The sequence below is a fragment of the Odocoileus virginianus genome, chromosome 2 (assembly GCF_023699985.2).
Source record: "Odocoileus virginianus isolate 20LAN1187 ecotype Illinois chromosome 2, Ovbor_1.2, whole genome shotgun sequence".
NCBI classification, from domain to species: Eukaryota; Metazoa; Chordata; class Mammalia; order Artiodactyla; family Cervidae; genus Odocoileus; species Odocoileus virginianus.
The window spans coordinates 65,618,496-65,761,414 of NC_069675.1; the positions used below are offsets into that span (position 1 = coordinate 65,618,496).

General features: G+C 44.8%; 1 protein-coding gene and 1 pseudogene across 1 annotated transcript; one reads left to right on the forward strand and one right to left on the reverse strand.

Annotated features, from left to right (window-relative positions):
* Window positions 1-22,995: 22,995 nt before the first annotated feature.
* On the forward strand, window positions 22,996-118,963 carry CAPN13 (calpain 13). The gene is made up of 22 exons (XM_070480764.1): window positions 22,996-23,167; window positions 57,837-58,065; window positions 66,764-66,842; window positions 68,467-68,582; window positions 73,586-73,719; window positions 80,072-80,246; window positions 81,168-81,242; window positions 86,087-86,172; window positions 89,830-89,904; window positions 91,932-92,074; window positions 94,062-94,213; window positions 101,033-101,235; window positions 102,502-102,538; window positions 102,896-102,952; window positions 104,586-104,643; window positions 104,737-104,795; window positions 106,706-106,774; window positions 108,674-108,749; window positions 110,760-110,888; window positions 111,929-111,984; window positions 112,549-112,606; window positions 118,517-118,963. Exons 2-21 carry the CDS (start codon window positions 57,868-57,870, stop codon window positions 112,573-112,575), a joined length of 2,004 nt encoding a protein of 667 aa, XP_070336865.1. The 5' UTR covers window positions 22,996-23,167; window positions 57,837-57,867; the 3' UTR covers window positions 112,576-112,606; window positions 118,517-118,963.
* On the reverse strand, window positions 28,942-29,375 carry LOC110135610 (small ribosomal subunit protein eS26 pseudogene; annotated as a pseudogene).
* Window positions 118,964-142,919: the final 23,956 nt, after the last annotated feature.

The window sequence follows — 142,919 nt, forward strand, 5'->3', positions numbered from 1 at the left end:
TCTATAAATTGCATGGAATCATGCAATATGTGGCCTCTTGGGTCTGCTTCATTCTCTTAGCATAATGTTCTCAAGGTCCGTCCACGTCGTAGTAAGCATCAGAACTTCATTCCCTGTTATGGCTCAATATTCCCTCGTATGGATACACCATATTTTGTTTAACCATTCATTGGCTGATGGACATTTGGGTTGCTTCTACCTGTGGCCTATTGAGGACAGTGCTGCTGTGAGCATTCTTATACAAGTTTTTGTGCAAAGATGTTTTCGTTTCTCTTCAGTCTGTACTTAAGAGTATAACTGCTGAGTCACATGGTGACTCAGTGTTTAACCTCTGAGAAACTGCCAGGCTAGTTATTTTCCAAAGAAGCAGCATCATTTTACATTTCCACCATAATGTATGAAGCTTCCAATTTCCCCTCTTATTATGTGGAAGAACTTATAAAAGGATTAGTGCTAATTCTTCTCTCAAAATTTTTAGAATTCACCAGTGAAACCACTTGGTTCTACGCTTTTCTTTGTGGGAAATTTTTGTTATTAACTCAGTCTGTTTACTCATTATAAGTCATTCAGATTTTCTATTTCTCCTTAATTAATGTGTATCTTTCTAGAAACATGTTCATTTTTTCTGTCTTTTAGTTTGTTGGCCCACACTTATTCATAGTATTCTCTTATAATTCTCTTCATTATAAGATCAATAGCAATGCCTCCTAATATTAGTAATTTGAGTCTTCTTTCTTTTTTACCAGTCTGGTTAAAAATTAATCAATTTGTTGATTTTTTTTCAAAGAAAAAAATTTTTATTGTATTGACTTTAGTATTTTCTATTCTATATTTTATTTGTTTCCATTCTAATCTTTATTATTTCCTACCTTCTCCTTTCTTGAAGTTTAGTTTACTCTTATTTGTCTACTTTCTTAATTAGGGTAGACAGGATTTTGTTTTGAAAACTTTCTTATTTTTTCATATAGTACTTTACAGCTACAAATTTTCTATCAAGCATCACTTTTGCTGTATCACAGAGGCTTTAGAAAACTATATCTTCATTTTCATTCTTCCCAGTTTTCTAATTTTCCTCATGACTTCTTCTTAGACTCATTGGTTATTTAGGAGTTTGTTGTTTAATTTTCATGCATTTGTTAATTTATCAAATTTCCTTCTGCATTGATTTCTAATTTCATTCTACAAGGATGAAGAACAAACTCTGTGTGATGTTAATCCTTTTAAATTTATTAAGGCTTGTATTGTGGCCTAACATATGGTCTATCCTGGAGAATGTCTATATGTACTAGAGAATGTCTATTCAGCTCTTGTTGGGTAGAAAGTTCTGTAGATGTCCGTTGGGTCTAGTTGGCTTGTAGTACAGTTCTGTGTAGGGAAGTATTCTATTTTCTAATTAATTTCCTGTCTAGTTGTTCTATCCATTATTAGAAGTAGGATATTGAAGACTCCAAATGTTATTGTTAAAGTGTCTATTTTTCCCTTCAATTTGTCATATATTTTGCTTCATACATTTGGGAACTCTGTTGTTAGGTGCATATGTGTTTATACGTCAATGTCCTTCATTGTCTCTTGTAACAATTTTTTTTTAAAGTCTATTTTCTGATATTGGTACAGACATACCTCAGACTTCCCTTGGGGCATAGTGGTTAGAATTTGGGGCTTTCACTGTGGTGGCCCGGGTTCAATCCCTGGTCAGGAAAGATGCCACAAGCTGTGTGGTGTGGCCAAAAAGAATAAAATAAAATAAAGTTTAAAGGGAACCCTGGCATGCTGTGGTCCATGAAGTTGCAAAGAGTCGGACATGACTGAGCAACTGAACTGACTGACTGAAGTTTTAAAAAAATAAAAAGGTATGGGTACATCTCAGAGATATTTTAGGATTGGTTCCAGACTACCACAATAAAACAAATATCCCAGTAACATGAGTCACACAATTTTTTTGGTTTTTCACTGCATATAAAAGTTATTTTTATAATATAGTGTAGTCTATTGTGTGACAGATTTATGTCTAAAAATGTACATATCTTAATTTAAAAATACTTTATTACTAAAAAATGCTAAACATCATCTGAGCCTTCAGTAAATCATAATCTTTTTGCTGATGGAAGGTTTTGCTTCAGTGTTGATGGCTACTGGCTGATCAGGGTGGTGATTGCTAAAGGTTGGGTGACTGTGGCAATTTCTTAAAATACTAAGACAACAGTGAGGTTTGCTGTATTGATTGACTTTTGCTTTCATGAATGCCTTCTCCTTTCATGAATGGTTTCTCTGTAGCATGCAATGCTGTTTAACAGCATTTTACTTACAGTAGGACTTCTTTCAAAATTGGAGTCAATCCTCTGAAACCCTGCTGCTGCTTTGTCAACTAAGTTTAGGTAATATTCTAAATCCTTGGCTGTCATTTCAGCAATCGATTAAGTTTGCCATCTTATATGGGAACAGTTCATGGCACCCGAAAACAATTACAATGGTAACATCAAAGATCACTGATCACAGGTCACCATAACAAATATAACAATAGAAATTTGAAGTGCCGCAAGAATTACCAAAATGTAAAACATACACAAAGTGAGCAAATGCTATTGGAAAAATGATGCCAATAGACATACTTAATGCAAGGTTGTCACTAAACTTTGATTTGTAAAAAATGCAGCATCTGCAAAGTGCAATAAAGTGAAGCACATTAAGACAGGTATATCTGTATAGCTACTCCAGCTCTCTTTTGATTACTGTTTGTGTGATGATATATCTTTTCCATCCTTACACTTTCAACCTATGTATGTCTTTGAATCTAAAGTGAGTCTGTTGTAGGCAGCATATGGTGGGATTATATTTTATGGATTCTGCCAATCTCTGCCTTTTGATTGGACTTTAATAATTATATTTAATACTAAATCTATTTGCATTTAATGCAATTACTAAAGAGGTATTATTTACATTTGCCTTTATGCTATTTATTTTTACATATCTTATATCTTTTTTTGTTACTCCAGTCCTCCATTACTGTGTCATTTGTGTTAAATATTTCCTAGTAGTATATCTTAATTAAGTCCTTTGTAACTTCTTTTACTATCTATATTTTTTAGTTATTTTGAAAGTAGCTGCCCTGGTGGCTTCCAGGCTGCTGGTTTTCACAGAGATTGTGAGCTATTGATCTTCAGGGCTACTGCAGAGCTGGTGAGAGGGAGATGAAAATAGGACAAACTAAAAAGTCATATGTCCACTGTTCTTATAAAAATTCAGCCACTTTTCTTGTATAAATGCCCCTTTGGATTTCTTCAACCCTTTGGTTAATTTTCAGAGTTCTGAAAAAGTTGATTCCAAACATTTTTGCTAGTGTTATTATTGCCTTTATGGAGGAGTGAATTTTTGAAGGTTCTTACTCTGTCATTTTTCACTGATGTCTTTGTAATGTCTTTTTTCCCCATAAAAAGTCATTTTAATTTGTATTTTCTATAAAGATTTGCTTTTTTAATTTGTATGCAGTTAAATGTCTATACTTTATTTTATTTATTCTAGGTATTCACTGTTCATTAGTAAAGTCTCCTCAACCTTAGACTGTAGTCTTCTAGGTTAATATATGGGGCTTCCCTGGTGGCTCAGATGGTAAAGAATCTGCCTGCAAGCCAGGAGACCTGTAGATAGATAAATACCATATATAATATAAATGTGTATATATTATGCATGTACATAATACATTCAAAGATATGCATCATGGTTGTGTGCAAACCACATACATGTTCAATTTATTTATATAATTATATATATTAATATTGGATTGTTTTAATAGATACGCTCATATTGGACTACCTTTAGTATAAAATCTGCTTAATCATGATATATTTTTCTTTAGGTCATTACCAGCTTCTCTGCTAATATTTCAATTTGAATTTTGTACCTATACATATAAGTGATATTGGGATATAGTTTGTATTCCCTGTTGTCTTTGTCAAGTTTCTTTTTATCATCTGAAACAGTTAAATGGAAATTACCTTTCTTAAGTTACATAAAATCTCAGTGTATAGGCCTAGTGATTTTTTAAAATATAATTCACTAATCAGTTTGTCTATTTCTTCTCTAGTAATTGATCAAATCGAGATTTTTCACTTCCTTTTAAGTCGATTCTAATAGGGAATGTTTTACCTAGAATACATTTACTCTGTCTTAAATATTGCTGGTATAAAGTTCAAGGATGTAGCAGTGCCATGTCTCCTTTTTATTTCCAAGCTTGTCTATGTTTATGCTTTCTCTTTTCCCCGTTAATGAGACTTACAAGAGGTATATCTGTTTTATTGTTTTTCTTAAAAAAAAATCAGATTTTGGATTTATTTATCCTTTCTATTTTAAAATTTCCATTTCACTGATTTCAAAGAGGAAATTTAAAAAGAAATCACTTCCTAGCTATATACCAGTGAAAAATATAACACTTCATACAAAATAATACAAGACACTATAAAAGCAGTACTTAGTTATTAAAGAACACTGGAAAATAAAGGAACCAAGGGCTCACTTTATACTATAACAGTGAAGTAAACCAAGCAATCAGGGAAAAAAGAATCAATAAAGAGAAAAGTTAAAATCAAAGAGATCTTTCAATTCTGGTTCTTCCTTGCTTATATGTTTTATCTCTACCTACAAGGGGGTAAGAGATAAGACCAGCTTCTTAGCACAAAGCATGACACCTAAAGTCACTTATCATCTAGTACCTATTTACCTCTTAGCCCCATCAGTTGGCACTCTCCAACACAATTCATGCTTCAACAATACCTACTTGCTTGAATTCCCAAGATACATTCTCTTTCTTGCCTTTATTTTATTGCGTTTTACCCCAGTTCTGTGGAATGAACTTCCCATCTTCTTCTACCTGGCAAGCTCCTTAAACCCGGCTTTCTGGCATCCCAGTAGAAAGTATCCCCAGCTTCTCCAGCAGATAGAAAAAAGTTTTTTTTCTTCTGAGCTACACCTCTACCTGTATATATCTTCACTGTTAATTTTGTGCAGTGTTTGCATCTGCCTCTCTTATAAGACTACGAGCACCTTGAAGGCAGTAATTATATTTTACTGGTTTCTCTAATGACTCCCAGTTCAGTACCTGGAATGTATTATCAGCTTGAAAACTATTTATTGAATGAGTCAATGAAAGCCATGACTGTAATATCCAATCATTCAAAGTCCTTGTTTGCTGGACTCTATCACAGTGTTTTATATATTTGCTTTTTCTACTTTCTGTATGTTTGATTCCTCATAATCTTTTACATAATACATTCTGCTCCCATCATTTCAATAAAATGGCTTAACCCAAAATCTCCAACAGCCTTCTTGCTACTGAATTATTCAGTGACCCTCCTTTTCCCCAGGTTTTGTTTGGCCTTCAAATAGTCTTTCTCCTGTAAAACCCCTTCATCTTTTTGCTTCCTTCCTTTGATTGTAGGGCAGCATTCTCCCTAAGCATATATTTTAAATTGCTTCACTTAGCTGCTTCTAAACAAGCTTCATCTGTGTAGATTAGTCGTCGTCTTCATTCTTTTCTGAATGGCTTCATGCATTCCTACAGGGACAGATGGGAAATTTTTTGAGGCTCATCCATGCTGTTTTCCACAGTGGCTGTACCAGTTTACAATCCCACCCACGGCGCACAAGAGTTTCCTATTCTCCACATCCTTGCCAGCATTTGTTATCCCTTGTCTTTCTTGATGATAGCTATTATAACAGGCGTGAGGTTATAAATGATATAAAATCTTGTCCCCCATTCACACAGGGCTCCTCCTCTGTGGAGCACGTCTTCTGTCTCTTTGGTTCACCTGCCATTCCCTTTTATTGAAGTACAGAGCCACAGAATGTCCGAACTGGAAGGGGAAACTGAGGCCCCACAGTTGGAGTGACTTGTCTAAGGCCATATGGCAAAGAGCCAAGGCCAGGGCTAGATCCACTTTCTTAAGGACAGTATCTTCCCCACTTGACTCTCTCTGTCTGCTCCCTCTTTATACCACCTTCTTTCAGATGCCTCCCTAATGGAAGCATGTAAGGGAAAGTGTCAGGGAGTGAAAGGAAACCCACAGGCCAAGGGGCCCATCGTGTGTGTGTGTGTGTGAGTGTGTGTGTGTGCACGAGTGTGTGTGTGTGCACGCAAGTGTTTCCCTCCTTTCCACTCTATGTATAGCCCTCTGTGTGGCTGCATTGGGCTCCTGGAAATGAGCGGAGAAGTCTCTGATCTTGACAGGATCTGTGAGGAGAGAAGTCATCACTCCTGGCTCTTCCCAAATCACTCACCTTCTAGAAGATACCTAAAGCCCACCCAACCTGGGCTCTGGCACTCTCTACCACAGCAGGGTCAGAGGTGAGCCCTGAATGGTTCACATAGCCACACAGCCTGGACATGTCGCTGGAACTCAGAACCCAGATCCCTAGACATTACAGACACTGATAAGCCTATGACCCATCTCACTCCATCGCCTTGGCAGACAGCAACCCAGAGACAGCCTCTGACCTCTGTGCTGCTGACGCTCATGGCTCAAACCCAGAGCAAGGAATAGCTCAAAGGGATGTCAAGCTCCAGCATCCTCCAATATCAAATTTTAAAAAGTGCATTACCATCAAAAGATGAGGTTTTATTGTAACTGCTTGGAATTTGAATAGCATGCTATAACCATCCCCATAAATTGGACTTCTTTAGATTTATTAAGCTATTTATTGAATGGTGGGTAATAAACATTCGGGATTAACAGCTCTGCAACTGCTCTGAGACAGTTACACAGAGAGTTGCTAAAATCCCATAAAATAATTACGAATCAGTCACCACGCTGACAAACCATAATTGTCAAAAGTTCAATGCAGACTCAGGGCCTTATTTAAAAGTTTGTTCTTGTTTGACATTCCTCTTCCTTTCTCCTGGCATTTCCTTTCTTTTCTTTTTTCCTACTTTCTTCTTATTCTCCATGTCCTCTTCTCCTCTCCCACCATTCCTTATCGTTCCTTTCACTTATAATATATGTAAGAAGTAGCATGGTGTAAAGAAAAAAGTTGAGATGTAGAATCCATGACATCAGAGCTCAAGGCAAGGGTCTGCCACCTGCTGCTTTTGGGATCCTGGGTGAGTCTCTCTTAGCCTTTCTCTCCTTAGATCAATGTGGAGGCATATGCAGAGCATCCAGAACATGAGGCTTTGGATGACTTTTGGCTTACTTCTCTCCTCCTCCTCCTCCTCCCACTTAGTTCATCCTGAGCGTGACTGCCAGACTGGCTCTTGCAGTCCCATCCTCTCCATGTCTCTTTTCCATGACTCCTCTGACATCACAGCTCAGCTGGGATATCGAGGCCCATGTGGCCCACTGCCCTCCAACTTTATCACCAACTTTATCACTTTATCTAGGACCTGGCATTATCTGGATTTTAATTCAAGTCAGATGAAAATAAACTTTTAAAATTGTGGTTAAAAAAATATATATATATGTAAAATATGGGGGCTTCCCTGGTGGCTCAGTAGTAAAGAATCTGTCTGCCAATGTAGAAGACACAGGTTAGATCCCTGGGTCAAGAAGATGCCCCAGAGATGGAAATGGCAACCCACTCCAGTATTCTTACCTGGGAAATCCCACGGACAGAAGAGCAACCCATGGGGGAGCAACCCATGGGGTTGCAACCCATGGGGTTGCAAAAGAGTCAGACATGACTTAGCGACTAACCAACAAAATATAACATGAAATTTACCATTTTAACTTTAAGTATGCAATTCACTGATGTTACATACATTCACATGACTGTGCAACCATCGCCACCATCCAACTCCAGAACTCTTTTCATCTTGCAAAACTGCAACTCTGTGCCCATTAAAGAGCAATTCCCCATAGCCCTCTGCCCTAGTTCCAGGTAACCAGCATTTTGTTTTCTGTTTCTATGAATTTCACTAGTCGAGTTTCCTCATTTCAGTGGAAATATACAGTATTTGTCCTTCTGTGACAGGCTTATTACACTCAGCACAATGTTCTCAAGGTTCATTCATGTTGTAACAAGTGACAGATTTCCTTCTTTTTAAGGATGAATACTATTCAGTTGTATGTTTATACTACATTCTGCTTATCTATTCTTCCATCAACAGATACTTGGGTTGCTTCCACTTTTGACTGTTGTCAAATAATGCTGTGGATATGGGTGTGCTAACTTCTGCTTGAGGCCTTGCTTTCAATTCTTTTGGGCATGTACCTAGAATGAAATTACTGGATTGTATGGTAATTTTATATTTAAATTTTTGAGGATCTACCATATTGTTTTTTATAGTGGCAAAAAAGGTCTTAAAATATCTTCCTTAATTTTAAGACTAATATACATGTTTTATGAATGGTTTGGAAATGACTGTAAAAGAAAATGAAAGTTATTCATAACACCACCATTCCCAGATAATCTATGTTTACATTTTAATGCTGGCCTTGTAAAATGAGTTTGGAAAATATTCCCTTCTCTTCTGTTTTTTGAAAGATTGTGAGAAGGATTGGTATTCTTTAAATGGTAGAATTCACTGGTGAAGCCATTTGGCCCTGGACTTTTGTTTGTTGGGAGGTTTTGATTACCGATTCAATCTCCTTACTTGTAATTTTTCTGTTCATATATCCTATTTATTCATGATTAAACCTTAGAAAGGTTTATGCTTCTGGAATTTATCAATTTCTCCTAGGTTTTTCAATTTGTTGGCATATAATTATTCATAGTTGTCTCTTATACTCCTTTGTATTTCTGTGGTATCAGTTGTAATATCTCCTCTTTCATTTAAAATTTTATTCTAGTTGGCTTTTATTTCTTGGTAAGTCCACTTAAAGTTTTGTCAATTTTGTTTATCTTTGCAAAACAATAGATTTTAGTTTCAATGATTTTTCTATTGTCTTTTTACTCTCTATTTCATTTATTTCCACTCTGGTCTTTTTTTCTTTTCTTCCTTCTCCTAACTTTAGGCTTAGTTTGTTCTTCCTTTTCTAATTCCTTGAGGTACAAACTTAGTTTGCTTATTTGAGATCTTTCTTCCTTCTTAATGTAGATATTTGTCACTATATACTTCCCTCTTAGAACTGCTTTTGCTGTATCTCACTACTTTTGGTATGTTGTGTTTCCATTTTAATTTGTTTTACAGTCACTTTTCTTTTTTTCCAGTTTTCTTAAAGAGTAATTAACATATACCACTCTATTTGTTTAAGGCATACAGCTTGACGATTTGCTTTATATGTATCATGAAATGATTATCACAATAGTTTCAGCTAACACCAAGATTTTTCACTTCTCTTTTGTTTTCATCTTTGATGCACTGGGTATTGAGGAGCATGTTGTTTAATCTCCACATACTAGTGAATTTTTCAGTTTTGTTCTTATAATTGGTTTCTAGTTTCATACCATTGTGGTCAGAAAAGATGCTTGATATGATTTCAACCTTCTTAAACTTATTAAGCCTTTTTTGTGCTCTAATATGTGATTTATACTGGAGAATGTTCTGTGTGTGCGTGAGACGAATGTGCATTCTGTTGCATTTGGATGGGATGTCCCGTAAATGTTTCTTAAGTTCATCTGATCTAACATGTTGTTTAAGTCAAATATTTCCTTATTAATTTTCTGTCAGATGATCTACTCATTGATGAAAGTGAGGTATTGAAGTTTCCTACTATTATTCTATTTCTATTTCTTTCTTTGGATCATTTAATATTTATATAGGTAAGTGCTCCTCTGGTGAGTGCATAAATATTTACTAATGTTATATCTTCTTGGTGAATTAACCCCTTATTATTATATAATGGACTTCTTTATTTTTTTTTACTGTCTTTGGTTTAAAGTCTGTTTTGTCCAATATAAGTATAGCTAATTCTGCTTTCTTTTGGTCTCCATTTGCGTGGAATATTGTTGTCATGTTCAGTCCACTGTGTCTCATAAGCTAAAATGAGTGTCTTTTAAGCAGCATGTGATTTGGTCTTATTATTTTCTCTGCTTGGCCACTCTGTGTCTTTTGATAGGATAATTTAGTCTATTTACATTTAACTTGATTATTGATATACATTGACTTACTATTGCCAAATTGTTCATTGCTTTCTGGTGTTTTGTAATTCCTTTGTTCCTTTTTTTCTCTTTTCTTTCTCTTCTTTTGTGAATTGATGGTTTGCTGCTGTAGTATGCTTTGATTCCTTTTTCTTTATTTTTTTGTGTATCCAATATGAGTTTTTGCTTTGTAATTACACAGAGGTTTACATAAAACATCTTGTATTTATAAAGTCTATTTTAAGTTGATAACAACTTAACATATAAAAGCTCTACATTTTTTAACCCTCTCCCATTCTGTGTTTTTGATGTCACAATTGCATCTTTTTATCTTTTTATTGTATTTAATAATAAATTATTGTAGTAATAGTTATTTAACACTTTTGCATTTTAGTCTTCACATTAGAGTTAGTATGATTTACCCACCCCATTACAACACTAGCATCATTTACTCAATGAACATGAGTTTGAGCAAACTCTGGAAGATAGTGGACAGGGAAGCTTGGCGTGCTGCAGTCCATGGGGTCGCAAAGAGTCGGACATGACTTAGCAACTGAACAGCAACAATAGAATATTCTAAATTTAACTATATGTTTTCTCTTATCAGTGAGTTTTATACTTTCATATGTTTTCATGTTAGTAGCTAGTGCCCTTTTATTTCAGCTTAGCATTTCTTGCAAAATTGGTCTGGTTGTGATTAATAGCTTTTGACTGTGTGGAAAACTCTTTATCTTGCCTTCAATTCTGAAGGACAGTTTTGCCAGATAGAATATTCTTGGTTACAGGGTGGTTTTTTTTTTTTTCCTATCAGCACCTTGATTATATTTTCCCATTATCTTCTGTCCTACAAAGTTTCTCTAAAAATCCACTGATAGTTTTATGAGGATTCCCTAGTACATAACAAGTTGCTTTTCTCTTGCTGCTTATAAGATTCTCTTCTTGTCTTTAACTTTTGATTATATAGTGATGATATAATGTGGTGTGAGTCTCCTTGGATTCATCTTTTTTCATACTTTATGGTATTCCTGAGTCTTAATGTCTCTTTCCCCAGATGAGAGAAGCTTGCAGTCATTATTTCTTTTAGTAAGCTTTCTGCCCCTTTCTCTCTCTCTTCTTCTGGGACCTCTATAATATATAAATTGGTCCACTTGATGATGTGTCTTATAAGTTCTTTAAGCTATCATCACTCTTTTCAGTCTTCCTCTTTGCTCCTCTGATGGGATAAATTCCATTGATCTTTTTTTCCACTTGATCTAGTCTACTGTTGAACCACCTCTATTGAATTTTTCATTTGGATATTATTTTCTTCAGCTGTGTGATGTATGCTCTATACTTTTTTATATTCTCTTGGGCTTCCGTGGTGGTTCAGCTGGTAAGAATCTGCCTGCAATGAGGGAGACCTGAATTCAACCCCTGGGTTAGGAAGATTTCCCTGGAGAAGGGAACAGCTACCCACTCCAACATTCTGGCCCAGAGAATTTCATGGACTGTATAGTCCATGGGGTCACAAAGTGTTGAACACAACCGAGTGACTTTCACTTTCACACTTTTTTTTAATTCCCACTTTGCTTTTCTGACCACAGTGAACATCTTTATGACCACTATTTTGAACTATCAGGTAAATCTCTTATCTCCATTTCATTAAGATCTCTTTCTGGAGATTTGTCTTATTTTGTTTGGAACATATCCTGCATTCTTCATTTTCTTTGCCTCTCTGTATTGGTTTCTGCACATAGGATAAAACAACCACCTCTCCCAGTCTCGAAAGAGTGGTCTCCTATAGGAGATAATTCCATCAGTCAGCCTGGGCTGAGTTCATGCTTGTCTCTCAGACCTCTGTGATTGTCCAGGCCACCATCTTTGTTCTCCCAGTAGTAGAATGGCTGTGCCAAGACCCGTCTGTGTCCCAAAGGAGAGGACTGCATTTAATGCCTCGGTGCAGGCTGGTGAGAAGTTAGATTCTCAGGCGGCAGCTGGAGAGTATGAACTTAAGTCCCTTCCAGGGAGAAACTGGAAGACAGGCAGTTTTGTCTGCTCCCTCTGTACTGGGCCCATGTGTGTAGCTGTGGTGCAGGTGCTCCATTCACCACTGCTTCTTTGATCACTACAGCTCTGTGGGGATCCTGAATGAAAGCCTTTTGGCTATCAGAGTCATGCAGTGCAGGAACCCATCCATTGGGCAGCAGCTGCAAAAAGTAGAGCCTGGAGGTATGTACACACTCTTTTCAGGGAGATACTGGCAATCTGGGGCAGACCACAGGAAGACAGCAGAGATGTCCACCAGCTTCCCTGATCCTTTGAGAGGATCAAAGCCAGCCCCTAGATATGTGATAAATTAGAAGGCTGACACTTTGGCAGCAACTCGTGAGATGAGGTCTTTTTAGGAGAAGACTGGGAAATGACCGTTTTGTCTGTCTCCTCCAGGCCGAGCCCTGAGGGGACAGTCAGTTAAAAACTCCTTTGATTGGTATAGTCTTGAGGTATTCATGAATGGAAGCCCCACTGGCTATCAGACCCAGGAAATCTGGGGATATGTATCTTGGGCAACAGCTACAAAAGGGTGGGTGCAGATGTGTGCACAAGCTCCTTTCTGAGAAAAACTGGTGATTTGGAGCAAGTTATGAGAGACAGGAGGGGAGGTGTCTGCCATCTACCCAGCCCCTGGGGAAGTTCATAACATCCCCTAGATGTGTTCTAAATTAGCAACCTGACCCTCAGGCAGCAGCCTTGAAAGTTTTCAGATGGAAAACTTTCAAGGAAAGACTGGGACGTGGGTGATTTTCTCAGCTCCCTCTGAACTGACCCTGGGGAACCGGTTCTGGTGAGTACTTGCATACCCATTAACATCTGCTCCTCTGTTATAGTCTTGTGGGTCTCCTGGCTATTGCCTCCTTAGCTTTCAGAGCCAGATGTTTTGGGAGCCTATTGCTCAGGTAGAAGGTTTAAGAATTGGAACAGTAACTGTGGGGTCCCAAACCTGCACACGTCACCGAAAAACTGGGGGTGGGGAGTTCCCTCTCAATTGTATGATGTTACTCCAGGTGTCGGGTTTATGACAAGCATGTGTCTCAGCCTTTCCTGTTCATCTCAGTATAGGTATTGTCTCTTTTTCCTTGTGTGTAGAAATTGCTCAGCTAGTTTCTAGATTTCTTTCAGAGGTAATGGCTCTGTGTGTGGCAGTACATTCAGTGCAGCGATAGGAGGAGGTGAGTCTAAGAAGTGCTGTATTACCATCTTGGTTCAACTCCCGGTGTTCATGATTTTAGACAAGGCCCTTTATTCCTGCTGCATTTGGACTCTGTCCGATTCAGACAAACCAACTTTCTACTCACCACCCATGAACTTTCTGTCTTCTCTAGAAAGTTTTCCTTTTTCTTCCTTGTTGAACCATGTGACTCTGCTCCTAAAATTACAGCCCATATGTTCTGTAAGGTTTCCCTGACTGACCCCATTTGATACAACTTACCTAGAGACTTTCTGATCCCCTTAGCACTTCAATATACATACAAACACTGAGAGCCAATGATGAACTGAGAGAAAGAAATTTCTGGATATATTTTACAAATAATACCGAGTCTACTCTTCTGAATTACAAACTCCCTTCAAATTAGTGTTCTCCAAAACAAAGTGTGCTTTGACTGTGTAAGGGGTTAGACATGCGGACAATCCCAAACACATGGGATGATCATGAAAACAGATAGTCTGACATTTAGAAGGAGATTGTCTGCAAGTTAACCAGGGCTATTCTCATTGTCTCCATATTATTCTCCCGAGGAAACAACTAGATTAAAAACACATTTCAAAACAAGTTTCAGAAATGAAATGTTGCCTGTTGGGAAATCTACCTACTCTATCCCTATCATAACAGGCAGGATTCCAAACCACATCCAAATTCAGTCTAGCAAAATCTTACTTAATTCTTTCAAATAAAATAAAATAACAAAGTAAAATAAAATGTTTCCTTTGGTCCTTCAGAAGGGTTTAGATAACAACTCTTTAAAAAATCCTTGATATGAAATTTTCTAAAAGGTACGTGTGTGCATGATAAGTCACTTCAGTCATGTCCAACTCTTTGCAACTCTTGAATTATAGCCCCTCTGGCTCCTCTGTCCGTGGTGTTCTCCAGGCAAGAATACTGGAGTGGATTCCCGGAGGATCTTCCTGATCCAGGAATCAAAACTGTGTCTCCTGGGGCTCCTGCATTGCAGGCAGATTCTTTACCACTGAGCTACCAGAGAAGCCCCTAGAAGGTATAGTCTCATAAAAATTTGAAAATAAGGGAAATTCTCTTGGGCCCATGTCATAGCCAATTGTATTTCAGGTTCAGCCAGGAAAAAGCACACCTTCAAATTATACAAGTCCCTGCAGGGTCAAGATTAAACTGCTGGCAGGCGCTACTGTGATCAGTATGGTTATCTGAGGAGGGAACATTTATCTAAACAGTGAACCAGACTCATTATTTTCTATATCTGCTAATACATAAGCATTTCTTAGGAATAGGGTGTCTCTGCTTTAAAATCTTAAGGCTTTGCATGAAAATGAAAGTTAGTTGCTCAGTCATGTCTGACTATTTGCGACCCCACGGACTGTAGCCCGCCAGTCTCCTCTGTCCATGGAATTCTCCAGGCAGGAATACAGAGTGGGCTGCCATTTCCTTCTCAGTGGATCTTCCCAACTCAGGGATCGGACCCAGGTCTCCTGCATTGAAAATAGTCTCTTTACCATCTGAACCAAATAGCCTTGGCATAGTAAGGGTTGTCTAGTGGTGAACTTTTCCCCTTAGTAAATTTCTCAAGAGTGAGGCTATTATCTCTCTGTAGTCCTTTATATTGATTTACAGCTTGAAAGATAATACTTTGTGTTTATTAGCTGGAGAAAGAAGGAAGAGGAGAACAAGGTGCAGAAGGGAAGGTCCTGGTTCCAGTTTTGGTGATACTCCTAGAGGGCAAAATACCCCAGGAGGAGAAAGCTCTACTGAGCATTGTCAACTCCAGTGAGGTGAGTGTTGGAATGAACTTCTGGATCCTGGATCCAAGGGTTTCTAGGCTGTGCTCCTGAGTCCTGTCCAATTCCCATGAGGCACTTCAGGGACCTTGAATCAAGGGTGGGAGACAAGGCAGGGGAATGTTATTTCGAAGCCCAGATGCATAAAAACAGATTTAACAAATCAGTCAGAGAAGCTCTTATGTTTTAAATTGTGGTAACTCACTCCAGTATTCTTCCCTGGGAAATCCCATGGGCACAGGAGCCTGGCGGACTACAGTCCATGGGGTCACAAAGAGTGGGACATGACTGAGTGCACACATACACAAACACAGTTGGTGTAGTGGATGATGTGGTGTGGCAGGTAGATCCTGCTTCAGGACTGAGACATCTGGTCCTTCATGGCTTTCCCCATCTGCTGGACGTGTTAACAATTAATGACTCTCAGTTGAATCCCTCTCCAGGCATTTCCCTGAATTGCCCTTGGCTGAAAAGAAACACCTTATCCAAGGTCATGCTCCTGCCTCAAGGGCAGCATCACTGGTCCACATAGGGTATATATAAAAGGCTTGCCCTCACTGGGCCACCCAGAGTCTAGACCTGCCCTCTATGAGGTCTGCTGAGACCTTTGCTGTGATGGCCTCTATCCACTTACTTCTGTCTATAACCTCCCTCTATCCTGTCCTTTTTCCTTCATCCCCTCACCTTGAAAGCACTGATCCCAACAACACTCTTCAATAAACCTTGTGCATGTAAATCTCAGTCTGTCTCTCTGGAACTTGCCCTAAGACCATTAGACCATTAGTCAGCCCCACACTGTGAACAAAGGGGATACAGAACTGCACAACTTCCCTCTAGGACTCCTGAAGGCTGACATCCTCCCCCGGCACCACCCAGAGCAAAGAGAGGAGTATGGGGAGGAGAGGCATGGGGTTCCAAGAAAGAGCAGGCCTGGATGGGGTGGCAGAGGGGGGCCTCCAGGCAGCCATAGCGTGCTGTCTGAGCACTACACTGGAGGTGTCCCCACCCAGGAGGAAGATAGGAGAGAAGGGACCCAGGAGGTGAGAAAGACACCTGCGGTTCTCAGTCACACTAGAATCGCCTGAGAATCATTTCAAACATATTACTGCCAGGAGCACCCTTACTCGATCAAGATGCTGACTTGACTGATCAGGGGTGGGGCCCAGGAACAAACATTTGAAAAATGTTCCCAGGTAATTCTAGTGCTTAGGAAGAGTGGAGAATCATTTGGCTAACACAGGTACGCAGACAGGAAAGGCTGATGACGTTCCTTGAAATGCCCTCTACAAGTTTACTCTTGCCCCCTGCTGGACCGATCCTGACTTTACTACTCATTGGGCTCCAGGCTGAACTCAGGGAGGGCAACCCCACCTCTTGACCGTGTGAAGGCTAGAGGACCCCTCAAGCACCAGTGTCTCAGCAGGGACCGTGTGTGCATGTGATGAGGGGGGTGGCTTTTCTAAGTAGTGGACCAGCCCCAACCAGGCTATGCCAGATATTCAATCTCAATGCCCGATTTCCTGAGATGCTTATCAAACCTGTGGATTCTCTGGCCCCACCCCAGACCTATTGAATACGAATTTCTGGGGTGAGGCCTGAAAATCCTCATTTTCAACACACCCCTACCCGCTCCAATGAATCTTGTGCACCTAAGTTTGAGAACTGCTACTGACAGCATCTCCGATGGCATCACCGACTCAGTGGACGTGAGTCTGAGCAAACTCCAGGAGATAGTGAAGAACAGGGAAGCCTGGCATGCTGCAGTCCATGGGGTCTCAAAGAGGCAGACACATCTTAGTGACTGAAAAACAGCAAGGGAGAGTTCACTTCCAGGAAACCCTTTTATGCCCCAGTTTGCTGATAGGAAAGCTTTGCTTTCTCTGCAGCAGGGGAGTCCTGGCCTGCTCCTAGTTTTCTAACGCACACTGGAGTAGGCGGTCAGTTTCCTGGATGACCAGCTCAGCTTTCCACTGAGGATCTGAGCACAGCCTGAGAATCCTCTTCAGCAAATTCTTTCCGGTTCTTTTTTTTTTTTTCTTTTTAGCCACTCTCGTAAATATGGCTTGTGAATTGTCCCAAATACTCCTTTTTTTTTTTTTTTTACATTGTGCAATTGAATCAACAGTTTTGCATAATAAAAGGTTAACATGATGAGCGCTCAGAAAATGAATAAAGCTTGATTGTTCAGATTAAGGTTTGCCACTGAGCACTCGGTACTTCTCTCCAGACTCTGCCCATTGTCTAATGATTGCCCTCTCCAGATTAAGTGTGGCTCTGAGGTGGATAAAAATATTCACAGGTTTGGATGCGTACCCCTCCCAGCAGCATCATCTCGTCAAGGAGGCACGACTGTCTCTTTGACCTCCCATATTGGCTTTCGGGAATCATAACTGGCATATCTGAGCTGGACTGAAATCTAATTTTTATGAGGCACCTCTGTGTATTCCTTGGACACGGTAAACAAATGGCAGTTGGTTTGACTGTGCTGGGTCTTCATTGCTGCCAGGGGGCAGGCTTTCTCTAGTCCCGGCAAGCAGGGGCTACTCTCTCCTTGCAGTGTGCGGGCTTCTTATTGCAGTGGCGTCTCTTGTTGCCGAGCACAGGCTCTAGGGCTCACAGGCTCAGTAACTGTGGCTCATGGGCTTAGCTGCCTCACCGCTTGTGGAATCTTCCCAGACCAGGGATCAAACTCATGTCCCTGCCCTGCGAGGCAGATTCTGGACCACTGGACCACCCGGGAAGTGCCTATTGGGCAGTCTTAACATCCTCATTTAGTTACTTTGTGAGGGTGCCAGCATCCATAATAATGAAATTATTTTGATTATCTTCCGTAGTGTGTCCGTGGGCAGTTAGCAGCGCCATAAGGAACACAGTGCAGATTTTCTGCCAGTTTATACTTAGGGTTTCCCCTTTTATCTCCAAATCTCTCCACCTTCTTTCCCTTTTGTTTTCCTGGGGATTCATTTACCTGCTCTGTTAACCTCTTCAGAACATCCCTTTCTTTCTCTACCCCCAAATGAGAATGAAGTGAAAGTGAAGTTGCTCAGTTGTGTCTGACTCTTTGCAACCCCGTGGACTATAGCCCACCAGGCTCCCCCGTCCATGGGATTCTCCAGGCAGGAATACTGGAGTGGGTTGCCATTTCCTTCTCCAGGGGATCTTCCCGACCCAGGGATCGAACCCAGGTCTCTTGCATTGCAGGCAGACGCTTTAACCTCTGAACCACCAGGGAAGCCAAATGAGCACAGGCGTCATTTTTAATTAGTTTTCTTGCTCATTACGTTAGGGCACAGATGGGGGAGCCCACAGATCCCCAGGCAGAAGCTGCACTGGCCTAACGGGGCTCTCCGAAATTGTGTTCTGAGAGGGTCCCTGGGTCCCTGGACCAGCCTCTTTCCAGGTGAATCACTCAAAATTAAGCAATCCTGCCATAGCCCCACATGAATTTGGGTTGGTGCTGCCTGTCGTGATCCGGGCGCAGTTTGGAAAAGATTTTCCAGACGTGAGACAGAATGAGAGAGAGGGCAAGTTTATTAGAGTGGGAGACACTGTTAGAACAGTGGGCCAGCTCAAGGGAGAACTGACATTGAACAAGGGTCCTTAGTCCACTTTTATACTCGGGGTTCAAGGAGTGGGATAGGGGTCTTGCAGGTCATTTGCTGATTGGATGAGGCACATATACGGGGTGTCAGGGTAGGGGAGAGTAAGGCAAATACCTTCTCCCTATGGGGTAGGAGGGAAGACAGGTTATACTGCTCAGGAGGATCTGAAGTTCATTAACTGTTACAACATGGGGGAGGGAAGGACGATAAGGGTCTGGTTTTTCTGTTCCTGAATTTCAAGACCCCTCTTGGTTTCATCTGCTCTTTCGTCCTTGGGTCATCACACTGCCATCAGGCTTGGTGGATTCCAGGTCCCTGCAAGAACTTGCTTGTCATCCTTTGTCCTGGGCACACTGCCTCTTTTCCCCAAGGTCTGCTCACCTCCAAGGACAATCACTGACTTTTCTGGGCAAGCGCAGCCTTTCCCCACCTGGTTACCAAATGCCCTTCCTCTCTCTGCAGGCCACTCTGAACCATCTTTGAATCCTTCTAATCTGTATTCGTCCCTACCCCACCCTATTTGTCACCTTTCAGAAAGAAGGGAGAATTTTCCACAGTTCCCTGGGGGAACCTCAAGAATGAAAGTTTGGGGAGTAACCTGACTCTAATCCTTCCCAAGCCACCCTCGTGTGTGTGGGCTGACTTAAGCCTTTTTGCCTCCAGTTTCTGAGAACTTCTATCCCGAGGATGCAACCCAAGAAGGAAACAGCAATCACAGTCCTATATCCTGTCATCTCACCCACATTGTAGCCTCAGGACAGTGCTGGTCCAACCATCCTTCTCAGTCTGAAATGACAGTGTCCACTCTTGGACTGTGCTTTCATGGACTTGGGTGTTCAGTGATGGAGCTTACCCTGAAGGATGTTGGAGTGTTGAGGGCCAGAGCAGTGCCCAGGGACCCTGCCCTTACACATACACATGTCTCTCAGGGTGCTGGCTTCCTGCTTCGTTAGCACAAGCAGGACGTGGGTTAACCCTGTCCCTCTCCACCATGGCCACCATATCAGAAGGCAGGAAAGGGGTCCATCTCCTTTCGGCCCCCTCATTATGAACGTTTCCACACTGGTAGCTCAGCTCCTTTCTGCTTAGCCAGATGCCTCTGTGTCTCAGGTCAGCAACATGTGGCAACACCAGATAGAAGCACACCATGCTGGTCTCAGCTGGTTTCTTCAGGCAAGACTTACTTGTTATGGAAACAGAATTTTATGAAATGAATGAAGACAAGTTTCCTTTCCCTTTCTGGACTTTCTCTTCATCAAGCTCTCCTTCCCTAGCCTGAGGCATCACCTTTATCCTTCCCCCCAAAGTCATGGTTTCCCCCTTGAAGATCCCAGCCTCTCTCCTAACAGTAGTTCTCTGAACTCCCACCAGCCAGGTACTATGTCTGGCCTCACTAAATAGCCACTATAATAGCCTCTCATCATTGCAGTTACTGTGTGTCAGGCATGGTAGTAAGCAATTCACCTGCCTTTGCATTTTTTTTTTTTTTTATTCTCATGATGGCTGAAGAGTTAAATTCTATTATCATCTCCATTTTGGAGTTAAAGAAACAGGCTTAGCATTAAGTGTGTGTGTGTGTATGCGGGTCATTCATGTCTGATTCTATGCAACCCCATGGACTATAGCCTGCCAGGGTCCTCTGTCCATGTGATTCTCCAGGCAAGAATACTGGAATGGGTTGCCATTTCCCTCTCCTAGCATTAAGTAGCTTGTCCAAAATTCCACAATAAGTAAGTGATTGCGCCAGGACATTTCAGTTTGAAAACTTGAATGTTTATGATAGGGACAGAGTAAAGGGATGAAATAGGTAATTAAATAGTTTATCCCACTAGAGGATTGTAAGTACAAAAAATATGGGAAGCCCCTTTAAGTTAATGATTACTCAAGAAAGCAGGATGGCTTAACCACAAAGCCAAGCACGCTTGCTTAGCAGCAAAACCATGTGACAGAAGCAAGAGACATGCCCCCAAACAATAAAACAGTGATGGCAGGAGACCCATATCCTGCCCAGTGAGATAAATAAGTTAATGATCCCTAGGACATACTCTCTGCACACATAAAAAACAATAATTTATGGACCTAGCTTGACCATGTCCCAGGTGGTACAGTGGTAAAGAACTCACTGCCAGTGCAGGAGACACAAGAGACATGGGTTCAATCCCTGGGTCAGGAAGATCTCCTGGAGGAGGAAACGACAACCCACTCCAGTATTCTTGCCTAGAAAATTCCATAAACACATGAGCCTGGTGGGCTACAGCCCATGGGGTTGCCAAGAGTCAGACATGACTGAGTACACACACACACTTGACCATGAAGGGACAAGAAAACTCCCCTGCTCAACTTGGAGGAGGAGCTGATGATGGAAGCATGACGTCTACTCAAGAAAGACAAGGAAGTTCTTCCTGCCCCCCTCCACTTTTCCTTTGATTACAAAACTATAGCCCAGTAAGTTCCCAGGATGTGGCATCTCTTGCCTGCCCATTTGCAAAACTCACAAGCATCCTATTCTAATAAATCACTTCTTACCCATCACTTTTCCTCTTGCTGAATTCTTTTCTGCACTGAAACATAAAGAGCTATGGTACCAGAGCTCTTCAGAACCCCCCTCTCCAGGAGATACCAACCAACCAGTTTCATTTATAATGCTTCTCTTGAAGATATTGTTAGATTTGTCACCTATTGCTCTGAGTCTAAGAACATGACTTGCCTGATTGATACAGAGGGCAGCCCACAGCACAGCACTAAAGCTGGGTGAGCTCGCACTTTACACTTCTCAGAACTAAGAAAAATCATCTCACTTTGTTGACTTTTTCCACCCACAGAGGAATGTAAAAACCCATGAAATCTGTTAGATGAGCCATTTGATTACATGGCAAATACTCTGTATACCTGTTTGCCCTACCACAATAGTCTCCTTTGTCATATTTTGTAGGGGCTTTTGATTTAATCCCCTACATCAACATTGAATTTGTTTTCTTAAAAGAGGAAGAGGATAGAGCTTATCAAAATGCACAGGACTGGGAATAGTTTACCTTGAGGCTGTCCTGGAGGATAATGATGGGAAGGGGATCCCCATGGGGGCTTTGGGGTGCTGGTAATGTTTGCCCTTAACGTGTCTTTGGGTGATTTGGGTTTCACTTCATGCAAGTTCCTCAAGCTGTCCACTTGGGATTTGTACTTTCTCACCATGCTCACCCCTGCCTGGACCACTTCACCACCTTCTTCTCTAGGCAAACGCTCCACTACCCATCACTCCTTAGCAGGGCCTCCCATGTCTCATCAGTAGAGATGAGTTTTCCCTCTTTTTTGTTGTAAGTGAAAAATACTGCCAGCCATGTCAGTAGACAAAGGGTGTTGCAGTCATCATCCACTACAAAAGCCCTAGATGGATGGAGAGGAACAGGACTGCCCACTCCCAAGTACCTCGGACACTGCGACCACCCCCAACAGTGCACCCTGAGGGGACTCAGGCTGAGAAAGAACAGGATACCGGCCATAGATAGCCAAGGTGCACATCAAAGGAATGATTCCAATGAGCCCGGACTCTTGTCTCTTCCCATAAACAAAAAAGTGCTTAATTCCTTAACTTGAGATAACTGATTTTCTTTCATTAACAGTAACCTTTTGATGTTCCAACGACCTGGTCTTTGTTACAACTCCTGTAAATCCTGGTTCCTCCCTTACCTCTTTGGAGCAGTCCCTCAGAGCTATTCGAGAGGCTGCCTCTCAGGCCTGAAGTCCTAAGAATTCTCAACTTCTAGTCTATGCATTTTTTTTCAGTCAAGACCTACAACATGAGTGGACCATGCTATCAGGGTCTGGAGTCAGGAAGTGCCTGCCTTACACGCTTCATCCCTTTCTCCACCATCCATTAAGCACAAATGATTTAGAGACCTTCCCCAGGTCTCTCCATGCCCAGGGGTTCATCGGGTCTGCCATTTATATTTGCCAAAAGGAGATGCTCTTCCTGCTCAAAGCCCATGTGGTGTGACTTACTTTGAGTAACTTCTCTTGATGTGCAACACCTGGCGAAGGCACTTGGGATGTGAGAAGGAGGCACCAAGGAAGGACACTTCCCTCTTCTCTCAGCCCTTCCTCTGAAGGAAAAGTCCCTGAAGTTAAAACAAAGCAACTGAATTATCTGGAAACCACCGATGACCACAAATTGGGCAGGCAAGAAATCGAAACCTCGGGACTCCAGGAAGTGAATTGGGATCAGGTGGAGACCGGCTTGAGAGAAGATCTGCAGTTAAATCCAATATCCTCTCTCCAGGCCCCAGGATGGAGTCATTGTTTAACTAAGGTGGGGCGGTATCTGCCGTGCCCATATAAGGACGAGCCCAAGGGGAAGAAGCAAGCCGACAGCAGGGCCGCCGGCTGTCGGCCAGCCATTTCTGCAAAGGAACTGCCACTGTGCTCCACCACCAGTACCCTCCGTTACCCTCCGTCCGCAGAGCGGCTGCAGCCGAGCCTGTGGAACTGCCTAGTCCCAGCTGGGCTCCTGTGGGGGGCCTGCTGACCAGGCTGCATCAATACACCTGTCTTCAAAACAGGTAGGGTGTGAGGGGTGACCTCTCAGGGCTTTGGACCAAGAAAGCGCTCCAAACTTTAGTAAGTGTATAAATGCCTCAGAGACTGTCTTAATTCTGTAGCTTCGAAATCTCCACCCCCAGAGATATGGATTCAGTAGCTCAAAAAAGCAGGTGTCTGTGATGCAAAGGGTCCAAGTACAAGTTTTAAGAAAAACTAGGGCAAAGGGTGAGTTGACTCCCTAAACGAAGATAACCTCAACTTTGCCCGTTTCATACAGTGAGAGGTTCTCTTAATCAGCGAGTCACCTTTGCTTTCTGCTCATTCAGTGACAACCTGGAGGAGGGCTACATTATCGTCAGGGATACCCTGATGGCAGGAACCATGTCTTTGTTTACCATTGGATACTTTCTGACATACAGGATGAGCAAAATTACTTTATCTTTAAAAAAAAAAATAGCTCTTGGTTTCATTGATGCCTTCTATCATCTTTTTGATCTGTTTAATTTCCTCTCCAATCATTTCCTTCCCTCTGCTGACTTTGGGTTTTGTTTGTGTTTTTCCTAATCCTTTTAGGTGGTGAGTTAGGTTGTTTCAGATGCTCTTGTTTCATGAGGAGGCCTGTATCACTGTGAACTTTCCTCGTAGAAGTGCTTTTGCTACATCCTGTAGATTTTTTGAAGGGTTGTGCTTTCATTTTCATTTTGTCTGGAGGTATTTTCTGATTTCCTCTTTGATGTCTTCATTGGTAGTATTCGGTGAGTGATTCACTGGAAAGAATGCTTTAGAAGAAAAGGTGCTAGTGAGAAATATATAGATTAATGATCCACCTACTGACCCTGAGGCTTTACTCTGTGTCTAGCTCTGCACTTGATCCTCCTATGTGTGATCTCTAATGCCATCATATGGGCATGTTATATAACCTCTCTGGGTCCCAGTTTCCTCATCACTAAAATGTAACAGTAGTGTATGCTTCACATAATTGTTGAAAAGATTAAATGAGATAATATATGTAAAGTACTTAGCAGATAAAATATGTAAAGTATCTGGCACATGGTAAGTGCTCAAAATATTCTAGTTATTACTGTTGATATTATTCTACCCTGGATTCTCTACAAAACAAAGCTTGAGGCAAAGCTTGAATGCTAATGCCTCACTGGGAGGTGCAATCCCAGGGCAGCAAAAGTGAGGGAAATAGGACATGAGGAGAGGAGATTGGGAAGCAATACAAGGTGATGTGTCACCCACGTCTCTTCACAAAGAGAAATAGTCAGCTACTTGGCTAAAGCAGAACACCTACAACTAGCTTTGCAGAAATTCTGGGTCTTGGAATAATCCGCAGGAGAGATGTTGGAGAGGAAATTTACATGTGGGCTCCCTTCTGTCTTCCATCTTTCATTGCTCAAAGTTTGCCCCGTGGGGAATTAATGCTTCTGAACCTCTGGCTTGTGCATCTGGCCCCTTGGCAGTCACTGGGAAATCCAGATCCTACTCCTTGAGGTTTGGCACCTCTCCTCAGTCCAGAAGAGGTGAGAAGAGCCTCTTCTTTGCCTAGAGTCAAAGAAAACCCTCAAAAGAGATAAGAGTCCCAGAGACGGGTAAGACCAAGAGGACCTGAGACTACACATAAGGTTCCTGCCCACTGGGAAGCGAGCTGTCTGCAGTGACCTGGGGAGGATGGGTTGGAGACAGTAACTCTTAAAATCAAATTATCATTTGATACACGATGGGCCCCAACTTCCTAAATCCCCCTAATGTGCTTTAGAAGGAGTTTAAATTAGTAAGCGGGAAGTTTATCATCTCTTTATAGATGGGGGAAGAGCCGTGCCCAGAAATCCGTGATCATACTGAATATTACACAGTGTTTCTGGGACACATGTAATTATAGAACCCAGGAAGAATGCTCTGCCATGTCCTCAGAATACATCGACAAGCTACTTGGGAACTCTCTAACCCTTTTCTGTATTGAGTAACACGTTAAAGCATTTGGGAGATGGGAAGGAGAAGCGTTTCATGCAAAGATGTTTGGATTTTCTGTGTTTGCACGTGATGAACTTAACTGAAAGGAATACTGTATTCCAGTTTCACTGCCTGCCCAACAGTATCATGGAGTGTGCATAGAACATTCTCAGTTCCAGAAACCCAGAACGTTGCAGCTGAAAAGCGCTTCAGAGAGTAAGTCCAACTTGCTCAGTGTTCCAAACGGTGAAACAGAGGCCAGAGAAGAGGCGGCTCATGGACTTAATGGAGTGGCTCAGACTCCTTGCTGCCTGGCAAGGGTTCTCCTTGTTACCCCACAGGGTGCCCTGGGAGGGACCCATCAGCCACGAGTCCCCAAAGAGGCTGGGTCCACACGGAGAGGCCACCTGCTGGAGAGCACAGTGGGGTTGCCCCATCCATGGGCCACCCCATATGGCTTCTGCTTTCTGCCACTCTTGTGCCAGGCTGTTCATCTCCTTGGCAGTCGGCCCGGCATTGAACCCAGAGTCACTGGCAGGCGATGGATAGTTCTATTCTGAGTACTCACTTCTCTGGCACCTGGTTCCCATCTGGGGCCCTGCAGTGCTCTGTAAATCTGAAGCCATGTGAAAGGCTTCTCTCATCACTTCCTCTCCCGAGGTCCTTGGATTAGAGATTATCTCAGACCCCTCTCAGCCCCAACAAAACAGAAAGTAAGATACCCCTCAGCAGGGCCCATGACAAGCTTTGCTTCCAGGCCAGAGCACCAGTCTTGAAGCTGGGAGCTGGACAGCCATCTACTCCCTGTGCTGCCCAGACACTTCTTGTCTGATCTTAAGCCTCAGTTTCCCCTTCTGCAGAGAGAGCCCTGGGTAGTCTTCCTCTGAGGCTTGCCTTTCCAGGGTCCACAAGCCTCCATTCGTAGCTTCCAGGCCATTAAGGCAGGGAATGCTGCTGAGATGATTCCGAAGCCGGGGAACCACCCAGGGAAAGCCCTGGTCTGGGTGTTAAGTTCCATTTTAAAGCTCGAAATTTATGTTCATCCCCACCTTCACACCGTCTCATATCCACTCTCCTTGAGAAATAGTCACGTGCCCTCCTCACTCACTCACAGTGGATTTGCATCTGTTCCAGATCCCCTCTTCCTCCTTCCCTCTCCCCTACCTTTGTTCTTTCTCCCCACCCTCTCTCCTGCAAAGCCCTGAGGTATGCGACGCGGCACACAGCTGAGAGTGGTTTGCACGGAGCTCTTTTCCACCGGAGAGCAGTTAAGTGCCTTATTTTCCCCACTCGGATGGCTAAATTATTCTCGATGTGTTAAACAGTGTAATTAAACACATACACACGCGAGTGCGCCGGGCCCCTCCCCCCACCCTTCCTTGCTCCTTGTCAGCGGAGAGCACAGTCAGCCCCAGCCTTCAAGCTCTGTTAGTTTTAATTTGAGTTGTGGAATTAGTAATGGGTTTTGCCGGAACACTGTTTTGGGAAATAGATCGCTCCTCTTGCGGGGTGTGGGCACTATTTCAAATGAGTATTTGTTAAGGGAAAAACCGTCCCTTGTCGTGTTCTGCTACATTACATCAGATATATTTCCACTGTTCTGGAAAAAAACATGAGCTAGGAGAGAGCTATGTGTAGCCCTCCCGGCAGGGAACAGCTGAATGCTGCTTCCCATTTCTTAATGGATTGAGAACAAAAAGCAAACAGCATCCCTCTTGGTGGCTGGGATGTGCTAAGCTCCGCCCAGAGGCCGGGTCACTAGGGCCAGCCCTGCACCTGTCACTATGAGGTCTGTCCTGTCCTATCACTGACAGAAGGGAACTGGGTGGTTTAGTGGCAAAAATACAATGTTGAAGACAAGCAGTTGAGTGCAGAGAACCTCTGCAGGTCAAAGTGAAAGGATCTGCCCAATTCAGGGCTACTTCTGCACCCCTCTTTTATAATCTTCCAACCTCATCTTAACTGTCTCCACTTATGGGTGCTCAGGCCCTCCTGGTTCTGTGGTCATCGCTGCCATTAGCCTCTTACCCTTGACTCTGTCCAATAAGACAGCTGCTAGCCACGTGTGTGGGTATTTAAATATAAATTCAGTTCAGTTCAGTCGCTCAGTTGTGTCCGATTCTTTGTGACCCTGTGGACCATGGCACACCAGGCTTCCCTGTCCATCACCAACTCCCGGAGCTTGCTCAAACTCATGTCCATCAAGTCAGTGATGCCATCCAACCATGTCATCCCTTTTTCCTCCTGCCTTCAGTCTTTCCCAGCATCAGAGTCTTCTGTAATGAGTCAGTTCTTTGCATCAGGTGGCCTAAGTATTGGAGCTTCAGCTTTAGCATCAGTCCTTCCAATAAATATTCAGGACTGATTTCCTTTAATTAATTAAATAAAACAAAATTCAGTTCCTTAGTTGCATTTGCCACATGTTAAGTGTTCAAAAGCCACACGTATCTAGTGGCTACTCTGTTGGACTCAACTTTGTGGAGTTGGGAGGGCCTACTGTTGGAAGTCCAGGAGTAACTGGCCAATGTCTGGGGTGCCCCTTCCTGTCATAGAGCAGGGCAGTGGGTACGAGGAGATCCTGGCAGTGATGGTCACAAGATCTACTTACCTAGTTATTATGTTCCATGCCAAGCCCTTTACAAGAAACTTCTCATTTAATACCCGCCTACTGTTAAAAGGCTGGTTTTATTACCACCACCTCCAGTCTATTTTATATGTAAGAAAAGGAGGCTCAGCGATATTAAGGACACTGCTTAGTCACTAAGCAATATCTGGATTCAAACCAAAGTTTCAACCTGATTTCACATGCTCTTGACCACTATTCCACGATGTCTTTTTTTTTTTTTTTTAAAGAGATAGGGCAAAGCCCAGTTTTCTGAAAGGGAGTATTATCTTGGGAGTTAGAGAAGCAGCAAAGGAGATCCTACCTGTGGGACCAGAGATTGTTAAATCTGTGCTCTCTAAGACCAGGATTATTCTAGAGGGCTGGGTATTAGGACTACAGGGCTGGATCTGTCAGTCACTGTAAATCCTTCAGTCTTTCTCCCAATAGATATTCCTAGATTTCTAGCTTCCCAGGAATTAATCTCTAGATTCCTTGTGTACTTAGCTGATGGCAAGTTTGTGCCAATTAGAAAAAGTCATTGCCATTTCTAGGTGGATATGACTGCATACTAGGAAACCATCCTTGCAAGCAGACTGCTTCCTCCCTGGCCAGGTACCCTCTGCTACTCTCTTTGGATACCATTGAATATGTTGATGTTTCTCTTAATGTGTGGCCCCCAGAACTAAACACAGTGGGTTAGATGGCCATGTGGGGTCAAGAGCAGCTTTGATTAGGGGGCTGGAGGTGTCCCTTCCGAAGCAACCCCTTACTACTGTGACAGCAGTTCAGGCTGTGTCCAGTCTTTCCCCACATTGCCTCATTTAAAACAGGAAGTCAAGCAAGGCACACAAAATAATTCTGCAATGAAATTTAACCAAGGCAGAGCCCACTCACTATTTACTTCCAGTGGTCATGTATGGATGTGAGAGCTGGACTATAAAGAAAGCTGAGCACCAAAGGATTGCCTGCTTTTGAAGTGTGGTGTTGGAGAAGACTCTTGACAGTCCCTTGGACTGCAAGGAGATCCAACCAATCCATCCTAAAGGAGATCAGTCCTGGGTGTTCATTGGAAGGACTGATGCTGAAGCTGAAACTCCAGTACTTTGGCCACGTCATGCAAAGAGTTGACTCATTTGAAAAGACCCTGATGCTGGGAGGGATTGAGGGCAGGAGGACGAGGGGATGGCAGAGGATGAGATAGCTGGATGGCATCACCAACTTGATGGACATGAGTTGTTTTTTTTTTTTTAAGTATAATTTCCATTGTATTGTCTTTTCAGAGAAACCAATATTTCTTCAGTCTTTAAGGACTTGGATCCTTACATGGGCTTTGGTGGAGGACATGGGGCAGCATCCACAGGTCTAAATGGGGGTAGAGGTGTTCGGTCCTTCCCGGCTTCCCAAGAGCGATTCCCGACTACCTTGCTGTGAATGGCACAACTCACGCAGTAATGTAGTTTCACATACAGATTGGGAAGCACATAGGTGTCGAAAACAGTCAGTTCAGAAATGTCCCTGATGGCTGCGGCCTCTATAATGTTCCGAATGATGAACTTCTTAATGGCCTTATCCTTGGGCACACATCGGGCACAGTTGGTACAGTGAATAGGCTGCACGTGGCCACAGCCCTTTTTGGCATGACCGTTGTTCCTTCTTTTCTTGGTCATCTTGGAAGCATGGAGGTGAGAGGGGGACATGAGTTTGAGTAAACTCTGGGAGTTTGTGATGGACAGGGAGGCCTGGCGTATTGTGGTTCATGGGGTCGCAAAGAGTTGGACACGACTGAACGACTGAACTGAACTTTAAAATGTGAAGACAGCTTTGTAGTTTCATTGGTTAAATTCCATCTTCTCGATTTTGAGGTCCTTTAGAATTTTGTTTCTGCCATCTGCTTGGTTAATTGTAATGTTTTCTTTCTATCATTATAAATTATGAAAGTGTTGAAAAGTATTTTCCTTTTCACTTCAACATCTTCATCCGGGACCAGGATAAAAATGTTAGTGCAAGGGACAGAATTTTGTGACTATTACAGTATGATGAGTCCAAGATAATCTGAAATCATTCATCTGTGATTTCTGGTTCAAATTGTGAATTATATTTATTATATTTTACTTTATTGTGCTATACTGCACTGTACTTCTATATAATACTACAGGATACATACAACCTACTCAGTCTAGCTTGATTTTGCCATCTTATATATAAGGAATAAAGGGTGATTTTTATTGAACAATTTTTAAAAATCATATATTTTATCTATCTATAAGTATATAAATCAGTCATATACATATGACTGTATATATGGCATTCTCCTATTATTCTAAAGTTGGAAGTCTATTGTTAGAATAGAAAAAAAGAAAAAGAGCGAGAAAGTTAAATGATTGATTTTGGTAAGGCACTATTTGCCTCTAGAAAAACATGCACCATCTCCTAAGTACTCAAAGTGTTTCTTTACAAGTTCATTTCAGAATTTTGCTATGAATATCATAGTGCTTCTTTACAAGTTCATTTCAGAGTTTTGCTGTGAATATCATACTTCTTAAAAACATTATTATAGGGCCATAAAAATTTTTAATCAATACTTTGGGGAATGAATGTGTAAATTACAAATGAACTTCCTGTTTTTAAAGAGAGAAACTCTCACAAAATTTCTTAAATTAAGTTCCCATAAGAATTAACATATGGCTTAATTTATAAAAATTAAACTTCTAAGCAAAGATTCATAACATGTTTATATTTGTATACAGTGAATATCTCTGTTCATCCAAAGACATTTTAAAGGAGGTAAAAAAATAAGCCGCCAACAGGGAGAAGAGGTGTACAACACATGTGACCAACAAAATAGAAATATCCAGGGTAAATAAAGAATTCCTCCAAGTCCATAAGAAAAATATAACTTACAGACAAATAGGCATAGATGTGAATATTCATCTCATATAAGAGGGAATACAAGAACAAACATATTGAAAGATGCTCAGTCTTACCAGTAATTTCAAGGAGACATAAATTAAGACTGCAGAGGGTTGCCATTTTACTTCCACCAGATGGATACAAATAAGAATCCTGCCAATATGCAGCATTAATGAGGAGATAGAGCAACAGGAACTCTTTTACATCACTGGTGAGATTATAAATTGTTAACAGCCTTGGAAAATACTGAGGCATATGTAGTGAAGTTGAATATACGCACGAGTGAAACCCAGAAATCCCACTCAGTAGACATATCATTTCACATACGCACCAATAATGTGTTAAAGTTCCAGCCATTCCATTTTGCCTCACCAAGACTTAGTATAGTCAATATTTTTAATTTTAGTCTTTCTACTGCATGTATGGTGGTACCTCATTGTGGTGTTAATGTCCATTTAGCTGACAACTTAAGATGTGGAACATTTTTCATATTGGTTATTGCCTGTTTTTGTATACTTCTTGGTAAAATGTCTGATCAAATCTTTGGATCATTTTGAATGGATTATCTTCTTCTTCTTGTTTGATTTATGAGTTCTTTATATATTCAGAGTGCCTGATGAACTATGGACGGAGGTTCGTGACATTGTATAGGAGACAGGGATCAAGACCATCCCCAAGAAAAAGAAATGCAAAAAAACAAAATAGCTGTCTGAGGAGGTCTTACAAATAACTGTGAAAATAAGAGAAGTGAAAAGCAAAAGAGAAAAGAAAAGATATACCCATTTGAATGCAGAGTTCCAAAGAATAGAAAGGAGAGCTAAGAAAGCCTTCCTCAGTGATCAGTGCAAAGAAATAGAGGAAAACAATAGAATGGGAAAGACTAGAGATCTCTTCAAGAAAATTAGAGATACAAGGGAGCATTTCATGCAAAGATGGGCTCAATAAAGGACAGAAATGGTGTGGACCTAATAGAAACAGAAAATATTAAGAGGTGGCAAGAATACACAGAAGAACTATACAAAAAGATCTTCATGACCCAGATAATCATGATGGTGTGATCACTCACCTAGAGCCAGACATCCTGGAATGTGAAGTCAAGTGGGCCTTAGGAAGTATCACTACGAACAAAGCTAGTGGAATTGATGGAATTCCAGTTGAGCTATTTCAAATCCTAAAAGATGATGCTGTGAAAGTGCTGCACTCAATATGACAGCAAATCTGGAAAACTGAGCAGTGGCTACAGGACTGGAAAAGGTCAGTTTTCATTCCAATCCCAAAGAAAGGCAATGCCAGAGAATGCTCAAACTATTGCACAATTGCACTCATCTCACACGCTAGTAAGGTAATGCTCAAAATTCTCCAAGCCAGGCTTCAACAGTACCTGAACTGTGAACTTCCAGATGTTCAAGCTGGTTTTAAAAAAGGCAGAGGAACCAGAGTTCAAATTGCCAACATCTGCTGGATCATCGGAAAAGCAAGAGAGTTCCAGAAAAACATCTATTTCTGCTTTATTGACTATGCCAAGGCCTTTGACTGTGTGGATCACAATAAACTGTGGAAAATTCTGAAAGAGATGAGAATACCAGACTACCTGACCTGCCTCTTATATGCAGGTCAGGAAGAAACAGTTAGAAGTGGACATGAAACAACAGACTGGTTCCAAATAAGAAAAGGAGTGCATCAAGGCTGTATCTTGTCACCCTACTTATTTAACTTAAATGCAGAGTACATCATGAGAAACGCTGGGCTGGATGAAGCACAAGCTGGAATCAAGATTGCTGGGAGAAATATCAATAACCTCAGATATACAGATGACACCACCCTTATGGCGGAAAGTGAAGAAGAACTAAAGAGCCTCTTGATGAAAGTGAAAGAGGAGAGTGAAAAAGTTGGCTTAAAGCTCAACATTCAGAAAACTAAGATCATGGCATCTGGTTCCATCACTTCATGGCAAATAGATGGGGAAACAGTGGAAACAGTGGCTGACTTTATTTTGGGGGGCTCCAAAATCACTGCAGATGGTGATTGCAGCCATGAAATTAAAAGACACTTACTCCTTGGAAGGAAAGTTATGACCAACCTAGACAGCATATTAAAAAGCAGAGACATTACTTTGTCAACAGAGGTCCTTGACTAGACGTCAAGGCTATGGTTTTTCCAGTAGTCATGTATGGATGTGAGAGTTGGACTATAAAGAAAGCTGAGTGCTGAAGAATTGATGCTTTTGAACTGTGGTGTTAGAGAAAACTCTTGAGAGTCCCTTGGACTGCAAGGTTATCCAACCAGTCCATCCTAAAGGAAATCAGTCTTGGGTGTTCATTGGAAAGACTGATGCTGAAGCTGAAACTCCAATACTTTGGCTGCCTGATGCGAAGAGCTGACTCATTTGAAAAGACCCTGATGCTGGGAAAGAGATGCAGGAAGAGAAGGGGATGACAGAGGATGAGATGATTAGATGGTATCACCAACTCTGGACATGAGTTTGGGCAAACTCCAGGAGTTGGTGATGGACAGGGAGGCCTGGCGCCCTGCGGTTCATGGGGTCGCAAAGAGTTGGACACAACTGAACTGAACTGATACAAGTCCTTTGCCTAACATATGTGCTTCATATGAATATTTTTCTCCTGGTCATGGTTTGCATTTTTGTTAATGGTGTCTTTTACACTTCTGATGAAGTTTTATCTATTTTTTTTCTTGTAAGGCTCATATTTTTGTGTATAAAAGACCCCAAGATTGCAAATATTTTCTATATTTTCTTCCAAAATGCTGTAATTTTAAGTTTTATCTTTAGGTTTTTGATCATTTTGATTGGATTTTGTGTGTATTGTATGAAGGAAGGGTTTATGTTTACTTTTTTTTCCAAGTGAATATCTTGTTGCTCCAGCATCAGTTTTTGAAATGCATTTCTGTCCCTGTTGAATTGCTTTGGAACCTGGGCAAAAATTAATTGACCACATATGTTTTGGTCTATTTCTGGATTCTCTACTCTGCCACACTGATCTATTCATCTGTCTTTCTGCCAATACTGTATCTTTATAACAAGTTTTGAAGTTAGGTTGGCTAAATCCTCCAATGTTTTCCTTTTAAAAAATTCTTTGGTTATTCTAGGCCTTTTGTGTTTAGATACAAATTTTAGAATAGGCTTATTAATATCTAAAAAAAGAGAATGCTAGAATTTTGGTTGAGATTTTATTTAGTCTTTTGGAAGAACTGTAATACTTAGCCATGTAATCAGTGAACCTGACCTACCTTTCTGTTTATTTAGGTCTTATTTAATTTCTTGTCACAATGTTTTGTAGTTTTGATATGGAGAGCTTGGATGTCTTTAGTTAAATTTTCCCCCAAGCATATATAATAAAATGCTACTATTTCCCTATTGTTTTCAGCTTGTATCTTGTGACCTCAAACTCAATTATTAATTCTAATAGTTATTTTATAGATTTTGTTTTTGAAATCCAAATATCAAATAGGGATCATTTTTTTCTTCTTTCTGATCTTTTTTTTTTCTTTCCAATCTTTTTGCTTTTTATTTTCTTATTGAACTAGTAAGGACCTCTGGTACAATGTTAACTAAAAGTGGTGACAGCAGGCATCTTTGCCTTAATTGTGATCAAAAGGTAAAAATACACTCTTCCATCATTAAGTATTATTTTAGCTGTAGGTTTTTCATAGATGTCCTTCGTCAGTTTGAGGATGTTACCTAGTTTTTCTAGGTAACTTTCCTTTGAAAGTTTCTATCATAGGTATATGTTGAATTTTGTGAAAGAATTCTAATTCAATTATTGGTTTTCTTTTTAGCCTTTTAATATGGTTAATTACTCTGATTTTTTGTGAGCTTGTTTGGAGGTTCTAGCAGGGGAGCGCAGCTACTCGTATACCCTTGACCGAAGACCGGTCCTCCTCTATCGGGGATGGTCGTCCTCTTCGACCGAGCGCGCAGCTTCAGGAGGGATGCACATGGAGCGGTGAGGGAGGAAGGGGACACCCGCCTAGCCAGCCAGATCAGCCGAATCAACCCTGGCGATCAATGGGGTGACAGATGTCGCAACCAGATCGCCCTCAAATCCTACTCTGATTTTTTAAAGTGTTAGTCCAACCTTACATTCCTGAAATAAATTCAACTTAGTCTTGATGTATTACCCTTTTTTCTTTTTTACATTGTTGGATTTGGTTTGCTAAAATTTTTTAAGGATCTTTGCCATCTCTGGTCATGAGGGATGCTGATTCATAATTTGATGAGGGGCAGGGTAGGGGTGGATTCCTTTATAAGGCTTGGTTGTCAGTGTTATGCTGTCCTGATAAAATACATTCAGCACTGTTTCCCTTCTCCTCTCATTTCTGAAGAAGTCTATAATCTTAGTGCTATTTTTCCATTGATGGTATAATAGAATTCACTGGTGAACCCATCTAAGTCTGGGAGTTTCTTTGGGGAAAAGCTTTTGATAACATATTTGGTTTCTTGATTAGATATAAGGTTATTTAGGTTCTTCTCCTGTCAACTTTGATAAATTTATATTTTTATTTTATATTTCTATTTTTCAAGAAATTTATCCATGTCATATAACTTATAAATTTGTTGGCATTAACTTGCTAATAGTATCTCATATTAGATCTCTAATGTTTATAAGATCTGTGATGAGAAAGAACTCTTATCAGTGATGATATTGGTGATTTGTGTTCTCATTCTTTTGTTCTTTCCTCATTTGACTTTGGGTTTGTCAATTCTGTTGATGTTTTCAAAGAAGCAGCTTTTGCTTTGTTCATTTTCTCTACTGTTTTTCTACTTCATTCATTTCTGCTCTTGTCTTTATTTACTGCCTTCTACTTCTTTTGGGTTTTCTTAATTCCCTTATGATATCACCTTTGACTCATGATTATTTAGAAATGTGTTTAATTCTGGATATTTGGAGTCTTCTTGAACATTGTTATTAATTTCTAATTTTAATTCTGTTGTGGTTAGAGAATACTCTGAGATTCGATCCTTGGAAATAATACTGTTTTATGGCTCAGCATGTTGTCTATTTTGGTGATTATGTATCACATGTTTGCAAAGAAAGTATATACTACAGTTTATATGTATAAAGTAGTATATATGTCAATTAGACTGAGGTGATGGATTGTGTTATTCAGATTTCTGTTTCACTAACGTTTTTGTCTAGTTTGTCTACTAGATGATGAAAAATGCATGCTGAAATTTCACTATAATCGTGGTACTGTTCCTGTCTTCCTTTACTTCTGTTAAGTTTTGATTTATATATTTTTGGTTTCTATTATTAGGTCACATTTATGATTTTATTTCTTCCTGATGTATTTTTACCAATATTAAATGTCCCTGGTAATTTTATCCCTGGTAACACTCTTTGTTATGAAGTCCGACTAATCAATCTACTAAAAACATTCACACCAGCCTTCTTATGATTACTGTTTGCGTGGTATATTTCTTGTTGTCCACTGTTTTTTTCAAATTATTTGTGGCTTTGCATTTAAAGTATGTCTTTAATAGGTGGAAAATAGTTTAGTCTTACCGTTAATCTCTGACTTTTACTGGAATTAAATTAACATTTAATTATTAATATGGTTGGATTTAGATCTATTTTATTTGTTTCATTTTAATTGATTTCTGTTGATTACTTGAATATGTGTTTGTATTCCATTTTAACTTACCTATTGGATTTTGGGTATATCTCTTTTTGTTAGTGGTTGTCTTGGAATTAGAGTGTACATACTTAACCTTTCTCATTCTATTGTACTACCACATTCTAAAATGCAGAATATTTGCAATCATATGCATCCCTTTAATTCCCTTCCACTATCCTTATGTTATAGTTATCATATGAATTATACCTGCATATATTTGAAATCTCTCCTGATAATGTTATACTTTTTGCTTTAAACACATATGTACTTTGAAGAATTTAAGAGGAAAAATAGTCTTATGTATTTATTAAGATATTTACTATATACCACTTCTGAAAATTCAGTTTTCCTTATTTTTACTCCCTTTTATGATTTATTACTGTTCTTTATTATTTATTCATTACTTTCTTTATTATTTCCTCTGAGACATGTCTCTGCATGATGTTTCTTAATTTTTGTTTATCTGAAATGTCTTTATTTTTATTCTTGAAATTTTCACTGGATATGGAATTCTAGGTTGACATTTCTTTCTTTCAGCCTTTTAAAGTTATTCCACTGGTTTCTGTCTTCCATGGCTTTAGATAGGAAATTTGTCAGTATTGTCTCCATTTTTCCTTTCTGTTTAATGTGTTATTTTTCTCTAACTTCTTTCAAGAAGTTTTCCTTCTTTTCTCTAACTTCTTTCTTTATCTTTGGTTTTCAACAGCTTGATTATGATGTGTCTAGTTATGGTTTTCTTGACTTTGCATGCTCCTCTAGTTCATAAATTTATCATCAAATTTGGGGAGTTTGGGGTCATTATTTCCTCAGGTACTTTTTCTGCCCTATTTTGATCCTCTCCTTCTGGATTTTCAATTACATATAAATCAGACATTTTGATATTACATCATGTGTCTCCCTGTGGTTATATTCTACTTTATTTTCAATGTTTTATTCAGTCTGTTCTTGAGATGAATACTTTTTATTGATCTTTTCCCTCATTCCACTTATTCTTTCCTTGGTAACCTTCATTCTGTTCTTCAGCCCATCCAGTGAATTTTTTATTTCAGATTTTATATTTTTCAACTCAAAATTTAGCTTCTATTTGTTTCCTTTTTTTTTTTTTTATAACTTCTGTTTCTGTATTGAGGTTGCCTACCTTATCATTCATTTCTAGTGTGTTTTCCTTTATTTCATGGAGCATAGTTTAGTAGCTGCTTTAAAACCTTTTCTTTGTAATTTCCACATCTAGATCATTGCAACATTCTCATTTGTCAGTTGTGTTTTCTCTTGAAAATGAGTCACCTTTTTTTAGTTCTTTTATTTTGAGAAGTTTGAGATTATATTCTGGACAAAGTGGAAGTTATGTTGGGTAGATTTTGTGTTCTGTTATAATCTTCTGGGGAATGTTGATTATTTTTAGAAGCAGGAATCAATTTGATTAAGTTCAGAGTATACATTCTAGCTCACCTTCTGTGGAAAGTGATTCAAATCTCAATTTATTTCTTTAAACCTCTGCTGTACTGATTCGGCTCTGGACCACACATTTATAACGCAGATAGGTTAGGCTAAAACAAGTTCAGGCTTGCTAACATAATTAGACACTCTCATTCTCTGGCGCCCTCTCTTCTTGGCTTCTTTCCCCTAGTGTCTTCCCCCAGGTCTGTAGGAATTTCTTTCCCAGAAAAACAGCAGGGTGTCCATCAAAGCTTCAGTTATCTGTACTGGATGACTGAGCCCCATCCTCATGGCAAAAGTATGAGAGGGAAAAATCAAAGACCTGGAAATTCACCCTCCTGCTTGTTTCTTCTCCAAGTTTTGACTCCCCTGTACAATTTGCCAGCTTTTGTTTTCAGATTCCCAGTTTTTATTGTTTCCAGAGGTTATAGTTATAATCAAGAGGACAGGTGGATACTATAGGGGGCTTCTTACATTGCCATAAAGGAACTGGAACTTCTCTCTATAATTTTTAAAAACTGAAAAACAAGGAAAAGTAAAATAATTCAATATAGAAATGCATAAGTATGTGATAAACCTGTTTTTCAATAAAAGCAAGAGAATGATAAATACAACATTCTGGTTTTGGCCTCCTCTGGGGGAGGAAAGCACAAGTACCTTCATAAGTATTGGTGTGTTCATAACCTTGGTGGTAGGTTCATGAGTGTTTGTGAGATTATGATATTTCATAGTCTACATAGCTTATGTAGGTCAAAGGCTAACAAAATGAAGCAGGTCAAAGTCTAACAGTTTTGCCAAGAGAACATGCTGGTCATGACAAACACTCTCTTCCAATAGCCCAAGAGAAGATTCTACACATGGACATCACCAGATGGTCAACACCAAAATCAGATTGATTATATTCTTTGCAGCCAAAGATGGAGAAGCTCTGTACAGTCAGCAAAAACAAGACCAGGAGCTGACTGTGGCTCAGATCATGAACTCCTTATAGCCAAATTTAGACTTAAATTGAAGAAAGTAGGGAAAACCATTTAGGCATGACCTAAATCAAATCCCTTACAGTGGAAGTGACATAGATTCAAGGAATTAGATCTGAAGGAATTAGAGCCTAAAGAACTACGGATGGAGCTTCATAACGTTGTACAGGAGGCTGTGATCAAAACCATGACCAAGAAAAAGAAATGCAAAAAGGCAAAATGGTTGTCTGAGGAGGCCTTACAAATAGCTGAAGAAAGAAGAGATGCTAAAGGCAAAGGAGAAAAGGAAATATATACCCATTTGAATGCAGAGTTCCAAAGAATAGCAAGGAGAGATAAGAAAGCCTTCCTCAATGATCAATACAAAGAAATAGAGGAAAACAATAGAATGGGAAAGACTAGAGACCTCTTCAAGAAAATTAGAGATACCAAGGGAACATTTCACGCAAAGATGGGCACAATAAAGAACAAAAATGGTATAGACCTAACAGAAGCAGAAGATAGTAAGACGAGGTGGCAAGAATACACAGAAGAACTACAAAAATAAGATTTTCATGACCCAGGTAACCATGATGGTGTGATCACTCACTTAGAGCCAGACATCCTGAAATGTGAAGTCAAGTGGGTCTTAGGAAGAATTACTATAAACAAAGCTAGTGGAGGTGATGGAATTCCAGTTGAGCTATTTCAAATCCTAAAAGATGATGCTGTGAAAGTGCAGTATTCAATATGCCAGCAAATTGAAAACTCAGCAGTACCACAAGAATGGAAAAGGTCAGTTTTCATTCGAATCCCAAAGAAAGGGAATGACAAAGAATGCTCAAACTACTGCACAATTATACTCATCTCACATGCTAGCAAAGTAATGTTTAAAATTCTCCAAGCCAGGCATCAACAATATGTGAACCGAGAACTTCCAGATGTTCAAGTTGGATTTAGAAAAGGCAGAGAAACCAGAGGTCAAAAAAAGCAAGAGAGTTCCAGAAGAACATCTACTTCTGCTGTATTGGCTACGCCAAAGCCTTTGACTGTGTGGATCACAACAAACTGTCGAAAATTCTTCAAGAGATGGGAATACCAGACCACCTGACCTGCCTCTTGAGAAATCTGTGCAGGTCAAGAAGCAACAGTTAAAATTGGACATGGAACAACAGACTGGTTCCAAATTGGGAAAGGAGTACATCTAGGCTGTATATCATCACCCTGCTAATTTCACTAATATGCAGTGTACATCATGAGAAATGCCAGGCTGTATGAAGCACAAGCTGGAGTCAAGATTGCTGGGAGAAATATCAATAACCTCAGATATGCAAATGACACCATCCTCATGGCAGAAAGTGAAGAAGAACTAAAGAGCCTCTTGATGAAAGTAAGAGTGAAAAAGTTGTCTTAAAACTCAACATTCAGAAAATATTCAGATCATGGGATATGGTCCCATCACTTCATGACAGATGGGGAAACAATGGAAACAGTGAGAGACTTTATCTTTGGGGGCTCCAAAATCACTGCAGATGGTGACTTCAGCCATGAAAGCAAAAGACGCTTGCTCCTTGGAATAAAAGCTATGACCAACCTAGACAGCATATTAAAAAAAGCACAAACCACCTGTAAAAGAATGAAACTAGAACACTTTCTAACACCATACACAAAAATAAACTCAAAATGGATTAAAGATCTAAATGTAAGACCAGAAACTATAAAACTCCTAGAGGAGAACATAGGCAAAACACTCTCCGACATAAATCACAGCAGGATCCTCTATGACCCACCTCCCAGAATATTGGAAATAAAACCAAAGTTAAACAAATGGGACCTAATTAAACTTAAAAGCTTTTGCACAACAAAGGAAACTATAAGCAAGGTGAAAAGACAGCCCTCAGATTGGGAGAAAGTAATAGCAAACAAAGCAACAAAGGATTAATGTCAAAAATATACAAGCAACTCCTGCAGCTCAATTCCAGAAAAATAAATGACCCAATCAAAAAATGGGCCAAAGAACTAAACAGACATTTCTCCAAAGAAGACATACAGATGGCTAACAAACACATGAAAAGATGTTCAACATCACTCATTATCAGAGAAATGCAAATCAAAACCACAACGAGGTACCATTACCACAACGAGGTACCATTACATGCCAGTCAGGATGGCTGCTATCCAAAAGTCTACAAGCAATAAATGCTGGAGAGGGTGTGGAGAAAAGGGAACCCTCTTACACTGTTGGTGGGAATGCAAATTAGTACAGCTGCTATGGAGAACAGTGTGGAGATTTCTTAAAAAACTGGAAATAGAACTGCCATATGACCCAGCAATCCCACTTCTGGGCATATACACCAAGGAAAACAGATCTGAAAGAGACACGTGCACCCCAATGTTCATCGCAGCACTGTTTATAACAGCCAGGACATGGAAGCAACCTAGATGCCCATCAGCAGACTAATGGATAAGATAGCTGTGGTACATATACACCATGGAATATTACTCAGTCATTAAAAAGAATTCATTTGAATCAGTTCTAATGAGGTGGATGAAACTGAAGCCCATTATACAGAGTGAAGCAAGCCAGAAAGATAAAGACCATTACAGTATACTAATGCATATATATGGAATTTAGAAAGATGGTAACGGTAACCCTATATGCAAAACAGAAAAAGAGACTCAGATGTATGGAACAGACTTGTGGACTCTGGGAGAAGGCAAGGGTGGGATGTTTCAGGAGAACAGCATTGAAACATGTGTATTATCTAGGGTGAAACGGATAACCAGCTCAGGTTGGGTACATGAGACAAGTGCTCGGGCCTGGTGCACTGGGAAGACCCAGAGGGATCGGGTGGAGAGGGAGGTGGGAGGGGGGACTGGGATGGGGAATACATGTAAATCCATGGCTAATTCATATCAATGTATAACAAAAACTACTGTAATGATGTAAAGTAATTAGCCTCCAACTAATAAAAATTAAAAAAAAAAATAAAATAAAATAAAATTAAAAAAAAAAAAAAAAAAAATGACCCAATCAAAAAATGGGCCAAAGAACTAAACAGACATTTCTCCAAAGAAGACATACAGATGGCTAACAAACACATGAAAAGATGTTCAACATCACTCATTATCAGAGAAATGCAAATCAAAACCACAACGAGGTACCATTACCACAACGAGGTACCATTACATGCCAGTCAGGATGGCTGCTATCCAAAAGTCTACAAGCAATAAATGCTGGAGAGGGTGTGGAGAAAAGGGAACCCTCTTACACTGTTGGTGGGAATGCAAATTAGTACAGCTGCTATGGAGAACAGTGTGGAGATTTCTTAAAAAACTGGAAATAGAACTGCCATATGACCCAGCAATCCCACTTCTGGGCATATACACCAAGGAAAACAGATCTGAAAGAGACACGTGCACCCCAATGTTCATCGCAGCACTGTTTATAACAGCCAGGACATGGAAGCAACCTAGATGCCCATCAGCAGACTAATGGATAAGATAGCTGTGGTACATATACACCATGGAATATTACTCAGTCATTAAAAAGAATTCATTTGAATCAGTTCTAATGAGGTGGATGAAACTGAAGCCCATTATACAGAGTGAAGCAAGCCAGAAAGATAAAGACCATTACAGTATACTAATGCATATATATGGAATTTAGAAAGATGGTAACGGTAACCCTATATGCAAAACAGAAAAAGAGACTCAGATGTACAGAACAGACTTTTGGACTCTGTGGGAGAAGGCGAGGGTGGGATGTTTTGAGAGAACAGCATTGAAACATGTATATTATCTAGGGTGAAACAGATCACCAGCCCAGGTTGGATGCATGAGACAAGTGCTCGGGCCTGGTGCACTGAGAAAACCCAGAGCGATCGGGTGGAGAGGGAGGTGGGAGGGGGGATCGGGATGAGGAACACATGTAAATCTATGGCTAATTCATGTCAATGTATGACAAAAACCGGTACAATATTGTAAAGTAATTAGCCTCCAACTAATAAAAATTAAAAAAAGCAGAGACATTACTTTGTCAACAAAGGTCCATCTAGTCAAAGCTATGGTTTTTCCAGTAGTCATGTATGGATGTGAGAGTTGGACTATAAAGGAAGCTGAGCACAGAAGAATTGATGCTTTTGAAGTGTGGTGTTGGAGAAAACTCTGGAGAGTCCCTTGGACAGCAAGGAGATCCAGTCAGTCAATTCTAAAGAAATCAGTCCTGAAATATTCATTGGAAGGATTGATGCTAAAGCTGAAACTCCAATACTTTGGCCACCTGATGTGAAGAACTGACTCACTTGAAAAGACCCTGTTGCTGGGAAAGATTGAAAGTGGGAGAAGGGGATGGCAGAGGATGAGGTGGTTGGATGACATCACCGACTCAATGGACATGAGTTTGAGTAAGCTGCGGGAGTTGGTGATGGACAGGGAAGACTGGCGTGCTGCAGTCCATGGGATTGCAAAGAGTTGGACGTGACTGAGTGACTGAACTGAACTGACATAGCTTATACATTCTCTTATATATGTCAAAGTGGCCTAATTTAACTAACAAATGCAATTGTTTGTAAAGTTTAAAGACTCTGGCTGTGCTGTGTTGTGCTTTGTTGTTCAGTCGGGTCTGACTTTGCTACTCCATGAACTGAAGCCACTGTCCATGGGCTACATGGATTGTAGGCTCCTCCGTCCATGGGATTCTCCAGGAAGGACTACTGGAGTGGGTTACCATGCCTTCCTCCAGGGGATCTTCCCAACCCAGGGATCGAACCCACGTCTCCTGCATTGCAGGCAGATTCTTTACCGTCTGAGCCACTAGAGAAGCCCATGTATTCTTACAGCTATCCATCTCTGAGTGGTAGAAATGCATGAAAGTTTAGGACAAGATTATTGGAGTCAGAGAAATAAGAAATTAATATCTTTGTGTAATGCTTCATGATTTATATCTCATCTCACCTGTTTTTTCATTTTATTATTCAACGAAGTATCATTGTACCCCTATGACAGAAAAGAAAACTGAAGTTCTAAATGCTTAGAAAATGTCTTCAGGCTCATATGACTAATAAGGGGCAGAATAAAAACTTGAGTTGGAATCTTCTGTAGTCATTTAACTTTGGAACTTTTTTTCTTCTGAAGTCTTTTAATTTTCATCCATCTTCTCTTTATGTTAGAATGGCTATCATTAAAAAGTCTACAAATAATAAATGCTAGATAGGGTGCAGAGAAAAGGAAATCCTTGTAAACTGTTGGTAGCAATGTAAATTGGTACAGTCACTATGAAAACCAGTAAAAAACTAAAAATAAAGCTACCATATGATCCAGCAATCCCACTCTTGAGCTTATATCTGGAAAAGATGAAAGTTCTAATTCAAAAATATACATGTACTCTACTGTTCATAGCAGTGCTGTTTATAATAACCAAGAAACGGAAGCAACCCAAGTGCCCATCAACAGATGGTGTAAGAAGATATATAAATATACAATAGAATATTGCTCAGCCAGAAAATATTGCCGTTTGCAGCAATATGGATGGACCTAGAGAATATCATACTAAATAAAGTAAGTCCCACAAAGAAAAATATGGTAACACTTATATGTGGAATCTAAAAATTAATACAAGTGAATATTTACAAAACAGAAAAGATTCACAGACATGGAAAACAAACCTATGACTACCAGAGGGGGAAGGATAAATTAAGAGTATGGGATTAACAGATACACAACTACTATATGTAAAATAGATAAACACCGAGGATTTACTGTAGAGCACAGGGAACTATATTCAATATCTTATAATAACCTATATTGGAAAATAACCTGATACATATATGTGTGTATATATATATACATGCACATATATATATCTGAAAAAAACTTTGCCGTGCACCTGAATCTAACACAATATTGTAAATCAACTATACTTCAGTTTTAAAAAAGAACTTGATTTCAACTCTTTTTTGCCACTTTTCTAGCTTCTCCTGTGCCATTTTCATTTTTAGATACAACCTCAGCAGCAAGACTAGGTATGATTCTGACTATCGAGTAGGCCTTCCATCTTTCTTTTTTTCTTTCTCTTTCTAAGATAGCTGAGTCTTCTCCTGCCTTTATTTATTCTGCAAAGTGAAGCAAGTATGATATAGAAGAAAAGGAATAAGCCAGAGAGTCCTTGCCAAAGTGACAGGTGGGAATATTGTTTGGCCTTTTCTGCTGCACGCAAAAGGGAGATGTTGTCAAGTTCTGTAAACCCTTTATGCCCAAGAAAGTGAGTCTACAGGCTGTTCCCTGGCAAAGCCATTACCAATTCAGAGAGCAAGAAGGTGAACCCAGTAGGTGTGATATCTGTGCCTGTGGAGGCTCCCTTCCAGCCTACTCTCTTTTCCCATCAGTATTCTCCTCCCTCCCAGAGCAGCAGACCACCTCCCCCAGCAACAGAACCAGGCCTGCCGCCTGGCCCCCACAGCCTTCTCCTTCCTCATTGCACTCTTGGTTAGTGGATACAGAGCAGGGGCAAAGCCAAGGACATGGGTCTGATGTACCACTCCTGACCCTTTCCCATGCTGGCCCTTTTGGGCCTGGCCCATCATTCATAAGAGCAAGTCCTCCTCTTAGAGGGTGTATGACTTCTGCATGTCCTTTCATGGCCAAAATGATAATAATGTTAATTATGCTAATAACCACTGTTCAGTGACCAGTTTCTGTTTATCAGTCCGTGCTAAACATTCAGCAAGCATGGTTTCATCTGAGTCTCACCACAACTCTATAGCTTGTGTATTAGTATCATCTCCATTTCACAAAAGAGGAAAGAGAGTCTTAGAAGGGGGATTCCTAAAGCTACCCAGTCCACTGCCCAGTAGTGGGCAGTAAGGGCCCTGGAGATGAGCCTGGATTTGATCCCCGAACATAAGATCTTTTTTTTAAGATTCTTGTGGAGAAGTCAAGCCAAACTCTTCTGACTCATTTTTTAGCTGTAATTAAGAGCTGCTTAAGAACAGTCCCATAATCATAGGTCGATGGCTGGGCGGTGCTGTATTGGTTCCACTATCCCTAAGCATGTGCAGAGTTGACAGACCCACAATTTACACAACTCTCCCTTATCAGGTGTCTTGTCTTTACTTGGCAACCAAATTCTATTATTGTTTTCTTGTTCTTGAATTGTACCTGACTGTTATTTCAGCTTTATCACTCTTACATAATTTGTTGTAGGTTTTCCTATTAACCCTATAGTGAGTGGTGAGGTACACTGACATATTTTCACCTGTTATTTTCCAAGAACTAGAATGAAGAAATGTGTATATCATAGAGGACTAAACCAAATAAAATTGCCCATATTTACTTTTATATGGTCCAACCTAGTAGTTCACATATAAATTATTCTTACTTCATTTGTTAGGCAATTGTATATATAATTCTCTCTAAATGTGTGTGTGCAGTGATACTTCAGTGGTGCTATTCTGTGGATTTATTTGTATTATCTAAATAATTTGCAATATACTATTATATATTAACTGTAAGAAAATTATAAATTATTTTTATGTGATCCAAAATCTTGATTATAAGCTCATATTCTTTCTTTATGAGTTGTTCATTCATGTTCCTCTCTAGTTCTGTCACCGTTTGATTGCTTTTTCACTGTGAAGTAGGTATGAATAGGACATATGAACCTTGGGGTCTTTTGTGTCACCTTAACAGACTCTGGTCAAAGAAGCTTGAAAAGTACTAGTTCAAGTGCTAAATAGACTTTTCAAGTCCCGCAGCTAGTAAGTGTGGATTCAGATCCAAGCCAGCTTGTCTAGCAGATGGAGGATGTGATACATATTTTGTTAAATGGCATCAGTTACACCCCTGTAGCTTCCTGAACAAGAAAACCCAGACTTCCTTGACTTCTCTTTAGAGAAATTAGGACACTGACATTTATTGTCTGCCTACTGTTGCCAGGTGGCTCAGTGGGTAAAGAATCCATCTGCAATGCAGGAGATGCAGGCAGACGTGAATTTGATTCGCTGGTAGGGAAGATCCTCTGGAAGAGGGCATGGCAACCCACTCCAGTATTCTTGCCCGGAGAATCCCATGGACAGAGGTTACAGTCCATAGGGTTGCAAAGAGTTGGACACGACTGAAGTGACTGAGCATTATTCAGTCTGTTAGGCCCAACCTCATTTAATACAGCAATAAACACTCCAAGATTGGTATCATTAATCTGTACAGGTGGAGAAATAGGTTCACAGGGTTGAATACTAACTAACAATTGCAGAACTGGATATGTAGGTGGTGAGAGCAGAAAGCAAACTTCAAAACTTATTTGATTGTTCATCACACCGCCTTTTCTTTTTCCTACCCCACATCCCCATATTCATCACCAAGCCCTATATATTCTACCTATAAAATGACTCTGGAATACATCCCTCCACCATCTTCACGACCACTGTCGTAACACTGACCTTCCCAAGGACACCTCCACCCTGTCTCAGACCCTCTCCACTCCACCACGTGGCCTCCAATTTGCTCTGTAATCCCACACACAGGTCTTCAATGGCCCTGCTGCGCTTGAAGGGTATAAAGCAAAACAATCCAGCTTACCAACCTGCCTTCCTGGCCTTGTCTGGCAATACTCTTTATCCCCAACCCCCACTCCACTGACCCTCCAGCACCTCCCATTCCCTCTAATACCAATGACCTTTCCAATCCAACTCCTGGTCCTCCATGTACTTGCTACTTGGGACACTGGAGGGACTTTAATTTTTTTACTTTTTATTTTTTCAGTGATTTTTATTAGTTGGAGGCTAATTACTTTACAATATTATAGTGGTTTTTGTCATACACTGACATGAATCAGCCATGGATTTACATGTATTCCCCATCCCGATCCCCCCTCCCACCTCCCTCTCCACCCGATTCCTCTGGGTCTTCCCAGTGCACCAGGCCCGAGCACTTGTCTCATGTATCCAGCCTGGACTGGTAATCTGTTTCACCCTAGATAATATACATGTTTCAATGCTGTTCTCTCAAAACATCCCACCCTCGCCTTCTTCCACAGAGTCCAAAAGTCTGTTCTGTACATCTGTGTCTCTTTTTCTGTTTTGCATATAGGGTTATCATTACCATCTTTCTAAATTCCATATATATGCGTTAGTATACTGTATTGGTCTTTATCTTTCTGGCTTACTTCACTCTGTATAATGGGCTCCAGTTTCATCCACCTCATTAGAACTGATTCAAATGAATTCTTTTTAATGACTGAGTAATATTCCATGGTGTATATGTACCACAGCTTCCTTATCCATTCGTCTGCTGATGGGCATCTAGGTTGCTTCCATGTCCTGGCTATTATAAACAGTGCTGCAATGAACATTGGGGTGCACATGTCTCTTTCAGATCTGGTTTCCTCAGTGTGTATGCCCAGAAGTGGGATTGCTGGGTCATATGGCAGTTCTATTTCCAGCTTTTTAAGAAATCTCCACACTGTTCTCCATAGTGGCTGTACTAATTTGCATTCCCACCAACAGTGTAAGAGGGTTCCCTTTTCTCCACACCCTCTCCAGCATTTATTGCTTGTAGACTTTTGGATAGCAGCCATCCTGACTGGCATGTAATGGTACCTTGTTGTGGTTTTGATTTGCCTTTCTCTGATAATGAGTGATGTTGAGCATCTTTTCATGTGTTTGTTAGCCATCTGTATGTCTTCCTTGGAGAAATGTCTGTTTAGTTCTTTGGCCCATTTTTTGATTGGGTCATTTATTTTTCTGGAATTGAGCTGCAGGAGTTGCTTGTAAATTTTTGACATTAATCCTTTGTCTGTTGCTTCATTTGCTATTATTTTCTCCCAATCTGAGGGCTGTCTTTTCACCTTGCTTATAGTTTCCTTTGTTGTGCAAAACCTTTTAAATTTCATTAGGTCCTGTTTGTTTAACTTTGCTTTTATTTCCAATATTCTGGGAGGTGGGTCATAGAGGATCCTGCTGTGATTTATGTCGGAGAGTGTTTTGCCTATGTTCTCCTCTAGGAGTTTTATAGTTTCTGGTCTTACATTTAGATCTTTAATCCATTTTGAGTTTATTTTTGTGTATGGTGTTAGAAAGTGTTCTAGTTTCATTCTTTTACAAGTGGTTGACCAGTTTTCCCAGCACCACTTGTTAAAGAGGTTGTCTTTTTTCCATTGTATATCCTTGCCTCCTTTGTCGAAGATAAGGTAACCATAGGTTCGTGGATTTATCTCTGGGCTTTCTATTCTGTTCCATTGATCTATATTTCTGTCTTTGTGCCAGTACCATACTGTCTTGATGACTGTGGCTTTGTAGTAGAGTCTGAAGTCAGGCAGGTTGATTCCTCCAGTTCCATTCTTCTTTCTCAAGATTGCTTTGGCTATTCGAGGTTTTTTGTATTTCCATACAAATTGTGAAATTATTTGTTCTAGTTCTGTGAAAAATACCATTGGTAGTTTGATAGGGATTGCATTGAATCTATAGATTGCTTTGGGTAGTATAGCCATTTTGACAATATTGATTCTTCCAATCCATGAACACGGTATATTTCTCCATCTGTTTGTGTCCTCTTTGATTTCTTTCATCAGTGTTTTATAGTTTTCTTTTTTTTTTTCCCATTTATTTTTATTAGTTGGAGGCTAATTACTTTACAGCATTGCAGTGGTTTTTGTCATACATTGAATTAGCCATGGATTTACATGTAATCCCCATCCCGGTCCCCCCTCCCACCTCCCTCTCCACCCCATCCCTCTGGGTCCTCCCCGTGCACCAGGCCTGAGCACTTGTCTCATGCATCCAACCTGGGCTGGTGATCTGTTTCACCCTAGATATACATGTTTCGATGCTGTTCTCTTGAAACATCCCACCCCCGGGTTCTCCCATAGAGTCCACAAGTCTGTTCTATACATCTGAGTCTCTTTTTCTTTTTTTGCATATAGGGTTATCGTTGCCATCTTTCTAAATTCCATATATATGTGTTAGTATACTGTAATGGTCTTTATCTTTCTGGCTTACTTCGCTCTGTATAATGGGTTCCAGTTTCACCCATCTCATTAGAACTGATTCAAATGAATTCTTTTTAACGGCTGAGTAATATTCCATGGTGTATATGTACCACAGCTTCCTCATCCATTCATCTGCTGATGGGCATCTAGGTTGCTTCCATGTCCTGGCAATTATAAACAGTGCTGCGATGAACATTGGGGTGCACGTGTCTCTTTCAGATCTGTTTTCCTTGGTGTATATGCCCAGAAGTGGGATTGCTGGGTCATATGGCAGTTCTATTTCCAGTTTTTTAAGAAATCTCCACACTGTTCTCCATAGCGGCTGTACTAATTTGCATTCCCACCAACAGTGTAAGAGGGTTCCCTTTTCTCCACACCCTCTCCAGCATTTATTGCTTGTAGACTTTTGGATAGCAGCCATCCTGACTGGCGTGTAATGGTATCTCATTGTGGTTTTGATTTGCATTTCTCTGATAATGAGTGATGTTGAGCATCTTTTCATGTGTTTTTTAGCCATCCGTATGTCTTCCTTGGAGAAATGTCTGTTGAGTTCTTTGGCCCATTTTTTGATTGGGTCATTTATTTTTCTGGAGTTGAGCTGCAGGAGTTGCTTGTATATTTTTGAAATTAATCCTTTGTCTGTTGCTTCATTTGCTATTATTTTCTCCCAATCTGAGGGCTGTCTTTTCACCTTGCTTATAGTTTCCTTTGTTGTACAAAAGCTTTCAAGTTTCATTAGGTCCCATTTGTTTATTTTTGCTTTTGTTTCTAAAATTCTGGGATGTGGGTCATAGAGGATCCTGCTGTGATTTATGTCGGAGAGTGTTTTGCCTATGTTCTCCTCTAGGAGTTTTATAGTTTCTGGTCTTACATTTAGATCTTTAATCCATTTTGAGTTTATTTTTGTGTATGGTGTTAGAAAGTGTTCTAGTTTCATTCTTTTACAGGTGGTTGACCAGTTTTCCCAGCACCACTTGTTAAAGAGGTTGTCTTTTTTCCATTGTATATCCTTGCCTCCTTTGTCGAAGATAAGGTAACCATAGGTTCGTGGATTTATCTCTGGGCTTTCTATTCTGTTCCATTGATCTATATTTCTGTCTTTGTGCCAGTACCATACTGTCTTGATGACTGTGGCTTTGTAGTATAGTCTGAAGTCAGGCAGGTTGATTCCTCCAGTTCCATTCTTCTTTCTCAAGATTGCTTTGGCTATTCGAGGTTTTTTGTATTTCCATACAAATTGTGAAATTATTTGTTCTAGTTCTGTGAAAAATACCATTGGTAGTTTGATAGGGATTGCATTGAATCTATAGATTGCTTTGGGTAGTATAGCCATTTTGACAATATTGATTCTTCCAATCCATGAACACGGTATATTTCTCCATCTGTTTGTGTCCTCTTTGATTTCTTTCATCAGTGTTTTATAGTTTTCTATGTATAGGTCTTTTGTTTCTTTAGGTAGATATACTCCTAAGTATTTTATTCTTTTTGTTGCAATGGTGAGTGGTATTGTTTCCTTAATTTCTCTTCCTGTTTTCTCATTGTTAGTGTATAGGAATGCAAGGGATTTCAGTGTGTTAATTTTATATCCTGCAACTTTACTGTATTCGTTGATTATCTCTAGTAATTTTCTGGTAGAGTCTTTAGGGTTTTCTATGTAGAGGATCATGTCATCTGTGAACAGCGAGAGTTTCACTTCTTCTTTTCCTATCTGGATTCCTTTTACTTCTTTTTCTGCTCTGATTGCTGCCACCAACGCTTCTAAAACTATGTTGAATAGTAGTGGTGAGAGTGGGCACCCTTGTCTTGTTCCTGATTTCAGGGGAAATGCTTTCAATTTTTCACCATTGAGGGTAATGCTTGCTGTGGGTTTGTCATATATAGCTTTTATTATGTTGAGGTATGTTCCTTCTATTCCTGCTTTCTGGAGAGTTTTAATCATAAATGGATGTTGAATTTTGTCAAAGGCTTTTTCTGCATCTATTGAGATAATCATATGGTTTTTATCTTTCAATTTGTTAATGTGGTGTATTACATTGATTGATTTGTGGATATTAAAGAATCCTTGCATTCCTGGGATAAAGCCCACTTGGTCATGATGTATGATTATTTTAATATGTTGTTGGATTCTGTTTGCTAGAATTTTGTTAAGGATTTTTGCATCTATGTTCATCAGTGATATTGGCCTGTAGTTTTCTTTTTTTGTGGCATCTTTGTCTGGTTTTGGAATTAGGGTGATGGTGGCCTCAGAATGAGTTTGGAAGTTTACCTTCTTCTGCAATTTTCTGGAAGAGTTTGAGTAAGATAGGTGTTAGCTCTTCTCTAAATTTTTGGTAGAATTCGGCTGTGAAGCCATCTGGTCCTGGGCTTTTGTTTCCTGGAAGATTTCTGGTTACAGTTTCGATTTCCTTGCTTGTGATGGGTCTGTTAAGATCTTCTATTTCTTTCTGGTTCAGTTTTGGAAAGTTATACTTTCCTAAGAATTTTTCCATTTCTTCCAAGTTGTCCATTGTATTGGCATAGAGCTGCTGGTAGTAGTCTCTTATGAGCCTTTGTATTTCAGTGTTGTCTGTTGTGATCTCTCCATTTTCATTTCTAATTTTGTTAATTTGGTTCTTCTCCCTTTGTTTCTTAATGAGTCTTGCTAATGGTTTGTCAATTTTGTTAATTTTTTTTCAAAAAACCAGCTTTTAGCTTTGTTGATTTTTGCTATGGTCTCTTTAGTTTCTTTTGCATTTATTTCTGCCCTAATTTTTAAGATTTCTTTCCTTCTACTAACCCTGGGGTTCTTCAGTTCTTCCTTCTCTAGTTGCTTTAGGTGTAGAGTTAGGTTATTTATTTGACTTTTTTCTTGTTTCTTGAGGTAAGCCTGTAATGCTATGAACCTTCCCCTTAGCACTGCCTTTACAGTGTCCCATGGGTTTTGGTTTGTTATGTTTTCATTTTCATTCATTTCCATGCATATTTTGATTTCTTCTATGATTTGTTGGTTATTCAGAAGCATGTTATTTAGCTTCCATATGTTTGAATTTTTAATAATTTTTTTCCTGTAATTGAGATCTAATCTTATTGCACTGTGGTCAGAAAAGATGACTGGAATGATTTCAATTTTTTGAATTTACCAAGGCTAGATTTATGGCCAAGGATGTGATCTATTCTGGAGAAGGTTCCGTGTGCACTTGAGAAAAAGGTGAAGTTGATTGTTTTGGGGTGAAATGTCCTATAGATATCAATTAGGTCTAGCTGGTCCATTGTGTCATTTAAAGTTTGTGTTTCCTTGTTAATTTTCTGTTTAGTTGATCTATCCATAGTTGTGAGTGGGGTATTAAAGTCTCCCACTATTATTGTGTTACTATTAATTTCCTCTTTCATACTTGTTAGTGTTTGCCTTACATATTGTGGTGCTCCTATGTTGGGTGCATATATATTTATAATTGTTATATCTTTTTCTTGGATTGATCCTTTGATCATTATATAATGTCCTTCTTTGTCTCTTTTCACAGTTGTTATTTTAAAGTCTATTTTATCTGATATGAGTATTGCGACTCCTACTTTCTTTTGGTCTCCGTTTGCATGAAATATTTTTTTTCCAGCCCTTCACTTTTAGTCTGTATGTGTCCCTTGTTTTGAGGTGGGTCTCTTGTAGACAGCATATATGGGGGTCTTGTTTTTGTATCCATTCAGCCAGTCTTTGTCTTTTGGTTGGGGCATTCAACCTATTTACATTTCAGGTAATTATTGATAGGTATGGTCCCTTTGCCATTTACTTTGTTGTTTTGGGTTCGCGTTTATACAACCTTTCTGTGTTTCCTGTCTAGAGAAGATCCTTTAGCATTTGTTGAAGAGCTGGTTTGGTGGTGCTGAATTCTCTCAGCTTTTGCTTGTCTGTAAAGCTTTTGAGTTCTCCTTCATATCTGAATGAGATCCTTGCTGGGTACAGTAATCGAGGTTGTAGGTTATTCTCTTTCACTACTTGAAGTATGTCCTGTCATTCCCTTCTGGCCTGAAGGGTTTCTATTGCTAGATCAGCTGTTATCCTTATGGGAATCCCTTAGTGTGTTAGTTGTTGTTTCTCCCTTGCTGCTTTTAATATTTGTTCTTTGTGTTTAATCTTTATTAATTTGATTAATATGTGTCTTGGGGTGTTTCGCCTTGGGTTTATCCTGTTTGGGACTCTCTGGGTTTCTTGGACTTGGGTGGCTATTTCCTTCCCCATTTTAGGGAAGTTTTCAGCTACTATCTCCTCGAGTATTTTCTCATGGCCTTTCTTTTTGTCTTCTTCTTCTGGGACTCCTATGATTCAAATGTTGAGGCATTTCACATTGTCCCAGAGGTCCCTGAGGTTGTCCTCATTTCTTCTGATTCTTTTTTCTTTTTTCCTCTCTGCTTCATTTATTTCCACCATTTTATCTTCTACCTCACTTATCCTATCTTCTGTCTCTGTTATTCTACTCATGTTTCCCTCCAGAGTGTTTTTGATCTCATTTATTGCATTATTCATTTTTAATTGACTCTTTTTTATTTCTTCTAGGTCCTTATTAAACATTTCTTGCATCTTCTCAATCTTTGTCTCCAGGCTATTTATCTGTAACTCCATTTTGTTTTCAAGATTTTGGATCATTTTAATTATCATTATTCTAAATTCTTTTTTCAGGTAGATTCCCTACCTCCTCCTCTTTTGTTTGACTTGGTGGGCATTTTCATGTTCCTTTATCTGTTGGGTATTTCTCTGCCTTTTCATCTTGTTTAGATTGCTGTGTCTGGAGTGGGCTTTCTGTATTCTGGTGGTCTGTGGTTCGTTTTTAATGTGGAGGTTTCACCCAGTGGTTGGGGTTGGACAATTGTCTTGTCAAGGTTTCCTGGTTGGGGAAGCTTGCATCAGTGTTCTGATGCGTGGAACTGGATTTCTTCTCTCTGGAGTGCAATGGAGTGTCCAGTAATGAGTTTTGAGATGGGTCTATGTGTTAGGTGTGACTTTGGGCAGCCTGTATGTTGACGCTCAGGGCTATGTTCCTGCATTGCTGGAGAATTTGCGTGGTATGTTTTGCTCTGGAACTTATTGGCTCTTGGGTGGTGGTTGGTTTCCAGTGTAGGTATGGAGGCATTTGGATGGTCTCTTATTACTTAATGTTCCGTGTAGTCAGGAGTTTTCTGGTGTTCTCAGGTTTTGGGCTTAAGTCTCCTGCCTCTGGATTTCAGTTTTATTCTTCCATTAGTCTCAAGACTTCTCCAACTATACAGCACTGATAATAAAACTTCTAGGTTAATGGTGAAAAGATTCTCCACCGTGAGGGACACTGAGAGAGGTTCACAGAGTTACATGAAGAAGACGAGAGGGAGGAGGGAGATAGAGATGAGCAGGAGGAGAAAAAGGGGGACTCAAGAGGAGAGAGACAGATCTATGCAGTTCTCTGTTCCCAAAGTGTTCTCCATAGCCCAGACACCCACAGAGATTCACAGAATTGGATTGGGAAGAGAAGGGGAAAGGAGGAAATAGAGGTGTTCTGAGGTAGAACACAGAGAGTCAAAAGTGGCAGAAAGTAATCAACAAACTCCTGAGTAAAAATGGGTACTGAATATTGGATTCTTAAATGTCCAAAATTGATATCAAATGCTGAAAAACAAAGATTAAAAATCTAGAGTAGAGGTTAGACTCTTAAAAATACAATATTAAAAACAAAAACACAAAAAATTTTAGAAATATATATGAAGTTCGGTTTAAAAATATGGCTTCTTTTTTTTTTTGCAAGGTTATAGTGAAATGAAAATGAAAATTAAGGAGTAATAGAGGAGTAATAGAGGACTTTAAAAGAAAATTAGAGAAAAAAAATAAAACAGGAAAAAATTTTTTTCCTAATTAAAAAAATAGTAAAAATATATGAAAATGAAAGTTAAGGAGTAATGGGGGAGTAATAGGGAATTTTAAAAGAAAATAAAAGAGAAAAAAAAAAAGAAAAAAATTTTTTTAATTAAAAAAAAAGTAAAAATATATCTAGGAATTTCTCTGGAGCTGTTGTGGTCAGTGTGGGTTCGGTTCAGTTTCAGATAGCTCCTTGTTCCAGCTTACACTTCTCGATATCTATAGGCCCCTTCCGGTGTAGTCGGTGTTACCTACAGGGATTTTAATCTGTTGCACCGGTCCTTTCTGAAGCGGTTCCCTTTGTTTATTTGGCTTCTGTTTGCTGGTCTCTTCAGTGTCTAATTTCCACCCTGACACAGGCGGGCGGAGGTGGTCTCTTGTTTAGGTTCGCTGGTTCAGTCGTGCTGCGGGGAGGCAGGGGCGCTGCAGACAGATATCACTGTGTGCGGGGAGCACTCGCAGTGTTCCGGCCACACTGGGTTTGCCCCGCTCACAGGTGTCAGTACTTTCCCCGTCTACACTGCTCAGGCTCCCGGCTGCTCTATATGGAGCGGGCCCTGCGTTGCGTGCGGTTCCGGTTTTCAGGTACTCCACAAAAGCACGCACTCAGTTGGGCCTGCGTTTTGTGCCTTCCCCCGGCCCGAGCAGCTCAGGCAGCCAGGAGCTTGATGGGCGCACTCTCCCCGGGTGCAGTGTGCCTTCTCCCCTCCACGGTCCCAGCCTCAGTTTCCTTGTGCGCCAGTCAGATGCGTGTGGCTTGTGTCTATTCTTGGGAGTTGGCCTCTAGCTGCGACCCTCCTGGCGGATAACGACCATCCAGAATCTCAGGAAGTCTTTGGTTAGAAACTGGAGGCCTGTTTGCAGTGCAGTAGGGGGTGCCGTCTCCAGGGCCGAGTTTGCCCCTTTCCCCTCCCCCCCTGCCTCCTGCCTCCAGCGGGGATGGGCCGGTCCCGCTGCTGGCTAGTTCTTCTCTGTAATTGCTCAGTCCCTTTGTTCTGCCGGCTAGCTCTTCTCTGTAATTGCTCAGTCCCTTTGTTCTGCGAACGGCCAGCAGTGTGTTCCAGCCGGTTAATTTTCTCTGTCTCTCTTGCTATCCCATAGTTTAAGTTGCTATCTCACTTTAGTTCCCTCCGATTGCCCTCAGGGCATTCGGGCCTGGTCCTTACCCTAAGCAATGCCGCCCGCTCCTCTATGTTCCGCCCCCGCTTGCTGGTGGCAGATGCGGGCGTCTGGGGGTACTTTTCTGCTGAGAGTTGCTTTTAGGCATGTAATCTGTGAGTTTTATTTATTTTTCCTCCCAGTTAGGTTGCCCTCCAAGATTCGAAAACTTCCCCCAGACCCTCCTGTGAGAGGGTTTCCTGGTGTTTGGAAACTTCCTCTATTACGACTCCCTTCCCGGGACAGGTCTCCGTCCCTAACTCTTTTGTCTCTCTTTTTATCTTTTATATTTTGTCCTACCTCCTTTAGAAGACGATGGGCTGCTTTTCTGGGTGCCTGATGTCTTCTGCTAGCGTTCAGAAGTTGTTTTGTGAAGTTTGCTCAGCGTTCAAATGTTCTTTCGATGAATTTGTAGGGGAGAAAGTGGTCTCCCCGTCCTATTCCTCCGCCATCTTCTGGAGAGACTTTTAAAAAAATATTTATTTATTTTGCTGTCCTGGGTCTTAGTTGTGGCATGGGGATCTAGTTCTCCTCAGGGATCAAACCCATGCCCCCTGCATTGGGAACACAAAGTCTCAGCCATTGGACCACCAGGGAAGTCCTAGGACTTTTTTTTTTTAATCTACCTACCAGTTCTCCACCTGGAATTATTTTCCCTCAAGGCCAATTGCAAGGTGAGAACTCGTGGGAGAAACATCCCTTGGCAGTTCCTAGCTCCTCTTCTTTATGTCCACAGGACTTTTTACACATTTTTAAGTAGACCATTTCTGTTGAACGATAGCTAGTTGTTGAAATGTCTAATATATTTTGCCACTTGATAATGAGCCTCTAGGGGATAAAGATCATGCCATATTTATCTTTGAATTACCAACATTCAGAAAAGTGCCTGGTACAAGATCAGTACTCAATAAATGTTCATTAAGGTACACATAGTCTCTCATGCATGTAAGAGCATCCTGAGAAGCTGTTCGGTAAACAGATTGAAAACTGACCTGGAAGGAAGTTTTATTGGATTCTAGTCTGGGCTTGCCTCCCACCAACTGGCTGGGTCCACAGGAACAGAACTTACGTGGTTCCAGTCTCACCTGTGAAGGTGGCAGACATCTGAATGCCTTCCAGGGCTCACATCCAGTGATACAAAGTACTTGACAGCTTATCCCTAAAAATACCTCTTTTTCTCACCCAAAAGGAAAGATCTGATACCTCTTCTAGGAAGAATCATGGCACACAACCAGCAGTTTCCAGCCAAGACTCCCATCATCAAATTCAAGGAGCAGGACTTTTACTCCTTATGGGGTCATTGCCTAAACAGAGGGCTGCTGTTTGAGGATGAGACGTTTCCTGCGGAGGCTTATTCCATAGGTCTGCAGCTCCTCAAGGGAAGAAACCTCTCCAACCTAAGCTGGATGCGGCCAAAGGTGAGTGAAACTCCCCACCAGGGACATGCCCAGCTCCTGGGCCCTCTGACTGTCTCCCGTGGTACTTCCCACTGAAAGGATGGGCTTGAAACCTGGTTTTCAGGGCTTGCCCAAACCAAACTGGAAGAAGACTGAAATTCATCTGATCCCCTCAGCTACAGTGTTGCATCCAGAGTGGGATGGAAAGACTCTATACCAGGAAACAGGAGCCCTGGGTTTTAACACAGTTCTAACACAGCATGTCACTAGGTTACATGCCTCAGGATTCCCACATAAAAAATGGGGAAGCAAGGGTAAGAGAGTTGTAGTAGTAGCTGTAGGGTCTCTTCCATCTCCATAAACGAACCCCTCTGTCAGTGTTCATCACTCTTTATTCTGTTCAGGTATCACTGTCTTTTTCTTTTTTTCTTTCATTGTTAGAATTTACTCAAAGGGAAGATAACATGTCAATCACTTGTACAATAGGATGAATTTCAATAATTGCCTTGCCTCTCTCACATGTACTTGTATTTTTAGTCTTGTAAAGGCTGATCACCTATAAAAGAGTTTTAGACATCAGTTGTAAAATTAAAGAGATATTTTGTGGCAATGTTCAACCCCCTGACTCCCCCACCCCAATAGATGACCACTAACTCCACCTTGCAGCCAAGTGAGCCCTCTTGGTTTTTCTAGAACTATTTCAGTTTCAGGACATGAAGCGCCAAGGGAAATTTCTCAGTCCACTAAACATTCGCGTGCTGTCATTTTCAATGATACAAAGGACCTAGCTAAGGGCCACTCTGAGGGCACTGATGCTAAAACATCCTGTTCATGCTTCCAATAGTAGACAGCAGAACCTAGAACAAGAGGACAGAGTATAATGTCTAGTAAGCTAATGGTTGTAATATCACCAGGGTTACTGAAAGTGAATGAAACGCCAAGCACTCTGTGGAACACACTCAATGAAGCCAGGTTAGGTTATACAGAATAGGTGTTTTCTGATGACAGAACAAGACATAAACCCTGGAGTAACCACCTCTTGTCCTAATTCAGGACCAATTTGTAGCTTTGGGGAAGGCGAGGGTGAGTGGGGATCTGATGGGGTTTAGAATGCTGCTTAGTTAAGATGAGGGTGCTTCAAACTTCTAGATCCATCTTACCAGCCAGAAGCAGTAAGTCCCCAACAACGACTCCCTTCTGGACTTCACTCCTAAGGAGAACTGAGCAGAGAACTCTATTTAAAGCTTGGAAGGATTATATTTTTCCTCCCTTTGTTATTTTCAGATGAGATTCTTTTAGAATGTTTTTTTTTTTTCCACAAGGTACTGAGCAATAGATGTGAAACTATATTTATAGTGTTGAAGAACTTATAACATTTTTATTTAGAAAGGATTGAGTTTTTTATTATCTAATTCCAGCAACATCTCAACTTCTGCTGTCTTTTGGGGTCAAGGAGAAACTGAGGCAAACAGAAATGAAATGACTCACACAGAATCATTCCAGGAACCCAAAGTAGAGGCAGCCAGGGGCCAAGTACATTTTACTCCCATTCTTCTCACGCAAAAGCTTATCCATCCAAAAACTCTACCAGGGGATCATTTTTCATTCCCACATTTCTTTTAAAATGTACATGTGGATATTTCTTTGTATCCCTTATTGCAGCTGGCAGCACTTAACACTTGTATTTTTCAGAGGTTTCCATATGTCTTCTCTTTCTCTGTCTTTTGTTCTTTCCCAGTTTTATGAGGGAACAGGTTCAGACAGGTGATGTGACTTGCACAATGTGACATAGTTAGGGAAAGAGCAGGATTTAAAATAAAATTTCTGACTTCACATACTGTGTGTGCGTCTTCAGTTGCTGTCATGTCCGACTCCTTGTAACCCCATGTACTGTATGTAGCCCGCAAGGCTCCTCTGTCCATGGGATTCTCAAGGCAAGAATACTGGAGTGGATTGCATTTCCTTCTCCAGGGGATCTTCCCAGGGATTGAAACTGCATCTCCTGCATCAGCAGGTGGATTCTTTACCACTGAGCCAACCGGGAAGCTCCCCCACATACTGCACTTTTCCTCATATTGTATTTTAGGCTCCTGTTTGCTACTAATAATATCTCGTACATCAATAGAATCTCCTGCTTTGTCTGAGTAACCAGGAATCAATCTCTGTCTATGTTCTGCCCTTCTTTTCATTTTTTTAGGTGAAAAGTGTGAGGATAAAAATGGAACCAGTGCCTAATATTATTTTAAGGAATAAATGAACAGAATACATAGAACATTGTCTAGCACATTGTAAGAACTTACTAAACACTAGTTATTGTTACTCTGATTAATTTGAGAGGGATGGCATAGAGTAGCAGCAACAGGGGCCATCCCCTAGGATTCCTTGTGCTTTCACTGTCCAGTCATCTCAGCTTCAGTCTTCAGGCAATTTCAGCAGACACTCTTTTTTTTTCCATTTATTTTTATTAGTTGGAGGCTAATTATTTTACAATATAGTAGTAGTTTTTGTCATACATTGACATGAATCAGCCATGGATTTACATGTATTCCCCATCCTGATCCCCCCTCCTACCTCCTTCTCCACTCAATTCCTCTGGGTCTTCCCAGTGCACCAGGCCTGAGCACTTATATCATGCATCCAGCCTGTTTAAGGAGAAATGGGGGTCAGAGGAAACTATCTGGGGAGCCCAGAGGAGGCTGGCAGAGAGTGTGCAGGGTGCTTTTCCTCTCACATTCTGCTGTCTATCTCTATTAGAAGGGTGGCTCCCAATCTAAAGCTTGCTCAGTGCCTGACCAGAGACCTGACTGGCATCCCCTAAACTTCAGTTATATAGCAGCTGAGGTGGCACCAAGGCTCCTTACGGCATTTCTGCATTCTGTGGTTTCTAGACAATGGAAAAGCATCATACTCTAGGCAGCCGCTAAACCAGCATGGATATCCTTCTACCTCAAGTACTCATCCAGACTTGGTAGGTTCAGCAACAGGGCAAGAGTCAGGGACATGAAACTAGGCTTGTCTTTCTACACGAAGAAGCAAAGTTGTTTCTCATGTAGTTTATGTTCTCTCTCTCTCCTTTTGTCTACCTCTTCCTTCTTATCCCCTCTAACAATTAGACCTGATCCATTTTGCTATGGTAGAAGCTCCTCCCATTGCTTCCTTCAGCTTTTCTGGGTTTAAGGAATCAGTAACCCACTCCCCAGACCCTCCCTTCCCCCCGACCAGCAGGTAGTCAGGTTCCATAAATGCCTGTGAATGTGCCCAGAGCAAAAGGCCCTGAAAGGACCCAACTCCTCATCCTCCTCAATGCTTCCTGCAACCCCAGCCTCAGGAAGAGATGATGCTGGGAATTACACCTGTACTCAGAGACTCTACATGAGATTTCCTCAAACTAAATTTGGTAGAGTCACTTTCTTCTAAAAATTTTATCTCATTAATAATATCAAATTCCATTTATCAAGCATGTCTCTATGCTGAGTATTAATCTAAGCACCTTACATACAACATTTCATTTAGTTGCCATAACAGGCCACTGAGGTAGATGATATTGTGTGTGTATATGTTAGTCGCTAGTCATGTCTGACTCTTTACAATGCCATGGACTGTAGCCCGCCAGGCTCTGTCCATGGGATTCTCTAGGAAAGAATACTGGAGTGGGTACCCATTTCCTTTTCCAGGGGATCTTTCCAACCCATGGATCGAACCCCGGTCTCATGCATTGCAGGCAGATTCTTTACCATTTGAGTTACTAGGGAAGCCCAGATGATGATATCCTCATTCAATAAATCAGCACCATCCAAAAGAACTTTCTGCGAGGATAGAAATGTCCTTTCTGCCAATACAGGAGCCACTAGTCACATGTTGATATCAGACAATTGAAATGTGGCCAGTGTGACTGAGATGTTGAAGATTAAATTTCATTTAAATGTAAGTAGCTAATATAGCTTGTGGCTGCCACATTGGAAAGCACAGAATTGTAGATCTTCACAGCAGAGTTGCCAATACGTCAGGCTGTGTATGCATGTTCAGTCATGTCTGACTCTTTGTGACTCCATGGACTGTCGCCCCCAGGCTCTTCTGTCCATGGAATTTTCCAGGCAGGAATACTGGAGTGGGTTGCCATTTCCTTCTCCAGAGGATCTGCCTGATTCAGGGATTGAACTCATGTCTCTTATGTCTTTTGCACTGGCAAGCGAGTTCTTTACCAGCTGAGCTGGATTTAATTTAATTTGAATGTAAGTAGCCAATATGGCTTGTCACTACCATATTGGAAAGCAAAGAATTGTAGATATAGATCTTTACAGCAGAGTCACCAATATGTCAGAGTAAGAGATTGAAATTTCATCTTTGTCATCATTCTTTAGTGAAAAACATGTTCATTATACAACTGAAGAATGGGCTGTGGGCCCAAAACAGGTTCAGGGTTCAGCACCCAGCCCCACTGTGGATTCTGGCCTGTGGCAAGCCCAGAATGTCACTTACCCAGATGAAAACATTCATCTTCCAAGTAACCAGAGCAGAGTTTCCGAAAGGACCATTTGCTAGAAGTGACTCACCTTGGTTCCAACATAAGTTGTCCCAGAAAGGAAGGGGTTAACAAAGTAACAGAAAGCAACAGAGAGAGAACACTGGCCGAAGAACTTTGATTCCAATAAAACAAAGTTCTCTAGCCAAACATAGAAAAGGGAGTGACCCTGCCACCTGGTCCTGCCTGAACTCTGGCCACTGGCTGAAAAGGGCTGTGTCTGAAGGCCAGCACACTAAACCTGGCGTTTCCCCATCCCAGAGCAGCACATCGTCTGGGGCAGGGCATGAGGAGCTCTTGAAAAGAACACAGGAATCACTGTCCAGAACACAGGAAGTGATGCCACATTAGAAAGACACCTCCAAGGATGACTGCAGGGGAGTGCCTGATGTCGTACCACTTCAGATATGGGTGTGGATGTGGATGCAGAGGGGAAGAGGGAGATGGAGAGGGGAGAGGTTGAGATCTCCAATAGGACATAGCCAATAGTAACTGTAGAGATATAGCATGTTGCTTCATCTATTATGAGGAATTGGCACATGTAGTTATGGAGGCAGGACATCCCACAGTCTGCAAACTGCAGACCTGGGAGATCTGATGGTATAGTGTAGCCCACGAGGGAAGGCCTGAGGACCAAGGGGGCTGATGATGTCATCCCCAGTCCCTGGGCAGCAGTCAGGCAGAGAAGGGGTAATTCTCCCTTCCTCTATCTTTTGTTCTGTTCAGGCCTTCCATAGATTGGATGGCGCCCATCCATGTTGGGGAGGGCAATCTTCTTTACTGCGTCCCCTGATTCAGATGCTAATTTCATCTGGAAGCACTCCTTTGAAATAATGTATAGCCAAATATCTAGGTACCCCATGAGCCAGTCAAATTGATACGTAAAATGAACCATCACAGCTTCCTTCTGTACGGATGATGTTGCAGAGGCCTCAAAGGGCCAGTTCATGTCACAGAACCAGAAAACACTGAAGACCCTGCCTGCTGGTGTGGTCCATGGCAAAGGCACTATGTGAGTGGAGTGTCTAATGCACAGCCTGCCTCCTGTGTGACCTAGAATACATCACTCAACCTCTCTGAACGTGCTTCTTGCCCTGCTGAGCCTTGGAATCACTGAAGGAGCTATGTGGATCCTGAACTCTACCTCCACTGACCTACAGAATACAGGTTGTGGGAAGGCAGCATCCAGCAGCCTGCATGTCTGCAAAACTTCTGGGTGATTCTGAGTCACTCCTGGGCTGGAGGCTGCCCATCACCAGTCCTGTCACACTCCCTCGCTGTCATGGTGCGCCCAGCCCTCCTGGTGAAAGGGCATCTGCCCAGAGCCAGAGGGTTTTTATCTTCCAAGCATACTGACCTGTTTTCTCTGAGGGCCTGGTCTCAGAAGGCCGCCCAGCAGACTGAAATGCTTCTGGGTAGAATTTCTGTCTCCTCCTATTTTTGCTCTTTTGGGATTGCTCAGGACCCTTCTTAAGCCAGGGTGAGGAAGAAATGGGTAGCTCAGGAAAAGAAACAAAAAATGCTAGTTTTGTGCCCAACTTTGATGCACACACTTCTAGTGTTTGTCCATGAACTTGATGTTGATGACTGATTTTTGGTTTGAAATAATTGCCATTTAATCTTTAGAACGTTAAAGTATCCTTCTGTTCCTACTTGGCAAAAATTTCAGTTTTTAAATTTTACTATTCTGGTAAATCAGAAAAAGTTGTGCATTCTTGAAATGCCTTCATGGCATTTACTGAAAAGAGAGCAATTATTTCTCTTTTGGCCTATGTAAATGTCATTTGATACCATCAGATATCCTGATAGGAATCCATCCTGGCATCCTACGTTTCTGTGGCAAACCCTACTTGATGCTAGTGGGTTAGTTGTGTAATATATTGTTGAATTGTTGATTCCCTTGCCAGGTATTTATTTCAGTATTTTTCCATAAGTGAAATCAATCTGTGGGGGGGGCTGTGTGTGCGTGTGTGTCTCAGGTTGGGCATCCAGGCTGTGCTGGCTTCTTAAAATAAAACAGTGACAGGATTCTTTTTTTTTTTTTTTTCCTAATGCTGAAACTACAAGCGACACAGGAATTTTTTACTGAAAATTTAAGAGAACTCAGCAGCAAATTTGTGTGTAGAAGCCTTGACAGAGATATTAGGGAGGTATTCTTTAATCATTAAAAACACTATATCAAGGTTATTGATTTTCAGGTGATTTACCAACTTGGATCATTTTTGGCCATGTTAGTTTTTGTTCAGCAATCTTCAGTATGTTTTAAACCGATTAGTACAGAATTTTGCATCATGTTTTCATATTGTTAAAACAAGATTTCTAATTTTATTTGAAGATTCTCTACCGTATTAGCCAAAGGTTGGGTCTAAGTAAACCTTCTCCCCAAATACAATGTATTTGCTGATCTTGCTGTGTTTCTATTTTGTAATTCACCAATTGTTCTCTTTATCATTTCCTTCCACCTATATTTGTGAGGCTCTATTTTTCTTTTTTTTAATCTATAATTCGACTGTGTAATTCCTGTTTTTATTCTCTCTTGTTTAATAATGAATGCATTGGAGACACTAGGTTTATCCATGAGTGTGGTCTTTTTAATTTTGCAAATATTACAGAAGCAGGGAATCAATATTTATTGAACAGGCCCCTTGTCTGATGCCACACTGATATTGCACATCCTTCCTCATTTGTAAAATAATGGACTCCTGTTTGGAAAGTCCATCAGGAGATCACTGTGAATGAAGCATCTTGTCCTCCATGAGGGTTTGGTCACAGCAGCTGGAACATCCTGACTTTCTCATTTGATGCCCATTTTCTTACACGTGAAGAAACCGAGGCTTGGCAAAGTAAAACAAGTTGCTAAAGGTCACCGCAGGAACAATGCAGACAGGATTCCACACCAGGTTCTGCTCTTCTGACCCTCAGCACAGCCACCCCTGCTCTGCCCAGCAGGGTGGTAAACCAGGAGTAAATGACAAAGAAGCTGAGCCAAAACCCAAACGCCTTCACCCTCTTCTTAATTCCCTTGAGTGGAGGATCTCCAGCCAGCCTCCACTAAGACCTCGAGTTTCCTCTTCCAGTAGAAAGGGAGAGGACAACTAGAGCCACTAGAGGACAACAAAGCACCCCAAGTTGCTTGGACACTGGGAGAGTTGCTCCCTCCAGGCCCTGTGACAGCTCTGCATTTCCTGTTGGTGCTAAGAGAGACCCTGAGTTCTATGCAGCCAACGGTAGGTCAGAGGGTCAGCTCCGTGCCTCCACTGCAAGGACCTGGGCCTGAGGGCCCCGTCGTGGTCATCAGAGAGGGCCAGTTGTATGCAGAGAAGATGGTGGGAGGAGGCCTGGTGCGGTGGGCTGGCTGACTTGTTTGCAGGCACGCACACCTTTGTTTGCCCCTCGGAGGCTCCACCAGGAAACTGAAGGGCAGTTTACAAACGGTTGACAGGTCTCACAAGATACAGGACTCCACATGTTCATGGCTGTTGAGCAGATGAATCCATTTCCACTTTGCAGCCCCACTCTCTGGGAACTGTTTTGTCAATGTGAAAGAAATGACACAGGAACAATTATACCAAATCATGCAAATCCATGCAATGGAGATCCAGGACACAGAGAGGATGCTGAGGAAATCCTGCGGGTTCCTGGTTGCAGGAAAACCTAGAAGCTGCCTGGGGTCTTCCAGAATCAGTCTGGGTGTTAGCCAGGGAGTGGCCAAAGACCTGAGTAATACACAGCCTGCATTCTGTACAGCACGTAGCTGGACTTGGACCTGGAGCTCCGAATGCCTATACTGACTTCTGAGAGATGACATTTCACAAGGAAAGTGTGATTATGCTTGTGAAAGTTTTCTCTAGCAAATGCATCCTTTTCTTTCTTGGTTGTTTATAGACTCTTAATGAAACACTGCTGTTGGGACCAGGATGGCTGATCAGTCTATGTAAGGATCCTGGTCCTTATCTCCTCGTGCAGTCTGCCATGCATTTATTGCCTATCTGGGCAGTTACACATACACCCCTCTGACATCTGCCTCCCTGTCAGTGATAAAACCTGAAGGATCAGGAGAACTTTCCTAACTCAGATCCTAAAGACCTCTTTACAAAGTAACCTCTACTCCTCAAAGACGAGGAGAGTGATGTCTTGGGTACCACACTGGGCAGAGGGATAAAAGATGCTCATGGCTTTTCCCTGCTCTTTTCTCAGGATTTATTGAAGGGTAAATCAGAGCCTCTCTTCATCCTGGAAGGTGCGAGCAGATTCGATATCCAACAAGGAGAGGCAGGTAAGAACTCAACCTCTTTATTCTTGGCCCTGGATGGAGGCAGGCTGCTCAAAGTCTACCTCTGAGCAGCAGTGGGTGGAGAGAAGTGCCCCCACCCAGCCCCACAGAGGCCAGCACCCTCAGTGTTGCTGTGGTTGGACTACTCATGCTCAGGCCTTCAGCCTGCAAATCAGCTTAGCAGTGGGTGTGCAGAGCCCTTTAGGGAGAGGAATTGTCAAAGAAAAGGAGAAAATATACACAGAGTTCAGTCTGAGCCCTGAGTAGAGGGAAGTAAATGTTTACTGAACTTCTGCAAGGCTTTGCTAGATACTTTGCATGAAATAGTTCATTAACCCTGCAACATCCTCATTTTATATATGCAGAAGCTAGGGGTCCAAGGGACATAATAGTGTCTTTCATTTCACAAAAGCAATACATGACAGAGTTGAGTTTGAATCTAGGGCTGTGTGATTCCCTCCAACCCACTGGACCCACCTGGAGTTGTTGCTGAGACCTGAGGAGTGTGGCAGGAGAAGGGAGGCCCATGGGCAGTAGCAGGTGTGGCCACGCAACACCCCTGAGCAAGAACCCTAGGAGTGGGGGGTGAGACTCCTTGGGGTGGGCAAGTAGGCATGGAGCCCAGAGACATCGCAAAATAAGATACAACCCTTAGGACTCCCCTGGTGGTTCAGTGGCTAGGGCTCTTTGTTTCCATGCAGGGGGCCCAGGTTCGATTTCTGGTCAGCGAACTATATCCCACAAGCCAGACTAAGACCCAGTGCAGCCAAATAAATAAATAAGACACAACCCTTCTGAGAGCAGGCTCTATGTCCTTAGAATGTCACTTTCCAGTTAATGCCCTGGCACTTGGACTTCACCTGGTGAATTTGATAAAAGCCTGCCTGGCTTTGCTGTCTGTGTTGGAGAAAGTCCCCTCCAGCCAGTAGTCTCCCTCCTGACAGGAGGAGGGATCTCTCCCAGGGCATCCCTGTGGCTTCTGCACCCAGCAGCATGCCTGACTTGAAAGGGCATTCAGGCCATTGTGTGAAGGTGGAGAGAAGACTCAGGAGAAGGGGGTGAGCTTGCTCAAAAGGGCTCACAGCGACCTTCAAGGAGAAACTCAAAGCCATGTTCCCTCAAGAGGGAAGAGGGGAGAAACTGGATTTGGGCTGGAAAGGCCCCAACACCAGGAGGGACTGAGTAAATATTAGTAAAGAAAAAACGAAATCTGTTCTCCCCAATTTTAGAGCGCACAATTGCCACCGATGCTGGCAACAAAATTTGCTGTAACTTTGGTTCTGGGCACCTTGGGCCAAACGAGAATCAGAAGGCAAGTTGGCCCATCAGCTTGGCTGGGGCTCTCCTGACTGCACTTCCATCAGCATCATAGCAGCACCAACACCACCATCCCTATCACTACTCCACCCCTGTCCCCACCACTATCTCCATAACTACCACCATCACCTCTATCTTGCTTGGAACTGACCCCGGTGAATCTTTCCCCCAGTTCTCCTCTCTCAGACAGGAAAAAAAAAAAAAAAAGCATTATTCGGAAGGAGGTACGTCAACGCTGAGCAGTACATGGGGTGGGGCTTCCAGGTGGGTCCAAACAGCATCTCACGACTTATGTCCCCCTCCCCTCCAGGAGACTGCTGGTTCCTGGCAGCACTGGGGGCCTTGACACAGAGTCCACAGTATCTGCAGAAGATCCTAATAGACCAAAGTTTTTCAAACCAGTATGCGGGGATTTTCCATTTTCGGGTAAGTATGCTGCTGGGATGCTCCTTAAATGGGATTCTCTGTGAGCCTAGGGAGGCAGCTGTCTTGAACTTTCTCTTGGTTTAGCAGCCTGAGATGTGGGAGAGACACTTAAGTGTTAGTTAATGTGTGTTAGCTCCTCAAAAGGATTTGAACTCAGGATCTGACAACACATAGGGAAGATAAGAATTAAAATGTTTTCGTGCAAATATTGGGTTGGCGAAAAAGTTCATTTGGGTTTTTCCATAGCGTCTTATGGAAAGATCTGAATGAACATTTTGGGCAACCCAATAAAAAGTATGGCAGAAACAATCAGCCAAAGAAAAGAATTATTGATGAAAGACCCTGTACATCATTGAGATTTTGTCTGTCTGTCCCTGTGCCACACCCTGTTGTTTTGATTACAGTAGCGTCAGAGTGAGTTTTAACAGCTGGTGGCATAAGTTCTCCTTCATTATTCAGTATCTTTCCCTCAAAAATACTTTATCTCGTTGATTCTTGCACATTTATTCTTCTGTGAGAATTTTTAAATCATTGCATCTAATTAAAAAGAAAAGCCACCATGAAGCAGAATAGAGTAGCTTTAAATTTATGTGTTAATTTGGAAAAATCACATTTTTATTATTGTAATTATTCCTTTCCAAAAGCACAGTATATCTTTCCATTTATCTAGAACTAGTTTTATGTCCTTCAATAAAATGTTATAGTTTTGTTTTGATATTCCTTCTATACCCTTCTTTTTTTTTTTGTTTTTGTTTTTGGTTTTTTTCCCATTTATTTTTATTAGTTGGATATACCCTTCTTGATAAATGTATTCTCAGATATTTTACAATTTTGTAGTTAACGTGAATGATTTTTCTAACTATATGTTGATGAAAAGAGAATGCTAGTCCTTTTTCAATATTAATTTTTATCTAGCCACCTTATCAAATTCTAATTTTTTCTTTATTAATGTCTGGATATTTTTTAGTTGTCTAATATTATCCACAAATAAAGATACTTTTGTCTCTTAATATTTATAGAGTTATTTTGTTTTGCTGTATTAACTAGAAGACTGTAATTTTGAATGAGGTGACAAGAGCAAATTCTGCCTTCTCTTGATTTTAGTGGCATACTTTCTTGGTATGCCATTCTTTTAATCCACTGTTGGATTCAATGTGCTAAAAATTTATTAGCATTTTTGAATCTATGTCACATGTATAATTGGATTCCAGATTTTCATTGTTTTTCTTTGGAGTTATACTAGCTTTTAATATGAGCAGATTGAGATTTACTTTGATCTGAAATAATTTGTATAATGGTTGTTAATCATTGATTATCTGTTCTTTGCAAGTGAAATAGACAATTGTTTAATTGTCTGGACCTATCTCCTTTTAAAATATGATTTCTTTAACTCTTCCAATGTGTTCAATCGCTATTGATCTGATTGGGCCTCTTATTTCTTCTGGAGTTAATTCTTGAATTTATATTTTGCTGGGAGAATCAACAATTTTTTCTATAGTTCTAAATGTATTGCCCCAAAATTGCTTATTTAAGTCTATGGAAATTTATTTAATTTCCTCTAATTTGTGGTTAAGACTACTTTATCAGTCTCTTTGCTATATATATATTTTTAATATATTATCCAATGGTCATAAGTTTGATATATGCAATCAAGTTCTCTGATTTACAGATTATATAATCTGCAATTATCTCTTGTTTTGGCTTATTTTTTGTCTGTTTGATTTGTCATATTCTAAAAGAAGTGAATTAAAGTTCTTTCCCAAAGTTATAGTTTGGAGGATTCCTTTTATGTTCTGACTTTATAGTTTTCTTTCTCTATTCCTTTGTACCCAAATAATTATGTTTTTGCTCTTCAGTTGTTAGAATAAAACTTACACAATATCCCTCTTTGTTATGTATGAAGCTTCTAACCTTGACTTCTTCCTCACCTGATTTTAACATTGCTATTCTAGATTCCTATTACTTACATTTCCCTGTTATATTTTTGCTCATCCTTTCACTATCAATTTTACTTTCACTGTGTTACAAGTATGTTTCTTGTCCAAAGCATATTCAAAACTCATTATTCACCATTGTTTCCTTCAGCCTTCGTTTCCCCTTAAGATTTTTGTTCTAACTTCATTATCATTTGGTAGGAGTAATTCCTTGAATAGTTTCCTCAGATTACATTTTTTCACTTGCTCTTTCCTAAAAACAGTATTTCAGTTGGGTTTAGGATTTTTGGATTACATTCCTTTTTTTCAAAAATCTGTAAACATTTTTCCATTGTCTTATAGCTCCTCCAATGTTGCAGAAGAAATATCCAATCTATTTTCTTGACCTTGTATGCAATACATTCTTTCAAATTGCAAATTTCTATGAGGCACTCTCTCTCCTTGGTTCAGAAATTTATTTAGAATATGTCCAGATGTATGACTTTTTTATAATTAAATGTATTTATTTTTAATTGAAGGATAATTACAGTATTCTATTGGTTTCTGCTGAACATCAACATGAATCAGCCATAGGTATACTTATGTCACCTCCCTCCCCATCTCACTCCTCTAGGTTGTTACGGAGCCCTGGTTTAAGTTCCCTGGGTCATACAGCAAATTCCCATTGGCTATTTTACATGTAATAATGTATATGTTTCTGTGTTACTCTTTCCATACATCCCACCTTCTCCTTCCTCCCCCACCCCCTGTGGCCATAAGTCTGTTCTCTATGTCTGTGTCCTTTTGAAGAATAATCTTGCCTGGAATTCAGTGAGCCCTTTCCTTCTGAAGACCTGCCTCCTTTTTCTGCTCAGCTGTTTCCTTCCAGTTTTTTTCTGGGCTTTCTCCTTTATCCTGTTTTCTCTTCCTGATGTCCAATTATTTGCATGCTAGGTCTTCTAACAGATGATGCTGATATTACTGGTCCAAGGATCACACTGAGAAGTTAGCCAGAGTGGGCAGGGTTTAGCTGTGTCCAGGCTCACCTCAAAGCTACAAGTGGTGGAGAGACAGGTGGTTAGGACAAATTGAAGTCTAGGCAGGGTATGCTCTGCCCTTCTGGAAGGTGAAGAAAGTCCCACGGTTCTCCAGAAATAGCTGCAGTGCTGACCTCTGTACATCTGTTCTTTCTGAGTGTGGGCACGGTTCTCAGGAAAGAGCCCTGTATCTGGGCAACTCGGATTCTTTGCCTAAAACGCTTCTGGTTTCCTGCAGATACTTGGGTGCTGGTCAGATGGCCCAGGCTGCTTGTTAAAGGCTGCAGACATTATCTAGGGGCCAGCCCTCCTCATCCAGAGAAGTGAACTAGGAAACACAGGTCACTGACCTCATTCTTGACCACCCCATTTTCATCAGGCCATTTGCATCATTTCTGGGAACAATGATCTTATCTGAGGTTCCCTTTGTGTTGGGAGAGCAAGTCTGGTCAGCTCTACTGGCTAGGGAAGGTTAGAGTGAGGGTGGAACCAGCCAGAGGGACTTATTCAAGCCAGGACTCACTCATTCTTGATGGCCTACTGTGTGCTGGGCACTATCCTAGGTGCTGAACAAAAAAGCTATTGAAAAAACAGTTCCTTCTGTCAAAACTGTGATCCCACTCTCACAGTCTCACCTGACCCCAGTCACAGTGTGAGGTAGTTGTTACTCTTACCACCATTTGACAGATGAGGAAACTGAGTCACAGAGAATCAAGTATCTTATCCAATAGCTATTGCTCAGGACAAAACTAGGCCTGGAGCATGGTTCCACTGACTGGACACTGGCTCCTACATTTTGCTGTGCAATTAAACTCAAATGGGTCTGTCCTTCTGGTACCTTCCATCCAGGAGCCAGGGTTAGCTTCCTTGGAGCTTCAGACATGTTCAATGATCTCACTATAATAGCATCTCTGTTGGCTCCCCACTTTACCCACCTGTGTGTCTGACTGCGGTGGGGACGCGGACCCACAGTTGTGAGAACACCAGCTCCAGTGGACTGGTTCATTAAAGACTGCAAGAACACCTTTGTTTTGTCTCCCCTGACATTTCTGTCTTGGTCTCCATCTCGACTTCGATAATGCATCCTCACATAGGTACAACGGTTCAACACTGGGGACATTCAGCTGTGGACAAGGCCACGTGGATGGCTCCCCCATGAGCAGGTGATGGATCCCATCCACCCGGCCTTACCCTGAGCCTTGCTGTCGGAGGCTTGCCTGCCTCAAGACTCAGGCCTAAGACCAGAAGCCCTGTTGCTGATCCAGAGACCAGCAAACAAACTCCAAAAAGCTGGCTTTTGTTATGCATTTTTGTCATTTGGCAGTGTCCCTGGGTGAACCATTAAGAGTTGAATGCTGAAGATTAAACCAGTCTGTTTTGGAGAGGAACATCTGGTTCGTTTGCGCTCTTGGCGGCAGCAGTGCCAGCCCGCTTCATTGCTGCTGCTCTGATGGCAGGGCCAGCTGGACGTGAGGAGAGGAGGGCCAGGGTGAGGCTGAAACTGCTCAGTCCTCCCCAGCCGCCTTGTGTGTGGCGGCCTCCGGGCCCTGCCCACTCCGTGGCTACCATCTGGGATGCTTTCCCGCCTCCTTGCCACCCACAGGAGCCCTGCCCGTCTTCCCTCGGGCCGCCAGCTCCCTGAAGGCTCTCCTTGCCCGTCAGGACACTCCCAGTCACCCATTCTCCTCTGCTATCAGCATCTGCTCCCATTCTGTACACAAGACGTACCCGGAGTATCTCGCGTGTCTGAAGCTCACCAAGGACGTGCCAAAGTGAGGCAGAAATTAGTAGCAAAGTCCAGCTAGACCTGAGACGCCTTCCTCCCTGCCTGTGTTTTCCTCGATTAACTTGACCTGTGACTCACCTGTCAGTGGAGATGACAGGCACGTCCCCTGTTTGCCAACCTGGGCTGCGATTTTGATCTGCATAGACTTCTTGTTGCACTGTGGTGCGATGTGGCAATGGTGGTAGTCTTTTGGCCTGGGCTGGGGGGTCAGCACCTCCCTCCTGCCCCAGCTCTACTAAGGCATATATTTTGCTCTCTCTCTTCCAGTTCTGGCGGTGTGGCCAGTGGGTGGAAGTGGTCATTGACGATCGCCTACCTGTCCTGAACAACGAGTACCTCTTCGTCAAACCTCGCAACGAGCGAGAGTTTTGGCCATGCCTGCTGGAGAAGGCCTACGCCAAGTAAGGAGGGGCCTGTCCCTATGCCTGGGGCCTGGATACTGGCCCTGCCCGCCCAGCCGCTAGCCCTGACAGCTGCTCCCCACCAGTCGGTTCTGAGACTTTTGGCAGCTCTGCTCAATTCAAGCAATGCCCCTGGGAGCCTCAGAGCCTTTGCCACCTCATGGGACATCCTATATAAATAACCACATGTACAAGGCTGTGTTAGACACAAACCATTGGGAGGGACCCAGAGGCACATAGCGAGGGATGGGCAGGGCAAAGCTGGACAGAGATAGGGACTGACAGTGGTGTTATTTTAGGGGCTGGTGTTCAGGCCCAAATGAAATACAATATTATGGTCAAAGTCTGCTGAGAGGGCAAAGAAGAGAGACAGTAGTTCTGACTTTCTGACTCACAGGGAGTCAGCTGAGGCTGCACAGTGGAAGTGGCGGTGAGCGAGGTCTTAAAGGATAGGTGAGATTTCAGAAGGGGGAGAGGGGATATGGGGGCATGGACATCCCCAACAATGGGAATGATATGAGCAGCAACCCGGCAGGACAGTCTGGGGCCTGGTGTGGATACCGTGAAATTGGATTTATGTGTGGGGGGCAGGGCAGGAGCTGCTTATTATTATATGGTCTAAACACCCTGTGTCAAGGACTATTTTCTGGGGTTCACAAGCTGAAGGACCTATAAACTCCCCAAGTTGCATGCTTCACTTGCACAATTTGTGTTGCTTTTATTGAACAGAGGTTTATTGCGCCTTTAGTCAAAGTCTAGGCACTGCACTGTATGCTGTAATAGAGACACTCAGGCTGGCCCAGGTGGGGTATGCAAGTATCATGTGTGTGTAAGAGGTTGCTAGCATCAAGACCCACACAGGTGAGGGACACATTACAGCTAGGAATCAATATTAGGAGACAGAAGGCCAGGGGACCACACATTTCAGGAGAAAATGGGTAGTGGAGAGTGTTCTGGAATCTAGTTCCCCAAAGATCTTTCCAACCAGTCCTTCATATGATGAATGGAAAAGCCAAGATTCCGAATAGTGATGTGATGGCAGGTGTAAGTGATTAACCTGAGTCTACTGAGGTCTTTGGTCATTTGATCAGGTGACATTATTTGGCAAGACTGAAGACCTCACCTTGTCCAGTCTCGGGCTCTGAGGAATGGTTACAACCCTACAGACCACCACCAGTCCCTGTCCTTCTGAAGGGCACATAGCTAGCACTCTTTTTATACATCATTTCTTTTGAGTCAGCTTGTTCAAAACTAAAGCTGTTGCTCATTTCCAGTGTCAGGAAGAGCTGGACATTAACATTTGAGAATGATGCCCAGAAAACAACCCAGGTGGTTGAAACAATCCATATGTTTTGGGAGGTTAATTCACTTCTAAGCTTCTTATGCAAATACTGCCATTATCTTTCTTGGGTGGATTCATCGCTCACCACTCCAGGGCTTCATTTTTTTTTTTTTCTTTCTTTATTGAAAGGGGGGAGCAAGGTGGTTCACTTGGAGAATTAGAGAGCTCGCAAATTATGTGATGACTTTGACCCCATTTTGTCAACAACTGACCTAAAGCAGCCATTCAACTTGAAAAGAAATGGGAAACTGGACTCGGAATCCACATTGCATCGCCTGAAGAAATCTAGAGCAGGAGAAAATGTTGCAAACTCCAAAGCTATTTAAAAGCTTTTCCCTCCATCCAAAGAAGGGGTTTGTAGAATGTAGAAGAAATCAAATAAAGTACATCAGAGCTAGACAGAGCCTTTGTCAGCATCAAACCCTACCTTCTCTGAAAGATGAGGAAACCAAGGCTGGTGCGGGAATAAAATGACTTGCCCAGGGTCACTCAGTGTTTGAGGCCAAGCTGGGATCAGATATGTCCTCCCCAGTCACATGCCTGTCCATCATCCCTTGACACTGCCAGTCCTAGAGGAAAAGGATTTGTCTTTTGCTTCAGTATCTGGCCCACAAGAATCACCGAATAAGCATGGAGAACGCACATGTCTGAGTGGAGATGGTCCTCTTTCCCTCCCCGGGTGTGGACAATACTGAATGAACACTTGGATTCCAGACTTGAAACACTGTTGCAACTGGGGAGTCTGGAAATGAACTGGTCAAGTGAGTCAGATGTGGAGGGGAAAAATATATATTTGCCTGGCTTTTTTCCTCAGAGGTCACAAAACAGGAGAGTGGGGGACAAAATCTGGTAGGCTGCCTAGCATCCTTTCTGGGATCTCTGCGACTCAGAATTATAGCCTTTCAGCATCTTTCCTGGATCCGATTTGACATCTGAATTCTTCCCTCTCTCCTATCATTGTCAGGCAGAGAGACGTTTTCCCAAAATAAGGCTGAAGCTGAGGGGTGAGAACAAGGCTCTCTCAGAATTCCTGGGTCCAGGTGGCAGGCGTAGTGACAGGTGTGGCAAACGCAGCACTCTCTTGTCTTTCCCTCCCTTTCTATTTCCTGTCAGCCAAGGAGGCTGAGAAGAGCTGCCATGTCCCTGAAACACAAGCAGGATCCGTGAGCTCGTGTCTGTAAAGCAGAGAGAGAGCGCTTTGTCTAAACACCCAGCCACTGCTGGGACAGGCTACATAGGCGTCAGGGAGACATAGCGAGAGGAGGCTGTGGACGACCCCAAGAGAGGGGGCTGCTGGCCGCGGGTCCTTCCCCTTTCATCTGGTGTCTCTGTGGTGGCTGCGGAGGGTAGGGTGCTGACAACAGATACAAGAATCATGTGTGTGTAAGAGGTTGCTAGCATCAAGACCCACACAGGTGAGGGACTCATCACAGCTAGGAATCAATATTAGGAGACAGAAGGCCAGGGGACCACACATTTCAGAAGAAAATGAGTAGTGGAGAGTGGTCTGGAATCAAGTTCCCCAAAGATCTTCCTAACCAACGCTTCATGTGATGAATGGGGAAGCCAAGACTCCTAATAGTGATGTGATGACAGTTACAAGTGATTATCCTGAGTCTACTGAGGTCTTTGATCACGTGATCAGGTGACATTATTTGGCAAGGCTGAAGACCCCGGACCATCCAGTCTTGGGCCCTAAGAAATGGTTACAACCTAACAGACCACCACCAGTCCCTGTCCTTCTGGAGGGTGCATTGCAAGTACTGTTTTTGTACATTGTTTCTTTTGAGCCACCTTGTACCTAACTGACGCTGTTTCTCATTTCCAGTGTCAGGAAGAGCTGGACGTTAGCATTTGAGAATGAAGCCCAGAAAATAAGACGAGGCCTGTTGACACTGAGGCTGTGGCCCTGGAGTGGTGGGACAGAGCCAGCAGGGCCTTCCTGGTGTGGCTCTGGTGCAGTTCTATTTGAAGCCAGAAGGGGATGTGGCAGCAAGGGAGGTGGGTCATGCTGGTGGGCTCTGGAATAGATTCTAGAACCCTGGTCTTGGGCTTCCCCGGAGCTCAGACGGTAAACCATCTGCCTGCAATGTGGGATATCTGGGTTCGATCCCTGGATCGGGAAGATCCCCTGGAGAAGGAAAGGGCAACCCACTTCAGTACTCTTGCCTGGAAAATTCCATGGATGGAGAAGACTGGTAGGCTACAGTCCATGGGATTGCTAGGAGTCGGACACAACCGAGCAACTTCACTGGTTCACTGGTCTTGGTGACCTTCTGGCACTCTCAGCACCCTGTTAATCTATGACCCAGAGCCTGAAAACATGTGGAAAATCAAGTGAGTCAGATATGGGGAGACCCACCTGGGCACAATCATGACCAAAGGGAAGCTTTGCAGTTGTCTCAGCAAACATCACAGAGATAAGAGTCTAATACCAAACATAACCCTGGTCAGAGAGAGGGAGATAAGATTTAGAACCAGTTTAATAACAGGTCGAGAGCTGTCTGTCATCTGGTTCCTGTAGAATGGCCCTTGGGTTCTGTGAGTCCTTCACTTTCATTAATACAAGGCTTTCTCAGCATCCATGGTGTTTGTACCTGAGACACTGGCCTGCTGAGAGCAGCTGCTTGATCTGTGTTTGCTGGGGTGGATTTATGTGAATTTTGGGGGTCTCAGGGGAAGAGAATGGCAGAGTTGGAAGTATGATGAGGGAAGGATGTGTGAGGGGCCCCAGAGCAGATCCGGGTGAAAGGCTGAGGACTGGAAGGGGTCTTATCTAAGGCCATGGGCCCCAGTAGAGGCGGCAGCAGAATGGACCCATGCCTGACCTCCACGTGGTCATCACCAGAAAGCAAGCCAAGGCCAGTGCTTTCCCTGGGAGGGGCTTGGCCACTGTTTGCCCATCAGGGACAGGAGAGCTGAAGTCCCTGGCCAGAGCCCAAGTGACCAGGCAGTGGTGGGGAACATGCCCACCAGATAGCTTTGACGATAGGAGGCAGGGCCTCCCACCGGGCCCGGCTCACCTCCATGTTGTTGTGGGTTTGCCCTGCCTGTATTTTAGGACCCCACAGTAACTTTTCCAGGTCACCCCATTGACAGGAACTTGAGATCTCAAATCAAATGTGACCTCATCCGCCCGGCCCCTGCTATAGGCTTTCCCTGTGATCTATCAATCTTGCCTCTCCCAGGAGCACCAGTCAGTCCATCATTGGCCCCACTCCACTACGCTCTTCCGGCTCCAGAGCCTCCTGATTTGTTCTTCCTCCCCAGAGTATCTGTCCCACTGTCCTTGTTGTTTAGTCACTCAGTCATGTCCGACTCTTTGTAACCCCATGGACTGCAGCATGCCAGGCTTCCCTGTCCATCACCAACTCCTGGAGCTTGCTCAAACTCATGTCCATTGAGTCAATGATGCCATCCAACCATCTCATCCTCTGCCGCTCCCTTCTCTTACTCTCAATCTTTCCCAGCGTCAGGGTCTTTCTCAATGAGTCAGCTCTTTGCTTCAGATGGTCAGAGTATTGGAGCTTTGATATCAGTCCTTCCAATGAATAATCAAGGTTGATTTCCTCTAGAATTGACTGGTTTGATCTCCTCGTAGCCCAAGGGACTCTAAAGAATCTTCTCCAACACCACAATTTGAAGGCGTCAATTCTTCAGTGCTCAGCCTTCTTTATGGTCCAACTCTCACATCCGGACATGACTACTGGAAAAACAATAGCCTTACTTGGATAAAACTTAGTTCAGAGTTGTGCCCCTTCTCAGAAACTTTCCCAGAACCCCCAATCACTTCCTCTCTGTTCCAAGTTGATCCACGCACTCTCATAGTTAACAGACACCCGAGGAAGTCCAAGCAACCTGACATGTCCTTTGAAGGGGAGAGCTTCTCGGTGGCGAGTGCTGATGTTCAAGGGGACAGTAGAAGCAGGGACTTGCTGTCCCGATTGTGCCCACAGGAAGCACACCTCCGTGAGCCAGACCCTCTCCACATGCTGTGTGTGCTTTACTGGCAGCACCGCTGCAAGAGCCCATTCCCTAGATGAGCAGAGGGGGCCTTGAGAAGCTCAGCCTCCTGCCCGAGCCTGAGACATCATGACAGGGGAGGCCAGGAGTTGGCCCAAGCAGATTGGCTCTTGAGTCTGGAGACTGTCTGCCTCACCAGTAGGTGATTGGGGCTGCCACAATTGGGAGAAAATTGGGAGGAAGGCAAGATAGGGGCAATAAAGCTGGGCTTTTCTTGGGGTGTGGGTCCTGAAGCAGAAACCCCATGAGAAGGTGGGAAGAGGCACTTTGGAGCACAGGTCTGAGAGTTTAGGTGGTTTGCTTTGGGGATGTGTATGGAAGCCTCATCCTCACCTCTGTTACCTTCAGTGACATCACCTCCCTGATGATTCTTGGAGTGGGAGGAGGGCTAGTTCTGAGGATGGAAAGGGGCATTCTGCATCAAGCTTCACACAAGAGTAAGTACTAAGGCTGCTTATGGTCACAGAGGTCATCAGAGCTGTTGACTGTGGTCTCTTGGAGGGCAGAGGTCTCACCCATCTTTGAATACAAGGTACCCTGCACACAGCCAGTACTTACCACTGTTGTTAAACAGGAAACAGTGGATCCTCATTGTATTAACAGCCGGTCTTTATTAAAGGGTTTCCATGTGCCAGGCACTATGTGAAGCCCAGCTTTAGGAGATTAAGTAACTTTCTAAGGTCAAGCAGTTAAATATCTGGGGAGATTGGGGTTTGACCCTTGGCCTGTGGCCCCAGCACCTGCATTCCTAACCTCTATATAATGCTGCCACCTGTGAGACTGCCCAGGGGACCAGGAGAAGGAAGCGATGAGGGTGGCACATTGCTAGAATCCTTATCCAGGAGTACAGAAGCTGGGCAGATGGCCACAGTCAGGGGGTGGTTGGTAAATCCTTCCCCTGGAAAATACACAGAAGTCCAGTGTGCTATCTCCCTTCCTGGAGGCACGGAGATACCACTGGGGTTGATCTGCCTTCCTCTTTCCCAGGTTTCATGGGTCCTATGCCAACCTGCACTATGGCTACCTCCCCGATGCCCTGGTGGACCTCACGGGAGGGGTGGTCACCAACGTCAGCCTGCACTTGTCCCCGTCTGACCTGATGATGATGGTGAAGACGGCAGCGGAGGCAGGCTCTCTGATGACCTGCGGCACCCTGGCCAGGGTGAGTGGATCAGGGATCTCACCCCAGAGTGTTCAGCCACTGGCCCATTCAGTTAGTAAGGGGAATGGCTAAGGTACCACCATGGAGCACTGATGCTGTGCTTTATTGACACTGCCTCACTTAATCCTCGCAAGGGCCCTCCATCTGAAACAGGGATCACAGACTTCACTTAGAGAAGAAGAAATGGGCTCAGAGAGGCTAGGTGAAATGCCCACCATCACACAGCCAGTAAGTGGCTGAGCAGGGCTTCAAGTGCTGTGGTCTGATGCTGAAGCCTTTGCCTACTGCTTTCTGTGACCAGGAGCAGTGGGGTTCAGAGTGATCAGGGGAGGCCCTTTGACTCTCACTGGCTCTAAAGGCAGCACCCCAAAGGCAGCATGACCCATTCTGAAAAGCTTGGCTATCCTCCAAATTATCTGATTCTGTTCCAAGGCAGCCAGTGCCCTATCCCTGTGGATCCTTCCTTCACTCTTTAACCATGTGGGCTTTTGAGTCACACACCCCTGGTCTGAAACGCCACCTGAAACCAAAATGCACTTTAAATCCCAATTCCTCACAGCCTGGAGGTGGCAGGTCTTCCCGACTCCCACAAAATGCCCAGAAGATACGTGTTGGGGTATGTCTCATTGATAACAAGCCATTAGAGAAAAGCAAGCAGCCCAGGTCCTCGGGACCCAGTGGGCTTCTGTCTGTCATAGGGTGGTCTCCTGAGGTATGAAATGCTGGGGCCTCAGACACCCTACAGCCTTCAAACTCCGCCTCTCTAGGAAAGAGATCCAGGAACACATGGCGTTCCAGCGTGAGTCAGTGGGAGGCTTGTCATCTAGCCCCAGCTCAGCTGCTGAGTGAATTGTGCTTTTCTGGGGTTTTTTTGAAGAACGTATAAGTGTTTAATGCTTGGTCTGCTTCCCTCCTTTGAAGCCCACAAGAGAGTCCATGAGGATGGCAAATGGACTGGTGAGCCAGCATGCCTACACAGTGACTGGTGCTGAGCAGGTAAGGCTCCCTGTGGACACAGTGCCCCAGGGTTCTTGCTCCCCTAAGCAGGAATCAAAATCACATGTCGAGTTGAGCCCAGCAAAGCTGAACAGGTACTGATCACTCTTGCCTCCACTTTGTCCAGGCCCATCATGGACAACCTCATTCCCTCTATTCATCCAAAAGTTCTGGCATCTGGTATCCCCATCCCTCAGGGACACCCCCCCAACCCCAATCAGAGATCTTACTCTCCTTAAATGACCTCAGAGAGGCTGAGTGTTTAGCCAGGTTGGGGGATTAGCCTCAAAAGAAAGCAGAATAGCTACCCAATTGACTTTGGAGGAGAGTTTACCCCTAAAGGGTTTTATTTGCTACATACCAACTTAACTATGACAAAGACTCTCCAAAATATAGGGGCTCAAACAAGATCAAGTTCATGTCTCAGGTGAGCAGGCGATTCCAGAGCTGGTAGGTGGCCCTGCCATCTGTAACATGGGGCTTCTACCTGTGAGCCCAGGGCAGCTGCCTCTGGTCTCCTCATTTCTCAGCCTGGGGAGGAGAAAGAGGCCAGGGACACTTACACACCCATTTGGAAGCCACGTGTCAATCAGGCACACACCGTGTCCTCTCAGATCCCATGAGTCTGGACCTAATCGGGCCACCCCGAGGCCCAATGGTATCTGGAAAACATACCTGGTAGGGCTGCCATATGCCCAGCTAGAACTTTATTCCCACAAAAGAGTGGAGGGTGACTCTTGGGGGACAGTCTTTCTCCCCAGTGCAACAACCAACTTGGGGTGGACAAAAATGCATGTCACCAGTGTGTGCAGTAGCATTTATTCTGGAAAACATGACTTAAGTCCAGCCTCCTCCATTCATAAATGAGAAGCCGAGGCCTGAGAGGGGAAGGTCAGTGTTGCATAGCTGCTTGCAGTGGCTGGGCTCAGACACCACGTCTCCTCATTTCCCATCAATGCTCATCACGCAGACATGCAGGGACCATCCTTCCTGGCCTTGTGATGATTTCCCACAAATGCCTCCCCCACCATGATCCCTGTATTTCTCACAGCTCTTGAGGTCTGATAATGTTTTCTAGGCCCTAAGAGACAGAGTTACAAACCCCAGGGTCTATTTTTCACATGTATTTATGGAGCAAGGAATGCAAAGCATCAGCTTCTATTTTTGCCTGTTTCTCGTATCTCCCTTCCCTGTGCCAATCTGTCTCTCTTGTCCATTGACCAAAGGCCAGTTGCTCCACTGTTTTGTGTTTGGGTGAATGTTCCAATCTGCAAAACAGAGGCAATATCTTCTGTCTCCTGTCCCCCTGTCTGCCTCCCTAAGGAAATCTGTACCAAAATGCTTCCTCTGCACAGCACCTGGAGGAGAGTAGGCACCTAATAGATGATCTTGGATCAATGGATGTGGGCACTTGCCTGAGTGAATCAACACATTTGTCCTCGGGCTGTGAAAATGACATCACGGATCCTCCATCATAGAACGTATGTGAGGAGCTCAAATATGTCTCAGAAGCAAGGAAGAGGCCCTGACAAACCCAGGCCACAGGAGATCCCAGTCCCAATGGCTTCAATGCACTTCATCTGGAATTGGCCATGCCCTTCTCTGAATTCTCAATGGAGACAGTCAGTACCATCATCACATCTGACCACGGATGGATGCTCTGTTCTCCCAAAGCTCCCCATCCCAGATGTGGACAGTCTAGGCTAGGGAGAACAAATTGGCTTTCTCATGTGCCAGCCTTGATCCTGGCACTGCTGCCTAGATAACTGTGTTGACAAGACTTTGGCTCTGCTTCCAAAGTTGGAAAAGAGAGCTGTGATCAGTGAGTGACATCGGTGCTGGACCTGGAAGGAAAAAGCCGTGGTACCTGTGTGATGTGCTGGCCATTCCCAGCAAGGCCCTTTTCATACATTGAGATGGCCTCTTTTTCTCCTCTGAACCCAGGGGAGAAGGCACTTTGTGTACCCAGAGGTCCAGACGGCTGTGGAATGTGAGTTCTGCCAAGGCTGGGCCTGGGGATGGCAGTGACAGAGTAGCCAAGTAAACTTCCAGGGCAAGGTCAGGGAGGAGAACTGGGGGAGTCCAACTGTGGGTTTAGCTGGGGTTTGGGCTCCTGATGCTGTTGCTCATAGCCCTCATTTTTCCCCCACAGCACATGCTTTGAGTTGTTCTTACAATGCATTGAGCAGTCTGAACAGGACATTCTCCTGTGACAGTAGGTAATGAAGACTGTGTGTTCTGCACAGTCCATTCCCGCCGTTCCTGCCGTTCTGTGGCTACTGACACTTCCCAACGTGTGCTCTCAGTAGTGCCAACCTGGTGAGATGCTCTGTGAAAGCAGTATTTGGATGTTAGCATTTTAAAGGCTCTGAGAAGGCCTGTATTAACAACATAAGTGCAGCTTGGTTTTAATCTACCGTTAGCCATGAAACAATTTTCTCTAGGAGTCACTATTAACCACCTATGGAACTCACATTCAAGAGGATACTTTCAAGGAATTATTATCCTAGGAGATGACCTGGATCACATCTTCCCACTGGCCCCCTTTCTGAGAGATCTGACCAGGGTCAGGGTACAGTCAGTAGCCAGGAGAGTGACACAAGAAAGCTCGCCCATTCTCAGATGCAGCTGTGACCTTGGCCTTGAAGGTGACCCCTGAGCCACTTGGCCAAGGCCCATGTGATAACAGAACCCTGTTAGAAAGAAGTAACACAGTCAGACAAGGACCCAAGGACTTGATTAAAGATTCTTCCTCCAGAAAGAGGGGCTTATAACTCTGACCACAAGTGCTAAGATTAAACCAGCCCATAAATGCAGCATGCTTTTTAATCTGCTCATCTTCCCTCTGGGCGGGACACAGACAAGAAGATAAATGAAAGTGGCATTTTTTACTATGTACCTAGCTGAGTCGGTGACTCCCCGGGGAAAGGGGATGTGTGTTTCTCTGCACGCATCATTTAGCGCTGCGTCAGCCACTTCCAGTCACTGGCTGCTCTTCTTCCGTGGCTGCCCGAGCCCCTGACTGTCCCTTAGGCTCCAGGGGTGGCTTATTAAACTTTTTGGGCCACCAGAATACTGTTTCTCACATCCCTGTTCTATGGGCTCCATCATATGCTGGCAGTTAATAATACAAAGCCAGGGGTCCCAGGGAATGGGACATAGAAGGGGAACCCCCATCTCATGTGGCATTAAAAGTCAGAGTACCTTCCACTGCAGTGTCAGCCACAGAAGTAGACAGAGAAGAACTGTACCCAGGCTAGGTTCGTGTGCCCTTGTCTGACTCCATTGCTCTCTCATGTATATGTGTTAGTTGCTCAGTTGTGTCCAACTCTTTGCAGTCCTGTAGACTGTAGCCCACCAGGCTCCTCTGTCCGTGGAATTCTCCAGGCAAAAATACTGGAGTGGGTTGCCATACCCTTCTCCAGGGGCTCTTCCCTACTCAGGGATCGAACTTGGGCCTCCTGCCTTGCAGTCAGATTCTTTACCATCTGAGCTACCAGGGAAGCCCCTTGCTCCTTCATGGCACCACCCTTTTGGTAATCACATGCTAGCCCAGGGTTTCCATGCAAGGTCAAAGTCTCAGCCACATTCAAGAATGAGCTGGGCCCTGGATAAAGCAGCTGTATCCTTTATCCACTCCCAATTCCAAAATTAAGAGCCGGGGCTTTGGAAACTGACCATGGTGAGAATCAGAATTCCTCCTCTGCCACTCACTCTCTGGCCTTGGGAAAGCTGTTTAACTTCTCCGATGCTCATTCTCCACCTCTGCAAGACAGGGGTTACATGAACATCTATCTACCTGGGAGGATTGAAGACTATAGCGCACATCATACGCTCGGTCAGGCATGGCTCTGGGCCTGCCTCCACACACAGGTTTCTTTTCCACGTGGGAATATTACACTCAGAACTTTCTCCTCTGACCTGGAATCAGTGAACAAATCCGCCCCTTCCTCACCCCTCTGTCTCTTCCAACAACATTAACACTGATCAATATCGCAGCTGCAATTCAATCATGCTTTAATTCCTCTCCCCAGGCAGAGGCCTCCTGGATCCAGGAACAAAAGTTCAAAGGGTTGTGATTGTTTTAACTTTGCAACAAGCAGTCCTGCCCTCTGGCCTCAGTGGTCTGAAGGAATAGGTGTGCTGGCCTCCGTATCTGGGAGGGGTGATGATGTGACCCCCTCCCTCCCAACCCCACCTCCCCCGCCCCCAGGAAGGAAGGAGATTTCAGGGCACTCAGGAGTTGCCCCTACAGAGACAAGCTGCCAGAGCCAGGTGCAGCCCCCACCCTGCCCCCGCTCCCCGACTGCAGGCTGGGGGAGGGCTCAACCCCTAGGCGTTCTCTTCCTGCTCACATCAGCCTCCTCTCCTGGCCTTGCTCAGGACAGTGCTGTGGAGACCCCAGCACAGCTCCCAAGGGGCCGCCAACCAGGAAGCAGCTATTTCGGTGAACTAGAGATGCCGGCTGCAACAGGACATGGAGAAGGCTGGGGACCCATAAAGATCTCCCCTCTGCAGCCGTGGCAGCACCAGCCTCAGTGTTTATCTGCCATGCAGTCTCAGCTGGCGCAGGTTTTAGGATGCAGTCTTATGGAATGAGGAAGCTGCACCTGCCTTCAAGGTGCTGCGCAGAAAAAAAAGGACCATTTTCTTCTCGATCTCATTCCAACTCCACACGGGCAGAAGCATTGATTTTTTTCCCTTTTCATTTTTTTCTTCTGGCTGCAGCCAAATGAGGTCAGAAGTTAAATTAGTCCTTGGAGGTGAAAAGCAGCTGCATTCATATCCCTTCTGCCAAATTTTGCTGGAGAACACTGACAGTTTTCCTTTTCTGTTCTTTGCAGATTGAGTACAGGAGGAGCTGGGAGTATCTTATCCGCCTGTGGAACCCCTGGGGCAGGATCGAATGGAGTGGGCGCTGGAGCGACCGGTATGGCTTGAAAACCTCTCTCTGTCTCCTTCATGGAGACCTGGTGTTCCGAGAGCACCCTGGCCTACGAGAGCACAGGCGGACCTCCCTGCAGGCCTATCCAGCTCACACCTGTGTGGGACTGTCCGTCCATCACACACTCCCACGATGCCATTCACCAGGCATCGTCTAGACACCTACTGTGTACTCTGTACTAAGTACACTGTGCCGGATGGGAGCTGCGGGACAAGAGACAGTGTCTGTCCTCCAGTGGGACACCAGAGTAGTGAACTCATAAACTACCTAGATTAAGTAAAAAATTAAAAGGGGGTGGGGCAGGGCAGACTCTGGGTTCTACTTGGCAGACAGAGATGGAGAGCAGGAGCCTCAGCCCATAAAAGCATCCCATGGGATTCGGGTCCTGATGCTGCTATGTCATCAGGATGGAAAAGCCTTCTTCTAGAGAGGGAGTTGGCAAACTGAAGCAAAGATCTGGCTGAGTTTTTGACTCAGTCCACCTGTGTTGTCTCTCCTGCCCTATCGGTGGAGACTCACCTTGCTGGTGGTGGGAGTGATGAGGGGAAGTGGGTCTTAGTTGTGGCCATGTTCCAGGCAGCTGCTCGCTGGCCCAGATGACCTATGTGGCCCCCGCTGTGTGGTCTGTGGTTCCTGGGGAGCTGGGCTGGTCTTTCCCAGCTGCCAGGAGGACTGATTCCTGGTCCCCACCCCTTTGCTGACTAAGAATGACACGGCAGTCCTGAGCGGGGATGGAGGGCCAGCCACGGCAGACTGGCTCCTCTCCTCCAGTGAGGCCCAGTGCCTCCACAGGCCGCTGAGGACCTATGTTAGTCCATGGAAAGAGTCCAGAGGCCAAGGCAGCTTAGCACAAGGAAGAGATGATGCAAAAGGAAATGCAAAGCATTCAGGCACACAAGAGAACAGGCCCCAACAAGCAGTGAGCATCAATGCAGGGAGAAGTGTGTTCTGGAGGCAAAGGCCAATGTTGCTCTTCTCCCTGTCCTGACCCCTGTGCCCCAGGCTGAGTGGTGTGTGATCCTGTGTGGGTCCCGGGATGCTGTGTGAGCCCCAACAGCTGAGGTGCCTACATAAGTGGGGCTGGAGGGTAGTAACATGAGAGAGGTTGAGAGAGGAAATAGGTAACCTGACTTAGAGTAAACCTGTTGTGATCTCAGATACCCTCTGAAAAAAGGGCAGCTAATCCCCTCTCCCCCAACAAAAGGGAAATGAACTTGCAAAACCACGAACCACTGGACAGTATTTTTGCTCCCTGACACCCTCCCTCCTTTTACTGTATCTCTGTTCTCTTCTTCTTCCCCAGGGGTATCCATGCTGCTACCAAGTCCCTCCCCCCACCTTCCCAATCATCACTCCAAGCTGCCCACTGTGGCCAGAGTGATCAGATTAGCCAGAATCCCTGATTGGGGCTGGCCACAACAGTAGAGGAAGGGAAGGTGTCTGCAGTACATCCTCCTTGAGTAAAAGAGGCAAGAAATTCACACAAGCTGATGTTCTGGCCACAGTCCCTATGCTAGAGATCAAATGGCCAGTGAAGGCAACTAGGGACCCCAGAGGTGAGGGAAGAGAAGCTTCCCACCAGCAGGTCTATTCAGGGATGGGTGGATGGGGTTGAATGGAGTTCAACCGAAAAATAAAAAGGTATAACTCACTTTGGAAGCAATCCCTAGGTAGGAGGGAAGTGTCGGCTGCTGTGCCTAGCCACATTTATTGGCAATGTGTTAAGGGCCAGGAAGCTGGCCTGGGGCAGTGGAACAAGAGAGAAAGACGTGTCACAACCTGGAGCCAGGGAGCCTGGTGCCAGCTGAGAAGTTTAGATTTGTGCCCTAGAGTCCTGGGGTTCATGAAGGCCTTTGAACAGGGCAGAGAAGTATGCAGAGCAGGGATAGGGGGTGGACCCCGCCACACCTTCTCTGGTGGATCACATGACTGAGGGCTGAGGTTCACAATCTCCCACCAATGACCAGGCTGGAAGGAAGTGGCATGGCTGCATCCTCACTTTCCCTGTGCGCTGGTTAATTCCCTCCCTAGTTTTTAAGAGCTGGAGACAGATCGGGAGTGCTGATAGTCTAATCTCACACATAATGGAAATTTCAGTCACACACACTTAAAGGCAAACTTGCGTGAATCAATAACGTATTGATTTACACTACATTTATTTTCCCTTACACACTGCAGAAAATGTAATTATCACTTAATTATAAAATTACCATTTTACAATAACACATCTGACTGGCTCAGCCTGCAGCCAGAAGCCTGAGTGGTCCCTACCTTGCTCTCCTGGCTCAGAGGTGACCGAGCCCCACCCTGCAAGTTACTCCCAGAGAAAGGTCTCATTACACTTTTGTGCCTATGGGGCCCATCGCCTATGAGCATGCCTCTGCTTTGAGGAGCAGGCTGGAAAGGAAGGGACAGCTACTCCCTTCTGCCTATAAGAGTATCCTTCACTCTAGACCCTAGGACTAGCTTCTGGAACACATCATCCCAATGAAGCAGACAGCTTTAATTGTTTATTAAGCCAGCAAAAAACTATGGCATTCTACTATATGCCAAGGCGTGTGTTCAAGCCCTATGTCGGATGATATTATGCAATGCTGAGCAATGCCACTGATCTCATGGACCTTGGAGGCTAATGAGGGACAACAAGAAATGTACAGGCACTAGATCAGAGGGTGCTAAGTACTGGGACAGGAGTGGTACTCCTGTCCAGCCGGCTCAAAGGAGGGGCTCCACAGTGGGGACAAGGAAGGTTTCCCAGCAGAAGTATCTTTTAGGAGGAAAAATGGATAGAAGTTATTGGGCTTCAGGACTGAACAGAGGAGGAGTATTCCAGGCAGAGGGAGCATCATGGTAAGGCCAAGGTGAGGTGGAGGTTGGGTGCTGCCACGGCCACCAAACAGACCAGCATTTTTAAGAAACAAAGATATTCTTTATTGTTGGAGTGTATAGTTCAAGGGCAGGGAGAACAGGTCACTGCTCAGGTAAAGCTGGAGAGGTGGGCAGAGGTCAAGTGCTGTTTCAGAGTTTGAACTTCGTCCTGAGAGTAGCGGGGCAGTGCTTCATGTGTTTATGGAACTGCCATAATCAGACTTCTGCTTTAGAAAGATCGTTTTGATTGGAGATGTGGAAAATGAATAGGAAAGTGGGCAGGGCTGAGTTCTGGGAGGCCAGTCCACGAGGGAGATGAGGGTTCTTGAACTTGAACACAGCAATAAGGATGGAAATAATTGGATGGTTTTGAGAGGGGTTTAGAAGGTAGAATCAATGCATCATTAATATTTGGTGATGGCTTGGATGTGGAGGGTACAAGAAAGAATAACTCTTCATGTTCTCACTTGGGCAATAGGAGAAGGCAGTGGGTGACTATGGTTTGGGATAGGTTGATTTCAAGGTCATGGTGGGGCTCTGGTGGAGACAAGGGATGAAGCATATCATGTATCCTTCTAAAGCTCAGGAAAGAGGATAAGGCTGGGGACAGTGTAGAAGCTATCAGCATAGAAAGAATCGTCAGATAGAGTGACACTGTCCACTCGCACCTGGAAACTTCTGGAGGCCTGTGCAAAGGGCCCCTGTCAGGGCACGTGTAGTTGAAATGAAACATCCTAGGAGATCTCATCCTATGGTCTGTCTCTCCATGCCCAGGTCCCCGGAGTGGCAGGAAATCCACAACCTGCGGAAAAACCAGTTGTGTGAGGATAAGGACGATGGCGAGTTTTGGTACTTTATTTTTATTATTTGGTACTTTAAAAATTATTATTATATTTTAAATCTTTAACTGTTGCCCAAACCCTCAATCCCCACCCTTTCCCTAAACTTTTGTGAGAATGAGGATTAGCTTTGCAGAGACCTATATGGAAGGAGTTTATTTTCTCCACCATGACACCAAAGCTTTGAAAAAGATATTGTGTGTTCTCTCTTTGCATGAAAGGCCTTTCAGCTCTGGAATATTAGAACTTGCAGCAGGTGTTAATGGTGAAAAGGAATATTGACACTAAAGCTTTGAAATCAGCAGTTTCCTGGCAACCAGGATGTATGGTTATCAAGCATGTAAATTCTTTGCCATCTTTTTGGAACCCTGGAGTGCCACAGTCTTTCCTGGCGTGAATCATAAAAGAGCAACTTGAGGTTAACCTCCCAGCCCTCCCTCTAGAGTTCTGAGTAAGATGTCAGTGTCATCACCCACCAGCTATGTAAGACTAGATGCTTTAAAACGTATCGCCAGATAAAGAAGATGTGGTACATATATACAATGGAATATTACTCAGCCATTAAAAAGAATGAAATAATGCCATTTGCAGAAACATGGATGGACCTGGAGAGTGTCATACTGAGTGAAGTCAGGCAGGGAAGGAGAAATATATGACATCCCTTATATGTGGAATCTAAAAAGAAATGATACAGTGAACTTACAAAACAGAAAGAGACTCACAGACTTAGAGAATGAACTTTATGGTTTCCAGGGGCAAGAGATAGTTAGGAAGTTTGAGAAGGTCATGTACACACTGCTGTATTCAAAATGGACAACTAACAAAGACCTACTGTATAGCACATGGAACTCTGCTCAGAGTTATGTGGCAGGCTGGGTGTTGGAGGGGAGTTGGGGGAGAACAGATACATACATGTATATATATGATTGAGTCCCTTTGTTGTCCACCTGAAACTATTGAAAAATTGTTAATAAATTATACCTTAATACAACATTTAAAATTTTTTTATTTTAAAAAATTTAAAAAACATCCTCAGCCCTACACTCACATTTTAAAGGATAAGACGGACATTTCCCTGATGAGTTGTCTGGTTTATTCAGTGACATATTTAAATAAAATTTAGTGTGTGTGAAAAAGAGACTAGGTCTAAGTAGTTGAGAATCAGAGGGACAAATATACATTAGAAGGAAAAATTTTTCCAGTCTTGCAACTTTAGTCACAGGCATGATTTTAGGTGTTGAATCCATTGTATTCTGATAAGGGCTTCCCAGATGGCTCAGTGGTAAAGAATCCACCTGTGATGCAGGAGACAGAGGAGATGTGGGTTCCATCCCTGCGTCAGGAAGATCCCCTGAAGAAGGAAATGACAACCCATTCTGGTATTCTTGCCTGGAAAATCCCATGGGCAGAGGAGCCTGGCGAGCTACAGTCCATGGGGTCACAAAGAGGTGGACACAGTGGAGAGATTGAGCACACACATACACAAGACTTCAATAGTATATTTGGCAAAGGGCCTATGGAAAGGTGATTTTATTAGCAGTGTGTAGGACCCAGGACAGAAAGAGACTGACAGCCATCTTGCTGGCCAGGAAAGGGACCTGCAGAACCCATAATATGACTGTGCCCTTGTCATCCCCATAATTTGACTGTGTCCTTGGGTTTCCCTGGTGGCTCAGCTGATAAAGAATCTGCTGGAGACCTGGATTGGATCCCTAGGTTGGGAAGATCCCCTGGAGAAGGGAACAGCTACCTACTCCAGTATTCTGGCCTGGAGAATTCCATGGACTATTCCATGGGGTCGCAAAGAGTCGGACATGACTGAGCAACTTTCACTTTCACTTGTCATCCCAGCCACTGGAGAAATCAAAGGGTATTTGCCCACAAATGAACCAGAATGGGGCTCTCGTCTTTGGGTAGGACAGTGGTAAGTCAATGGATACTGTAGTTGACAGGCAAGGGGACAGTAAAGTGATGGGAACCTCCACCCAAAGGACAAACCAGTGGTCACTAAAGCAATGTGTCTCTGTTTATAAACAGGATGTCATGTCAAGATTTCCGAGATAACTTCTTCGGCCTGTTTATATGTAACCAAGTTCCAATCAGCCTGGGCCATGAAAGATGGTCCCAAATGATGTTTAAGGACCACTTAATTCCAGGAAACACTGAAGGTAGCTATGACAGTAAGTATTCTACCAGGTGAGAAGCTGCCAGCTCTTGCCCTATTCTGGCTTAAGCTCTCAGTGGCCCTTGATTCTAGACCATCAGCCTAGAGAAAGGGAGGACTTTGTCAGCCTAAAGGGACAACTGTTTCTCCAGAATGATTGTTGGAGGGGGTGGGTGGGAGGCTCTCAGACGTGCCTCCCCTGGCTTCTTGCTTTCCCACAGCCCTTCTGCTAACCTCTACCCTCCCAGGACTAGCAAGGGCCAACTGCACTTCAGTGATTACCCAGGACTTTTGGAGGGCTGTGAGAAGAACACTGGACATGTGTCAGGGTCTGGGTTCAACCACTGTCTTTGCCACATTTTGGCTTTGTGGCCCTGGTCTGTCTGTCCTCGGTCTCCCTAACTGTTCCCAGTGGAATTAGTCATCTCTGTCTGCCCCTGGAAGCCATAGAGCCCCATCCAGGCCCCAGGGAGCACACTCCTGCTCCTGCTGGTTGGTGCTGATTGGTACCTGCAGCCTGCAGCACCGTACTGAGGGCCCAGAGTTGGGCGCCTCAGAGCCTGTCTTTGGGCTCCTAGAAGATGAATTTTATTGATGAGATTTTAAGGGAGTGAGTGACATACTCTCACTGTTCCTCGGCTCCCCATTTGTGACAAGGATGAGTGAAATATCACCCTCTGAAGATGAACCTGAGTGTGCTTACACACCCTGGATAGGAAAGGTTATGCAAACAATGTATTTGTGTGTGTGTGTGTGTGTGTGTGTTTGCACCCCGACGTGCTCATTCCCTCTCCTTGGCACCAGCCTGCCCAGAATGGTGTGTTTGAATGATCTCACCACCCACCCTCCCCCAGACTTTTCACTCTGCTGGTCAGAGAAGCTAGTCATCAGGAGGCCATGGGCAGATTCTGAGAAGTCGCTGAGTCACTCTTGGGCAGCAGGTTGACTGATTTAATCTTCCTGAGCTCCGCCTACCCGACTGGAGCTAAAGCCCTCTTCCCTAGATATAATGCGGGTCGAGGAACTAACCAGAATTATACATTGGTGCCATCTTTAGTAATTCCTTACAAGGGAGAGAGGGCAGGGAGGCAGCCAACAGCACCTGCTATGCGCTGCTAAGTGCACTTGAGTGTATCATCTTCTTTGGTCCTCACAAAAAACCTGACAACTGTGATGGTCATGTATGTCTCCCTGTTTCCCTTTCAGAGCTTCCCAATTGTGCCTTAACCTTCTGATGTTTACTAATTCATCTCTATCTTGATTTATCTTCATTTATTTTTCATATGTTATCTCCCATGTATTTGGATCTAACGGTTTTCACATTAGTGGTCTCCCTCTGGCTTTGGTGAGGACACTAGGGTGGCAGAGTTCTATGAATTGACATCTCTCAGCCTCTCTTCCTCTGTCTCCATGTGTGCCTGGGGGTTTGACATCATTTCATGGCTCCATGGTTGTCACCAGTGCATAAGCTCATGTATACCTGAGGCCTCTGGAATTCTACTTATTACAAAAATTGTTTGTGTTTAGTAAGTCATGTCTGACTCTTTGCAGCCCCATGGACTATAGCCCACCTGGCTTCTCTGTCCATGAGATTTCCCAGCCAAGAATACTGGAGTTGATTGCCATTTTCTTCTCCAAGGGATCTTCCCAAACCCAGGGATCAAACCCACATCTCCTGCATTGGCAGGTGAATTCTTTACCATGGAGCCACCAGGGAAGCCCTTTATAAAAATAGCCCTCCATTTTACAGTGTAAGAAACATTTTCATCACATAGGAACTATACTCTCCCTCCTTGTTTATAAGAAGAGACTAAGGCTCACAAAATAAAGCAGCTTGTGCCACAACTAGTAACTTTGGGGACTGGAACCCTGGTCTTAGGTCCTCAAATCCAGAGTTTCTTCCACAACCCACTGAACTAGGCTTGGCTCTCTGAAGTGGTCATGGTCCCATCCCAGAAACCCAGGAACAAGCTGAGGTCCAATCACTGCTGTTTTTCATGCAGGATACCAGAGGGACATGCAATACATCTTCTCTGTGCCAGACAGCATGGAAAACAACAATGTCATCATGTCCTTCAACATTGGGCCACAAAATTTAAAGGCAAAAGACAGCACATTTCCACTGAAGTACAATGTGTTCAAGGTAAGGCAGTATGTTTCAGGACTTGCCCTTTGGGGAAATTTCCATACCCCTCGGGTGGAGAAAGCAACTGACTAGCCTGGGAAATTTCACTTGGCAACAGGCTCAGAGATAAAACCAAAAAGGCAATTGAGTTCACCTGGTTCAAGTCTATAAATCTACAGGAAAACCTGAGACAGAGAGAAGAGTACAATGGGACACACCTCCTGTCCTTGTCACTTGTCACAGTTTCCTGGTATGCTGGTGGCTCTAACGCTTGTTCCTCAAAAAGTAATCTGGTCCAAGGCCAGCTGTTGCAACAGTACATATTCCCAGGACCACCCTCCAACCTGCTGAGTCCCAGTTAATCCCCCTGGACACAGCCTGAAAGTTTCAATTATAATGAGCTCTCTGGAGACTGCATATACCCAGGAATGTTTGAGGATCATTGGTTACACTCTGGGAGGAGTTTAAGGGAAAAAAACAGTCCTGGGTATACATCCAGTAGGTATACTTTTATCTCATGCTGAAACTAAAGTCTGGTGAAAGTTCCATGATTGACTTACAAGCATCTGCTTGGCCACTCATCCAAGGTCAGGTCTTCGTCTCTACCCACCTTCCCCCCTCTCCCCTCTCATGGCTCTCCCAGCCAGCCCTTCAGTTCTGAAGGGGCCATCTCCTCCCAACATCTACTCATACTCACCTGCACACACCCTAACTGTGAGTAGATGATCAGGGAATTCTTTTTTTTTAACTACCATGTAAAATAAAGGAGTTACAAAAGAAAATCTGAAACCCTTGATCCCTTCTCCTTTCCCAAATAATTTAATGCATCCCAAAGATCAAGTGAAGGGTCCTCAAAGCATACACCCTGCAGCCTCTGTGCACAAACATGGATAATTAAGTGCACAAACATTCAATACTGGGATCCTCTGTCCCCATGTTAGAGGTGAAGTGACATGGTCACAGTTAATGGCAGAGCTGGGAACTGGGTACCAGATGTTTCTCAGGTCTTCAATATACCCATCATCTGTGTGGCTGGAGCTCTGATTATGGCATCTTTGGGAAGGAGCCCAGGAATGTTACCTGAGACTAAGGTAATATTGATATCTTGGGCCTCCGCCCCCTCATGGACAGGCAGAACTCCTGGGTCCTGAAACAGTCTTGTGCACTGGCTGTGGTTCACTCTAATAGGAAGGCCTTACTGATAGAGAACTTCAGAGTTCTAAGCGTGTTCACATTCATTGTCTCAAAAACCCTAGGACACCTGCTTTTATAGATGTGGAAGTCACAGGTCAGGGAGAATGAATGTCCTGCCCAAGGTGCAGCAAGATGCTGACAGGGGTGTGCCTAAGACCAGAACTTGTGGCCCCAGGACCAAAGGCCTCAGCAGGACATAGGCATGTGCCTTTCTGGTGATGCTCATGGCTCAAAGAGAAACAATGCTTCTGGTTCTAGAAAGAGGAGAACCCTTTGGATCATGCTCTCTCTGAGCACATTTCTACTTCTAGTTGCATGAAATCAATGAAAAAGACCATACTTTTGAGGTGGCTCAAACCAGCAGAGACTATCAAAAGAATATCTAAGGATGCTGTCATGGACAGTTGTCCTTTTCATCACCACTGGGTACATGTGAACGCTTTCCATGTGGGTGGGGACTAGGCAGGGCCTGGTCTCCCACTGCAGCAAAGAGGTCAAATATTGCCTCTCCCAGCCCTTGGATACAAAGGAGTAGATTGTTGGGCCAGGCTTGTCCAATCAGATGTTCTTGGTTACTCTAGGTCTCGAGTATTGAGAAAGTAACTAAAGGACGTGGGGTCAGCTGAAGGATTCTTTTTTTTTTTTTTTTTTGTGGCTAGTATTAGTGGAAAATTTTATTTTATTTTTATTTATTTATTTTTTTAATTTTTATTAGTTGGAGGCTAATTACTTTACATCATTACAGTAGTTTTTGTTATACATTGATATGAATTAGCCATGGATTTACATGTACTCCCCATCCCAGTCCCCCCTCCCACCTCCCTCTCCACCCGATCCCTCTGGGTCTTTCCAGTGCACCATGCCCGAGCACTTGTCTCATGTACCCAACCTGAGCTGGTTATCCGTTTCACCCTAGATAATATACATGTTTCAATGCTGTTCTCCTGAAACATCCCACCCTCGCCTTCTCCCAGAGTCCACAAGTCTGTTCCATACATCTGAGTCTCTTTTTCTGTTTTGCATATAGGGTTATCGTTACCATCTTTCTAAAGTCCATATATATGTGTTAGTATACTGTAATGGTCTTTATCTTTCTGGCTTACTTCGCTCTGTATAATGGGCTCCAGTTTCATCCATCTCATTAGAACTGATTCAAATGAATTCTTTTTAATGGCTGAGTAATATTCCATGGTGTATATGTACCACAGCTTCCTCATCCATTTGTCTGCTGATGGGCATCTGGGTTGCTTCCATGTCCTGGCTATTATAAACAGTGCTGCGATGAACATTGGGGTGCATGTGTCTCTTTCAGATCTGGTTTCCTTGGTGTGTATGCCCAGAAGTGGGATTGCTGGGTCATATGGCAGTTCTATTTCCAGCCAGCTGAAGGATTCTTTGCAGCAAATCTTTGGGCCCACGAGCAGCAATGCAGTCAGATTCAGTGGTGGTGTCCAGCTGTGTAGCCGCCTCTTTTCATTCCTGTCCACTGTCCAAGCTGCATTCTTTAGATTTCCCATTGACTCTGTGACTTTCCTTTCCATAAATGACTTTTTGCTCACTCCACCCTAGATTGGTTTCCATTGTGTTTGGCCAAGGATCCCAACTGATTCAGATGCCTCCTAAGAGGACCCTCAACCTCAAAGTCCCCCAGCTCCCCACCTCTGAGAAAAACAAAACAAAAGGAGTTGGGAAAGGCTGGGAAGGAATGAGGCATCTGGTATACCCAGTCAGAATTTTACAGTTCAGGACCAGATAGAGCTACTAAAAGTATTTCAGCCTACTCTCCTGTTTCCTGATGCGAGAAGTCCAGAGAGGATATGGGGGCTGCCCCCAGTGCACAGAAGCTGTGTGTGCACTTTGTATTGTCATCTATGATTCTAGGTTGCCCCAGAGCCAGACAATGTAGCAGCCTTGTGTTTACTGATTTGCCCAGTCTTTATGGTTCAGGAGCAAGATTGTAATCATATCTGTTTTCTAAATGCTGCCAAGCCCGTTTGTCTACTTTTCAACTAGAACTGCCTTATTTTTCATCTGCCCGCCTTGCTGAAGGGTCATGCAGACCTCAGCTTCCCAGGTGGCTCAGTGGTAAAGAATCCACCTGCCAGTGCAGGAGACACGTGTTCGATCCCTGGATCGGGAAGATCCCCTGGAGAAGGAAATGGCAACCCACTCCAGTATTCTTGCCTGGGAAATCCCATGGACAGAGGAGCCTGGTGGGCTACAGTCCATGGGGTCGGAAAAGAGTCAGACAGGACTTGATGACTAAACAACAACAATGTGCAGACCCATGAGCTCCTCAGGCTCCCTGGAGATCCCATTGGATCTTGTAGGATCCTGATTGAGAGGGTTCTAAACACCAAAGAGCTATTCAGACCTTGACAACTCAAGAGACACTTGTGGGGTCCTTCCACGATTCTGCTGAGAAATAGGCTATGTTAATGGCAGCAACTAGGCTTTGAAGTCTCCAGGGCTCCAGTGGTATTGTGGGTACAGGGCTGCCGCCTTGGTACGGGCTTATGACCCTCCAAGTGCTATGGGAATATGGCTCTGCCTTGTATCAAACCAAACATGGGTGATATGCAAATAGGCAGGGAGAAGACCGAAAGGAAAAAGGGAAGGGTGGACAAGCTTCATCCACCCCGAGGCTGGGACTTTCCACCTCACTTCCAGCTTACCCCTGAGCTCCAGAGATGTCTGAAGAAGGCAAGTCAAATGGTCTGTACACCTAAGTGGAGCTGAGGATCAGCAGTAGAATAGAACTGAAACCCATGCCAACATGAAATACAGTGCTTGGAGGTGGTGGGTATTAACTGAAAAGGAAGCAACACAACTTTCTCTATCCTTACCTCTGCTACTGAGACTGCAAGGCCTCAGTTTCCACACTCATAGAATAAGGAACCTACCATCTGCTTGGGTTTACTCTGACAACCCAATACATTACATGGAAGTACTTTTTAAACCCTGAAGTGGCTTAAAAATGGGACTCCATCTTCAGTGCTTCCTTCTACAACATGGGCAGACTGGAACATAGACATTTCCCCATTCAGACACACACATACATCCCTTCAAACACTGGGGTACAGTGGGGTGGGGGACATGAGAACAAACTCCCATCATGCTGTACAGAAATCTGACAGAACAAGTTTCCTTCTCATTGGAGCTCCAGAGCTGGAGAATTTACACTTGATCTAGGTTCTGTCTTCCCTCCAGTCCCCATCACCATTTACCTTTTCCTCTCAATTTTATCATCATTGCTGTGAAGAGTAGCCAAGCTGAGATGATAAAGGAAGACTCTCCTCTCCTCCAACACCTCCCCCACCCTTGATTTCCTTCCCCTCCAGGTCTCTACAGCCGCTGGCTTTCCTTTCTTGCGGCTTCACTTGGGGAATGAGCGATGGTCCCCGTTCACCCCCTGGGTGTTCCAGGGAACAGGCTGAACATGCAAAAAAAAAGGAACACAGGGCCCTGGGATAGGCTGCTCGGATCTACTCGCCTTTGGGTTTTTGTTTGGGTTACTGAACCTGCCTTTCTTCTCTTCCCACAGGTCGACTATCAGGTATGGCCACCGCCCTACTGCCGTCTGTTGTTACTGCTATGCCTCTTCCAACACCCTTGAGCTCCATGTGTCTCTCACTGCTCGGTGGCTGCCAGTTCAGTCTTGCTATGTCCTGCAACAGACACAAGCTTAGAACTTCCAAACAGGTCAATGACCCAGGAAATATTTCAGTTGTGCTTATCTAAAGCTGGATTCCTTGGGTTGTTCTTCTGGCTTGATGTCCCAGAGAGGCTGCAACCATGAAACCATCCTCAACATATGGCCCCTGATAGATAAGATTGATGCTGCTGATTCTTTCTAAGACGAGAGATAGGACTAATGGGTATCTTTAGCCTCCTGTATTCTTTTTCAGCCCCCAAACCCACCACAACTAGGATGCATGCAATCCAAATGAAAGCTCAAGGCATGTCCTCCAACCCTTCTTACAACCGCATCACTGCCACCACCCTCCTGCTAGCTGCTGCTGCCACTATTACCCCTACCCGCCACCCACCACCCCAGTAAATATTCTGGCTTGGCATGGGTGACAGGTGACCAAAATATGGGTAAGAATGGAGAAGGAAAGACAGGGTTTGGGAGACCTAACCTTACAGGTACTCAGACCACTTAAATAGATGTGAGCTCTGTGGTGCTGTTATTGCCAAAGGGAAGTGCATGTGACCGGACCGAGGATGGAAGGGAGAAGGGATGGAGCAGGATGGAGCCACGGTCAATGAGTAGTGACTGCAGCCTGCTGGCAGGTCCAGGGACCTTCCTCCAGAACTCCCAGAGGTACCCCAACAGGGAGACAGCAGCTGGGACAAGGGTCTCTGAGCAGGGGACACACAGAAGCCCAGGCAGACTGCAGACAGCAAGGAGGCCTGTCTGTCACAGTGGCGGCACAGCCACAGAGCTGCATTTAGGGTCTGACTCTGGTTCTCAGCATACCAGTCATGAAACTCGAACTTCTGGAAGGACTTCAAGGGCAGCACTCAAGTGCAAGAAATGGTTCAGGGTTCTAGTTTTCAGAGCTGGAGAATGAGATGAGGACTTGATTGAAGAAAAGGCATGAGACCCTTCCCTGGAATTACAGGGTCAGGTCTTGTGATTGTATGAGGCTCAAAGTCCACACATCTCTGTACACACTGCCTCCCCATGTGCGCTTGCACACACACACACACACACACATATACACACACACACATACATGCAGAACAGTGCTGACTCTCTGGAGAACTGATCTCATCATTGCTTTTGCCAGAAAGGCCCAAGCAAGGTAGGCTCTAAACCTACTGGGGCTGCCGCTGCTGTCAGCAGAACCACTGTGGAGACTCAGCCCAGCTCCCTGCGGCTCAACAGCCACCACAGTCTTCTTGTGCAGCCCAGCCTGGTCCCCAGCCCCTGCAGAGAACCTCTCCCATCTCCCTGTTTCCCCCCAAGGCAGAGCTCACAAGCAGTCATTTCACGCTGCGTGATCATTCTAAATGGAATCCCAATCTCAACCATATTGGGGAAAATTTATTTAGTAAGGGGTTTTTATTATGTAATATGTATGTGACATCTGGTAATAGGAACTGCATTATATTTATTGTTTTGTCGCTAAGCAAATATTGAAATAAAAGGAAAATGATCAGGGCCTATTATTCTCCAGTGAGAAGGCATTTCAGGACTTCACTGGAAGGACCAGACAGAGGGAGTGAAAGGCCCCAGCTGCACAGTGCTATAGGGGTCCAAGAGCACTTTGCAAAAGAGCCCAGGGAGAAGGGACTTTAGGGGCTCCAAAGGTAATCTAGTACTGGAAGAATCTCACTAGTTTTCATGGGATTCGTCTTTATATATAAGTAGAGCAATAAACCCCGAAGCCCAGGATGCTGTAAGATTTAATGAGGGAAAACCACGTGTCGTATTTCCTCGCATTCACTGCAGTGTTAGCATCTATATTAAATAACAGTCTGAACTCTATTGCATTTTGAGACTTCAGGTAAGCAACTGTCTCTCCCTTTTCAGGGCCTGTAGGGCTGTTCTGAGGGATGATGGGGGTCTGAGAGGTTGGGGGTCTCTCCCAGTGGCTGGGGCCCATAAACATAGGGGGTTTCTCACCAACATGCCATCTCCTCCAGTTCCAGCACTTCCAAGAGAGATTGCCATCCACCTTCTTCTCCAAATTCAGAATTGCTGAGAAGGGCATTGTGTCTGAAACCACATGCAACCTCACAGAGTGCTTCAGTCTGAGCCCTGGGACCTACGTGGTGGTAGTCTCTGAGGGCAGAGAAGCTATTGAGTTCTTGCTCCGAATCTTCCTGAAGATGCCAAACAGTGACAGGTACAGAACTTCTGGGATTCTAAACATTTTTATCCTACTTAATTTTATAAAAACACATCACATCATTCTGTGCAGCAATGCACTGTGTCAGTGGGGGACACAGCTTGGTCCTCACTCTGGAGAAACTCAATGCCAAGTCCAATGCCAAGACAAAAAAGAGGGTGGGGATGTTGCTTGATGGAAGGCAGGGTCACATGGGAGACCAAAGGGAGGGACCCATCTCTGGCAAGAGGGCTGGAGGAAGGCTTCTTGAGGGCATGGCATGTGAGCTAGTCCTTGAGAAAAAACATAACTCAGTGTTTCAAAGGGGAAGGCAGTGCTATTGTTGTTCAGTTGCCCAATCATGTCTGACTCTTTGCGACCCCATGGGCTGCAGCACACTAGGCTTCCCTGTCCTTCCCCATCTTCCAAAGCTTGTTCAGACTCATGTCCATTGAGTCGGTGATGCCATCCAACCATCTCATCCTCTGTTATCTCCTTCTCCTGCCTTCAATCTTTCCCAGCATCAGAGTCTTTTCTGATGAGTTGGCTCTTTGCATCCGGTGGCCAAAGTATTGGAGTTTCAGGTTCAGCATCAGTCCTTCCAATGAATATTCAGGGTTAATTTCCTTTAGGACTGACTGGTTTGATCTCCTTGTAGTCCAAGGGACTCTGGTGGAGGAAAAAAGCTTGAGCAGAAACAGGGAAGTGGGCAAGGATGGGGCTCATTGAAGAATAAGCAATGTTGTCCATAATGCGCAGGAAGTGGTACATGGCATACATGGTAGTTGTCTGAAATGTGGCCAGAATGTGGGGTCACTGCCAAGTTGGCAGTCAAGACTGGGACCAACAGCACACCCGCTGCTGGGGCACCGAGGCAGGTATCACTGCTGCCATGGCAGTCTTCACAGTTGAGTGCAGACAAGGCTTTCTCAGTCCAGCATGCCATGCGGTCACTGTGCCACCACTCAGAGTTGGAACCTAAGACAAATCTTATTTGCCATCCTGGCAATGAGGGTCACCACACACCTATATTTGGGTGTGAAAGGAACAGTTTACTAAATGATTTGAAGGCCAGGGGAGGCCTACCCTGAAGACTGGACATGAGGTCACGATGTTCATCTGTCTCCTGACTGCCCACTTCACAGCCCGCTGTGCTGAGGGCTCTGTACACATGTCCTTGGCATAGGTGCCCAATGCCTCCAGAGGTGCCCACCATATGTAAGCATGAGCCTCCTTTGAATAGTGAACTGGTCATCCTTGTCACACTGTCCCCTGGTTTTCTAGGCACCTGGACGGCAGCCTCAACCTGAGAGCCCTGCAGGTAAGTGTGCCGCAAGGCTTGGGTGGCAGCCTTCAACGGGTCACGGCCCATCCCCAAGAGCTTCTATCTCCTTCCTTCTGCCTCACCACTGACCAGTGAGTGCAGAGACACAACAAGGAGCTGGTGACAGCTCCAAGGGGGCAGAGACAAGGGGAGAAGCCCAGGCCTCAGAGGCCAGGCTGGACCCAACGATCTTCCTTCCACAAACTTCCATTTTCCTATTCCCCACTAAGGTTTGATCCAATTGCTGGATGAAGCCTCTGATTTTCAAGTGGGAGGTTCTGGGACCCTCACTGTATCAGACAGGACACTCCCTTTCCCAGAAATTTGATGTTGGCTCTTCTTCCTTACATCCAGACAAGTCTTCCAGGAAATGGCTCCCAGAAGAACATTTTCTACAAGTATGCTCAGCAGGTACTGTACTTAGCAACGTGGTGGTGAGGGGCTCTGCCTAAGACAGGGATGGAGAGATGAGAGGAAAGAAAGCCTCTCCCAAGCCCTTACCAGGCTAGAGAGGAAGATGACTGACCTCTCTCCCTGGATGCCTCTAGAACTGGTCCGGGGAGACGGGACTCCCCAGCTGGGTGACATCTGGAGTGAAGTGTGGAGTTTTGAAAGGGAGGGACTCCTTATAGGAGGGTGAGATGTATAAATCTTTAAACAAGCCATTGGCAATGCCCCTGGAAATCGTCCCTTCTCCCGCTCCGCCACCTCCCACTGGCGTTGGCACCCTTCCTCCTGGGAGCTGGCCAGCTTTCAGAAAGCACCACCAGCCTTCTTCCTGCCAAGCCACCTATGTGCACAAGGGATTTTCTTAATGGTTTAATAAGCCGTTATAAAGATCCTTGACTTGTCGGAGAAAAACAGCTGCCAAGGGCTCCACACGATGGGCCTCTTGCCATTAGTCATCATGTCGGTGTGGGAAACAGAAAGCCATGTAGATGACCATACGTACCGAGCTGGCCTCGGGAAGACAGGTGGGCAGTTCTTGGGCCCTCGCTGTATCAGACAGGTGGCCTCCTTTCCCAGAAATGTGGGTTCCCAGAAGACCCCTGAGGAGGCATCTCCTTCCCCCTGACCTCGTGGTGCTCTGCGGAGCCACTGCTGGAGCCCTCACACCAGCTCCTTCTCCCGTGGACAAGCTTTCCCAGGGTGGTGATATCTCATTATGCCCTCACTTTTACCAGGCTGGGTGTGAGAAATGGCTGCCTGGGGAACAGCTCTGCTTCTCCATAAAATCATCATGGAAGCTCTGCCCTTAAAGCTGGTCAGGGTCCCCAACAGAAAAGGGAAGGCAGTTAACACCTTTAGGAGTTTAAGCCAGGAGGAGCTTCTCTCCCCTCAACCTCTGTTGCTTCCTGGTTTTTATCCAAGGGAAACCATGATGTCTCCCTTTCTGGCTTCTGTGGCTGGGAAGATGATGCTAAGTCACGTGCTCAATTAGAGCAGCTTCTCTTAGCCTGGATTCCTGGCATGTGTATCTCTCCTCATTGCACACACACACACACACACACACCACACAGTAGCCATGTTTTCTCTCACTCCCATCTTTCTGGAAGCAGATGGGGACACACACCTGCAGGGCTGAATTGATTCATTCAATAACACTTCTCCTGTGGGGCTCCCAATTGCCTGGTATGATGGGGAGGAAGCCAACACTGCTTTCAGCCCAATGATGAATACAGAGGGAAATGCAAGGTGACCCTCACCGGGTATCAAGTGTCAGGAGTAATCAGCCCTGCAGATGTTCAGGGAGGGAGTTATGGTCTGGAGCAATTAGGAAAGGCTTCATGGGAATTCCTTGGAGCCCTGGTGGTTAGGATTCCATGCTTTCGTTGCTGAGGGCACAGGTTCAATCCCTGGTGAGGTAACTGAGATCTCACAAGTTGCGCTGCATGGCCAAAAAGAAAAAGGAAAGTCTTCATGACAAAGGTGAGATGGGAACTTCAGTGCTCAGAAATCCCAGTGCCTTCACAGTCAGGCAGGCATTGCCCCTCAGTTCCTGGGCACTGATGTGATTCCTGCATCCCTTCCTTGTTTGGAGCAGGGGCTGGACATTGATGCTACGCAGCTTCAGAGCCTTCTCAACCGGGAATTCCTAAGTGGTAAGGACCTGCTGGTCTGGCCCCATCCCCATGGCCACGCCAGGCCGACGCGGCCCTTTCTGACCTCTCAGTCCTTTCTGCTCTCCTGCTCAGGACCTCCAGGGGACGCGTTCTCCTTGGATGAGTGCCGCAGCATCGTGGCTCTGATGGATGTATCCTTTGCAGTCACCGCCCCCCCCACCACCTCCCCAGCACTGAGAGCCTGTCTGCTCCATCAGCTTCCCCAGGAGTCTAACTGGGACAGTAGAGAATCTTTTTTCACTGTCATTGTTTTCTCTTCTTCCTTGGTTCTAAGTGCTCGCCAAAGAGCCTGGGCTTCTGGGGACTCTGCACTAACTCACTAACTCCCTAGAACCACCATTGTAACAACACTCACTATCTATCAAGTGTCTACTGCATACCCAGAATGGTACTGATAGATATTTTTTCCCTTGTAGTTCTTGCAAGAATCTCTGTGATATAAGAAGTATTGTCCCATGGTACAATGGAAGAAACGGGTTCAGAGAGGTTTAGTCATTCACCCAGATTGCGCAGCTAGTCAGGATTTGTGCCTGGATTTGAACTTGAAGTTTTCAGCCTCCGAAGCCCATGTTCTAATAGTATTCTTCACTGCTTGGTGAAGGATAATATCCTAACTTCTTTCCTTCTACCCCTCTCCTTACCACTATTTAAATCCTTTGCTCAACAAACCCCCAGTTCAATAAAGGTAACAACCACCAAACAGAAAGTCGCTCAGTCATGTCCAACTCTTTGCGACCCCGTGGACTATACAGTCCATGCAACTAATGTGGGAAATCCTAGGTCTGCATGGCAGTTACACTCTGTTATTACTATTCTGTTGCATTGCCAGATGAGGCTGGGCTGGGCCGTGCAGTGACTTGCCCTAGTTCTGTGGCCACAAGTGGCTGAACTGGGACCTAAACCCAGGATCTCCTGCCTCCCGTCCTGACTTCCACTCTCCTGGGAGCCATTTCTTCCCTGCCACCCCATCTCCCCACTGGTGGGCATATACCCAGGGGTCACCTTGCAATTCCCCCCTTGGTGTGAACTGTCTCCCTGAGGGGACACAGATCCCCCAGCTCTTTCACTCTTAACAAGGCTCTACTGGGGACATGAAGCTGGGCATTGTCGAATAAGAGCCATCTTGATGAACTCATCAGTCAGGCCCTGTCTCTTGACTGTTGTTTAGAATCACTCGGAGACACTGCTCATCCCTGCAGATAAATCAGAATGACACTCAGGAGCCCCGCAGCCTAGGGAAGGTAACCCCAGGGGAGGTCATGTCTGCTGGACCCCTGCACAGAAGACCAATCTTTTCTATCCTTCCTCCTGCTCACCCCTCAGTTCCTTCCAGTGCCACAGAGATCCATGTTTTCCATTAGTTCTCATTAAACTCTTTGTATGGAAGGACCAGGCTTCCCTGGTGGCTCAGACGGTAAAGAATCCACCTGTAATGTGGGAGACCTTGGTTTGATCCCCGGGTTGGGAAGATCCCCTGGAGAAGGGTATGGCAACGCACTCCAGTATTCTTGTCTGGAGAATCCCCATGGACAGAGGAGTCTGGCGGGCTACAGTTCATGGGGTCGCAAAAAGTCGGACACGACTGAGCGACTAAGCACAGCACACAGCATGGAGGGACCAGGGCTGGCTTAAGTACCCAGAATGTGGTCCATCCATGGCCGCACACTTAGCACATGTGCTCATCTCTCAGCCCGCCTCAGGAGCTGCCCTGACCTCCCCCCACCGCTGCTCCCCACTCCCCTCTACAAGGGGGCCCCACCCCAACTGGTGAAGGCTGTGTTTGGGGTTCACCCTCTTTGCATGGGTGCAAATGACGTTGCCACCCCTTTCTCAGGGCTCCCTTCTTCCAGTTGCCTGTTTTCTCCTGTGAAATGAGTCGAAGCCCAGGTCCCTTTTAGACTCATCAGAGCCAGCTGGTGTGGGGCCATGTCCAGGTGACTCTGGACCACCTGTGTTACTAGTTGATGGATGGAGCCTCTCCAGGCCTGAGACCCCTCTGCTCACTGCACACAAGACTGCTTGACTCTTAACTCCCCACCAGCTGAAGGTGAACGGGCGACTTGACCAAGAGGAGTTTTCAAGGCTGTGGAGCCGTCTTGTCCACTGCCAGGTACCAGCATGTTCTCTTTTGACTAGTGTTCATTCCAACTGGGTTGGCACAGATTTGCTGGGTGCCCGATTCTACCCCAGGATTGAGGGCTGTGAAAGAAGGGGAACCTCACCCCACCCTCAAGGGGAGCCCCCCCGTTTTGCTTGAGGAGATGTGTATGCACCACTGGACAGCTCAAGGCAATGCTCAGTCAGGTGGCAGGCTGAGGACCGCTCTAGGAGGCCAGAGGAGAAAGGGTCACAGTGGACTCTAGCTGAAACTGCCAGCGGCCACCGCCTTCCCCATTTCTCTGTGGGCCCACTACAGCGTCCCCCAAGCTGCTAGTTCACCTCGTTCCCTTCCCCTACCTCTGCCAGAAAACAGATCAGAGTCACAGTTGTGGTCTGTGGCCTCAGTGCGGCCTCACCGTTGTTCCCAGGACAGAGTCGAAACTCACCAGCTGTACCCAAGACCCTCTGGGTTAAGACTCCACTTTGGGGTCTAGGAGAAGCCCTTTCATTCATCCCACCTGCTCCTTTGGACCCTAATGTGAGACTCCTCACTTTCCCTTCCCTGCAATGGGAGCCTGCCTGGTGCCCACCCAGCCTGGGAGTCCAGACCCTAAAGCTCCGTGGGGGCCTTGCCTCCCCTCTCCAGATCAGGTTAGTTCCCACTCAGCTCTCAACACTTGAACTCACAACAATAAGATGCAAACATTTCCTGTTTAATACTATATATCACCTACCTTTGATTGAAGTGATTGGGTTTCCCACTGGACACAGCATTGACTGATGGCCCATCCTCCTGGGCAGGGAGCCCTCATGTTCATCGTTTCCCCCAGTGTCTTTCACAGTGTCCAGCACACAGCAGATGCTAAAAAGTGCGGAACAAATGACTGAACAAGTGCATGACGCTGAGTCCCTACCTAACTGAGAACATCTAGGACTCTGAACTCAAACAAGCCAAATAAGGCCAGGAAAAAGTCCTCAAGCTGCTCTTTCACCGTAATTGGCTCTCACAAAAAGCCGGGACTGAGCACCTGCTGGGGGTATTTTGCTTTGAAACATCCCTGGTTCAGTCCTCTGGTGCTTGTCTGTTTCATCGAGGCATATGACTCACCAGCCCATGTTCTCACGTGGGAAACAGGAGGAGGCTGAGGGTTAGAGTGAGAATTAGAGGGAGGTAGAAAAGTCCCCAGAAAATGGAGAACTACCCTGTAAAAAAATTGAGGTGTTTGGGGGACTCCACCCTGAGGCATCGCCCAGTCCCAGAGGCAGTTCTCACCTGCCTTCAGTGCTGCCTACACTGCGCTCACTAGCGTGCAAGGTATGCTTCTAAGCTCTTTATAAGATGTGCTCATTTCTTCCTCGCAGCAAACCTACGAGGTGGATAGTACATTGGCCTTGTGCTACAGAGGGGGTAGACTGAGGCCCAGAAAGATTAGGTCACTTGCCCAAGGTGACACTGCTGTAAATAGTTAGGCTGGGATTTATACGCAGCAATTTGGTTGTGAAGTCTGTGCTCTTAATGCCCATCCTGGGCAAGCTTTTTATGTCCCTGGAAAGTGATAAGCCACCCTGGGTGGATAGAGCCCGGTCTATGGGGTGTAGAAGCTAAAGGAGAGCAGGTTGGGAGTGGGGAGGTGCGGGCCTGAGAGAGGGGCCCGCAGCCCTGCAGTTGGCAGCCAGGTCGGTGGGCTTTAACAAATGGAACCCACGCTGCCTCCCCTTCCCCCCCTCCCCCCTCCCTCCTCCCTCCTCCCCCCACCACCATCCTCAGCTGTGACCCTTCGACCTCTGAGCTGAACCCATCATGTTTAGTGAAGCAGCCTCCAGGGATGGGCACAAGATCTTCCAGGACACCCTCTTCCACGTGGGCACTGGGGCTCATACGGGTTTCTTGCTTCTTCCTCCATACCAGAATGTTTTCCAGAACTCCCCAAAGAATGCTGACGTTTTCCTCAGCTCGGATTTGTGGAAGGCCATAAAGGACACAGGTAAAGCAGACAACCCTTTGAGCTTTGATGACTGGGAGTGGCAATGGCGTGTGTGTATGTGTGTGTGCCCCCGCCCTCTGTGGACCTCCTGACTGCAGACTCCGACTCCACCCTCCCTCACCTGAGTTCTCACCTGCCAGTCAGCTCTCCTAATTGCCTTCTCTCCCCAGCACAGCGCTAACTGTGAAAAATGACCCTTAATGGTTGATACCCTACCAGAAACCTAGCTTGCTTGAAGACACATCCACCGCAGCATCCAGCCCATCAGGGTTAAATACCCACAGGCCAGCTGGTGCCCTCTCTTCGCAGAGGTTCTGGGGTTAAGTGAAATCACATGGTATCTGTTTGCTTCAAGGAGGCAAGAGCTTTCAGTCTTGGGAGAATGATAATAATACCTAATACCGAAGGGCGAGAATGCGTCAGAGTTCAGCCACAAGTTGCACGCACATCACCTCCTTTGATTGTCTAAACAGCTCTTGAACTGGGCAGGGCAGGAATCATTGTCCCCACTGTCCCTGCAGGGAAATGGCCCACAGAAACGTGAAGTCAGGAAATTGCCACCTTCCCTAATGAAATGTAAAATCAGACTCCCGCAGGTCACTGCTGAAAGGGCAGCCTCAATGGGTCTCCCTCCTGAGGCTCCTGGCCTGGAGAGCAGATAGAAACCTGAGCTCTTGCTCCCTGCCCCTACCCCCACTTCCGCCTCTATCCTCCCTCTTCCGCTTATAAAAATATTTGTTTATTTGGCTGCATCGAGCCTTAGTTGCAGGAAATGGGCTTAGTTGCCCCACAGCACGTGGGATCCTAGTTCCTGGACCAGGGATCAAACCCACATCCTTTGCATTGGAAGGGGGATTCTTAACCACTGGCCCACCAGGGAAGTCCCTCCCCTCCCTTAAGTCTTCACAGCAGAGGGTTGTGGTTCTCACACTTGACGTTGAAGAAGAAGCCCCTGGGGGCTTATGGAAGCAAGGATTGTTGAGCCTCACCGCCCACCCCAAGGTACTGACTCTGGAGGACAGGGGTGGGACTTGAGAACCTGCGTCTCTGACAAGTTCCCAAGTGAGGCCAAAGCTCCTGGTCTGGGGATCACACTTTGAGAACCACTGAATGGCCAGTGGAAGTTGAAAACTTTAAAGGAGCCCTCACCCATGACTCCAGACTAATAAAAGGGAGAAAGAAAATAGCTGGAATTCAACTGAAAAGCTTGCAGGGGCCAGCAGGTAACTGAAGAGGGCAATGGAACTGATGTGATTTGAGGGGCAGTTTGAGAATGTACAAGCTGCAGGCATGTCTTATCTAAAGGTGTTCGAATTCATGTTTTATTAATTCTGCAGGAGAAACCAACATGTCTCAGACTATGTGGGGCCCGAAGGCCACCAGCCTTGTCCCCATGATGGATGGTCCAGTTTACACGGTTCTGCTAGCTCACTGGGGTGCATAGACCCCCGTGATTTTCAGTCTGCCCTTGTCAGTTCTGTAGTCAGTGCCTCCCTGGAGCTTATAGTTAGACACATAAGATCACAAAGAGGGCAATGCAGCTCTGTCCTGCCCACCTGAGGTCTCTGCTCTGAGGACCAGCCTCATCCCTGGATGACCAACCTAGGACTGAGCCCCTTCTCCAGGAACCACACATGAGACCACATATGGTCCAGGACTAGGCGAGGAGAGGGTCACCTGCAGAAGGAGGGAGGCCTGACAAGGTGGGGCTGGGAGCAAACTTTTCAGGTGTCCTGACAGCTCCCATCCCCACAGGAATTATCAGATGATTGTGAACAGTCAGGAGTGTTTTGAGTTGGCCAAACTCTAAAACAGTATTGTTGGGGCCTGGAAGTGAACATACTAAAGAGTCACAAGTACACAGAAGAGGAGTGGACTGGCCACTGAGCCAGGTGGAGGAGGGGATGATGGTGAAAGGCCACGAGGTCTCCACACAGGTGTTTCTGATCTCCCGAGGTGGAGGACCACACCTGTTCCTCCCTGTTCACCAGCTCCCCCACTGTGTCCCAGACTTCCTCGCAGGGATCTCCGTCACCAGCGAGCTGCTGGACCTCATGAAACTCCGGTACAGTGACAGCACTGGGAGAGTCAGCTTCCCCAGCCTGGTCTGCTTACTGATGCGACTGGAAGCCATGGCAAGTAAGTGTCACCCGGAGACCATCACGCTGACCAGAGAACACAGCAGAGGACCAGAAATGCACTCTGGCTCCAGGCCTGGGCAAGGGCTCAGTAGCGGGATGGGCTGGAGTCCTGCAGAGGAGCCCTCATCCTGAGGGGCAGGGCCAACATCAGCCTAGGTGACCGTGGAGCTGGCCTGAGACCCCAGCCTCCCTTCCGCATCCTTTTCTCCCCAGGACATTCTACATCCCAGATCGTTTATTTCCTCTTCACCCTTCTCAGCACCTCTGACTCAGGAACAAGGTTAAATCACCACGGCCCCCCTCCAGATTGTTTACGGTTCAAACCTACTCTTTAGTCATGCAGAAAATAGTTTGATCTCTGCTGAAGGATTTCACAAATGGTGTCTTGGTGGGTGCAGGAGGTCCCCCCAAGGCCTCAGAAATCCAGCTATGTAGGCCAGAGTTTTTGGCACTTTTTAGCAGCTTACCCCTTTGTTTGAAATGAAATTTCACATGAAACCCCAAACCACAATAGAGCTGCAAACGGAGTTATGGTGGCTGAGTTGAAGTGGGGTCTGGCCTCCACTCGCATCATTCCACCCCTCCCCCCTAACCTCCTCACCCCCCAGTGTGGTCCTTAAACCCCACAGCTCTAGCCCCACACCTCTGAACTAGGCAGTTAACAGGACAGAGAGAACAGGGCCCTGGGAGGGTAAACAAGAAGCCAGAGGCATAATCTTGCTCCAGAGAATTCGCAGTTGGACAAGAGCGCTGCCCTTGAAATACTGTCTAAGACAAGACCTCTGCATCTCCACGGCCAAGAATAGAGGGTCTAAAGTGCAGGGAAGCTAGAGCAGGGAGGGGCGAGGTGGGCAGAGCAGTCAGGGAGCTGTTCTGAGAACTGAGCCCTGAGCTGTCTCATGGGTGCGGAGTTTAACTGGGAAAAGAAGCGGAGAGGAGGCCAAGCACAGCCTGTGGCTTCTCATGGGATCAAAACGCTGGCTTTCCTCTCGTGTGGGCCCAGGCCCATCCTGATCCCTCCCCTCCTCTCTACCCTAGAAGCTTTCCAGAACCTCTCCAAGGATGGAAAAGGACTCTACCTGACAGAAATGGAGGTGAGGTGCCTTCCCCTCCCAGAGACAGGACACAACCCTGGCCACCTCTCCTCACCTGATTCCAGGGGGCATTTCCCTCCCTGAAGCTATTGAACAGTCTGTCAAAGGCCAGCCAAGCTGCCGGCCCCCGTGCCTCCAATTACTGCCTTTATATATCGCTAGCTGCCAAGGCTGCTTTAGGATCTTGGCAGACAGATTTTATTTTTTTCCAATAGCTTAATAAAGCAGAGGATTATGTGGGAGTCATAAATCCAAGAGGGAACTAAAGAACACCTGCTGGGCTCACTGTACATTAAACTGACTCCCAGTGAGTTTTGGAGAGAGCCTCCTGGCCCAGCCAGCTGGTCGACCTCAGCTGTCCCTCTCGTTGCCCGGCTCTTCAGGGAGTAGCAGACGACAATGTTGCAACAAGGGGCTGAGACCTCCTGCTTGGGTGGGAATTAACTGGAAAGAGTTGATGAAACTAGACTGAGATCTTTCAAAGGAAGAGGGAACCATTTGCCCTGCTCTGTGTTAAGCTATCAAGTTTAAAGATTGGTTGTAATTGGGATGTTTATTTTTCAGTGGATGAACCTGGTGATGTACAACTGAAGCCAGGAGGAGAACAGGCACCAGAGCCCAGGTAAGACATGGCAGCTTTGGAATCATTTCCTCCCAAGGGTACAATGTGTCTTCCCCTCCAGAATCTACACACAAGACTCTCTCCCTGGGGGCAGCCTCCCCAGAGATGACAGAGCCCTCATCTGTGTAAGTCAAGGCTTACAAGCTGCTCGGCCTGCGAGTTTCAAAGCCAATACTGCCGATTTCATCCAAGTCTTATGTACATTCATAAAGGGTGTGGCCTGGAAGCTATGAGTGAGGAATTTAGGATTTTTTTCATTTATTTTTATTGAGATATAGTTGATGTTTAACACTGTGTTCATTTTAGGCATACAACATAATCATTTGATATATGTATGTATTGTGAAATGATTACCATGAAAAGTTCAGTTAATATCTATTACCTCACATAGTTACATTTTTTTGTGTGATAAAAACTTTTACAATTTACTGTTTTAACAACTTTCAAATATACTACACAGTATTGCTAATGATAGTCACCATGCTGTATGTTACATCCCCAAAACTTATAAGTCTGCACCTTGTGACACCTTCACCCATTTTGACCACGCCCTCATCTTCCACCTGTGGTAACCACCTCTCTGTTGCCTGTATCTATTCAATTTGGGTTTTTTATTACTTTCCACATGCAAATGAAGTTATACAATATGTGTCTCTCTCTGACTTACTTCACTTAGCATAATAACCCTCAAGGTTCATCCATGTTGTCACAAATGGCAGAGACACCACAACGGGCTGAATAATATTGTGTTGTATATATATATATAAATATGTATACCACATTTTCTTTATCCATTCATTCACTGATGGACACTTAGCTTTTTTCTGTGTCTTGGCTATTGTAAATAATGCTGCAGTGAATATGAGGGTGCCTCAAGTTAGTGTTTTTGTTTTCTTTGGATAAATGCCTAGAAGTGGAATCACTGGATCCTGTGGTAGTTCTGGTAGTTCTATTATTAATTTTTTTCAGTTTAGTGACTGTTTATAGAAAAGCTCCTATATGGCTATGTGCTAGACCCCAGGGATTCAAAGATTAAGAAAATTCACATGGTTTCCACCCTCAGTTGCTCACTATCTAGTGGGAGAGATAGTCTTGTAAATAGGAAACTATGCTATAATATACAAGATTCAGTGAACGAGGCTTGGGTGCTATGTGGATAGTAAGAGCAGATGCTTCAGATGATTTCTGCTTTGGACAAGGTGATATGCTTGTGGGACACCAATATGGAGATCTCCCATGGAGAGCTGAACACACAGGTCTCTAGGGAAATCAAACTTGATCCTTGCCTTGGAGGGTCTTGCTGTGAAATGAAAGAGACAGAAATGTAAATATAATAGATCAATTACAATACTCTGTAGAGAAGGCTAACACAGAGGTTCACGCAAAAAGACAATACAACTAACTTAGCCTGCAAGTTGTGATGTCTCTCTAGGAGACAGCCCAGGAACTGAGTCTTGAATGATTCAGAGTTGTTATCCAGTATTGTGGGTGGTAGTTGAGGTCAGCGTTCACATGGAATTCTTTGGATAGACTGAGCAAAGCTTCAAGGCCCAAAGACATTACCAGCTGGGGAGCCAGTAGATGATATGCAGGCAGCTGGTCATGGGAGGTTCTCTTCTGAGGGCAAGACACACAGTTTACAGTCTACCTTGACACAAGTAAAAGGTGGCATGTGGTCCCCACTCAAGTGATGGGTGTTTTCTGATGGTCCTAGGAGTCAGTTCAGTGTCCTGTGGAGAGCAGACACCCAGAGCCTATTACTCACTTTTTAAGGAATCTCCATACTGTTTTCCATAGTGGCTGTACCAATTTACATCCCACCAACAGTTTCTCCACGTCCTCATCAACACTTGTCTTTTTGATAGTAGTTGTGAGGTGGTCATTCTACCAGGTGTGGAGTGATAGCTCATTATGGTTTTGACTTGTATTTCTCTAATAATTAGAAATGTTGAGCATCTGTTCATGTGCCTATTAGCCATCTGTATGCCTTATTTGGAAAAATGTCTATTCAAGTCTTCTGCCTATATTTTTGATGGGACTGGGTTCTTTATATAGAGTTGTATGAACTGTTTATACACTTTGGATATTAACTTCTTGTCAATCACAGCATTTACAAACAGTTTTCCCAATTCACAGGTTGTCTTTTCATTTTGTTGATGGTTTCCTTTGCTGTGCAAAAGCACTTATTATTGTTTTTATTTCCTTTGCCTTAGGAGACTGATCCAAGAAAATACTTCTATGACTTATATCAAAGAGCAGTCTGCCTTTGTTCTCTTCTTGGAGTTTAACATGAGGGAATGTTCAAATCTCATTGTTTTACATGTGACTATCCAGTTTTCCCAGTGCTACCTGTTGAAGAGTCAGTCTTCTTTCCATTGTATATTCTAGCCTTCTTTGTCATAGATTAATTAACTATAGGTATGTGTATTTATTTCTGGACCCTCTATTCTGTTCCATTATCTATGTGTCTGTTCTCATGCCAGTACTATGCTGTTTTGATTATTGTAGCTTTGTATTATTGTCTAAAATCTGGAAAGGTTATACTTCTAGCTTTGTTCTTTTTCCTCAGCATTGCTTTAGCAATTTAGAGTCTTTCATGGTTCCATATAAGTTTTAGGATTATTTGTTATGCTTCTGTGAAAAATGTTCTTGGTAGTTTGATAGGAATTGCATTAAATCTGTAGATTGTTTTGGGTGGTATGGTCATTTTAATAATGTAAATTATTTTAATACAAGAGCATGGAATATCTTTCCATTTCTTTGAATCATTTTCAATTTCCTTCATCTCACCAGCATTTTTCAATGTCTATCTTTTTTGCTTTAGCCATCCTGGAGGGTATGAAGTGATATCTCATTAAGGTTTTGACTTACAGTTTCCTGATAGCTTGTGGTATTCAGTATCTTTTTGTTGTCTACTGGCCATTTGCATATCTTCTTTTGAGAAATGTCTATTCAAATCCTTTGTTTAATATTTGTTTATTTATCATTTTGTTGCTGAGTTGTAAGATACACACACACACACACACACACACACACATATATACATACATATATTCTCATTACCAGTCCCTTATCATATATGTGATTTGCAAAATTTTCTGCCATGCTGTAGGTTGTCTTTTAAGTTTCTTGAAGGTATCATTTTCAGAATTTGATCAAGTCTAACTTAGCTGTTTTTCTTTTGCCACTTACATTTTCGGTATTGTGTCTAAGAAATTATTGCCTAACTTAAAATCATGAATATTTACTCCTGTGTTTTTCCCCTAAGAATTTTATAGTTTAGCTCTTACATTTTGGTCTTTGACCCATTTTGAGGTAATTTTTGTGTATGGTGTGATGTAGCAGGTCCATCTTCATTCCTTTCCTGCCAGAAGCTTCACCAGGCAAGCCTGGATGTGCTCCCATTGTGACAATACTCTGTTCCTCTCACTCGTCTTCAACCCATCTGCCTTCCTCTGACTTAGTAAACTGCAATATTAAAACCAATCAGACAACTCCTCTTCCCTTCCTCCTGTCACATCTGTTTCTTTTGAACAAAGCACACACTTCTGTTGTCACACTGGGGGCAAGGTTTAAAGTTGTCTGAAATACCGAATTCTTTTTTTAAATGTTAAATATTTGGCTCTGCTGGGTCTTAGTTGCAGCATGTAGAATCTAGTTCCCTGACCAGGGATAGAACCTGGGCCCCCTACTTTGGAAGCATGAAGTCTGCCACTGGACCACCAGAGAAGTCCCCCCAAATATTGGATTCTTACTTTAAATAATGTTTTAAATACTCATGCTTTGGTATATGGTCCTTAGATATCTGAGGCTATGTTGATCTTAACTGATTGCAGAGTCTAGAAGTTTTGTGCATGCTAGTCACACCTGCTAACAGTTTGTCTAACTGATGTCATCTACATTCATGTTGATCTGCAGTCAATATGGCAGTAAAGTGCCTTATTCTAACAAAGTTAGTATTTAGAACAACTTCCCACTACACATAAATAATGTGTCTCGAGGGATGGGCCATCTCCTCTTACTCTGCATGAGGGTGAAATATGAGCAGCAGAGGCCCAGGTCCTGCTGATTTACCAACAGCCGTTTTCACAAGAGTGGGTCTACTTCCATCCTAATAAATCGTATCTCTCCAGCCTTCAGATCAGAGAAATTCTTTTTGAGAGGTAAGAATCTGCATTTGCCTCCACTGATAAGAAATCTCCCCACCTCCTTTAGCAAACATGCACCTGGAGATTACCAGGCACCTTTCACACCTAGGGTGTCCACCTTTCCAGAGCTGACCTTTAAAGAGAAATGTATCAAACTGGGATGATAACATGAACACTCCAAGGGCATAAACCAAGCAGGAGAAAGAGCTGGAATTCAGGAAACAGGAGACTCAACACTAGATCCATCACTGGCTAGGGAACTCTGGAGTCCAGGGCTGTACAGCTAAATGGGAGAGCCAGAAGCCCAGCGGAAATCAGGAAGAGCGATCTTTGGGGAAAAAGGATCCACCTGCAATGCAGGAGACCCACGTTCAATCCCTGAGTCAGGATTGAAAAGGGAAGTTTTCAGCCTAGAAAAAGGAAGTTTTCAGCCTAGAAAAGGGAAGTTTTATCTAATCCGAGTCTTTGCAACCTCATGGAGTGCAGCCTGCCAGGCTCTTCTGTCCATGGGGATTCTCCAGGCAGGAATACTGGAGTGGGCTGCCATGCCCCTCTTCAGGGGATCTTCCCAACCCAGGGATCAAACCTAGGTCTCCCGCATTGCAGGCGGATTCTTTACCATCTGAGACACCAGGGAAGCCCCAGTATAATCATTTAATCATGGGTAAAATAGTGTTCAGAAGGATTTTGAATTTCTGCTGGAGGGTTTTGGAAGAATTATTAGGATAATGACATAGACCAAGCAGATTTTAAAAATGAGGTAATTATTAATTCCTAGAAGAACAAAGACTTCTAGAAGAAAGCAAATGGAGTTTTTCTTCACTCAGCAGAGAACTGTACATACATAATTGTAATAAAATAAAAATGGAGTATTGATTTAATAAAATATGTGACACAAATAGAGAAAGGAAGGAGAGAAGATACAGGCACAAAAGTGGGTTAAGAACACCCCAGCTTCATCTTCCCTCACAAGATGTCAGTAGGCATTTAAAATTGGTAAATCAAGGGGATAACCATATAAAATATTATTTGGAAGTAAGGAGTTCAGAAGAAAGAGTTAGGAGAGAGGAATTCCATATAGGAGTGGGGCAGGGGACTGCAGTTCTTTCTTCATGCTTTGTATGAATGTCTTGAATTTTTAAATGTATCTTGGGCTGGATTTTTATGAAAGTAAATAAGAAAACTAGCAAATAATTTGAGAAACAGAGTTTAAGACTCAAGAGAAGAGGAGGGAGATGGAGAGCAGAGTTGAGACTGTTTCTTTACCACATGGACAGGAAAGTAGGTTGTTAGAGTTGTAGAAAAAATGTCCATGCAAGAACATGACTTGAATCCAGGAGACAAGCCCTTGAGAAAAGCCACTCTTCCCTGGGAGCCCTCTGGACAGAGGGCAGAGTTGCCCCTGTTCGCAGCCCTGCGGTCTTGTCCGTGGAGTCATAGGAACATCTGCTCCCCAACTTTCCTTCCACTCTGTTGCAGGTCCTCTGGAGCTAAAGGGACAGTGGTTGGCACCCAGACAGGGCAGAGTAGGGGGGAGGGTGCGTCTGGAGAATTTTGAAGAATGAGGCAGAGTCGCTGCCATGCACTGGAGCCACGGGTGTGATGGAGCTCGCCTCGCCAGCACGTGGTACACTCTGTGGCCTGTGGTCCTGAGAGTAGCATCCGTGGGAAGGGGGCCTGCCTCTGCAGTCACTCAAAGAAAGGAAAAGCTGCTTTACTCCCCCTGGGTCTTCTGTGTTTGAGTGTCTGTGTCTTTCCCTAGGATGAGTTCCCAGCGATCACTCAAGAATCTGGCTCTTGTTCCACTGGGCTGTGCTGCCCCCACGGGTGATATACATCAAAGCCTGCCCTGCCTGGATGTAGTCAAAGCTGCCTTCAAGGAGCCTGGGCCAGGTCCTCAGCTGGGTCAAGCTCTGGTTCACCCAAGGTCATACAACAGGTTATCTGAATATCTCGGGACACCAGCCTGGAATCCCAGGAGAAAGAAGCAGAAGATGTTCCCTTGTGGAAAAGCAGGGGAGAAGCCGCATCTCAGTCCCCTCCCATCACCCCAGTCATTTCTCAGTCTGACCACCCACAGGATGCTGTGCATGACATGGAAGTGTTTCACTGGGTGTTTGCAGAATTAATCATACTCTCTGATATTTGAATCCTGACTGTTTCACAGCCAGATGGCAAAATAAAACATGGTTCCCATAAAGGTCTTCAACTTCATGACAAGTAAGATCTTAGTTCTGGATGAAAAATACCTTTGGGGAAGGGGAAATCCAACCAGCAAGGCAAGCACCTGCCTCCCTCCTAATCTGTAAAGTCATCAGATAGTTCCAAAAGATCACGACCCACTAGGGTACAGAAGAGATTCCAGAGTGACCAGGCCAGACCTCACTCGGGAGAGCTGGCATTTGAGAACTTATTCCTGGATGCATCTCTCCAGTGAGAGAATACTTGCAAGTGTGTGTGTTAAGAATAGGAGGGCAGAAACCTTCCAGAGTGTGACTTTTCTAAGAAGAAACGATCAAAATGTTGGTGGCATTGGCAAGGGTGTGCCATCATGCAAATACCCACACTCAGGAACTAGGTTAGCATTTGGAGGCAGATGTGTCCTGGTACAAGGAACAAACACACAGCCAACTAACTGCCTCTCACAGGGGCTGCTGCTAAGGGTTTGCAATCATTTCAGTAGCACAGCAGGGTGAGACACACAGCATAGCCTGGGCCACATCATTGTGCGTCCTTGCCCTGTGTTTGGCTAACCAGGATAGATGGCCATGGTTATCAGCGTGGGCTTCAGAGGTAGACAGAGCTAATGCCTGAAGACCCCAAGTCCTAGGCTGTTACACAAAACAGTGAGTCCTAACCAATCAAGATAGACTGTTTTAAAATAAAAGGAGAAAGTTCAAAAAAAAATGAATAGCTGTTTTGGCAGGACTCAGAGATGACCTTCACCTACCTGTACTTTCAAGTAGAAAGTCCAACACGCCTGCACACTTTGCTGAACCAAACACCTGGACTGAAACCCAACCTGGCTTGGGGAGCCCTCAAGTGGAGGAGCAGAAAGCTCTGGCTTCCCCAGAGCCGGGGGTGACCCTAGTGAGGGTGGACATCTGAAAGTGCATGTACACACACACACACACACACACACACACACACACACACACACACCAGGGAAACCCAGCCCCAGAGAACAGTTCCACAGGCAAGCCCACTGATGAGGGATGACATCAGTCTTGCCTCTCCCTAGAAGAGAAATAGTTCCCTTTGAACAACTTGCTTCTCACCACTTCCAGGCAGAGGCGGGATTGCCCCTTCTCACCCTAACCCCTGTGCTCCATCAAGGCCCTGACCCCCAGGACAGAGTCCACAAGGATCTTAGATGATAACCAAATCAGTCCAGTGATGGGTTTTCCAATCTCAAAAACATGAACCTCACATTCAATTCACTTGTGTCTTAAATTAAGAACAGAGATACTATAACTTACCCAATCTAAACATTTAAAGCCTTAAGTTTCATATAATAGCCAGTTAGGAGGTGGGACTGGAAACAAGGAAAGGGGAGACTGTGGAATAGAAGTAAAGGTTAGGTGGGAGGGAGGAACAGAGTGTAGCAGGCAGCATCAAGCAAGTGTAAAACAGGAACCGCTCAAGGTATTTTAAGAAGGAGGAATTTAACACATGGAGCGAGTTGCTCCAAAGCTGTTGGATTAGCTAGAGGAGCACAGGCCAGAGAAAGAAAGAAAGTGAAGTCGCCGACTCTTTGAGACCCCACGGACTATAGTCCCCCAGACTCTTCTATCCATGGAATTTTCTAGGCAAGAGTACCAGAGTGTGTTGCCATTTCCTTCTCCAGGGGATCTTCCTGACCCAGGGATCGAACCTGGGTCTCCCACATTGCAGGCAGATGCTTTACCGTCTGAGCCACCAGGGAAGCCCTGGTAGCCACCAGAGAAGATCGCCACCAAGTCCCAGGTTCACCACCAAGAAAGAACGATGAAGCTGCTGCTGCCACCCTCGCCAGACATTATAGGGAGTGGCCAGACAAGGTCACGGCTGCCTGTAGCCCTAAGCAGGTGAATTTCTGGACAAAATTTCACAACTTCTGAAGCCCACGTGTCTGCCCACCCTGCCCAGAGGTAGAATAAGGCTTCTGCCCCTCCAAATAGAATAAGGATTCTGCCTTCCAAATCATAAGTGCAGAAGAAAGAGAAAAATGTGGGGAGAGGGAACGACAAGCAGATGGAGATGGAGAACTGGGGCGGTGGGGGGAAGATGATTCAGACAGATGGGGAGGACAGATGAGGCATGTCAGGGAGCAATACAGACAAATAAGATGGGAGAGACCAGTGACAAGAGATTAAAACAGAAGGAGGAAGGCTGAGGTCTATGGGTGTTGATGGGAGTGGAGGCCATAGAGCCCAATCATTCAAAATCTGTTGCCAGTGGAAATGCTGACTTACGATGCCAATCAGGTTGTGGCTCTCAGAGTTCATTGTGCATAAAAGTCACCTGGAAGAACTTTTATAACAAGCTTTAAAAATTCTGATCCAGAAAGTCTGATGTTAGAGCTGGGAATCTGCTTTCTTTCTTTCTTTTTTTTTTTTTTAAAGCTCAAGGGCTTCCCTTGTGGCTCAGATGGTAAAGAATCCATCTGCAATATGGGAGACCTGGGTTCAGTCCCTGGATTGGAAAGATTCCCTGGAGGAGGGCATGGCAACCCACTCTAGTATTCTTGCCTGGAGAATCCCCATGGACAGAGGAGCCTGGTGGGCTACAGTCTACGGGGTCACAAAGAGTTGGAGACAACTGAGTGACTAAGCGCAGCAAGTGATGCCCGTGGTCCTTGGATGACTTAGGAATCACTAAGGAATCACTGCTTTCGCAGCTCCACTGAGTGGTGAAGTGCTCTGGGCTGCAGCAACCAGAGCGGCTATGAAATGCCTGGTGAATCCAAGCTTAAGCTCTGCTCTGGTCAGCGGCCTCTCGTCATGCTTCCCCATCCCCAGCTCCTCACTGCTGCCTAGAATATCTGAGATCTCTCCCCCCCCACCTCCCAGCTCACTGCTCCCCTCCTTCCTGCTCCCCTAGAACTGATGTCCTCGTTGATTTTTACCTCTAAACAAGCTCATTAAGCAATAATCCTAGAAGAATCCATCACTCTGACAAGGTTGTTGATTAACCATCCCCCAGCCAAGCCTAAAGTGCTTAACATCCCAGCGGAGTGGTCAGTAATGAGTCGAGCGGCAGCGCTGGCCTGGTTCTGAGCAGATGGATGCGAGATGGGCAGTTGGGCCAGCTTTGCAGCCTGGTGGAGGTCAGTGGAGAGGAAGGTGGACAGTCTCCAGGCTGCCCCAGGTTCTAGACCCTTCTAGCCAGATTCTAGGCCATTCTTTCTGAGACCACTGCATGCCCCCACAGGGTATATAAAGATATGAACAACTCTGGACAACGGACAGGAGAAGGACCACTTGAAAGGGGCTGGACACAGAGACATAATTCCCCAAACTTACAACTCTGCAACTATCTAATATCCTGAGTAAGAGAAGAGACAGGCAAAACGATAAAATGACTGCCTTCCTGAGATCAATTTCAAGTCCAGACTGTTGCATCTTTCTTTTTTTCCCCACAGTTAAACTCTTGTTTTAAACACCCGCTCTGTTCCCTTAAAAGATTTGCTTTCTTCTCTGCGTTGGAAGAGACTCGGTGCCTTGGACCGAGCAGGATGTGGAAAAACACTGCCCCCTGGAGCTCACAGTTGTTCCAGCTCCAAAGCATCCGCCTCCCAGAGGTTCCTTAGAACTCGTCTCCAGTGTGGGCTCAGAGGCCGTCCCCAGCCAGCCTGGCCATTGCTGCCATCTAAGCTGTCCTGTCTGTAGAGAGAGACCCACTCTCTACGGAAATAAACAGGAACTCTTTTCCTTTGACCTGGGAGTTGCTGTTCCTTTTACAATGTTTTCAATGAAAGAAGTTCAATCCCCTTCACTGTATATTATAGCATAAGGAATATGGTCAATAATATTGTAATAATTTTGTATGGGGACAGATGGTTACTAGACTTACTGTGATCATTTCATAATGTATGCAAATGTCAAATCATTTGTAACTCGCCTGAAATAATAAAATATTGAACATCAACTATATTTCAATTTTTTAAAAGTTTTTTAAACTGCATGCATGGCATGAAAAAACAGTGCTTCTCCATTCAGCCAGAGTTGGTCTTTAGCTTTGACCTTGCTCGGGCCACGGTGCAGCCAGGGCTGGTGGTGGTGCAGTGACACCTAGTGGCCACTTCCACTAATCACAGCCCAGCTCAGTTTCTCTACTTGTGAAAGTCCCATCCTTTCCGTGGTTCAAAGGGCTGCATTAACTCTCAGTGAATGTAAGTAATGTAGGGCCCTGGGTTGTAATCTCAGTCTTGCAAATGCCTCTCTGTCTGACCACCTTCAGTTTCTTCAAATGGGATTTTGGCCCTTACGTGCTTCCCTTCCAACTGCCTAGCTCTCTGGACTGCCACGACTTAGGGCATGTAGTCAGGGATCTTAGGTCTATGCAGTGGGCAGGATGTCCTTACTGGGAAGGCACTGCCCAGAGCTCACCACTGGGACTCTGGGGTCCCACCAACGTGATCATGCATGGTCCTGCCACACCCGCCTCCAACACAGCAAGAGCACATAGCCGGACCATTGACCACAGATATTCCATCCAAGGCTTACCTCCATCCTGGCTACCAGCTGCTGAGGTGGGAAAAAGTAACAGACCCAGTCAGAAGGAAGCCTCATTGAGCCAGCTTCCTATGGGTTGGGTGGGGAGGGGAACTTCACCTGCTCTCCCCCAACTTGGGTACCAGAATCTTGCCCTATTGATGGGATCTGTGGGGTTCATGTATACCTAAAGAACAATGTAAATGGGTTCTTTTTAACACACTCCTCCCTTTACTGACACCTGCACATGCTGCAAAGAGGAGAAAGAGGGCTGTGTACTGAAGCCTCCAAACTTCCCTGCAGTCACTCATAGTATTTCGGCATGGCTGAGGACACCCGGGATGAGCTTTCAGGGTCTTTCCTGAGTCACACATTCTTCTTACCCTCGAAGAACTGTGCTCCCTTCTTCTTGAGCCATGTCCCTCATCACTAGTTTCTGGTCCTTTTTTATGAGTCTCTCCTAGTGTAATCTTTGAGTGCTACATGATTTCTGCAGAGGACTGTGGTACTTATCTTTATGGCTATGCTCATGTCAACATCACTCCCTACAGCTTCCCCTAGACTGTCCCTGAGAAGCATATAGTAGTAACACCCAAGAACCCCTTGAAGAAGGAACTGAGTCGTTCAGCTTAGGGATACGATTTCCAGAGTCATCACAGCTTCTGGTGGGATGTGGTCATTTTTCCCTGCCTGTTAAATAGTGTATGTAAAAATACTTTCACACACATAGCACACAAGGTATCATTTAAAAATACCTACTCTATATTTGCCAGGGTCCATTCAGGAGACAAAAATCATAGCTGTTTGAATAGGGAAATTTCAATACAAAGAATTATTAAATAGTGAAAGGTAATTAACTATTAAAAGGGGCAATAGAAGACTCTAGGGAATAGAGGAATAGAAAATGCAGGAAGCAGCTGATGCCTCTAAGGATGAAGGAGATTACCCAACAATGAAAGAAATAACTTGGGTGAGATCCAGGTCACTTTGGAAAGAGTGTGCCTGCCGCCCGCTGGATGGTGAAGATGTTCACAGGCCTCCTGCTGACTAGAGGACACCTGCAGGGGGGCCTTGCTGGGTGAGAGAGCTCAGATGCTGCTGGCAGTCACCTTGTAGGAAGAAAAAAGGCACCCTGCAGCCAGCAGGGACACTCTACCTCTGTGTGCCTTACAGTGTCCCTCTAGCACCCTCCACTGACAAAGCCTAACATTACACCAGCTGGCTTTACTTTTTTGGGCTCCAAAATCACTGCAGATGGTGATTGCAGCCATGAAATCAAAAGACGCTTGCTCCTTGGACGAAAAGCTATGACAAACCTAGACAGCATATTAAAAGGCAGAGACATTACTTTGCCGACAAAGGTCCATCTAGTCGAAGCTATGGTTTTTCCAGTAGTCATGTATGGATGTGAGAGTTGGATTATAAAGAAAGCTGAATGCCAAAGAATGGATGCTTTTGAATTGTAGTGTTGGAGAAGACTCTTGAGAGTCCCTTGAACAGCAAGGAGATCCAACCAGTCCATCCTAAAGGAAATCAGTCCTGAATATTCATTGGAAAGACTGATACTGAAGCTGAAACTCCAATACTTTGGCCACCTGATGGGAAGAACTGACTCATTTGAAAAGACCCTGATGCTGGGAAAAATTGAAAGCAAGAGGAGAAGGGGACGACAGAGGAAGAAATTGTTGGATGGCATTATTGACTCGATGGACATGAGTGTGAGTAAGCCCAGGAGTTGGTGATGGACAGGAAGCTTGGCATACTGCAGTCCATGGGGTCACAAAGAGTTCAACACGACTGAGTGACTGAACTGAACTGAACACCAGCTGGTAGAGAAGAAACCAGGGTCCAATTGCAGTATTACAAAGCAGAGCAAAGAAAGATGAATTTGGAGCTGAAAGGCAACAAATTGATAATAGGTCCACCTGGCAGGCCTGGTGTTATGCATTTCCCTAATGAATCTCATATAATCTCAAGAAGCACAATTCTTTGAAATAGTGACTAGAATCCCCATTTTAACGTTGAGTAGATTCTGAAAGTTAGAAGTAATCCGAGAAGGATACACAGCTAACATACGTGGCTGAGCTGGTGTTTAAAGTGCTGTGTTTGTGACTCTAGAGCCCGGGTTCCTACCCCAAGCTAACAGTGCCTCTCTCTGTGAAGATGAAGGACAGCGAGATCCTTCCTCCCCCCTTCCTCTTCCATGAACTCTCATGAACCTTCCCAGCGTTGCTTCTTGGGCTCTCCTCCTTGGAGAGGCCAGTGGTGAGGCAGATGCCTTGGAGTGCCCTAAGGCAGTGGTTTCTAAACCAAAATCACCGGGAACAGCTTGGTGCAAATAGAGGCTCCTGGCCTTCTCTGCAGTCCCCAATTTAATAGTTGGGAACAGGAGTAGGGCTGGAGTCTGCATTTAACAAACTCCCCAGAAATCCTGATGTGCCCATAAAGGAGCGCCAACTGCTCCACTGGGCTAGAAGAGCAAGAGAGAGGCTGCCTGGCCTTTGCTGGGGGAAGGGACTTCACACTAACAAGCTCCTCTCAGCCCCAGCACCCCGCAGGAAGGTCAGTGCAGCTACCTGACTTTGGAAATGAAAATCAGGTGGGGCACATGGATCTGCTTCATGGGTGATAAAGTTGTAATGGCCCTAATGGAGGCCTAATTAATTTCTATTTGCCAGCCATAAAATTGGAAGGTGGGCTCCAGGACCCCTGGCCCCCTTTAGACACATTTTCTGGACAGGAGGTATTTCTAAGCTAGAGCTAGCCGGGCAATCCCACCTGGGTCAAGAATAAGAGCCAGCCACCAGGTGCTAGGAGGTGTGCCCCTTTATCTCCAACCCTGGAACCTGCTGGCAAGGATTAAGACCACAACAAGGAAACTGGGGGTCTGCCCAAGGCCTCATGGGGCGGAGCTGAAATTCAGGCACACATGAGACTTACTCCAAAGCTGTGTGCATGGCTTGGGAGAGGAACTGGCTCCTGCCTCAGAGCCCCTGTTTAGGGGGGCAGCCAGAGCCTAGTAGGCTGGGGGTTATGTGCTCATGGTCATCAAGAAGTTAATGTCTTTCATTTGGTGGGGGGTTTTAGCATCTATAATACAACTCAGGAAATGGGCATCACCTGCTCTTATGTTGGTCCTTCAGAGAGGAGCTAAAGCAGAGGGTATGGGGTAGGGGTCTGTCCTGAGAAGGCCTCATAGGGCTCTGCTCTGTTCCACAAACCCATAGAACTATAGCACCAAGAGTAAACCCTAGGATAAACTGTGGGCTCTGATAAGGACATGTCAGCGTAGGTTCATTGACTGTAGCGTGTAGCGCTCTGGCGGGGGATGTTGATGGTGGGGAAGGTGGTGGGGCAGGGGGTATGTGGGAACTCTCTATACTTTCTGCTCAGTTTTTCTGTGAACCTAAAAACAAGTCTATTGAAAAGAGAAAAAAAAATTACTGCCTCTTAATGTGGTTGTGAGAATTATTAAGTAAAATAATGTTGTGAAAGGGCCTAACCCAGGCTTTGGCGTGCTTCAGGGTCCCTGGTAGCTGAACGAGGGGAGATATCACCCCATAAGCTCAGTGCAGGTCCAGGAGGAGCCTGACGGTGGAGGAAGGGCGATGCTCGTCTCCCTCAAGGAGCCCTCAGGGGTGGGGGTGGGGGAACTGGAGATGTAAGAATTAAGGACCAGTCTGGGCCAAGTGTTAATCAGTCAGAAGACAGAACAGCCATTTTGGCCCAGGACTGGATATGATAACAGGCCCAGGTCTAGGATTTGTAAGATTGGTCCCTCCCTCTCTCCAGATGAACCTTCTCATAGCCAGTGGAAGGAACCAGAAGAGACTAGTTATTTGGAAAAAATCATGGATCTGGCAGGCCACTCCCCTGCTCTGAAGCTCTCACTTGCTTCCCAGCGCCTTCACCGGGCAGGTAGGCCTTCCGTCCGCCTCGTCTGCGGTGCAGCCACTCTGGGAACTGTTAGTGGAGTAGAGGGAAAACAGGTGGTGACCAGAGACCCAAAGTTTAGACACAACTCTGTGGTAGCTGTGTGACCTTAGGACATCTCTCCCCTCCTCTGTGCTTCAGTTTCTCCAGGCTGGATTCCTTTCTTCTTTCTTTCACTATTTCTTTCTCAATAGTGAATACACTATTGAGTGCCCACTATGAGCATGACAATCTCTAAGGTCCTCCCTGTTGTGATGTTATGTTTTACTCAAAGTGGTTCAAATGCACAGGGAGAAATATAAAACACGCAAAGGATAAAGGTGCAAATGAAGAGGTTCCCTTACTTATGGTATTTCTTCCCAGGCTCTGCCTTTTGAATCTCCATTTCTGTGCCCACACTTGAGGGAATGGAACACATGTTTGCAAAGTGTTTTGATACCTTTGAAGACTGCTGGGCTGTGACCTTGCCCTCAGTATCTGATCCAAAATGAAAGTGGATGCTTCCTGACCAAAGTGCTTGATTCTCTTTGAGTCCCCCCTCCATGTTCACACCTGTCCTCCCTGTCAAACCCCCTCCCCTGCAAGAGGATCCAGAGCTTCTCTGGGGGAGGCACATGATGCTCAGATGATTAGGAGCTCAGCTTCCAAACAGATCAGGTTCCAATTCTCGCTCTGATTTTGCTTGCTGTGTGACCTTGGGAAGTTACTTAACTTCTCTGAACCTTGCTGCCCTCTATCTATTTAATGGAGAAAATAAATCTCCACCTGAACGGGTGTTGTAAGATTAAGTCAAATGACACAAGTAATGTTTCTGGCCACAGAAATAGCAATGCCACTCTATATAATATGAGTTATTAGGTATCTTGTCCTTGCATGAGATAATTTATGTAAAGCGTTTTTTGCTTGGTAAGAACTCAGGCCCTTCTTTTCCTCACACTCTTCAGTTTCATTTCCTTCCCTGTGACTGCCAGGTGGCAGCATGGGGCCGTATATGGAGCCCTCGTTCTCACTCGCAGAATGGGAGTGCTGGCAAGTCCCCTTGGTTGACAATAATCACAGATTGTTTATGGTGCTCTTACTATGCCGGGTGCATGTCACAAACCCTTCCTTTAACCCGTGTAGGTTCATATGGTGCGGGGGGAGGTTCAGTTACTGCCTTGTACGGAGGAGGGATGATGGACTCTGGCAGGCAGGATCCATAAGGGTGCAGAGCCTAGAATCAAATAATCCCCTGCTGGCAGCTGGGGCACTTGCCCACTGTGGTTGGTGGCCTCCTGGTGGGTTGCAGGAGGCTCACGTGGTGGATGGGAACAGTGGGGCCCCAGGAGGGTGGGAGTGACCCAAAGCCAGAGGCCTGACCCCAGGCAGGCACCCTTTCCTTCAGGGCTCAGTCTCCAGGGAGGGTCCCATTGGCCAGGGCCCCCACCACCCTGAGACTCAGCCTGGGCTCTCTGAGGGGGTGCTGGGAAAGCAAGCACCCAACGTCCTGCTGTCGGCTTCTGCTTATCCAACAGGACCTCTTCTGATCCCCAAGTAATCTTTGCCTCCAGGAGCCACAGTGATTTGTGGATAACTTCCTTCAAATCTCCCTTGGCTAATCCTCCCTCAACTGAACCCTTTAGTGATTGCATTTGTGACCGGTGGCCTCTAATCCCTTGGGCACCAAATATTCCTGGGAAGGCACATGGGCAGCCCTGTGTCCTGCCGGGGCCCAGCAGCCAGCGGATCTGAGCTGGGCACACCTGGGACCACCAGCTTGTCCCTGAGTCAGCCTCTCTTTCTCCCTCCTTCGAGTCTCACTGGGCAGCAGGTCAGGGAAAAGCCCAGGTCTGCGTGCAGCAGAACCTGGACAGGGCAGCTGGCTGGCAGCCGAGGAGCTGGGTCCCCCGTCTCCACACTGAGTGATTCTCAGAGGGATGTTCTTGTCTGAAGTCAGGGCCTCAGTTTCTTCCTCTTGTAAATGGGGGTAAAATTAGTCTTGCCTCATAGGGATGAGGATTTATGAAGGGAACATATTTAACGACCTTAAGGCAGAGCCTGGAAAGAAACACGCCATCAGAGCTGGCTAGCTGCAGTTAACCTACAGAGTCTCCCTGCCACCCCCACCTTTGTGACAGCCTCGGCTCTCCTGTCTCCCACCTCTAGAGACGTGGACCCCAAAACATCAGCTCCTCACAAAGGTTTAGCAGGGCAGTGGTGGGAGAGCTACTGTGGGCTGTGTGGGGCCTGGGGGCTCCAGGAATGGCCACAGTTTTGGTGCTGGGGGAGACCAAGGACCTGCAGCTCTGAGAAGGTGCACCCAGCGCAGGAGAGCTGCCCGGTGCAGCCATGGCCTGGCTCGGGGACTCCAGCTCTTGCGGGGTGAAGGAGCCCAGGGCCAGGGAGGCCGGCAGGCTGCAGTGGGGCAGCCCGGCATCCCTGACAGGAGTGGACTAGCCCACTGGACAGACAGGCTGGTTCCAGACACTGCCCAGGCAGGCGGAGTTACAGAGGGATGCTTCAGGGGCAGCTCCATGAACTGGATAAATTCATCTTTTTTTTTTAGATTTTTTTTTTTTAATGTGATTCATTTTTTAAAAGTCTTTATTCAATTTGTTATAACATTGTTTCTGGATTTTTTTTTTTTTTTGGTCACATAGCATGTGAGAACTTAGCTCTCCAACTAAAGGTGGAACCTGCACCCCCTCCTCATTGGAGGGCAAGGTCTTTATCACTGGACTTCCAGGGAAGTCCCTAAATGACCGAATCTTTGAGATGCAGTTGCAGTATTTCGTAACCAGCAAGTCAGCAGGTGGCTCTGCCCCTAAGAAGGAGATAAGATTGGCTCAGACTCTCTGTGGGGGTTTAGCTCCGTCCCAGAGACGTTAGCTCTGTCCTGACCCCCATCTCTGTACTTTCCACCACCACTCTGGGCTCAAAGTTATGTCCTTGTCTCTCCCAGGTATGGGCCTCATCACGTAATCCTGTTTCCCTTCCCTCTGTCCATACTCTACTGAAAAATAAAAGCTAAGCTCTCTCACACTCCTCAGGATAGAGAGTTCCAGACCTTTCCTGGGGTCCTGCCTGCTTAACCCAAAGCACAGAAGCTTGCCCTTGGCCAGCCAGGAGCCACCTCCTGCCAGAGAGACTCCTGCCCACCCCAGTCCAGCTACTTGCAATGTTAGCTTCCATGTGTTAGATACGTGTTTCCAGGAGTGTGTCTTACTGACAGTGTCTCAGCCTAGAAGTCCTCACCTCTGTTCACTTGAGTTCCTCCAAGGAGCCTGGCACATAAGGAGGAAAGGAATACAATGACTGTGTGCTCCGTCGTGCCTGACTCTTTGCAACCCCATGGACCATAGCCTGCCAGGCTCCTCTGTCCATGGGATTTCCCAGGTAAGAATACTGGAGTGAGTTGCCATTTCCTGCTCCAGGGGATCTTCCCAACCCAGGGGTCAAACTGGCTTTCTGTAGACAGAACAAGGGGGTAGGGAAATAAAAAGGGGAGGCAGATTTTTTTATTGTACAGTCTTGAATTTTGAACCATGTGAAATATATTCTAGCCAAAACTTGAAATTATTTTAATTGAAGTATATAGTTGAGTTACAACATTGTGCTAATTTCTGCTATACTGCAAAGTGACTCAGTTATACATGTATATACATTCTCTCTTCCTATATTCTTTTCCATTGTGGTTTATCACAGGATACTGAATATAGTTTCCTGTGCTATACAGTAGGATCTTGGTGCTTATCCATTCTATATCTAATAGCTTACATCTGCTAACCTCAACCTCCCACTCCATCCCTCCCCTATCTCCTTCCCCCTTGGCAACCATTAAGTCTGTTCTCTACATCCATGAGTCTGTTTCTGGTTCGTAGATAGGATCCTTTGTGTCATATTTTAAATTCCACATATAAGTGATATCATATGGTATTTGTCTTTCTCTTTCTGACTTACTTCACTTAGTGTGATAACCTCTAGTTGCATCCATCTTGCTGCAAATGGCATTATTTCATTCTTTTTACTGCTGAGTAGTAATCCATTGTGTATAAATACCATATCTTCTTTATCCATTCATCTGTCAAGGGACATTTATGTGTTTCCTATGTCTTGGCTATTGTGACTATTGCTGCTATGAACATAGGGGTGCATGTATCTTTTTGGATTAGTTTTGTCTGGATATATTCCCAGGAGTGGGATTGCTGGATCATATGGTGATTCTAATTTTAGTTTTCTAAGGAAACTCCCTACTGTTCTCTGTAGTGGTTGTACCAATTTACACTCCCACCAACAGTGTAGGAGGGTTCCCTTTTCTCCACACCCTCTCTGGCATTTGTTACTTGTAGAGTTTTTAATGATGGCCATTCTGACTGGTGTGTGGTGGTACCTCTCTGGAGCAAAACTTAAATTTAAAAATACACATAAGAAAAAGAACAAAAAGAAACCAGTTGCAGGAGGCAGAAACAAAGACATATTAGTCTCTTCCTTTTAGCTTTGCATAAAGTGATTCATACTGTCAAAGATTCCAAAGTGAAAATACAAATTCTATTTATAAAGATTTTCTAACATTGCTCAATAAAGTAAGCATCTGGACTTTTAAATGCAAAAGATCGGTCAGATTTCTGGCTCCCACTTAGAGTGCAGAGCTCTGCAAAGTGCATTGCTCTAACCCTTACCCCAAAAAAGTGCCAAATAATTTACAAAATGACAGCTTTTCATGAACTCATCAGAGAACTGTGATGGAAGGCAATAAACTAAGCTGAAACCTAAGGAAAAGCAGGTACCACCAAGGAGAGATGGGACACAGGTCCTCAATTACCTGTTATGGAATTGTACACCACATAAGCTGGAAGGAAGAATCCAACCAAACTTTTTAATGAGATGTTAAAAGCTACGTGTGGGGCCTGTGTGGATGTATAGCCCCCTTGAGAGCTGCAGACTTCAGGGAAATCCACACCTGCTTACAGGCCCTTCTCCATGGGAAACACTGGATGCTCGCAAGAAAGATGGGGAGAGGATGAGTGATCAGGGCAGACCTATCTCTTGGTTCAGGTCTGGGGAAAGGGAACAGTGCTTTCAGAGAAGCACAAAGTTCCATGCAGATCCTTCTCAGTATATCCTTTATGGAAAAATACATATATAACCACTAGGGAAAGGAGAGCAAACCGCATGGTCCTTAAGGCACAGGATCCATGGCAGTTGGGAGAAGAGTAAAATGCTCAATCCTGGGGGAGAGGGGTAAAACTACATGCAGACCAGAAGTCCCCTACCAATGGGGGAGGGATAGAATCACTGAACTGTCCCCCCTCCCAGACACAGCACCTGCCCAAGCTGAAACCAAAGGAGAACAGCAGAGGCTGCCCCCCGACCCCCACCCCATCCTAACAAATATTGAGTAACAACAGCAACACATTGCTGGGGGAGGATCAAGAGGGTGAAGAGAAATTTCCCCTAAGAGATAGATGCAAAGGGAAGCCTTAAAGGGAGGGCTTAACAATTCACCCCATGTTGATCTGTATGTTTAGTACCATTCCAACAAAACTGTAGGCAAAAGTTGTTAATAGAAATGGACACACTAAAGCCAACATTTATATGCAAAGGCAAAGGACCTTGAAGAGCCAAACCAACTTCAAAGAAGAAGAGCAAAATTGGAGGAACCACAGTATCTGACTGCAAGACTTACTAGACTTTCTATAAAGCTGCAGTTGTGAGGGTGGTATGGTTTTAGAGGGAAATATATACAAATAAATATTTAATACTACTATATAATAACAATATATTTATATTAATGTATATAAGTATATATAGAATATATGCAAATAAATATATGGTATATATTTTATATATATGTTTACTTCTGTAGAGATGTATTTTATGTAATGCATATTTATATAATATACATATATAATATGAAAATATATTTTATATGTTTTATAAATAAATAAATATATATATATATATATATATATATATACCCATCAATGGTACAGAAGAAATAACCCAAAAATAGATCCACATATTTAGTCAACTGATTTTTTGCAAAAGTACAAAGGCAATTCACTGGAGAAAGGATGCTCTTTTTAATAAATGATTAGAAAAGAATTAAATATCCAAAACACACAAAAAATTAAGAAACAAACTTTAAGCCACATGTCCCACCCTACATGAAAATTACCTCAAGGTGAATCTGTGCATGTGCTCAGTCATGCTGGACTCTTGGCGACCCCAAGGACTGTAGCCCACCAAGCTCCTCTGTCCATGGAATTTCCCGGGCGGGAATACTGGGATGGGTTGCCATTTCCTCCTCCAGGGGATCTTCCTGACCCAGGGATCGAATCCACATCTCTTGTCTCCTGTATTGGCAGGTGGATTCTTTACCACTGCACCACCTGGGAAGTCCTCAAAGTGGATCTAAATGTATGTAAATGTAGTACCTAAGATTGTAAAACTTCTGGAAGGAACATAGAAGGAAAACTCTGTGACTTCAGCCACCTGGACCTTACACCTGGAATCTGTGCATGACACAGCTGCAGAGGCCTAAGTTGTGTTTCCCCATCTCCTGCCTTCCTGATTTTCCTGGCGACATTCACTTCCTAGAGACGTTTGCAGGTTGTTGGTTATTTGCAACTAAATGCAGAACTAAAGGTGGGTGTTCATCCTTGGAACAGTTCATCTCACTGTTCTCTAACTTGCCCTGCCATCCTGAACCTGGCTGCAGCTTTCTCACCGCCCACTCAGCATTGGGTCAGCTGTGAGCCTGGTTCGCCAACTCCACTGAAGTCAGAGAGCAAACTGCTCATTCCAGCCCCCCACCCTAGCAGGTGCCCCTTGGGCCTTTTCTCCTGCCCTCAGTCAATTTTCTTCCTACTCAGTATGTGCTCAGTGAAGTTGGAAGAGAAAAAAAAATAAACGCCCAGACCTAACAATTTCTTCACTGTGGGTTTGGTCATTTATTCAGCTTCTGTTTATTCCCTCTGTCTGTCTGCCTGTTTATCCATTTTGTTAACTAGGCCTGAGTTAACCACAGAGTCTCAGAATTGTAGTTGTTGAACCAAGGGTCTGTCTTTCTGTGTGTGCGTGCATGTGTGTGGATGTTTCTGTGTGTGTGTGTGTGTGTGTGTGAGTGCATGGGTGTGTTTATACAGAAGTGTGGAAGAGGCAGGAAGAAATGAATAGGAATGAGAAACTTTTTTTTTTTTTTTACCCCTGGAGGGAAAGAGCCAGAAATTACATCCGTTCAAAAATATCCTGCCTCTCTCACAGATAAATATAGCGACATGGGTAGATGTGTCACCGAATAAAACTCTCAAAACAAATCCGGGAAGAATCACTTGAAGAGGCTGCCACTGCTGGCTCAGTCCTGTGGTTCCTCTGTCCCCCATCTCCCGACCCCACACTCCCCACAGCCATCAGGAGGGAGAGCGAGGAGGGAGGTCTGTGCCTGGTTTCCCCCAGCATTCTGGCCAAGGGGAGGGGTAGCAGGAGCAATGATGCTGGTCAGAGGGGCTCGGTCACCAGATGCCCCCTCACTGCCACGGGGAAGAGTTTGAGAGACCACTTCGCCCCGTGACAGAATAGGAGGGCAGCCCCACAGAGACGTATTTACCAAGCATGGTGGCTGGAACTAAGGACCTGTGACTTGGACTCAAGGGCACCATTAAAACCATTTGGCCACCAGCAAAGCAGAGACACCTACCGGCCAGAATGGACACTGCCAGAGGAGAGGTACAGTCATCCTAGCATTGCATGCCAGCTGAGACTCAGCCCCCCTTAGGAGCACAGGGAATCAGTCCTTCCAGCAGCCCTATGAAGGAGGCACCATCATCCCATTTTTCAGATGGGGAGACTGAGGACAGGAGTGATTCAGTGATTGATCCAGGGTCCTGTGGCAGGTCATGGCACAGCTGGGCACCATCTCTTCTGAGAGTGTCAGGGAGGCCACCCTGCCACCATGTACTGAAGGGTAGACGCTCTACTGGGCCAGTCCAGCCTGGCCCATCAGCAGAAGCCTCAGCAGTTGGGTCACTGAAGGGGCTGCACCAGCATCCTAAGCCCTGTGGGAGCAGAGGGTTGTAGTGGGTCTTCGAGGAGGAAGGATAGAGCCGTTTCGCAGTTGTGAGCTTCTCGCTACCTAACACTCCCCTCACCTCCTCCTCAGCCTGGACCCCTCACCGTCCAGTGCCTCAAGTATCTGTCGGTCCACCTCTGCCATAGGCCTGGGACACCTCTCTTACCTGGCCAAGCAACAGCACCTTAGGCCAGCTCTGAGCTCCAATAAAAAAGTTTCTTAACATCTTTTGGACCTGTGGAGTCAAACCAACCTGGATGGAAATCCCCCCTCTGCCACTCCCCAGCTCTGTGGCCTCGGAAAAAGTAATGCCTTATTTATTAGTTTCTTATTGCTGCCGAAACAAAAGTCCACAAACTTAGTGCCTTAAACAATCTTACAGTTCTGAGGAAAGGTGCCAAAATCAGTCTCACTGGGTTAAAATCAAGGTGTCTGCAGGGCTGTGCTCCTTCTGGCTCCGAGGGAGAATCCAATTCCTTGCCTTTTCCAGCTTCTAGAAATTTCCTGCATTCCTTGGCTCGTGGCCCTGCATCACTTGGACCACTGCATCCATCACTACATTGCTCTCTGACTCTAACCCTCCTCCTTCACTCTTACAAGGATCCTTGTGATAACGTAGTGTCCCTCTAGATAATCCAGGGCAGTCTCCCCATCCCCGAATCCTTAATCACACACCAAGCCCCTTTGCCATTTATGGGAACCTAGCCACAGGTTTTGTGGATTAGGGCATGGCCATCTCAGGCAGGGATGGGGAACATTACTCAGTCTACCACTCCTCACTTTCCTCATTTGTAAACTGAGGATGCTAATCTGCACCTCCCAAGTCTGCTGGGAGGACCAGTTACATTACAAAATACTCTGCCTTGTACCTGGCACAAAGTTTAAAATGAGGTCCTGAAAAAGCACTCTTTGCCCCCACCCCATCATCTTTCTCTGGAATCTAAGGTGCCTGTCCTCAGGCTGACTCTCCGTGGGGACTTTAAGAATCCCTGTGGAAATAAAACATGGGGGTGATGAATGGCTCTGACCTCCCAAATGCCATGGCAGGGCTGTTTGCAAATTTAAAGGTTTCTAGGCAGCAGGAGGAAGAATGTGAGCAGAAACATGGAACGGTATGTGCAGGGACATAAATTCCAAGGGGTTTTTGTTAGGAAAGCAGAACAGAAAACCATTCCATCTGCATTCCCCACATTGGAACTACTCTCCCAGGTGGGCGGGGCTGAGGCCCCTTCCAGTAATGGAGCACATCTTCCTAGAGTCAGGGGTGAAGCCCTCAGCAAAGAGGGCAGGACAGTCTGAGAGCCAGGTCCATGCTCACTGCCTAGGCCCGGGGGCTCATGGCTCTAGATCACAGGAGCTGGAGCAGCTGGTCGGAGCAGACAGGCAGGCCCCACCTTCTGGGAAGGAATGAGAGCCCTGGGAGGCTGTGTCCTTTATGGAGGGCAGGGGATGGGGGGTCCAGACTCCTAGAAAGCCCTCCTGATCCTCCCTCCACCAGCAGGCTCTCACCCCACACAGTTTAAGCCCATTTTAATCCAATATTCTGATTAGTAAAATGTCTTTCAGCACGCCGTCTAATAAATACATATTTTAAATTATGTGGCATGAATTGCTACCCAAATATATCATGCTCATTAGAACTTTCAGAAATATAAGCATAGCATAGTTAAAAGCTAAAAATATATATAAACAGAACATTTTTATCCTGCATTCAGACAAATGAATCGGTGGGCATGCCTCACTCTGGAGGTAGTAGAAACTCTAGTTGCATTTTGTTTCTCTTCTGTTTTCTTAAATCTTGTTTATTTGTGTGTCCAATTCAGTGAGCTCCTCTCTTGTCAGGCGGGGTTGGTCTCTGAGTTTCTCCTCCTGGCTTGTTAAGTTGCCAAAGACTAAGAACATTGTGCTTTGGACGGTGCAGACTGCGGCTTACACAGCTGGTGCTAATAAAGTTGTTCAGTATTTTGTGAACATGTACTCTGAACCCAGAACTTTGTGGCCGGCGCTGAGGGGGTTCAAAGAGCAAGACGTGGTCCCGCCCTCACGGGGGGAGCTCTGCAGACCAGGTGTCTCACCTGGGCCTGGGGTGGCTAGGCCACGTCCGTGAGGCCTGCAGGAGCCTGGCATGTTCAGATGTGGTCACTGGGCAGTTCTGGCTGGAACTCAGGAGGGGATGAGAGGGAATGGTGAGAGAGAAGGTGGGCGCTGGGCAGGAGGTGGGTGATGAAGATTCCAGGTGGGGAGTGTGTGGACATCCGTGCCTGCGTGGCTCTCCCATCTCAGGCCCACTTGGAGTGCTCTTTGCTCCCTGCATCTTCAGCACAAGGAGATAAAAGGGACCAGAGGGCTGGGAAGGAGGCACCCCAAACTGCATAAAAACAGAGGGGCTCTCTTGGGCCTCCACCTCTCCAGGGTGAAGGAAGCAGTAGGCCCGGGCCACAGTCAGAGGGTCTGATCATCCAGGGTTCATTCACCCATTGTCCCACCACCCCACAAAGCCTTCGCTAACTGCCCTGTGAAGCCACTGGGCTGCCTGGTTTGAACAAGGGGCTACACAAGGCTTGAGTATGGGGCACCAACCAACTGCCCTCATGGCCCAGCGTGGGAGGCCTGACTTTGGGGGCCAGCACCCCTCCCGCACCATCCAGTGAGTCTGTGGCTCTGAACTTCCTCCCCACTCCTTGAGGTGGGGGCTGGGCTCTTCCAGCTTCAGGTTCAGATCCCTGGCATCTTCCAGAGCAGTGAGGGCTACAGCTGAGCTGGTCAAGTCTGCCTTGGATGAAGGATAAATGAGCTTCGATCCTTTCATGGGAAAGAATCTCACAGGCCAAGGGAGGAAAGGTGTGAAGGCTCTGAAGCTCTGGAGGTGGAGTTTGGGGCTGCCACAGAGAGGGAGTTCAAGAACCCCCACACCATCCCCCCTGTGCACCACGTGGCCGTGGGCCTGCAGAACTTGTGTGCGTGGCCCAGGCTGGAGGTTTTAGGTCTCACCGTGGGAGGGTGTGAGCTGGCATTGGTCATCAGAGTTGGCCTTGCCCTAGAGGCTGGGGGAAATTGAGAGAAATTTCCCTTACTCTTTATCCCAGGTCAACAAGAACATGCAGAATCTGAAGGAGCCTGGAAAGGGCTGGGGAGAAGGAGGTACCTGCCAGGCTGGGTCAGGATGTGCAGTTTGTCTGTGTCTTCAAGGAAGACGTGGGCTTCTGCTGTGGCTCAGCTGGTAAAGAATCCACCTGCAATGCGGGAGACCTGGGTTCGATCCCTGGGTTGGGAGGATCCCCTGGAGAAGGGAAAGGTTACCCATTCCAGGATTCTGGCCTGGAGAATTCCATGGACTGTATAGTCCACGGGGTCGCAAAGCGTCAAGACACAACTGAGTGACTTTCACTCACTCACTCACTCACTCACTCAAGCAAGAAGCAGAGAGCAGATATGCAGACATCTGCAGGTAGCCCACAGCAGAGGGTTGAAGGGGTCATCTCATACGAGAGACTGAAGCAAGGATCTGTATGATCTGTTCAGGTATGGAAAACAAAGCTGGAGGGGCCCGTGCTGGTCCATTCAGCACACGCCAAACCACGGAGCCCCAGGGCAAAGTCACCACTGGAAGTGCCACCAGCTCTGGGTGGTGTTGGGGCAGGGATGGGGGGCACCTCCAGCACCAAGGCAGGAAGCAGCATCACTCTAACTTGGCAGGGGAGCCTGCAGGTGGGAGGTCTCTGGCCCCAATGTTTAGAGACTCTGTGGCAGGAGCTACTGCACAGCTGGGGTCGCTGAGACCTCAAGGGCAAGATCCACATGAGGATCAGACCAGGTCGGGCCCAAGGATGAGAGCTGCTCTTGTTGTCTCAGCCCCTGACCCCTGGGCTCCAAAATTACTGCACAGTGACTGAAATTAAAAGACACTTGCTCCTTGGAAGAAAAGCTATGACAAACCTAGACAGCATATTAAAAGGTAGAGACATTACTTTACCAACAAAGGTCCGTCTAGTCAAGGCTATGGTTTTTCCAGTAGTCATATATGGATGTGAGAGTTGGACTGTAAAGAAAGCTGAGCACCGAAGAATTGATGCTTTTGAACTGTGGTGTTGGAGAAGACTCTTGAGAGTCCTTGGACTGCAAGAAGATCCAACCTGTCAATCCTAAAGGAAATCAGTCCTGAATATTCATTGGAAGGACTGATGCTGAAGCTGAAATTCCAATACTTTGGCCACCTGATGCAAAGAACTGACTCATTTGAAAAGACCCTGATGCTGGGAAAGATTGAAGGTGGGAGGAGAAGGGGATGACAGAGGATGAGATGGTTGGATGGCATGACTGACACGATGGACATGAGTTTGAGTAAACTTCGGGAGTTGGTGATGGACAGGGAGGCCTGGCGTGCTGAAGTCCATGGGGTCGCAAAGAGTCGGACACGACTGAGCAACTGAACTGAACTAACTGACCCCTGGGACCCAGCACTGGGTTCCTTATCTGGGCAATAGAGTGGCTGCACACCCTCTGGAGTTCCCTTCCAGCTTTCTTGACTCTGTCCAGGCTCATCCAGGCCCCACCCTGCCCTTTTCCATCTTCCAGCCTGAGTCTCCCAAGCACTAGGCCACCAGAGAGGTGACTGGGCACATTATGGGGTTTCTGAGAAGTTGCAAACAACCAGAAGTTCTTTCCTGAGAAGTGGTGGAGGCATGCTGAGCCCTGTACCCACCTCCCCACCCCACCAGAGGCACTGGGGAGACAGTGCCACCCTCTCCTCGGCTCCCGTGACCTCTGTGGCATTCTGTGAATGAGTCTGAAAACAAACAATCAGAGGGAGAAAAAAGAAACCACCCATCCCAAAATAGCTCTCTGAAGGCTGCCTAATCCCATGCCTTTGCAGCAGAGCTGGTCTGTTATTTTGACCAGGCTGAGTGAGTTACCTGATGGGTCCTTCTGGACTCTCCCTCTTTGGAGTGAGTTTGCAGCACACACATGAGGACAGGCTGGGGCAGGAGTGAGTGTTCTGGTTTTGGGGTGATGGATAATGCCCTCAGACCCAGGGTGGGATGCTGCAGGCCTCCATTTGCAGTTTTCCTTGGTGGAGGGAACAGTTAAAGCTCATCTTGGGGCCAGAGGCACCTGATCACAATCCAGGAGAAAAGATATGTAGACACCCCACCACCACTGCCCCCACAGTCACCAGGACTTAGAGCAGAGAATGAGCACCAAGCCAGGGCATTCTGCCAACTGCTCCAGCAAAACATACCAACACTGATAATTAGGGATAAGAACTTAGATGACTGACATACACTGTGCTGATAGATTTCCATTACGGGCTGTGGGGCCCACGGACAGAATTCAAAGGGTTCAGACACTTGGATGGGAAAAATCTTTTATACCTTTATATTTTGGCCAAAATTTAGCATTTCTTGCTGTTAGGAGTGTAGGCAAAAGGAACTCAGGTGTCTTAGCTGAGTCTGTGATTTGCCCCCAGTAGAAATCACAGAGACTCTTCCTACCAGACTGGACTGGTTGCAGATATCTTAAATTACTGCTTAAGCTCCTCACAGCTTGAGAATTACTGGGGTTGTTAGGCCTGTCACTAGATCTTGTTGAATGAGTGAACAAAGAAGTGCATGCGGTACTAGATTGCAAATTTGAGGTTTTAGAAAATATTTTGATAACTGTAGTTCAATGTAATTGGTTTCCTTTATAATCTTATGTATTCTGTCTAATGCATTTGAAATTACTGCTCGGAGAGGTTCATATGCTTCACCAAATCGCCTTAACAGGGAAGGTCAGGATCTGTTTTCCCTGCAGATCCTGGTGTAATTCTCCCACGCAGCCAGCCAGTGTTGGGGGGTGCGGGGCTGGGGGACTCGTGTGGTTCTGTAACACGCTGGGGATGCAGATCCCTTTGCTTAAACATGAAATTTATCAGGCAGCCCGGCCCAGCTCATGAGGTGAAGGTGGTACTGCTCTGGTTGGATTCAGAAGTGGGGGTTTCTTGCAGCTGCCTGACCCCTCCACCCACCCCTTCCCATCAGATGCCCTCCTCCCCTCCCCCCTTCCAGCAATCTCTGGGGAGTGCCCACGTTTCCACCGAGCACACCTACAAATCATCAACCCAGTTAACCCCTCTCTGGGAACCAGAGAAGCCAGGCTACGGCCTCACATTGTTCGTGGCCTAAGTTCTTCAACCATCCTGCTTGTGGGAAGTCCTGAATGTGGGCAGGTCTGAGGGGACTGGGAAGGGGGGTGTCATTTGCAATCCAAGTGTCCTGTGTATCTAGGAAAAAAATGGAGAGAGAAGGGAGCTTAGCCCAGGGTGCTCTTCACCTGTTCTGGGTTGAAGTACCAGTTCCACCACTTACTTCCCCGTGTGGCCTCAGTTCACCTGTTAATTAGTAGTAATAACAGCTTCCACCTTAAACGGCTGATTAAGGGGTTAAAAGAAATAATGCCTGTAAAGAGCTTAGCTGGCCCAGGAAACTCTGCTGCTACCCTTGGCTTCCCAGATGGCTTCCCTGCAGGCTCAGCGGTAAAGAATCGGCCTGCCAATGCAGGAGACAGAGGAGTAAGATCCCTGGGTCAGGAAGAGCCCCTGGAGGAGGGTGTGGCAACCCACTCCAGAATTCTTGCCTGGAGAATCCCATGGACAGAGGAGCCTGGCAGGCTACAGTCCATGGGGTCGCACAGAGTCGGACATGACTGAGCATGAGAACTCTTTCCGCAGGGAAGAGATCTGCACCTGGCCCAGCCTCTTCCCCCCATATCCCCCACATCCTCTGCCTTGGAGGTGTCTCCCTGACAGAGGGTCCCTGGGAGTTTGTTTTCACCATCAAGCCTTAAAGCACTTAGTCCTTCCCATCTTTGCAAACACATCCCTTGGTATCCTCAGGGTATTGTGTTAGCAGCAGCTGACCCAGACGGCACACACTGTAGCTATTATCTAATCATCTAATAATTAGCTTGACATTTATAAAGGGGCCTCCAGGGCCTTGGGATGACACTGTTTTTTTCAGATGCAAGGATACTGTGATTTTGCACTTGTGCAGGGCAAGAGGGGAACAGAAGGGAAAAGTGATCAAGGTTTTGCCTGCCCTCAACAGCCCTGAGCAGAGGCAGATAGATAGCTGGGGAGGTAACAGAGTATAATCTTCAGGGCCCCTCAGCTGCACAGTCCTGTACCTTCTGTGAATTTTGCATAAGTAGTATATATGTTTCTTCTTTTTTCCTGAAGACACTCTCCAAAATTGTATAAACTTCAGACTCATCAAAATGTAATCCACCCTTGGGTTTAGAGCAAAGTTGTCTCTTGGGTCTGCCCTGTCTGGAAACTGACCCTGCATCTCATTGCCATGAAGGGCCAGCAAGCAGATTAGGAAGTACAGGTTAAGAAGGGGTTACACTGAGTTCACAAACTTGGTGACTCGCTGGAGCACAAAGGACCCCGGGACTTTGGTCTTGGGGAGTCAGAGAGCTCTGCTCACCACCTACGGGCCGGGCACCTT

What these genes read in the sequence shown, in the direction of transcription:
- CAPN13 (XM_070480764.1), top strand. Translation starts at nt 57,868, where the DNA reads ATGGCACACAACCAGCAGTTTCCAGCCAAGACTCCCATCATCAAATTC. An exon ending in CGGGGATTTTCCATTTTCGG is followed by an intron (nt 68,583 to 73,585) that starts GTAAGTATGCTG and finishes TCTCTCTTCCAG; the next exon opens with TTCTGGCGGTGTGGCCAGTG. An exon ending in CAGTGACTGGTGCTGAGCAG is followed by an intron (nt 81,243 to 86,086) that starts GTAAGGCTCCCT and finishes TGTTCTTTGCAG; the next exon opens with ATTGAGTACAGGAGGAGCTG.